General features: G+C 52.4%; 6 protein-coding genes and 2 non-coding genes across 15 annotated transcripts; 7 read left to right on the top strand and 1 right to left on the bottom strand.

The window, feature by feature from the left end:
• Positions 1–3,743: 3,743 nt before the first annotated feature.
• Aire (autoimmune regulator) lies at positions 3,744–17,094 on the top strand. 8 transcript variants are annotated; one of them, XM_051152611.1, is made up of 14 exons: positions 3,744–3,878; positions 4,199–4,373; positions 4,579–4,734; positions 5,107–5,181; positions 5,643–5,756; positions 7,512–7,648; positions 7,842–7,922; positions 9,688–9,800; positions 11,049–11,148; positions 12,024–12,206; positions 13,292–13,413; positions 13,504–13,600; positions 15,314–15,382; positions 17,014–17,094. In XM_051152611.1, the coding sequence occupies exons 1-14, from the start codon at positions 3,744–3,746 to the stop codon at positions 17,092–17,094; spliced, it is 1,638 nt and encodes a 545-aa protein (XP_051008568.1). The 8 variants fall into 8 exon arrangements, with proteins under 8 accessions (XP_051008568.1, XP_051008567.1, XP_051008566.1 ...); XM_051152610.1 differs by having other exon boundaries at positions 9,685–9,800; XM_051152609.1 differs by having other exon boundaries at positions 7,512–7,678.
• A 13,779-nt stretch (positions 17,095–30,873) lies between these two features.
• Pfkl (phosphofructokinase, liver type) lies at positions 30,874–55,024 on the top strand. The gene is made up of 22 exons (XM_051153346.1): positions 30,874–31,048; positions 35,505–35,578; positions 40,126–40,203; positions 40,708–40,897; positions 41,426–41,591; positions 42,082–42,126; positions 42,325–42,433; positions 44,445–44,540; positions 45,599–45,691; positions 47,043–47,168; positions 47,951–48,015; positions 48,672–48,735; positions 50,063–50,209; positions 50,510–50,580; positions 51,298–51,385; positions 51,971–52,123; positions 52,940–53,104; positions 53,303–53,364; positions 53,510–53,621; positions 54,226–54,325; positions 54,409–54,514; positions 54,858–55,024. Exons 1-22 carry the CDS (start codon positions 30,964–30,966, stop codon positions 55,003–55,005), a joined length of 2,343 nt encoding a protein of 780 aa, XP_051009303.1. The 5' UTR covers positions 30,874–30,963; the 3' UTR covers positions 55,006–55,024.
• A 4,123-nt stretch (positions 55,025–59,147) lies between these two features.
• Cfap410 (cilia and flagella associated protein 410) lies at positions 59,148–65,218 on the bottom strand. The gene is made up of 7 exons (XM_051153345.1): positions 65,124–65,218; positions 64,157–64,175; positions 63,367–63,413; positions 62,048–62,277; positions 60,961–61,132; positions 60,265–60,340; positions 59,148–59,416 (listed from the first exon to the last, which is right to left on the bottom strand). Exons 1-7 carry the CDS (start codon positions 65,198–65,200, stop codon positions 59,288–59,290), a joined length of 750 nt encoding a protein of 249 aa, XP_051009302.1. The 5' UTR covers positions 65,201–65,218; the 3' UTR covers positions 59,148–59,287.
• A 21,998-nt stretch (positions 65,219–87,216) lies between these two features.
• On the top strand, positions 87,217–114,584 carry LOC127195061 (transient receptor potential cation channel subfamily M member 2). The gene is made up of 21 exons (XM_051152503.1): positions 87,217–87,429; positions 88,496–88,662; positions 89,814–89,994; positions 90,765–90,826; positions 91,666–91,866; positions 93,469–93,727; positions 96,254–96,375; positions 96,583–96,936; positions 98,133–98,270; positions 99,021–99,150; positions 99,536–99,681; positions 100,473–100,585; positions 101,716–101,929; positions 103,451–103,569; positions 104,149–104,281; positions 104,838–105,009; positions 109,010–109,193; positions 109,921–110,102; positions 110,563–110,695; positions 113,915–114,002; positions 114,459–114,584. Exons 1-21 carry the CDS (start codon positions 87,297–87,299, stop codon positions 114,582–114,584), a joined length of 3,357 nt encoding a protein of 1,118 aa, XP_051008460.1. The 5' UTR covers positions 87,217–87,296.
• A 2,708-nt stretch (positions 114,585–117,292) lies between these two features.
• Positions 117,293–121,596, top strand: LOC127195781 (transient receptor potential cation channel subfamily M member 2-like). Its single transcript, XM_051153344.1, has 4 exons — positions 117,293–117,571; positions 118,363–118,468; positions 119,911–120,012; positions 121,139–121,596. Exons 1-4 carry the CDS (start codon positions 117,492–117,494, stop codon positions 121,259–121,261), a joined length of 411 nt encoding a protein of 136 aa, XP_051009301.1. The 5' UTR covers positions 117,293–117,491; the 3' UTR covers positions 121,262–121,596.
• Positions 118,422–118,480, top strand: LOC127196039 (Z6 small nucleolar RNA). The gene has a single exon (XR_007831439.1). It is a non-coding gene; the product is annotated as a Z6 small nucleolar RNA (small nucleolar RNA).
• Positions 119,882–119,954, top strand: LOC127196038 (Z6 small nucleolar RNA). The gene has a single exon (XR_007831438.1). It is a non-coding gene; the product is annotated as a Z6 small nucleolar RNA (small nucleolar RNA).
• Positions 121,597–128,970: 7,374 nt separating the features above from the next.
• Lrrc3 (leucine rich repeat containing 3) lies at positions 128,971–130,688 on the top strand. The gene has a single exon (XM_051152607.1). It carries the CDS (start codon positions 129,483–129,485, stop codon positions 130,335–130,337), a length of 855 nt encoding a protein of 284 aa, XP_051008564.1. The 5' UTR covers positions 128,971–129,482; the 3' UTR covers positions 130,338–130,688.
• Positions 130,689–138,610: the final 7,922 nt, after the last annotated feature.

Here is a 138,610-nt window from a genome sequence, read left to right as displayed (position 1 = left end):
GCCCATCGCTATAAAAACCAGGCATGGTATGCGTATGCCTGCTCTCCTAGAGCTCTGGAAGTGGAGGCAGGAGGATCAGAAGCTCATGGCCATCCTTGGCTACATAGTAATATGATGTCTGGGCTAGCCTGGGCTATATGAGACTCCAACAAAAAACCAAAACAACCAAATAACAGCAGCAAAAACCAAACAAAAAACCCCAAGAAATTGCAGGCTGTGAAAACTGCAGAGTTCTTTTGTCTTTTTCCGGCTATTTGATATTTTTGTTGGTGTTGTGAATATTTTCTATTTATGTTACCAACTTTAACCTAAAGTTAACACACGGGCATTGTTGGACTTCAAAGCGCACTTGGCCCACAGATCTGGCAGGCCTATAGCAGCCCCTCAACAGGCCTCCACCCTGAGCCGCATCACCAGCACCTGACTCCAGCCCACCCCTGTGGTGGACGGTTTGGTACTTTCCATCTGTTTGCTCAGAAATGTCAGAGCCCCTTCTAGGCCTGACCCTGGCCACCTCTCCTTTACTCTCTGCACCTCTGTGGGATGAAGCAGCTACCCGGGGCCAGCAGCCATGCCGTGATCGATCTCTTTACGGGTAAGGACACTGAGGATCGTGGATGCAGCCCACGTCCTGGGGCTTCTTGAGGACCTGAGGTGTAGCCCTACTCTGGGAATCCTATGTGGGTATATGGGTCACCTAGGCCACCTCCTCTAAGCTTAGCAGCTACAGACCACCTGCAGGTGTGGACTGCCATGGAAACCCCCACGTGTGACGGAAAGTCCAAAATTCTACAAGAGTTTTTCTGTTGATCTCCCGCAGGAGGCTGGGGGACGCCTGTCAATCTGTGCTTTTTTTTTTTTTTTTTTTTTTTTTTTTTTAAGTAAAGTGCAGACTTTGGTCTTAAATGCAGTTTTTAGTTCTTCTTTGTCCATTGCCTTTGGCAGAGGAATTCCCATCTGAGGAGAAGCAAGGCCCTACACAGGGAGAAACCTCAAGGCTGCAGGCATGGCATTAGGAAGATGATAACGCTGCAAAGACAGAGGCTGGCTGAGCTACTACCTGTGGCAGCACCTGATCACCCAAAGGTACACACAGTGCCTCTGGCATCCTGGGTGCTTGATGTGTGTATTCCAGAGCTTGTGGACCCAAAGGGTCCATCAGCACCCTTTGTGTTTCTGAGACCCTGGCAAGGTGTGAACAGGGAGCAAGGTACTGGGGCCTGTGTCCTCTGTGTCCACTCCGCCGTGTCAGTGAGGGGACTCTATGTTCTGGACAGCAGAAGTCATGTTTGGTGCTGGATTTACAGGAGACTGCAGGTCGATGTTTCTATAGTCAAATACATACCTGCAGGAGATGACAGGAGAGGCCAGTGAGCAGCAGCCTTCTTTGCGGATGAGGGACAGGCAGTGCCTCTCAGGGAGCACAAACCCATTTTGGCATCACCCAAAGCTTCCTTCTCAGTGTCTGTGGAAGGTACAGTGCAGGTGTCATCAGCCTCATAGCCACTTTCAAAGGCGCTGGGTGATGAGAGGGCCCTGCTCCCTAGGCACAGCAGAGTTCTCGTACACCCATCTTGCTCTACACTTGCACTTTGGCTCTGAAGTGACTGGTCCTTCACAAGGAAACGCTCCCTTCTTCCCCTGGCACCTGATCATCAGCCCTCTCACCTACTTTCAGCACTGATCCCAACCTGCACTAACTGGGGAGCAATCTCAGCACATGGCGAACTCTCAGGAGGACCTGGAGTTAGGAGGTAGAAGGACCCAACAGAGACCAAGGTCTGCCCAGAGCTCTCAATGGTGGCCCATCCCCATGAGGATGCTGGGCGATGCTACCCTGAATTGGTCCCACGTGCAGCCTGAGCTCTCAGGCCAGCACTGTGCTAACCGGTCTCACCATTTACTCCTCTTCAACCATCAACACTCATAGTTGGGGGGAGGGGGTGGGGTGGCAGCACAGACTGACTGCAACATTGACTGCACTTCCCAGGCTACTTCCTGCTGCTGTAGGCTCTCAGCTGGCTAGGGGAACAAATTCCCACTCATGTCCACTCTGCGTCCCTGTCCATCTGTCTCCAGGACACCTCCCTGATTTTCTCACAGCCCCTGTCTCTCAGGTTGCGCAACCCTCTGGTCTCTGTCATGGGTCCTGAGAATGCTTCTTGTGACTATGAATGGAACAAGACCAGAACTTGTACAGTTCAGGGGCATCTGACTGGGGCAGTGGTTCTCAACCTGTGGGTCACAACCTCTTTTGGGGGGCTGTTGAAAAACCCTTTTCACAGGGGGCACCTATCAGAAGCCCTCCAGCATGTCAGGTATTTATATTATAATTCGTAACAGTAGCAAAATTACAGTTATGAAGTAGCAATGAAATAATTTTGTGGTGGTGGGGGTCACCACAACATGAGGGTTCTAAGGGTTCAACACTGGTCTAGGGGTTCTCTTGTTTCTTGCCCGTTCCTGTTGTACTCTACCTGATAGAGTTCAATGTGCTGGCCACCTGAGTTCAGAGATAGGCCGAGTGTCCTTCCCACCCAGCCACACACAGGCTGGACCACCTCCTCTGTCCTGGTGGAATCTTCGATTCAACCCCTCCAGCCCTGGGTCTAGGATAGCTAGGGGCTCCATCCAAGTCCACTGTCCAGCCCACTGCATGGATTTTCTACTGCAGCTACTCAGAGGTGCCAGCACACGTGGGCAACCAGGGTGTGGTTAGAAGAACTATTTTGGCTCCTGCCACCCCACCCCCCACCCCAGTTATTTTATTCTATTTTGTAGTATTATTGTGTACGTTTGGTCACCATGTACACACAGTGCCAGTAGAAGCCAAAAGAGGGCGTCATAACCTCTGGAACCAGAGTTAAACATGGTTGTGAGTCATCATGTGGGTGTTTGAGACCCAAACCAGGGTCCTCTGCAAGGGTAACAAGTGCTTTGTGTGTGTGTGTGTGTGTGTGTGTGTGTGTGTTTTCTTTTTTGGGGGGTGTTATTTGTTTGTCGTTTTTTTTGGAGACAGGGTTTCTCAGTGTAGCCCAGGTTAACCTGGAACTCACTCTGTAAACCAAGCTGGCCTTGAACTCACAGAGATCCTCCTGCCTCTGTTTCCCAAGTGCTAGGATTAAAGGTGTGAGTTATTATGCCCGGCTTTCCGCCTTTTTTTTTTTTTAAAGGCAGATTCTCTGGCTCAACCTGGAGCTTATCCATTCAACTAGTTGCCTGGTCAATGAACTCTACAACCACTCCTGTCTCTGCCTCCCAGCACAGGGAGAACTCGGGTCCTCAGGTTTGGTTTGCCTGGCAGGCAAATTGTCCACAGAGCCATCTTTCCAGCCCATCCTGTTTTTAACCTATAAACAGAACCCACTATAGGGAGGCTGGAGGGGCTACCATCCTACTTCCTCTGCTCCTAACCCAGGCAGCTGCCCTGGGTCCCACAGGAAAGGAACACTAGCTGCCATAGGGCCTCCCGAACTGGGCCGCAGGACAATCTCTGTTTCCGCCTGCAGAAGCTGGGCCCTGATTGGCTCGAGGGTGAACACCAGCCTCTGCTCTTTCCTGGTTGAAAGTATAACAGAGCAGTTGAGCAAGGCAAACGTCGCCTTTCCCCTGCTGGGGAGAAGGTATATACCCTCACAGGTGCCTCCCCGAATAGCACCAAGACACCCAAGGAAGGGAGAAAGGGAACGCAAGCACGGACAGGCCAGCAGGGGGCGCGACGTGGCTCAGCCTGTGTCGAGAGGATGGCCGGCGGGGATGGGATGCTGCGACGCCTGCTGAAGCTACACCGCACTGAGATCGCGGTGGCCATCGACAGCGCCTTTCCGCTGCTGCACGCTCTGGCCGACCACGACGTAGTCCCAGAGGACAAGTTCCAGGTGGGCTTCTGCGCCCCCCACCCCCGCCGGCGCTTCTCAGTCTCCCCACACCTCTACCCACAACCTAGGTGATCCCTCCCAACACCCATGCTATACCCAACCCTCCCCCTACCAGCCAAGGAGTGGTCCCAGGCCTCCTCAGGAGACCTCTCCAGGTCAAGTTCCAGGTGAGTCCCCTAACCTCACACCCTGTGCACCCCGACTCCCTAGGGCCCCTGGCCTGGAATAGCAGGAATAGGCAGGTCTCCCTTCCCAAAGAGGCAGCAGGGGTTGGATGGAGGTAGGGGGGGTGCACAGGTAGCCCAATATTGTCACTGCAGGAGACCCTCCGGCTGAAGGAGAAGGAGGGGTGCCCCCAGGCCTTTCATGCCCTGCTGTCCTGGCTCCTGACCCAGGACAGTGGGGCCATCCTGGATTTCTGGAGGGTTCTCTTTAAGGACTACAATCTGGAGCGGTACAGCCGCCTGCATACCATCCTGGATGGCTTCCCCAAAGGTGGGTAGCATTGGGGCTACGGGTGTAAGTCCCTAAGTGTTTTAAGGGAGCCACAACAACTCCAGCAGAACCTAAGAGGCAAAAGAAAAGAGCAGAGGCCCAGTTCCCCCCTTCCTCAAGAGTGTCCTGTTCTAGAGCCCCCTCTAGGGATAAGGCTCTAAAGATGGCAGGGGGTGGGGGCCTTTTTCTTGCCTCTGAACTGCAGATGTGGACCTCAGTCAGCCCCGGAAAGGAAGGAAGCCCCTTGCTGTTCCCAAGGTCACAGTACTGCCACCCAAACCCCCCACCAAGAGAAAAGCTCCAGAGGAACCTCGAGGCACCCCGCCAGCCACCCTGGCCCCAAAGAGCACCTCTAGCCCAGGTACACAGGGAGAGGAGCTAGGGTTGCAGGGCCCTCCCCAACTGGCTCTCAGGAGCCAGCTTACTGATACCACCCCCGGGAGGGCCAGCCTGCTAGAGCCACAGAGTCACCTGAGTTGCTCAGACCTGAGCATTGGAGGATGCTCACAGCCTCTCGGCTTCTTACTGTTCTGAAGGCTGAGCTCCTGGGCTAACCGCAGGTGCCTTTGATTTCCTTTCTGTTGAAGAATGAATCAGCCCAGCCCTGCTTAAGAACTCTTGATGGGACCCTACCAGGTGCTCTCTCTCCCCCACCTCACTCTACACCCCGGACCCACCAGAAGCACCCCAGCCCAGAAAGGAGGGCTAGGCTGCCTCCACTTCCCCTTCACAGGCTCCCACCCAAAGACTAAGCCCCCCAAGAAGCCAGAGGGCAACTCGGAGTCACAGCGCCTCCCGCTGGGAAACGGTGAGTAAGGCCAAGAGGGCAAGGGGCTGATTGAGGAAGTGGAGGGGATCTGATCCCATTGGCCTCAGCTGGATGGCCCAGCCAAAAGATGGAGAGTCCTTGGGTCCAAAGGTCTTGTCAGTCACCCCACCCACACTGCCCTGGGGGTTGGGGGGGGGGTCTCTCCTCCTAGACCTCTATCCATTCTAGTGCTCACAACCTTCCAGGCAGCTCAGAAACATAATCATGAGGGAACTAGCTCCTCAGCTGGGTTCAACCTTAACTACACCCACACTCATCTTTGCACCGGTCCCAGGGATCCCAAACACCTGTGTTTGCTGGTCCTCACCCCCAGGATGACCTAGGAACTCTGTGCCCCAGCACAACAAGGTCCCACGCTGCCATGAGACGCTTGTGGTCCCCTCAGTCCCCTCAGACCCGTGTTCATGTTTGCTGTCCTGGGGGGTGAGGGGTCTCTCCAGGAATCCAGACTATGGCAGCTTCGGTCCAGAGGGCTGTGACTGTGTCCCCTGGGGATGTCCCAGGAGTCCGAGGGGCCGTGGAAGGGATCCTTATCCATCAGGTGTTTGAGTCAGGTAAATGCATGGGAAACAGACTGCCTGGGAGACCCAGGCCCTCAAGGGGGAAGGAGGTGTCCAGTAGGCCGCATGAAGTTCGGCCAGCTTTGGAACAGAGAGGCGATGCTGAAGGCCCCCTACATGGGCAGATCTTCTGTCAGGCCAGTGGTCCATTGTCACATTCAGGCGTGGAAATCCCACCTCCTCCACATCAGTGGGTCCTGTTGAGTCACAGGTGACATCCTTACACATGTGCTCCCATTCTCTCAAGTGCCCATATCGCCCACCCAGGACAGCCCGCCACAGCTTATGCCCTCGCCTCAGCCATCTATGGTGGTCTGTCCAATCCCTTTTTTTTTTTTTTTTTTTTTTTGTCCAGACTCCTCCCACAATTGCCTAACTACTAGGTGGGCTAGCAGGTCACCTTCTACAGCCACCCAAATTATCTGCACAGGACAGAGCTGGGGGCAGAATCATTGTAGATTCTGCTCCATGGCACCCTGGACACTGGACTTGGATGCCATGGACAGCCAGGATGGCCTGAGAGCCAATGTCAGTCCTCGTCTGCCCTCATCAGAGCAACCACAAGAATCCTACCTGACCCCTTCTGGGGATGCTTTTCTATTTATTCATTTTTATTTTTATTTATTTATTTATTTTTTTGAGACAGGGTTTCTCTGTGTAGCCTTAGCTGTCCTGGATTCACTATGTAGACCAGGGTGGCCTCGAACTCACAGCAATCTGCCTGCCTCTGCCTCCCAAATCCGGGGATTAAAGGTGTGCACCACCACGCCTGGCTTTGTTTTTTTAAGACAGGGTTTCTCTGTGTAGCCTTGGCTGTCTTACACTCACTTTGTAGACCAGGCTGGCCTCGAACTCACAGAGATCCACCTTCTCTGCCTTCTGAGTGCTGGCACTGCCTCTCCAGTCTGACTGTGTCTCTCTGTTTTCACTTTTCTATTTTTAAAAAAGATTTATTTCTTTACTATTATGAATAGTGTTTTGTCTGCATGTACACTTACACACCAGAAGAGGGCACCAGATCTCATTATAGATGATTATGAGCCACCATTTGGTTGCTGCGGATTGAACTCAGGACTTTTGGAAGGGCAGGCAGTGCTATCTCTCCAGCCCTGTTTTCACATTTCTTTGTAAGGACATTGGATTTAGGGTCTAGTATGACATCCCCCTTTTGTTGTTGTCTTTGTTGTTGTGGGTTTTTGTTTCTTTGTTTGTTTTGGAGACAGGGTTTCTCTGCAGCCTTGCTGCCCTGGATTCACTTTGTAGACCAGGCTGGCCTTGAAGTCACAATGATCTGCCTGTCTCTGTCTCCTAAGTGCAGGTATTAAAGGTGTGCGCCCCCACACCCAACTTGCTGTCGTTTTGTTTTGTTTTTGTTTTTTAAGGTAGAGTTTCTCTGTGTAGCCTTGGCCATCCTGGAACTCACTCTGTAGACCAGGCTGGCCTTGAACTCATAGAGATCTGCCCGCCTCTCCCTCCCAAATGGTGGGATTAAAGGTATGTGCCACCAATGCCCAACTACGACATCATCTTAACCAATTATGTCTCCAAAGACCCTGTGTCCAATAAGATCTATTCCAAACTTGTGAGTGGACACTGTTTACTTTAGTATAATCCCAGCAAGATTGCCTCACTGGACCCAGGACCCAGGCCTCAGACTTGGCTGTGGCTAGGGGGTGGGGAGGAATGGTAGGCTGCAAGTTCTGCCAGACCTCTACTATGAGCTCAGACATACTCTGCCTGTTCTTCCAGGAGGATCCAAGAAGTGCATCCAGGTTGGGGGGGAGTTTTACACTCCCAGCAAGTTTGAAGACCCCAGTGGCAGTGCAAAGAACAAGACCCGCAGTGGTGGCAGCCTAAAGCCGGTGGTCCGAGCCAAAGGAGCCCAGGTCACTATCCTTAAAACCACTAGTCAACATGTCCATCTTTGGGGAGCTGGGCCTTGGATAGCCTCACCTCCCCCACACAACAACCAGGACTTCTTCCTGGGGCTTGGAGTTGCTTCCAGAAGCACCTGGTACTGGGGTCACAAGGCTCTTCCCTGGCCCTAGCTACCTCATTATGACCCCGTATCTATTGTAGGGAAGAGATGAACAGAAAGTGGGCCAGCAGTGTGGGGTCCCTGCCCTCCCAACCCTCCCCAGCGAGCCCCAGATTCACCAGGTAAGCCCTAAGAACAGAGGCAGTCTGGCCTCCCCACCAGTATTTAACCAGACCCTTCTTTCTGTTCCTTGTCCTGGATGTTTAGCTGCCTGGAACACAGAGGCCTGAGTCCCTGCCATGAAGGCATCTCTTTCCTCCTCCTCCTCCTCCCTGTCTCTCTCTCCTCCTCCTTTGTCTCCCTCTGGTCCTTCTTGGAAGTGCTCTTTCTGATGATACACATTGGGAGAGATTGATTGATTTATGTATGTATGTATGTATGTATGTATGTATGTATGTATGTATGTAGGTATTTATTTTGGTTTTTGGGGACGTAGTTTCTCTGTGTAGCCTTGGCTGTCCTAGACTCACTTTGTAGACCAGGCTGGCTTCAAACTCACAGAGATCCGCCAGCCTCTGCCTCCCGAGTGGAGTGCTGGGACTACAGACATGCACCACCATGCCTGCCAGGCAGGAAATTTCAAATTAGTCAGAGCAGGTGAGGTTATCCCTTTTAAATCACGTGCTCAGCTGGGCAGTGGTGGCTTTTAATCCCAGCAGAGGCAGGCAGATTTTTGTGTGTTTGAGGCCAGCCTGGTGTACAGTGTGAGTTCCAGGACAGCCAGGGCTATACAGAGAAACCCTATCTCGAAAAACAAAAACAAGCCGGGCTGTGGTTGGCGCACGCCTTTAATCCCAGCACTCAGGAGGCAGAGGCAGATGGATTGCTGTGAGTTCGAGGCCAGCCTGGTCTACAAAGTGAGTCCAGGACAGCCAAGGCTACAGAGAGAAATCCTGTCTTGAAAAACAAAACAAAAATAAATAAATAAATAAACAAACCAAAAACAAACAAACAAACACAGAAACCACACATTTGGCGCAGGCTACAACCATCTTGTGGGGGGTGGGGGTGTGGGGGTGTGGGGTGTGGGGGTGTGGGGTGGGGGGGGGGGGAAGTGTGGGGGAGTGGAGGGGTGTGGGGGTGGGGGTTGTGGGGGTGGGGGATGTGGGGGGTGAGGGGGTGGGGGTGTGGGGGGTGTGGGGGTGTGGGGGGTGGGGGTGGGGTGTGTGGGGGTGGGGGATGTGGGGGTGTGGGGGTGTGAGGGTGTGGGGGGGGGGGGTGGGGAGGTTGGAGGTTGAGATGCTGCTAAAGCCAGAGCATGAGGTTCTCCAGGGATGCCGAGGTCACCAACACCACTGTCATGGTTGCGCATGTGTCATTGATCACAGTTGCCAACACCTGAGAGCCAGGCACTCTGCTGGCCCCGGACATTAAAGGTTGAAAGGTTCTACTCTGTCCTGCTCCACAAAAGTGCCCCCCTGGTTACTGGGGGCCCATGGAAGGATTGCCTTGAATGTGATGGTCACTGTGTAGGGCCAGCACAGCCTGGCATCTGGAAGCTTCTTGAGGAGGTGGTATCAGGACTCAGAGTTACCTCTATCTTGACAAAAGCATAAGGGGGGGGGGGTGGGGGAGTGATAGCAGGTGCCCAGGGCTGGCAGGAAACCCCACAGGCCTGTGCCCCTGCTGTTCTATTAGGTGAGTAGGGAGAGGTCAACCCTGGGCGACTGCCTGGTACCCAGCACTCCTTCCTGAGAGGGACACCTGCTAGGTCTGTAGGATGGGCAGCATAGAGGTCAGGCAGGCCCAAGAAGGGAACAGAGAGGGAATCTAGGAGTCAGCCTCTGGTGGTGAGCCTTGTAGGAGGAGCCCTTCCAGAGTGGGTCTCTCAGGCGGGCACTGTGCTCCGTTCTGGGTGTGCACGGGCCCTTCTCGCCTGGTCAGAAGAATGACGACGAGTGTGCTGTGTGTCACGATGGAGGTGAGCTCATCTGTTGTGACGGCTGTCCCCGGGCCTTCCACCTGGCTTGCCTGTCCCCACCTCTGCGGGAGATCCCCAGGTGAGCAGAGCTCCCATTCCTGCTTGTTACGTATACCCTGGCCATCCTGATCCCCCAACTGTCCTTATCTGCTGACCTTGGAGAAGCCTGGCAGCCTCCAGACTCACAGTTGGACAGGAAGGGCCCCCAGGAAGAGTCATGGGCTAGGCATGGTGGGATTCTCTTGCCATGCCACCTACCTCCCCTTCCTGCCACATGGCCCACTCAGGCCTAAAGACACCATAACATGATGCCACTCAAGGCAAAGGTGGCCATATTGTGCTTTTCACCTCAGGTTCTTCGCACCCCGGGTTTTAGTTCATACTTCCTAGGGCACAGGCCTTTCCCCAAGGCCCCTCAAACTCTCACTCCCGATCGGGTGTTGTGGCGCAAACCTGTAATCCCAGCACTCGGGAGGCAGAGGCAGGTGGATCCCTGTGAGTTCGAGGCCAGCCTGGTCTACAAAGTGAGTCCAGGACAGCCAGGGCCACACAGAGAAACCCTCTCTTGAAAAAGAAAAGAAAGAAAGAAAGAAAGAAAGAAAGAAAGAAAGAAAGAAAGAAAGAAATCTCACTCCCACAAAGATGTACTGTTTACTCTCCTCACTGACTGCACAGGCCTGTTCTGGGGTGTGGGGTTCTAGCCTGAACTCTGCCTCTCTAATCCTCTTCCACCAGGGTCTTTCCTTCCTGCCCTTGCCCTCTCCCCGCAACCAGCCCATTCCTACAGGGCTGCGGGTGTTCTCAGGGTGGAAACAGGGAGGGAGGGCTCACAGCTGGGCCAGGCCGATGACAAGCAGGCACAGGTGCTTAGGGTTAGTGGGCATGGGGAATTTTTTTTTTTTTTTTTTTTTTTAAGACAGGGTTTCTCTGTGTTAGCTTGGCTGCCCTGGACTCACTATGTAGACCAGGCTGGCCTCGAACTCACAGGGATCCGCCTGCCTCTGCCTCCCAAGTGCTGGGATTAAAGGCATGTGCCACCACGCTGCCGGGCTGGGCATGGGGAATTCTTAAGGATCAGCAGGGAAGCACTCTAGGTCCACTGACTCTCTGATGAGGCCACCCTCCAGGGGGAAATAACCCACATCATATTGAACTTTCCTTGTGGTACCCGACTCTTCCATTCCTGGGTTTGGTGTCCCATCTCTGAATGAGTATGGTGATATGGAGGGTCCTCAAGACACCCCTGCCATGCAGTTCTAGGGGTGGGAGTGGGGGTCTGTGGTGTTTGTTTTGTCCTACATGCCTGTGACTGGTGGCCTCTGCATAGTGGCGTCTGGAGGTGTGCCTGCTGCCTCCAGGGCAGAGTCCAGCAGAACCTGTCCCAGCCTGAGGAGTCCAGGCCCCTGGAGCCACCTGCAGAGATCCGGGTATGACCAGAGTGGGCCATCCCCTTTCTTCTCTCTTCCCCTCTACAGTCCTACCTCCTGACTTCTGTGAGTCTTGCTTGCCCTGGCTATAGCGCCATCCCCTGGCTTGGCCTGATCGGCCTTTCTGGTGAATTCCCTGTGGGGTTGAGGGGTCAAGGGGTTAAGGACAGCTGCCCAAGCTGGCTCTGTTCCTCCTACCTCATCTTTGCTAATATTCTCCAAAAGCCTTGCATTCTGTTGTGTTACACCCTACATCCTGTTAGAACCTCCCCCTACTCTCCCCACTTCCCCCCCCCTACCCCCCCACCCCGTTTGCTGACAGGCCCTGAGGCCACTGTCATCACAGCTAAGATGGCAAAGATGGAGGCTTTTGCTGAGAGCATTGGAGCCACACACCCAGCTTTTTCTTCTTTTTTAATTAATTAATTAATTAAGGTCCTTTAAGACAGAGTTTCTTTGTGTAACAGAACCCTGGTTGTCCTGGACTCACTTTATAGACCAGGCAGGCCTGGAACTCACAGAGATCCACCTGCCTCTGCCTCCTGAGTGCTGGGAATTGAGGTGTGTACCACCACGCCTAGCTCTTAAATTTATTTTTATTTTATGTGCATTGGTGTTTTACCTGCATGTATGTCTGTGACGGGTGTCAGATCCTCTGGAATGGGAGTTACAGACAGTTGTGAGCGGCCATGTGGTTGCTGGGAATTGAACTCGGGTTCCTCGAAAGAGCAGCCAGTGCTCTTAACCGCTAAGCCATCTCTTCAGCATGTACCAAGCCTCCTCAACCTCAGACCCACCACAGCAGCCTAGTCCTGACTCCCAGGTAGTGCCAAGCAGTGTCCTATGCCTCCTGAGTGCTGATCCTTAAATTCCAGATCCTCCCAGGGCTGAGGGCAGCTTCAGAGGAAACCAGGGGCCTGTCCAGGGAGCTCCCAGCCCGCTCAGATCCTGCCATCACATATGTGAACCTGCTGCCCCCACCTTCTGCAGCCCCCTTGCCTCTGCTGGAGCCTTCAGCACTACATCCTCTGCTGAGTTCTGGGACTGAGGGGCAGCAGGTGAGTGAAGGGGAGTCCCTGGGGCCTGAGTCCTGTCTTCTGGGAGCTCTGGACCCACACGACAGTTATAAGCCCTAAACAGGACAGCTGGTTTACCATTAGGGACTGGAATTAGAAGGGCATCCCAAGGGTCAGAGGAGGACTCGACCTGGAGAGACTGGGTTGATAAAAGGAAGGGGGTACACCAGGAGGCACAGGGGTGTGAGGAGAGCACCTAGAGGGGGCTCTTGTGGAGCTCTCAGCCCTGCCACACAACGGTGATGTTCCAAAAAGTCCAAATGGGCCTTCGAGATGGCTCAGCAGGTAGAAGGGCTCGCTGCCAAGCTCCAAGCTTGAGGACCTGAGTTGGATCCCCAAGACTCACAGGGCAAAAAGGAGAGGCTGGCTCTGCAAGTAGTCCTCTGATCTCCAGTGCACACCCATGAATGAAAAGTGAATTAATTAGCCGGGCGTGGTAGCACACGCCTGTAATCCCAGCACTCGGGAGGCAGAGGCAGGTGGATCACTGTGAGTTCGAGGCCAGCCTGGTCTACAAAGCAAGTCCAGGACAGCCAAGACTACACAGAGAGACCCTGTCTTGAAAAACCAAACCAAACCAAACAAACAAACAAACAAAAAAGGAATTAATTAGAAAGGAAGGAAAGGGGGGGCGGGGGACAGAGGGAGGGAGGGAGGGAGGGAGGGAGGGAGGGAGGGAAGAAGAAAGGCCTAGCTTGGTTATCTGGGCAGTACATCATCCCCAGCCATGAGACAGGACAACAAACATGGAATCTCCTTGTGAGTCTCAGAATGCCCCAGGCTCAATCTACCTCCAGCAGCCATATTCCCTATAAGTTCCTCAGGAGCCCTACAGTTGGCGGGAGCAGAGCTGGATGGACTGGCTCATGGGAAGCAGCTTGGAAGGCTGCTTTTTGACAGTTGCTCAGGTCCCCCCTGGCCCCTTGGAACATCAAGGCCTCGGAACTTTACTTGCAACCATGAGGTTTCCCCGGTTAACCTGGGTTGGTGGGGTATAGGGTGAGCAAGTGAGCAAGGACCCACCCCCCCCCCCCCCGCCACCGGGTTGCTCTATTGTGTTTCTGTAGGGTCCAGCACCCTGTGCGAGGTGTGGTGTGTGTGGGGACAGCGTGGACGTGCTACGGTGCACACACTGTGCGGCCGCCTTCCACTGGCGCTGCCACTTCCCGACTGCCGTTGCGCGGCCAGGGTGAGTGAGGTGGCAAGGGCCGGAGAGTAGCCAGCATCCCCACCCACCCTGATGGTTCTCCGATGCATCAAGCTTTCCCCACTCCACTAGGACCAACCTCCGCTGCAAGTCCTGCTCTGCAGACCCGACTCCCACACCAGGCGAAGCTGCGCTCACCTCTGTGCGTCAGGCCCCTGGACTTGCTAAGGTCAGTGTGTGGGATCCTGTGGGAGTGGAAAAGTTAAAGCCACACCCACTAACCACGGTCCCATTACCTTTTTGTTTGTTTGTTTTGGTTTTGGTTTTTTGAGACAGGGTCTCACTCATTACAGATCTCTGGCTGTCTTGGAACTCATTCTGTAGACCAGGCAGACCTCAAACTCAGGGAGCTGCTTGCCACTGCCTCCTAAATGCTGAGATTAGAGGCGTGCGCTGCTACTCCTGGACGTCCCCCCCCCCCTCCATTTTTTAAGACTAATGCTGGGATCAGAGGTGTATGTGACCACATCTGGCTTCCCAACTACTTTTATAAAGCGTACAGGCAGACTGGCCTCTGTAAGTTTGAGTTCAGCCTGGACTACATAATGAGTTCTGGGTTAGCCCAGGCTAACCCTTTCTAAACAAAACAAAGCAAGCAAATGAGGTGTTTTAAAGGGAAATATCTCAAATAGCTATGGACTCACTGTTGGCACTGGGTTCCTGCGTTCAGGGAGCTCTGGACCCATAGGCCAATTGGATTAACCCATAACGAAGACAGCTGGTAGACATCCCCTAGGTGCCGGATTTTCTGCTGATGTTGGGGAACACGAATCAGAAGGGCTGACACCTCCAGGGTAGCTAACTACTGCCCTCGGTAGGGGGAAGGAGAGAGAGAGGTTACTCCAGTTGGGAAGACAGCCAAAGCTGCTAGCTTTTGCTGACCCCAAGAGTCACCTACCGCAGTCCTGTACCTGGCTAGACCTCCATCTCACCCCCATTTTTACTAACTGGACAGGGCCTGAGCCCTGGCTGGAGATCTGCAGCCCAGGGAGGGATCTTGTGAAGATGCATTAGGTAAGACGGCAGAGCACATACACAGCTCAGTGCCAGACTCCAGCTTTCCCTGATAAATCCAGGACCTTAGCTGAGGCTGGCCCTATGTGACTGAGAACCATCTGGAAGGTTATCTAGGAACCTACTTATCCTAAGATTCTGCTGGTGCCATGGGACCCGGAAAGGCAAGGGGCAAGCTTTGCTGAGCCTTTAGAGCAGTGGTTCTTAGCCTTTGGGGCCAAATAATCTTTTCATAGGGGCTGCCTAAGACCATTGGAAACATCAGATATTTATGATTCACAACAGTAGCAAAATTATAGTTATAAAGTAGCAATGAAAATAATGTTATGGTGGGGGGGGGTGGTCACCACAACATGAGGAACTGTATTAAAGGGCTGCAGCATTAGGAGGGCTGAGAACCACAGCTCTCTCTAGAGTCTAGAGCCAAGAAGGGAAGGTGGGCACGCGGAAATCACTTCTAGAACAAGGAAGAGGATTGGCCAGTTGGGCCATTCCACTGGCTTCAATGTGAGCTCCTGATTGGAGCTCTGTCACCACAGCCAAGAGCACAGGTCCAACTGAGGACAGCTCATGTGACCAGTGAGAGGTGGTGACAGGCAGAGGGAGACAATGGATGGGTCCTGGCCACCATGCCTCTTGGGGGCAGGGGGGTATCTTTAGCTGAAAAAAATCCCCTTCTTTTCCCCTAATGGACACAGACCATATATAGGACAGGTCGGTTGCTCCCACTCTACCTGCACCCCTCGACCTGAGGAACTGAGTGTGACTCTGCTCTGTGGTACCTGCTGCTGCCTCCACAAGCTGGAGTTCGACCTCTGGTCACCAGCCCGCTGCTAGGTTGGGATGACTGTTGACTCTTTGATTCTAGGTGGGGGACGACTCTGCTGGTCATGAGCCTGTTCTACATAGGGATGACCTGGAGTCCCTACTGAATGAGGTAATATGTCACTGGCCTGGGCTCTGCTCTCAGCTCCTTTGCTGTCCTCAGTCAGGTGGCACCCAGTAGACCAGTGTTGCCCTACCCAAAGGCTGCTCTTCCCAGAACAGTGCATCACCGTTCCCATTGCAGGATGCTGGCCTCCTTCTGCCTGTCGCCTTCTCCCACCGGGGGCCTGGCATCTGGGAGTTCTAGTGTCCTCAGGACCTCAGAACCAGGAGGGCTTATGCCCTTGACTCTTGAGGGAGAGCTGGTAAGGTCATTCGGTGACCTTTCTCTTACCCCTCCCAGCTCAGGTTTCTGTTGGTTAAGATGGACAGGGAGAGCCAGATGTGGTGGCCCAGGTCTTTGGTTCCCAGCACTTGGGAGGCAGATGTAGGACTGTGAGGTGGATGCTCATCTGGGCTACATGATGAGACCCAATCTCAAAAGCCTGAGTGGGGGCTATGATGGCGCACACCTTCAATCCCAGCACTCGAGATGCAGAGGCAAGTGGATCGCTGTGAGTTCAAGGCCAGCCTGGTCTAAAAAGTGAGTCCAGGACAGTCAAGGCTACACAGAGAAACCCACCCTGTCTTGAAAAAAAAACAAAACAAAACAAACAACAACACACCCCGGAGGGCTAGAGAAATGGCTCAGTGGCTAAGAGTGTATGTTGCTCTTGCAGAGGACCCAAGTTCCCAGCAGCCATGATACATGGCTTCTAATTGTTTATAATTCCACTCAAGGGGATCTGATGCTTCTAGCTTCCTCAGGCACCTATACACACACACACACACACACACACACACACACACAGATACACACAGACACACACACACAGGCACACACAGATACACAGACACACAGACACACACACACACACATGCTTAAAAATAGTAAGAGTAAGGCTGGAAATATGGGTCAGCCGTTAAGAGCACGGACTGCTCTTCCAAAGATCCTGAGTTCAATTCCCAACAACCACATGGTGGCTCACAACCATCTATAATGTGATCTGGCACCCTCTTCTGGCTTGCAGGTGTACATGCAAATAGAGCACTCATACGTTAAAAAAAAATTAGTAAGAGTAAACTGAAGAGAGAGAGAGAGAGAGAGAGAGAGAGAGAGAGAGAGAGAGAGAGAGAGAGCGCTAGAACTTTTTAGGACTCCATCTACTGTAAGGGCACAAACTCCTTTAGTCATTCCCACATGCCCTCTTCAGTGTCCACTGGCTAAACTGGTTGTGGGCCAGGAGCCTGCCCTATGCAGTGGGCCATGTGTGGAAGAGGGAGAGATGGATGATCTGGGCATTTGAAAGAATGGGACCTCCCTGATGACTTCCCAGTCCTGTTGGGATGTTTGGCCCCTGAGCAGAGAGGAAGGATGTAGCAAAGAAAGCCACTGAGAAGAGGAAGGGACAGCCTGATGGCCAAGCCCTGGCCTCACAGGCTGCTCAAGAAAAACACTGCATGAAGAACCCCTCCTTCACTGGTCCTGTGGGGCCTCTGGTCTCAGGCGCCCCACCTTGAAGTAGAGGACCAAGTCCGGTGATACCTTCATGTCACAGTGGTCCCAATTTCATGGGCATGGCAGAGCAGGCACAGCTCTGCAAAAGTGCAGCTGGTCTGAATTTTCATGCCCATTTCTCACAGCACTCCTTCGACGGCATCCTGCAGTGGGCCATCCAGAGCATGGCACGCCCGCTGGCCGAGACACCTTCTTTCTCTTCCTGACCCCAGGTGGCCCAGGAGAGTGGGCAGCCTAGCCCTGCCCTCACCCCCACACCCCACTTCATAGGATGAGGCAGAATTGCCTCACACCTGCAGCCACTCCCTGCTCTGAGAGGACATGCTCTGTCACACACCCCAGCCCCACCCCCCACCCCCACCCCCACCCCGGGCAGCTGGGCTGGTTAGGACCAGGAGCTGGCAGGTTCCAGCTGGCAGCATTCAGCTTGCCGAGGGTCCTGGTGTTTGTGGGGTTGCAAGACCATCCTGTGTCCAGAAATTAAAGTCACTTCTGTGGGCTTTGAGGTAGTGGATGTTTGTTTGGGGGGTATCCGTACTTCTGGTGCTTGAAACTAGACCAGGGGGGAAGGAGTTGACTATTATGAGAAGGGAAGGCCTTGAGGAAGGAACACGAAGCACTGTGTCCCCCTGAAGCCAAGCCTGGGGCCTTGTTGTGGCCCCTAAGGCCCTGCTTGGCTTTGTCACATCTCCACCCCTGTATCAGTCCCCAACGCGTGCAGGCCCCTTCCCCACCATTCAGTTACACCCCAGGCCCTGGCCATTTGGAATTTCCTGTCCTTCTATGCCATGTGTCGGACACCCTTGAGACCTCAGTCACCTCCAGTGTCACTTCACTTTTCTTTTTTGTTTTGTTTTGTTTTTGTTTTTCGAGGCCAGGTTTCTCTGTGTAGCCCTGGCTGTCTTAGCTCTCGCTCTGTAGACCAGTAAACCAGACTAGCTTAGAACTCACAGAGCTCCGCCTGCCTCTGCCTCTCACTGAGATTAAAGGCATGCGCCACCACCGCCCGGCCTTTTTTTTTTTTTTTTTTTTTTTTAAAGATTCAATCTCAGCTGTACATCTATGGCTGAGCATTTTTCCCCCCTAAGGCAGGTTCCAGAGGAATATCGAGGCGGGAGGCACGATCCTGCAGATAGTGCCGTGACTTTAGTGAGAGTCATGGATATGAAGCCGGAAACTGGCAGGGACAAGAAGGGGCAGGGGTGTGCCGGGCACTGCTTGGTACCTGGGAGAAGGGCAGGGAGCCTACGTGCAGAAGTGAAGGCCTGACCTGCAGCACAGCCTCTTGGGCATGGGGTTGGTACCCAGCCCATCATGGTGAGGGCAGGGGTTATGGGTTGGTGTCAGAAAGACAGGTTTCCGGACCTTTTCCCTAGGTTGTCAGTCTCTCGCCGAGTGTGCAGCCAAGGTCCAGTGTTCATCTATCTCCTGGCCTCATCTCCAGATAGAGCTTTCAGAGGCGCCCCAATGGGAACCCTGTGGCGTATTAAAAGGTCCCAAGTGCCAGGCGGTGGCTGCAGACCTCACCACATCCTTAGCTGAGACGCATGGCTTTTGAGTCCCTATGTGTGCCCTGAAATTATCCAATCAGGAATTATAGCCTAGTCCTGGGTGATGTGTGGGGCTCAGCACTCCTGAAGCTACAGGCGAGCTTGAAGGCAGGCCCAAGGATAGCTGGCATCTGACCATTGTCCACACTACTGTTACGCATGAGGGAGCAGCTGTCTGTGCCACGTAGGGCCAGAGGCAGGGGGACAGCAGGGGTATCTCAGTGCACTTGAACTTCTCACTAGGTAGACCAGGCTGGCCTCAAACTCACAGAGACCCACCTGCCTCTGCCTCTCAGATGCTGGGCTTAAAGGCATTTATATGATTTCTCAGGGTGGAAATGTGAGGTCACAGGCGTACTTGGACAGCCTGACTTGGAGACTGCTGCAGACACACTTGACTTCCCGGTATGAAAGGCAGCTTGCCCCGAGATAGAAATGGCTCAGAATCAGGGATTCAGAACTGCACATTGTAAAACTTGGACTCATGGGGCAGGACTCTCCCTGAGTGGGTGTGAGCATGTGTGTGCCTGTGTGTCTGGATGTGAGCACTCTGTCCTTGTTTACTGTGGCGGAGGACGGGAAAGAAGTTCCCAGAAGGTGGGATGGAAACACACAGCTACTATGCTTATGAGATGTTCTGGTGTGGGGGGAGTGTCATTGACAAGATGAAGAGTAGAGCCCCTTAGAGCCTACCACTGGAGGCTGGGATTTACCAGTGAGCTGCCCAGGCAATCCCAGACACCACCAAGGGCATGCTGACATGGGTTCCACATGGGTGGCTTCATGGGGCCAGGACCCAGGCTCAGGTGCTAGGTAGAAGCAAGCTAGAGTAAAGGGAAAGGCTTCACTTTCATGGAGGTCCATGGTCCCTGTGAAAGGGGGGTAGACCTGGATTGGGCTCCTCCTTGGGCCTGTCCAGAGAAGCATCCTGGCGATGCTGATTTGTTTATTATCTTCAGGAGTCCCAAGCCGAGTCATGGGGTGGCCGGTGCTACCCTGTGAGGAAAGGCCAGTCCATGGCTGGGAAGGGCTGGAGTTGGTCCCTCCCACCATGTCTGTCACCGTGATGCCGCTTGCTACCAGCCCCTTCAAGATGGATCTTTAGGCAGACACACAGAGCTGACAGGGGGGAGGCCGGACCCCAAACCAAGAGCTTTATCACTCCTAGATGCTCTTAAGTCCATTCTAGATGTTCAGCCTGGGTAAGCACAGGTGAAGAAAATAAAACGTGGGGCTAAAGTTAACAAAAAGATGCACAGTTGCTGTGGAGACAGGGAAGCATCCTAGTGGGAGGGCAGAGCCAATAAGCTCAAAGGAACACTATTGCCAAGACCACCACACTGACATCTCAAGACTCCCAACACACTGAGGTAGTGCAGCCAGCCGCTCATGGGAGCAGCAAATTCGACTCCAGAAGACTGCTCTACGTCCCTGAGAACCCCCTAGTTTCAGGAAGCAATCTCCAAGAAGCACAGTTTGCATATCCCAGACAGTCAGAATTCAGGAAAGCAGCCCTGAGTTTCAGGCTAGCCCTCAGGACGACATTGATGTGAATGCTGACTTGTTGCCATATCAGTCACACACACAGAGACTGGTGAGGGATAACGGACTGGAACCATTGAGAACCTTCTTGATTAAGACTTTAGTGCCACCTGGTGGCCATGTAGAGAAACAGCTACCTCTGTAGAGCGAGGACGGCTAGCGGGGGTGGGGGGGGGGGGGGGCCTGAGCCTTGCTCGTGGGCTGGTCTCTTGATGAAGTGCTATTCTTGACTTAATTTTATGCATAGTGTGTTTTGTATAGGATAAAGTTGTAAATGGAGCTCATCTCAGGGGATATTGAACCTCATTATCTGTAATACTTCACTGCTTAATTGCTTAATGCCCTCCAAGATAGACTACAGGTGTATTTCAGTCAGCCTTCCACAATAATCTGAGGCTTCCAGCTGCCACTCGTTTAACGGGGTTGACATGGGTTTAACCATGTGCTCACGGGACCAATCTAGGATCTGATTTCCTTCTTTCTTTCTTTTTGTTCTTTCTTTTTTTCTTTTTCTTTTTTTTCTCTCTCTCTTTTTCTTCTTTCTTTTTGGTTTTTTGAGACAGGGTTTCTCTGTAAAGCCTTGGCTATCCTGGACTTGGTTTGTAGATCAGGGTGGCCTCGAACTCACATTAATCCACCTGCCTCAGCCTCCTGAGTGCTGGGATTAAAGGCGTGTACCACCATGCCTGGCTCAGATTTCTTTTAAAAATGTTTGTTTGTTTGTTTGTTTGTTTGTTTTCGAGACAGGGTCTCTCTGTGTAGCCTTGGCTGTCCTGGACTCACTTTGTAGACAGGCTGGCCTCGAACTCACAGTGATCCGCCTGCCTCTGCCTCCTGAGTGCTGGGATTAAAGGCGTGTGCTACCACTGCCCAGCTTAAAAATGTTTTTAAGACTTATTTATTTTATGTGTATGAGTGTTGTATCTGCATGTATGAATGTCGATTGTGCCACGTGCATGTTTGGTACCCACAGAGGTCAGAAGAGGGCATCAGATCCCCAGGAGCTGGTATTACAGGTGGTTGTAAGCCCTTATGTGGGTGCTGGGTACCTATCCAAGGTCCTGTGCAAGAGTGACAGGTGCCCTTAACCATTGAGCCCTCTCTCCAGCTCCGAGTCAGCTTTCTTTTCTTTCCCATTTTTTTTTTTTTGAGACAGGGTTTCTCTGTGTAGCCTTGGCTGTCCTAGACTTGCGTTGTAGATCAGGCTGGCCTCGATCTCACAGCAATCTGCCTGCCTCTGCCTCCCGAGTGCTGGGATTAAAGGTGTGCGCCACCACGCCCGGCTGAGTCAGCTTTCTTTTCTTTTCTTTTTTTTTTTTTAAGATTTATTTATTATTATGTACACAGTCTTGTCTGCTTGTACACCTGTAGGCCAGAAGAGGGCATCCAGTTACATTATTGATGGTTGTGACCCACCATTTGGTTGTCAGGAATTGAACTCAGGACCTTTGGAAGAACAGGTGGTGCTCTTAACCACTGAGCCATCTCTCCAGCCCTGAGTCAGCTTTCTTTAAAAGTGATGGCAAGGTAGTCTTAGTCACACAACTCCTGTGGTTTGTAGAAACTGCTCCCAGCAGATGTCAATGTATTTTATAGAGAGAGACAGTGCGAGGCAGGGTCTAGCCTGTCCACCCCTGAAAGCTGAGGCTGCAGAGAGCCTTAAGACAAAAACAAACAAACAAACAATAACAAAATCAGCTGGGCATAGTGGCGCATGCCTATGATACCAGCACTCAGGAGGCAGAAGCAGGCAGATCTCTGTGAGTTTGAGGCCAGCCTGTTCTACAAAGCGAGTCCAGGACAGCCAAGGCTCCACGGAGAAACTGTGTCTCGAAAGACCAAAAAGAAAAAAAAAAATCAGTTAATATATCATGTACATTTGCTATAAATGACAATGTGTAGACTTTCTGTTCATGTGTCAAACTGTTCGAAGTATTCAAAAAGGCTTTCATCTCTAAATTGGCTGATGGTGGGTCCCTGGAATCTACCACCTGGGAGGTAGAAACAGGAGGATCCATTGTTCAAGGGCGGCTTTGGCCACCACAAAGGCTCGGAAACAAACAACAAAATAACAAAGACTTGGCTTTCTCTTGCCTCTGTACGTAACAATGTCGAGAGTAGGATTTCCACACATTTGTTTAGAGCACAGATTTCCCCCAAACTCCGGTCAGGCCCTGGCTCTGGATTTTTGCCTCAGTCCTAGCCTCTGTCTCTGTCCCACTTCGTCTAGTTTTATTTTATTTGGGGTGGTGGTGGGTGGTGGTGGTGGTGGTGGTGGTGGTGGTGGTGGTTTAGACAGGATCCTGGAACTCACATAAGATCCACCTGCCTTTGCCTTTGCCTCTGCCTCCCAAGTGCTGGCACTTAAAGCCTGCACCACCACCACCTGGCTGGTTTTAGCAAGAATTTTACTTAGTTTTGAAGTGTTCCCCATCCCACAGTCTGATTTCTCTATCTCTGTCTGTCTCCCTCTACACCTTCCCCCACCCTCCCCTGACTCACCACCTCCCTTGTATGTAGCTAAGCAGGTCATATTTCCATCTCTCTCCTGCTGCATCTCTGCCTGGACATCTTTATCAAATACTGTGAATGCCATTTACGGGCCAGGACCAATGCTAGGTCTCCCCTCTGCAGGAGGCTGCTCCTGGCTGGGCAGCAAACCCTGCACTAGGCTTTGTGCTGGGCTCTCCAGGATTGGGCATAGCTCTGAGTAATTCTTTTTTCTTTTCTTTCTTTCTTTCTTTCTTTCTTTCTTTCTTTCTTTTTTTTTTTTTTGAGACAGGGTCTCTCTGGGTGTCCTGGACTTGCTTTGTAGACCAAGCTGGCCTCGAACTCACAGCGATCCGCCTGCCTCTGCCTCCCGAGTGCTGGGATTCCAGGCGTGTACCACCACGCCCAGCTCACTCTGAGCAATTCTTGTCCCCGCTGAGGTACCTGTGTGGGACCCTAAGTCCTGTGAGTGTCACTGGAGGAGCAGATGAGTCTAGAGGATGTTAAGCCGCCTGGCCTTGGTGAAAGCAGTGCTTCTGGAAGCCAGTCCCTGATAGGCTGGACAGTGGGGCTTGTAGGCCTGACCCCTGAATTGTCCCTGGGTGAAAAGCACAGCTGACTGGTGGCCCTGCTTCGTGACTGCAGTGCTCAGATCCTCTCTCAGGCTGTTTGGAGAGGTCTCAGCTCCTGTAAGTTGTCAGTGATGGATCTGAAGCGTCCCCTCGGATAATCGGGCTAGCATTGCAGGGGGAGCTGGGCTAGGCCACAGGGTACTCACACTTGATTGCCACCTGTTGCTTTTCTACACATGCCCAACTTCTCAAGCTCCCAGCCCAGGATAGCAAAGTCCCATAGTTAAGTCCAGGCGAGGGCCACCCTTGGCCTCTCTACCAAAGAGGCAAGTACAGGGGAAAGCCAGAGTAAGCGCCTTATCTGCGTAGAAGCGGGCGGGCTAGGTGGGGAGGGGGGGGGGGGGGGGCGGGGCGTGATGGGGAGAAACAGCGTTCAAGGTCAGCTCACGCTGTAAGGTTGCCGCACTACAGTAAGAGCACAGCGCCACCACGTGGTGACCGGCAGTACTCAGATTAGCTGCCGGCTGTGATACTATTCAGACACTAAAGACAAAGTAAGCTTGGTAGTGGAGAATAGATAACACCTGGGTTTTGTTCACAATTTTTAATGCTTTGTTTATTTTCATGTTATGTGTATAAATGTTTTCCCTGTGTGCTGGCTAGTTTGTTTGTTTGTTTGTTTGTTTGAGACAGGGTTTCTCTGTGTAGCCTTGGCTGTCCTAGACTCACTTTGTAGACCAGGCTGGCCTCGAACTCACAGCAATCCACTTGCCCCTGCCTCCCGAGTGCTGGGAGTAAAGGTATGCGTGACCACACCCGGTGTGCTGGCTAGTTTTATATCAAGTTGACATAAGCTTGAATCCTTTCCAAAGCGGGAACCTCAGTGGAGAAAATGCCCCTATCAGACTGGCCCGTGGGGGCATTTTCCTGATTAATGATTAATTAATGGTTGATGTAGGAGGGCCCAGCGCACTGTGGGTGGTGCCAACCCTGGGTAGGTGGTCCAAGGCTGTAGCAAGCCAGTGAGTATTATTCCTCCATAGCCTATACTTGAGTGAGTCTCTGCCCTGACTTCCTCAATCACGGCCTATAACCTGTTAGACGAAGCAAAACCTCTTCTCCCCAACTTACTTTTAGTCATGGGGTTTTATCACGGCAATAGAAACCCTAACTAAGGCGTAATGACTAAGCTCATAAAAATGTGTAAGCTGAGCAGTAGTGGCACACGCCTTTGAGCCTAGCACTAAGGCCAGCCTGGTCTACAGGAGTCCCAGAACAGCCAGGGATGCACAGAGAATCCCTGTCTCAAACAAACAAACAAACAAACAAACAAACAAGCAAACAGAAAACCCAAAAATGATTTGCCATTTAAAAAAATGCCTGTGTACCACATTCACGCCTGGTGCTCTGGAAATTGAGAAGAGTGTATCTGGAGTTCCAGGTAGTTATGAGCCACACCGTGTGGGTGCTGGCAACGGAGCCCGGGTTATCTGCAAGAGCAAGCAGTGCTCTTAACTGTAGAACCCTCTCTCCGGCTCTGAAAACGTGATTTTAGAGAAATGACTCACAGGCCTGTGACCAGCGCTTCATTAGCTCCACATGGGCCAGGCAATCCTTACCAGACTGCACCTGAGCCCGGAACCCTGCGTGTCCACCTGTCCAGCAAGCCTCTGAGCGCATCTGCCTGGTGAGTGGCCTGAGCATCCCCCCTTCTTGAGGAGACGGCAGTCAGTCCTGGCTTGTTCTCATCACCATCGCTAGACCCATTCTACTCCAGAGGAGCTGGAGATGGTGGCTGAGAAACAGTGGAGAGAGCAGCCCTGCTTGAGTGACAGGCCTCCAGGAGTAAGAAGCTGCATCCCAGCCAGGTACGCTTTTAATCCGAGCTTTTGGGAGGCAGAACCAGGCAGATAGCTGTGAGTTCGAGGCCAGCCTGGTCTACAAAGTGTGTCTAGGCCAGACAAGGCTACACAGAGAAACACTGTCTTGAAAACCAAAAACAAACAAACAAACAAATAAATAAATAAATAAAAGAAAAGAAAGAAAAAAAAAAAAAAGAAAGAAAGAAAGAAGAAAGAAAGAAAAAACTCCGTCCCTGGCCTGTGCCCTCCTTTCCAGTATGAACTAATCCCTCTGCCACCCTGCCCTTATGCATCCCTGGCACAAGCCTTTTTTTTTTTTTTTTTTTTTTTTTTTTTTTCCTGGCTCTGATAACCATGCTTGAACTTTTCTCAGAGGAAAATGGAAGACAGGTGAGAACCAAAGCAAACCTAGCTGGTCTCAAAGGTTGCCCACATTGCAGGGCAAGGGCAAGGGCAAGGGCAAGGTTTCCCTGCTGTGGCTGGCAGCAGCCTTAGCTTCTCTTGTCTGCCCTCCTCAGTCACCCTGCCTGCCTGCCTGCCTGCCTGCCTGCCTCTGGGCAGAGCATTGTCCCCACTAGGCTCTTCCCCCACTGGTATGGTGGAGCCTGTGTTTCAGGGTGACATGCCTCTGGTGGGAGCGCAAGTGAGGGTTCTTGTGAACAATATGTGGATGATGGATGGAAATCTGCGATGTTTCTGCAGTCAGTCAGGTGACTAAATTAGGCAAGAGCAGACCAGAAGGTCTCCCCACACATGCACCAGCTAATCTGCCCTTTCTAGCCTTCCAGAAGGATTGCGGACATAAATATAGGCGTTCACTAAGTGTGGCGTAGCCCGAATCCTCTGTAAATGAGCCTGATCCTCTCTGAGCCAGCTAGTCTCTAGGGAACTGGAGGGTTCACATGCTGTCTGTAGCCTAATCCTAGCACCAAGGAGGCTGAGGCAGGAGGGTACAAGATCAAGGCCAGTTTGGGAGTCATAGTGAGTTCAAGGTTAGTCTGGGCTCCATAGCTCCTCCCCACCCCTAAATAAAAAGGAACATTCACAGAATAACAGAAAGAGCTCCAGCCAGCAGAGCCATGATGGCAGATGGGGAGACTATTATGCAAGGCTGGAACATCTTGTAAGGAACATGACCTGAAAGCAGAGCAACGGAGAATTAGGAAACAGGAAAGAATGTTCAGAAATGCCAGCTCTTGGCCACGGAAACCCAAGGCCAAAGAAACACTAGGCATCCAGGAAGGATTAGTGGGGAGGCACAGGAGGGAGAACTTACCGGTCAAGAAGTCAAGGAACTCTGGGAGGGCTTTATGAGGGTGTGGGAAGCTAACCCCACTCTGCCAGCCTCTTCCAGTGTGAATTATAACATCTGGGAGAAGACATTCTACAACTTGTAGAAAGAACGTCTCGGGTCATTTGCCAAAGGCACAGGGTCAGAATGACTGACTTGACCCCTTCCCAGCAAGGCTGAGAGCCAGCAGTGTCTTTGGCTAAGCCTCCCCAACCTTGTGGGTAAATGACTTTAGCTCTCGTTTGCGTGGCATATTTCTGTGAAGCATCTAGGTAGACCATTGAGGGCCTCAGAAGGACGCCTTAACTCACCTCAGAGTGTTTCTGAGTGGGCACTGAGCTCCAAGTAGGGCAGGATTCATGGGGGGGGGGTGGCAGGGGGAATGGATAAGATTCTGAGCAAGCCTGACTAGAAGCTTCACCTCTTACTGCCTAGTAGTCATGGTACCGGAAGGTACTCTGCACTCTCCTAGGGGAGAAAGGTAAACATCAACCCAGCTATAAACCCTCAACCTACAACACAACCTGCCTGTAAAACACACTGTGCAATAGTGGCACAGATATTATGGGAGGAACCAAACACACTCCAAACACACTCTTTTTTTTTTTTTTGATATTATGATTCATTACAACATTTCTTTCTTTCTTTCTTTCTTTCTTTCTTTCTTTCTTTCTTTCTGTTATTTGAGACAGGGTTTCTCTGTGTAAGCCTTGGCTGTCTTGGACTCGCTTTGTAGACCAGGCTGGCCTCGAACTCACAGTGATCCACCTGCCTCTGCCTCCCGAGTGCTGGGCTTAAAGGCGTGCGCCACCACACCCGGCTTATTACAACTTTCCTTCCTTACCTTTCCTTCCTCTGAACTCTTCCAAATACCCTTTCCCCATTCTCCTGGCTGCCCTGGAACTTTCTCTGTAGACCAGGCTGGCCTCAGATTCAGAGATCCACTTGCCTCTGCCTCCTGAGTGTTAGGATTAAAAAAACATGTGCTACTATGCCTGGCATATGGAAAAAACAAAAAACAAAAACAAAGATCCTGTTGAAAAGCACTTAGGATTTACTTGGCTTACGGTTCTAGGTTATAGTCCACCGTTTCCAGCGAGGCACTCCCTCACGGAGAGTGACTTGTGACCTGCCCTTGTTCTGCCTCCTTCTCCTTTAGGAATTTAATTTAATTTAATGTATATGAGTGTTTGCCTCGTGTATGTCTGTGTACCACGTGTGCGTTTGTTGCTCTTGGAGATCAGAAGAAGGTGACACATGCTCTGGAATTAGAGTTATGGATGGTTACGGGCTCCCATGTCAATGCTGAGGAGCATTTATCCTCTGTAAGAAGAGCCAGTGCTCTTTAACCACTGAGCCATCTCTCAACCCCCTTTTCACCTTCAGGCCAGGTCAACTTGACAAAAATCATCTGTCCCTGACTTGCCCTGAATAAAATTGTCTGAGGAAATTCCTCTTTCTAGGCTCTTGCTCCGCTGAGAAGTGAGGATATGGGTGTTACTCAGAGCCTGGCTTTGACCTTCTGACTGTGGGATGGTTCTTCCAGTGTTGAGGAGGAGATGACTGTCTACACATGCGTTCCCCGCCCTCATCTTGACTATACTCTATCTTCACCTCTGGCTCCTCCCTCCTTGTAGGCCGGTCCAGGGCTTAGCAAGGACATGGTGCTTTGACCTAGGCCTATGTCCCAGGATCCAAGCAGCCCTGGTGCATACCTTCCCCGAGAAGGGGTCTATTGTTGGTTTTGAAGCAGGGCCACGCTGCAGCTCCTACTCTGGACTTCCCCAGAGGCGGAGGAGTTTATCCCCTTTCCCTTTTGAGTTTAGTAACTTGCTCCAGACTACTGGAAAGCTGCATAACTGCTAACTCCCAGGAGGCCACCCACTGCCTTCTGAATAGCACTGGCAGGCGTTGCTGTGCCAACTGGAGAGCAGGAGGCCCAATTTCCAGTCTCCCGAATTTTGGGCTGCAGGTGTTGCAAGTAAAATCAAGCAGATTCTGCGTCACTCCCCCGCACCCCCCCATCCCCCATCCTACCTCACACCCCCCCACCCCCCCTCACTGCCTATGGGCAGCAGGGGCTCATGCCAAGCTTCAGAGGGCAAAGCCTGTCAGCAGGGGCCCCGTTACCATGGAGAAGAAGGGCCCGAGTGCTGCAGTGTAGGCCTACATCATATGGTAAGCTTGTGTTTAAGTTTTGAGGACCCATCAGACCATTGGCTTTCTCCAACTTATACCATCTCAGTCAGTTCTTGTCATTGATAATGACCTAGTGACTGTCCTAATGAGCATGAGGTGGGATCTCATTGTATTTTTAAAAATACAAACAGGAGCCAGGAGTGGTGGCACATGCCTTTGCAGAGGCAGGGGCATTCCTGTGAGTTCATAAGACAGTTCCAGGCCAGCCAAACTTAACAAAGAGAGACCCTGTCTCAAAAACAAAACAAAAAACTAAACAAAACAAAGCAGGCAGGCAAACAAACAAAAGACAGGGGGCACACATGTATATACATACAGGTGCTAAGATTACAGGAAAATAATAATGGAAAATGTTGGCCCAGGGGCTACTTGTGAGGGCTCTTTAACCTGCATATATCTTTTATTCTCCTTTCTCAATGTTTCTAGTTCATTGTAAGAAACATTAAATATTAGTGTTTTCTATCAAATATTGTAAAACTTGAGTTTACACCAAGGAATTAAATCCCCTTTCTTGGGCGGGCGTGGTGGCGCACGCCTTTAATCCCAGCACTCGGAAGGCAGAGGCAGGTGGATCACTGTGAGTTCGAAGCCAGCCTGGTCTACAAAGTGAGTCCAGGATGGCGAAGACTACACAGAGAAACCCTGTCTCAAAAAACCAAAAAAAAAAAAAAAAAAAAAAAGAAAATCCCCTTTCTTGCTGGGTGTTATGGTGTATGCCTTTAATCCAAGCTTGGTCTACAGAGTGAGTCCAGGAAAGCCAGGGTGGCACAGACAAGACAAAACAAAACAAAACAAAAAACCCCAAAAACCCTTTCTCTCCCCCAACCTTGTATGACTTTTATGCAAAAGATTGTTTGTTTTTTTGGTTTTTCAAAACAGGGTTTCTCTGTGTAGCCTTGGCTGTCTTGGTCTCACTTTGTAGATCAGGCTGGCCTCAAACTCACAGCTATCCACCTGCCTCTGTCTCCCGAGTGCTGGGATTACAGGCGTGCGCCACCATGCCTGGCTTGTTTTTTGTTTTTTCGAGACAGGATTTTTCTGTGTAGCCTTGGCTGTACTGGAATTCACTTTGCAGACCAGGCTGGCCTTGAACTCACAGAGATCAACCTCCCTCTGCCTCCCTGTGTGCTGGGATTATAAGTGTGGGCCACCACACCAGGCCTGGTTTATGCAAAAGTTTTAACCCCTCATTCCCTGTAAAAAATGTTTTTTTTCCAACAAAGGCTATGTTCTTAGAATTTTGAGTTAAGTGGTCTACCCCTTCCTTCTTTCCCTCATTCTTTTTTTTTTTTTTTTCCTTCAAGACAGAGTCTCTCTGTGTAGCCTTGGCTGCCCTGGACTCACTTTGTAGACCAGGCTGGCCTTGAACTCACAACGATCTGCCTGCCTCTGCCTTCCGAGTGCTGGGTTTAAAGGCGTGTGCCACCACGCCCGGCCTTTCCTTCATTCTTTTTGGGTCCATTCTTGGTTCCTTTGTGTAGCCTTGGCTGTCCTGGAACTCACTCTGTAGACCAGTTTGGTCTTGAAAAACTCAAAAGAACCTGCTGCTCTGCTTCCTGTGTGCTGGGATTAAGGGCATGTGCTACCAACACCAGGCAATAAAAACAAACAAACACAAACCATCAGGATCAGATGGTGGCACTTTCATTAACACCTCATGAACTGAGGTGCTCTCATCTCCACAGGCCACCCCTACCCATGGCACCCCAGATCCAGGCCTCTGTACTATGGGTACTTTTCCTTAGACATCTGGCCACTCCCCAACCGGTTTTAAATCCGTCTAAACAATCCTGGGGGGGGAAGGTTCCCTACTTTGTGCATCAAGCAAAGGCCACTCCCCCAAACCGGAGCTCTCTACAGGCTGTGAGAAAAATCCCCTTGACGTCAGGTTGAGACTACCCCTCGCTGTTCTCCCTCCAACAGTTGTGGTGGGAAGAGGAGGGTGATTGTGGTTTAGAGAACTCCCAGGCATAACTGCGGCTTTTGGTTGTTGTTGTTTTTTCATTTTTTGTTTTTTTCACCTTGAAGGAGACTGTGGCTAGCCTGACTCCGAGTCTAGGCGCGGCTAAGGAATGCTCACCAGAGCCACACCTGTACCATCGGGCAAGCCCAGGATCTTGGCCAAGTGGGATTTAAAATGCCCGTGAGACTTGGCTACAGGTTTCCTTTAACAGCGCCTGGACAGTTGCGAAATCAGCTTGCTGTACCATGAACTCGAGCTCAGAAGCTTCAGTCAGGCCCAGGTGGTGGATTCCCTTTGGTGGGGACGTTGTTCCAAGCTGCTGGGAGGACTGAGTGCATGGGGACTCTGGTTCCGGCACTGCTGCGTAGGCATTTGTTCACTGGGTTGCGCCCCGCCTTTCTATGCACAGTAGCACTTCACCTTTTCCAGCCGCCACTGTAGGGGCGGTGAGGTCCCCTCGCCTGTCAGTCAAGCGCTGCACTGGGGTGGAGCCGAGGCGGGACGAACGGGGCACATTGACGGCGGCAAGGGGCGGGGACAGGCGACAGAAGCGCGGAAAGCACAGCGGCGGGAGAGGAGCTTGGGCTCCGGGTCTCCCCTGCTGTCATGGCTACCGTGGACCTAGAGAAGTTGCGGATGTCCGGGGCTGGCAAGGCCATCGGAGTGCTGACCAGCGGCGGCGATGCGCAAGGTGATGGGGCGCAAAGGTGGTTTTACGGATGGGTCCGGGGTTTCTGCCTGACCTTAGGCCTCTTCGGGCATGTCCGCAGCCCCTTGCCCAACTTGGGGGATAGGAGGCCAATCAGCCTCCTGGGGGGTACCGCGGCTCCGGGTCTCTCTCCTTAGACTCCGCCCCGGGTCACCGGCGTACGTGCTGCAGGCCACGGGCCTTTGCACGCCCCGCCCTCGCGCTGCCTAGGTCCGCCTGGCTTGGGGGTGTGCCCGAGCAGCACGCCGACTTAGGGCACTGGGCTGCTCCTTTCTAGGCCACACGTGTCAGGACCTCTGAGAGCGCAATCTCTTAAGTTCTACAGCCCAGGAACTTGAAAGGATCAGGGACCCTGTACCCTCCCCATGCAGCCTTTGATTCCCACCCCGTCTGAACTGGGGTCGGGTGAGGGGGAGGTGGGCTTGCCCACACACCTTAGGCCAGGACTGCTTCCTGTCCCTTGGCTGGCGGTCTAGGTGGACGACAGAGTGCCTGGAGTGGGAATTGGGGGTGGGAGACTTTGGGAGGTTATTTCTTAACGAAGTCCTGTTCTCACTGCCGTAACTGGGCGAGCACCACATGACTAATTGATCAGGGTCCACAGCCCTCTGCCTGGCTTGGTAAGGCTAGAGAAAAGCCTAGTTTGGGAGGATCTGCCCTCCCCCAAGCCCCTCTCTTGGTGGTCCCGTGATGACTGCTGAGGTGCACACTCTCCTGCTCTAGTTGGGCCCAAGACCAGCTGAAGAGCAACACTACCCAGCTAATCCTCAGAGAGGCTGAGGAAGACACGTGGGTCTTCAAGGGGCTTAGCTTCCCTGAGAAGTTGGGCTTGGTCGTTTCCTTCCAAATAGTTCAGGAGATACAGTTAGACACATGCTTCTCAGCGCAGGCTCCTGACTGACTGCCCAGTCCTTATCTAAGGAAGGGGGGGACAAGGGGGCCGGGAACAACAGGACAATAGACACATCTTACACGCATGGTTGCAAGCCCAGGAAGGCAGAAAAGGTCATGTTGATTCCCATGACTGTTGGGTCCCCTGGGTGGGTGGGGGGGGGGCACAGTAGCTTGTTGTACCCTAGAGTATAGCCCGGTGCTGGGACTGAGCCTGGGCCAGGAACCTGTGGAAGAGTCACACATAGTGGTAGACCGACCACAAGAGAGGCCCTGGCTAGGCCCACTTCATCAACTAGATTGGCATTCCAGTGAGGCCAGCAGAGTCCTGAATCCCATTTGCAGGCTCTGGCAGGCATAGGCTATGCACCCCTGGCTCCTCTCTGAGCAGTGGGAGTCCCCAGTGACTGAGGTGGTAATATTGAGTAGTCTCTGTGGGTGAGGAGTTTCTGCTGTTTTTTGTTTTGTTTTTGTTTTTGTTTTTTTTTGAGACAGGGTTTCTCTATATAACAGCCTTAGCTGTCCTGGGACTCACTTTGTAGACCAGGCTGGCCTTGAACTCACAGAGATCCCCCTGCCTTTGCCTCCGGAGTGCTGGGATTAAAGGCATGCACCACCACCTCTGGCTTTTTTTTTTTTTTAAGTAGATGGTCATGAGCCACCATGTGGTTCCTGAGAATTGAACTCAGGACCTCTGGAAGAGCAGCCAGTGGTCTTAACCACTGAGCCATCTCTCCAGCCTCCTGAGTTCCTGGTGTCTTACGAGGCAGCTGCCAGGCCATGGCTACCAGGGTGACAGACATGTAGTTTTGGAGGCTGGCGGAGGGACTAGAGGCTCAGGAAGTCCTTCCTGGTCAGGTGAGGGTAGGCAAAGCCTGCTTACATTTTCATTTGGGCTCCAGGGCAAGCTCTCTATAGGCTTTCCCAGAGTCCTCTTCGGGTAGGGCCAGGATCAGTGGGCAAAGGGCAGCTGCTGGCCTCGGAGCAGAGTGGAACCTTCCGTTGCCTAAGTTCTGGAAGCTGCCTGTGGGTGTATTCCCCAGGCCAGCAGTGCTTCTGTGCTCAGTCAGCTGCTGGGCTCCTCATGCCTTCTGTGTGCTCTCAGTGGCCTCATGAGCCCTCAGTGGCACTGGCTCACAACAGGTGGAGAAGGGACACCTAGAAGTCCTCACTCACTGAGCCCTAGCTGCATGTGTTAAACATGTGAACACCACCAGCCCTCCTCACTTGAGGCAAGCTGGGCCCAGATTGGGAGTCCTACCCTGGCTAGAGATGACCAGCTCCTTGGCCTGACCAAAGAGCTGCCTCTGGCCTATGAAAAGGTTTCATACTGCCTCCCCCACCCCACCCCCAGTCAGGCAGACAAACCTGTCCTTTTCAGGCCCAAGTCTTTCCCTTCCTGTTGGCCAAGAGTCATGTTAGCTAACTGAGGGGGCGCCGCTGTTCACCGACGTCTCCTCGTCCAGAATAATTTGTTTAAAAGGAACTACAGGTAGAAAACAAAACAAAACAACCCAAAACAACCAAATAACACGAACAACCCAGCAACTCTTGGGCACAGCAACTCTCTGGCAGTTTCTTCCAGCCTTTTCCTTGTACCTAAACAGCCCTGCAGCTCTCTGCCTCCCCTGTGGTCAGTGGAAACACTGATTTCCTGTTTGTGTTGCAAGCTGCCTGCCCTGTGGAGTCTGGGACTGGACACTGGCCTGTTCCGTGATATTTAACACTCTTGTAGGCCCAGGATCATCGCTAGATTCCTGTAAAACACCCCCCCCCCCGCCCCCCGCCCCCCAGAGGTCCTCTGAAGGCACTTTTACAGCAAAGGCATAACCAGGCTTTGGCTCTGCACAGGGCAGCTATGGATGTCAGCTGGCCGATAATTGCCTGCCCTCTGCTGCTGGGTGGCTCTTTGATTGGGCCTGGTTTTTGCCCTGTTCATTTTTGAGGGGGGAAAAGCAAATTAAAGGGCAGCTGAAAAGACCTTTTAGCTGGGTGTGGTGGCGCAGGCGAGGAATCCCAGTAATTGGGGGGGGGGGTGGCATGAGGCTTGCCATGAATTCTGGGCTAGCCTGGGTTATAAAATGAATTGTGGGGACAGAGGAACACAGAGGGTGGGGCCCAGACCTCTGCCACAGTCTAGCATATAGGGGCAGGAAGATGATATGGTCACTGAAGAGCATGCTGCTTTCTCTGGTCGTACCGTGAACCTCAGCCCAAAGGGTCACTGGGTGCACCAAGCTAAGGGGTCTCCCTACCCTCCAGCCCCAGCCCCTTAGTATAGTGATTGGCATTCTACAGAGTGGTTCAACAGTGACAGGAACCATTTGCAAAGGCAGCTTCCTGTGGGACATCTGCTCTCCCAGGTTGCAAGGACCCCCGTTCCCACAAGAAGGGGCAGTCTCCACGCACGTGGCCATCTTGTTCCCTGGTTTGGCACCTGTCTAGGGCCCAATGTAAGTTTTGCTTTTACATTGTCTGGAAGCCATTTTATGTGGCAGGGGTACACTGTGCCTGTTAGGGTAACAGCCCTGTGCTGCCCCCATCACCAGGCTGCCTGGTGAGATGGCCTTGACTGCTGCGACTGGCTTTCACAAGGGCATGTGGCCTCCCTGTGGAGCAAGAGGTGACCTGTGGTTGTGGGTCCCTGGCCTCTGGCATCTCCAAGCTCTGTCTCAGCTGCTGGGCCTCCCATCCCACCCACCAGGGCCCAGGCTCTCTCCTCTGGGCCTGCTGGCATGGGCTAAGGGGATGAAGGAAACATGGTGGTTGTTGCAGACTGGCTAGGCTGATCTCCCTTGTCTTCACTCAGGTGAGAGCAGAGGGAGCCAGCAGGCCGTGCCCAGACTCAGCTGTGGACGCCACATTCTAGGCCTCAGAGCTCAGCTATTTAGGCGTGTGGGATGTTTCTGGCTCCCTCCGGTCTCAGCCTCAGCAATGATGCTTCCATCTGCTTAGGAGGCATTTGCTACTTCTGCAGCAGTGCCCTTTCTTTCCAGCTGTGGGTCCCAGGGAAGGTGTGAGGCAGCGGAGCAGAACAAGATTTTCCAGTCCAGGGGTAGGAGGGTAGGGAGAGGCAGCCCCTCAGCTAGGTCAGTCCAGTGACCTTTTGTTCTCTGCTTAACTGCCTGCTGAGGCCCATGGGGCAGGGTATGGCCAGAGGGCCTCAGTGCCCTTGTCCTTTTCCGGCACTGTATGCTAGCTTAGGCCAGAGGTCTGGGCCCCACTCTGTGTTCTTGTTTCACTGTCCCCCATATTTTATGCCTAGGCCCCATGGTTTGCTCCTGACTCTGTGGGCCTACAGGAATGGGGGCTCCGCTAGGCGCTTCCTATAGCCACATTTACGGCAGCAGAAGCTGAAAACTAGGGATGGGGGGAAGCTCACCCGCTCAAGAACAGCGGCCATGCTCCTCCACATTGTCTGTGTTCTGGGGAGAGTTTTAATTCCAGGCTCTGATTTCCGGTCCCTGAGCCCAATGGAATGGGGATAACTATAGGGATGGGTCCACTTTTCCCTGCCTGGACTGATGGCGTGTTTTGACTCTCACAGGTATGAACGCCGCTGTCAGGGCTGTGACTCGTATGGGCATATACGTGGGGGCCAAAGTCTTCCTCATCTACGAGGTAAGGCCCTGTGTGGTGGGGGTGGCACAGGACAATCTGTTGTGTTCGGGTCACCTTGGAAGCTTTCAGGTAGCTGGGCCTGGACTAACAGTATGTATGTTGTCTGGGAGAAAGGATTGAGCCAAGACATCCATGGGGTGGAGATGTTGGGCATTGTCCAGCCCTGGAGGCCTAGGTTATGGAAGGAAGGGCACTAGGAGACCAGCCAGGACAGTAACACCAATGGGGGAAGGGGTGGCCCTATCTATGCCAGACCTGTTTCGTCTCTGGCTGGCCCAAAGCAAAATCTCTCCCTAGGTCTTTGTCCACCTAGAGCCTTAGGGGCATATGACCGCCCCCTCCCCGTTTCCAGGCCACAGTGTCTGACCTGGTTTGTTCTGACACTGTGGCCCATAGGAAGCAAAGTGGGGGTGTTGGGCTCCCTAATGTAGCTTCTGGCAGACACTGCAAAAAGTCTGTGAGCCATTTTCTCTTTTCTATCCCCACCCACTCCCTGTGTGTCTTGTCTCCTTTCTCCCACAGGCTCTCGAATTTCTTTGTATTATCTTATGGTTATCTTGCACTCACTTTTCACGCACACTGTATCCAACCCCAGCTCAGCCCTCCCAAGGGCCTCTGCCTCTCCCTCTCACTGCTGGGTGTGTCCTGGCCCCTTTGCCCTGGCCCCAAGTTATGGCAGGGCCATACCCAGCCTTCTGCTCTACAGATTGTCGGGGACAGATAGTGGAGGGCAGCCTTAACACAGAGAATACAGCCTGCTCTTTCTCCGAGTGCAGGCTTCAAGCTTACGTGAGGATTGGGGAGAACCCTGCCGTGGAGTCTCAGAGATCTGAGGCAAAGGAGCCTGGCAGATGTGGCTGGTGACCTGATGGGGAGACCTGGGTTTTAGCTGTATGTAAGCCCCCCCCGCCCTGCACCACCCCTGTTCCTCAGGATCCTAACCTCTGTTAAGTGGGAATACTGAGAGCCAGGTGTGGGTGGCGTGTGCCTTTAATAGCCCAGCACTCCAGCTGTAGAGGCAGGAGGATCTCTGAATTAGTGACTTGCTTGGAACTCAGTCTTCCTCTTTTTTTTTTTTTTAATTGTATTTTATTATTTGAATTGTGTGTGTATGTGTCTCTCTGTGTGGGTTCAGGCATGTGAATGCACGCTAGAGGAGGTCAGAGGAGTTGGGTCTGTCTGGAGCCGGAGTCACAGGCGGTTATAAGCGGGTGCTGGAATTGAACTCCAGTCCTCTGCAAGAACATTACATGATTAACCACTGAGCCATCTCTCCAGCCCCCACCCCGACCTTTTTTTTTTTTTTTAGTTTTTCAAGACAGGGTTTCTCTTGTGTAGCCTTGGCTATCCTGAACTCCCTTTGTGCACCACTGAGCTTGGCTTGGAACTCAGTCTTTTAAAAAAAACATTTTAAAAGTTATGCCGGGCGGTGGTGGCACACGCCTTTAATCCCAGCACTTGGGAAGCAGAGGCAGGCAGGCGATCGTTGTGAGTTTGAGGCCAGCCTGGTCTACAAAGTGAGTCCAGGACAGCGAAGGCTACACAGAGAAACCCTGTCTTAAAAAAAAAAAATTGAGGCAGGCGGATCACTGTGAGTTCGAGGCCAGCCTGGTCTACAAAGTGAGTCCAGGACAGCCAAGGCTACACAGAGAAACCCTGTCAAAAAAAAAAAAAAAAAAAAAAAAAAAAAAAGTAAAATGGGGGAGCTTGGCAAAAAACGGGCTCTCACCTTACAGTTTATTCTCAAGCCAAATTTGAGGGACCATGGCCTGGAAATGCAGATTTAATTTACCCCAAATTCTATGTTCCAATGTGGAAGCAGTTTCATGAAGTTTTATTGCTTTATAGAACAAAGAAAGTCATAAGTCAAGGCAAGTTTAAACAACATGGCTGGAAGCCAGGAGCGCTGGCGCACATCGGTGATTTCAGCACTTGGGAGGCAGACGCAGACGGATCTCTGTGAGTTCGAGGCCAGCCTGGTCTATAAAGTGAGTCCAGGACAGCCAAGGCTACACAGAGAAACCCTGTCTCAAAAAACAAGACAAAATGAAACAGAAAATGTTGCTTGGTACATCAGAGCCATGGTCACAGCACACTGGGAAGCTTTCCTATAGGCTCTGATGCTGTCCAGTGACATTCTCAGCTTTTGGGTCAATGGAGGCTGGTTAACTGCTGAGTTTTTCAAGACAAGGTTTCTCTGTGTAGCCCTGGCTGTCTTAGACTCACTTTGTAGACCAGGCTGGCCTCGAATTCACAGAGATCCACTTGCTTCTGCCTCCCAAGTGCTGGGATTAAAGGCATGCCCCACCACGCCTGGCTACTCCAAAAGATTTTTATCTGTTAGACACAAGATGTTAGTTCTGACATTGGGATGGGTGAGGAATGGCTGTTAAAAGAGCTGAAGCTAGACCAGGTATAGTAATTAGCCACTGGACTTGCAATAGCCCAACTCTTCCACAGCCCTGCTGTTACAGTTTATTTTAGCAATTCTTTTTTTTTTTTTTAAGATTTATTTATTTTATGTATGTGAGTACTCTATCTGCATGTACACTTACATAGCAGAAGAGGGCACCAGATTGTGTCATAGATGGTTGTGAGCTACCATGTGGGTGCTGGGAATTGAACTCGGGACCTCTGGAAGAGCAGATAGTGCTCTTAACCTCTGAGCCATCTCTCCAGCCCAGCAATTCTTTTTGACTCTCGGTGATTTCGTTTTTATCAGTGGTGTCTGAAGTCTTCCGACTTGCACGTTAATGATCCTCCTTTTCCTTTTCAAGTCTAGAGGTCTTGAGTGCCCAGAGGAGGTACAGTTGGCCTGGCTTAAACTAAGAAAGCTAGTTAGTTCCTAGACTGGGATGTCTTGTCCACTTGTGGCTCCTGAGAACCTTCTGGTTAAATTCCAGGGCTGAAGGGAGAGCTGCTTGTGTGGCTGCTGTGGCCTGAGCCAACACTTCAGTGTGGGGTTCACTGCCCACTCTGTGACGCCCTACCACTTAGCTAGGGAAGAGGTAGGGAGGACCACAGCTCAGAGCTAGCTGGACAGCACAGGCCAAGAATTGATGGTATCTACTTTTTCCTGGGGATGGAAGGCTAGTGGTGCCCCCTCAGGACTTCAGAGCTGTGATGGAGGCTGTCCATCTTGTCTTAGTCAGTTGCAAATGGACATATCCCATGTCCATTCTATATAAAACCCATAGGCAAGGGCTGGGCGTGGTGGTACACGCCTTTAATCCCATCACTTGGGAGGCAGAGGCAGGTAGATTGATGTGAGTTCAAGGCCAGCCTGGTCTACAGAGTGACTCCGGGACAGCCAAGGCTAACACAGAGAAACCCTGTCTTACCAAACAAACAAAAAATAAAATCCATAGGCAGATACCACAGGGTGGCAGAGGCACTTGGCGCCTTGCTCTCTGATGGGCAACAGCAGAAGTTTGCAAGAAAGCCAGCCAGGTTGGGGGCTGGAAAGATGGCTCAATGGTTAAGAGCTCCGCTTGCTCTTCCGGAGGTCCTGAGTTCAAATCCCAGCAACCACATGGTGGCTCACAACCATCTATAATGCAATCTGATGGCCTCTGCTAAAGATAAAGCACTTATACACACACACACACACACACACACACACACACACACACACACACAAAGCCAGGTTGAATCCCCTTTAGGGTCCAGTCCATAACCCCCAGGACGAAAGATAGATGCTGTCTAGTACTGTAGGGTGCAGTGGCCTGAACTTCCATTCCTTTGCTCTGGGGTGAAGAATTGGCCACAAGCAGCTGGGGACACAGGGGAGGGACATTGTCTTCTGTGGTTGTCCACACATCCATGGGTCTTGGGAATTTTCCCTTGGGTATGGGCCTTTCCATTCACAATACATGCTTGTGTCCATGGGGACACATGTGTGATGTGTATGTGTTCTTGGCAGCCTTTGAAATTAGGTGTTTCTGCCGGGCGTGGTGGTGCACGCCTTTAATCCCAGCACTCAGGAGGCAGAGGCAGGCGGATCGCTGTGAGTTCGAGGCCAGCCTGGTCTACAAAGTGAGTCCAGGATGGCCAAGGCTACACAGAGAAACCCTGTCTCGAAAAACCAAAAAAAAGAAAAGAAAAGAAAAGAAATTAGGTGTCTCATATGTACATGGCTATGGAGGGTGTCACACTAGGCTGTTGTGTAGTAAGGAACATGCATAGTCCCCTCAGACCACAGGCAGGTCATTTCTGCCGCTCACACTGGGCAGATGTCACCTGAAGGACATCAGTCTTACCTAGGGGCTTCTCTGTCCTGGCCTTGACTCTTTTGCTTTGGGTACAATGACATGAGCTCAGCTTGGGGACAGTCCTTGGGTGTCTGCTTGTGCCACAAGCAAAACTGCATGTTTCCCTCTGTAATAAACTCTTGGGCATGCAGGGCATGCTCGGAGCCCCACACTGGCTGCTGGGCCTGTGAGTAGCAGGGCTTGCCATTGGTCCCCCTGAGCCTGCTCACTGCTGGAGAGCACAGTGCTGCTGGCCACAGTGGGGCTGCTATCTCAAATGTCCTTCTTTGCTTTCAGGGCTACGAGGGCCTTGTGGAAGGAGGTGAGAACATCAAGGCAGCCAACTGGCTTAGTGTTTCCAACATCATCCAGCTGGTGAGGCTTGAAGCCAGATGGCTCCTTCCCACTCCGGGAGTGTATGAGCATGTATGGGTGTACACACACACAAAGGCATTCCGATGTGGAGATCTCATGGGCACACAGGCACATAGAGACATGTACAAATGAAAGACAGATATACATACAACAAGTGTGCCTGGACCAGGGAGGCTGTGGGTGGAGACAGGGAAGGTTCTGTTCTGCCTGGTGGGTGGTGGGTGGGTATGTTGTATGGTATATGTGTGTGGATGGGGCGTTAGGGTCTATGGTGTGTGTGTGTGTGTGTGTGTGTGTGTGTGTGTGTGTGTGTGTGTTGGGGTGCTTTCTAGTTCTAAGACTTGTGGAAACTCCTTGGACTTAAGGAGAAAGGCCAAGGTATGGGAGAAACCACACAAAGTTCTACTTCACCCCTCTAACTTTGTGGGGCCAACCTCATCCAGCAGTGACCTCTAGGGACCTTCTGCCACCCCACCTGAAGGCTCCTGTGTCCCTTCTATGCAGGGCGGCACCATTATTGGCAGTGCTCGCTGTAAGGCCTTCACTACGAGGGAAGGACGCCTGGCAGCAGCCTACAATCTACTCCAGCATGGCGTCACCAACCTGTGTGTCATCGGTGGGGACGGCAGCCTCACAGGGGCCAACATCTTCCGCAACGAGTGGGGCAGCCTGCTGGAGGAGCTGGTGAAGGAAGGTAGGTCTGTGCAGAGCTGGCTCTGACCTGGCTCTGGAGGTGGCTGGAAGCCAGCCCCCCTGCCTCCCTTCACCCCCCTAACCCCCCCACCCCCTAGCTGGGGCAGCTTCTGATTTGGGGTAGTCTGCTGGTGGTGAGCAGAGGAGCCCAAGTGGTGCCACCTTATGTTCTAGCGTAGCATACCCCCGCTGTGTGATGGGCCTCCTTGTAACTGATTCCTGAGAGAGGCTGATGTGGGGTGCTAGACTTTCTATTTGCAGAAGTTTGGGTGACATTAGACTCGAAGTCCCAAGGTTGCTGTATGGAAGGTGACATCTCAGGCGTTCTGTGCTTCCTGCAGGAAAAGCTGGAGCACAGTGCCCCCATGGTTCCCTTGGGTGATGAGGTGCTTGAGAGGGGCTGAGCTATGGCTGGGGCCCTGCTGGGCTGTACCCCTTCTTATAGATGGTGGGTGAGGGAGACAAAGGTGTGGCTGAAGTGGCTGGCCAGGGCCATGGCCCTTACTATGTCTTTGGTTCTCTCTTGCAGGTAAGATCTCGGAGGCCACAGCTCAGAACCACGCACACTTGAGCATTGCTGGACTGGTGGGCTCCATCGATAATGACTTCTGTGGCACCGACATGACCATCGGCACAGACTCGGCCCTGCACCGCATTATGGAGGTCATTGATGCCATCACCACCACGGCCCAGAGGTAAGTGGGGCCCATGCTAACTAGCTGACTTGAAGTCTCTGTCCCCTGTTGGCCTCATGAGGGCTGCCACAGCAAGGGGCAGTGGGTGCTGGTAGCCAGGGGGTTTTATAACTGTATCTTCAATCAGTGTCTTCTGCTAGAGAAGATGCTGGGGTCAGCTCCCACCCTTCCAGGTGTCAGTGGGACATTAGCATGGGGACCCTAGCTGTCAGAGAGTACCACACTCTAGGGTGGTAATGTACCTGAAGGGGGGTCTTTGGGCTCCAACCACGGATTACCAGGTTTGGCTCAGCACTAGGCTCTCAAGATGGTTGAGAACCATCCTGAAGACTGGTGAGTGTTTTCTAGCTCAGGGAGCAGGCAGCCCTGAGCATGAGGAGATGGATATTGTCCTTTGTCAGCACCTCTACCTTCTTGGATTAGTGTTGTGGGTTAAGATGTGTGGTCCACAAGTCCCGCATTGACATCCCCACCCATTTCATCTCCGCAGCCACCAGAGGACCTTTGTGTTGGAGGTGATGGGACGTCACTGCGGGTGAGGAGGACTGTCCTGGTCAGCAGGGAGAGGTGGGGCACCTGGGGGCTGCTGGGGACAGTGGGGTGGGGACACATATTGTCTGGCAGGCACCAGTGGGAACATTTAATGTTACGTGAGTAGGAGGGAGCCCTGCCAGGCAGCAGGGAGAGAGACAGCGGGCAAAGCCTGAGAAGTCTGTTCCCTCCGCTCCTCCAGTTACCTGGCACTAGTGTCTGCGCTGGCCTCGGGAGCTGATTGGCTGTTCATCCCTGAAGCACCCCCTGAGGATGGCTGGGAGAACTTCATGTGCGAGAGGCTGGGTGAGGTGAGTGGCCAGCAAGGATTTCTACCTCAGCCACTGACTGGGTGACCTAAGAGGCAGGTATCCCAGAGACCTGTTCTTTCACTTGCTGGCTCAGCAGATCTGTCCTCCCCCTCTGGAGAACTGGGATGTGCGTGTGGGAGGGCCACATTGCTGACTGCAGCATGTGCCTCTGTGAGGTCCATTCGGCTGACGAGTGGACGTAACCTGTAGTCCTAATCCATTGTGGGCTGGACCGGTGGACAAAGGTGTTCAGGCCGCTGCCTGGATTCATCTCTGTGGACAGTGTAGGGAGCGGGACCTCAGTCTTGAGAGGAAGCTTCATAAGCCAGGGCCCAGAGCTGTGACCCTGTAAGAGGGGGAACTACGTAAATGCCCAAAGGGTAGGTGAAGGGCCTGGGGATTAGCTACCTATCTACCAGGTCTATGCTCCCCTGAGAGTAGTAGATTCTAATCCAGGAAATAAGTGTCTAGAAGTGTCTGTGGGGCACTAACTAGGGGGCCCTGGAAGCAAAGGAAATGGGGTATCTGGTAGGAGAGGCCTCCCCAAGAGAGCTAGGGGAAGTGGCTGGCCCCTTTGTCTGGAGCAGGCAACCTGGTACACGGCTCTCAGGATGAAGATGAGGTGACTGACAAAAGCAGGTGTACTCTGCCCTGCAGAGGCCCCAGTAGACGGGGTGGAGCCTACCTGTCTCCCCAGTGACTCCGGGAAGCCTATGTTCTAAAGGAGAGGTAGACCCATGTGACCAGTCCCGGGGTAGACCAGAAGTCCCTGTCTCTCGGGAAGATAGTACTCCTCCTTGTGGCCGTGAACCCTGGCCAGGCAGAAGGGGTGATTTTAGAACCTTCCCAAGTGAAGCTACAGGCAAGATGGAGGTGGGCAAGGCCTGGATAGAGCCTGTGATGCCAGGCTGGGCCTGAGTGCCTGGGATCTGCATACCTCCTTCTCTTCTGCCTGTGTTAGGTGATGGGCTTCTATGAGGCTCAGTCTTTTCCAGAAGATGTGGGTGTTTCCTACCTTGTTCATTGCTCAAGCACCATCAAGGGAGGAGAGACGTTCTGGTTCTTACACTTCCCACTATTACCTTGGCCTGGAGGTCTGGCTCCTTGCCAGCACCACTGCCTCTGAGCAGCACTCTTATATACCCAGGCCTCTCACACGCTCCTTCCACCTTTCTGAGGTAGGAGGATTATGCATTCTATGCCAGCCTGGGCTCCATAAAAAGTCTAGGCCAGCCTTGGCTGTGTGGTGAGACTGTCTCACAAGCTGCTTCCACCCTGTCCCTACTGAGGCTCTGGGGGTCATTGTAGCCTTGTACATCGCAGCAAATCTGTCTGTTGGACCATTGAAGGAAGAAGCGGAGGTGAGGAAGTGCTCTGTCACCGTTAAATTAGCATTAGCATGTGGCACTCACACACCTTGGGAGAGCTGCTGTTGGGCCTTATGAGTCCTCATGTGCTAACTGTAGCCCCTCCCATTCATAGAGAATGTCCTGGGACCCCCTGGCCGATGGTCGGCATTGAAAGGTCCTCCGTTGAGGGATACAGAAATAGCCTGAGATGGAACCTGAGGGTCCTTGGTTAGCTGACTGCAGGAATGGCTGTTTCTGGTCTGCCCCCTGCAGACACACCACCCAGTATCTGCTCATCCCCTGCCTCAGTACCTAGCCTATTGCTGCCTCCCCCATGAGGACAGCAGGGTCCTAGTTGGCTGGCCTCAGCTCTACCACAAACTCCAGATCTCGTTTTCCCTTTTAGAGGTGGGGGAAAGGTAGACACTAAATAGAGGGCCCATGAACCAGTCCTGTATACACACAGATGCCCCTCCCTATGCATGAACACGTGGACCCTCTATGGACAGTCATATGATTACCTGGTCCTCACACATTCATACACCATGCTCAAGTGGGCTGTAGATACAGTATCCGAGACCCCAGCGAGGCTTGCTTGTCCCTGGTGGTCACTTACAGTCAATGGCCCATGGCTAGAGAGTGAGCCCAGTGTCTCTTGACAGACTCGGAGCCGGGGATCGCGGCTAAACATCATCATCATCGCTGAGGGGGCCATCGACCGGCATGGGAAGCCTATTTCATCAAGCTACGTGAAGGATGTGAGTACAGCAGTTTCCCAGGGCAAGGCAGGTCCTCTCCGGTCACCCGACCCCAGCCATGCTTCCTGCAGATAAGTGCTGGCCCTGGGCCGACTCCCTCCCTGGTCTGAAGTCGGTCACTAGGGCATTGCAAGTTGTGAAGTGGCTGGCTGGGTTCTCCAGAGAAGCTGAGGATCAGGCCTGGTCCAAGGCACTGTCCCTCCATATTGTGAGCCCAGCCCTTTGGGTCCTGACTTCACTCAGTCTGTCTGGGCCCCTCAGCGCTCCAGTGTTAGGTCTTAGCTGTCAGCCCTCCAAGTGATGGAGTGCCCCCACCCTCTACTCCAGACTCAGCACCCAACAGCGTGGACTTGCCAGATGGGTTGCACACCTGTAAACTCATACTAGGGAGGCTGAGGCAGAAGGCATGTGAGTTCTGTGCCAGCCTGGCATCCATACAGATTCTAGGTCAGCCCTGGTTACATAATGAAATTTCATCTCAAAACAAAACTAACAGCTGGGACTGTGAAGGGCCTTTCTCTAGCCTCTGGTGATGGTGATGGTGGTGGTGGTTGTGCTGGTGGCAGTGGCGGTGGGCATCCCCCAGGAAAACCACAGTCCCCACCTGGTACCGCTACCTTTGCCCCGACCTCCTCTGCCAGTGACTATGTCCCTATATCTTCTGATTCTCTGCTAGGACTAACCTATTTGTGGTTCTCTCTGTAACTAGGCCCCTAGAACCACAGGGGTCCAGTGGACACTGAGCAGAGGGGCCAGGGACTACATTCAGCTTTGAGTAGCCAGGGCTGCAGACCATGAAACAGCCAGTCCTGTATACACTCCCTGTGCAGGAATACATGGACCCTCCATGTACACTCACATGATCCTCACACATTCATATACACTCACATGAACCCCACACTCAGGTGCTTCGGCATATTTCTCAGGCTGGTGCTGGGAACCCTCAGGGCTGTTTGTAAACCTAAGGCTACATGGGTGGACTATGGGGACTGGGCCCGTGGGCAGCCGGGCAGGCACTACCACAGATCCTACAGAACCTCTGCTCTTTTCACAAATAGCTGGTGGTTCGGAGGCTGGGTTTCGATACGCGAGTGACCGTGCTAGGCCATGTGCAGCGAGGAGGGACGCCCTCAGCCTTTGACCGAGTGCTGGTATGTTTATGAGCCTCCGAAGGGACATTTGTGCGTGTGTGTCCATGCATATGTGAGTGTGTGTGTGTGTGCGCACACGCGCGCGCATACTGAAGGACTGTGTTGGCTGTCTCAGCTATTCCAGATTCTTCCTAAAATTCTACAGAAGCCGAGTGTGGGGGCGCATGCCTTTAATCTCAGTACTTGGGAGGCAGAGGCAGGTGGATCTCCGAGTTCGTGGCCAGTTCGTGGTCTATAAAGAGAGTTCCAGGATAGCCAAGGCTACACAGAGAAACTTTGTCTCAAAAAACCAAAACCAAACCAAACCAAAATCCTTTACAGAATGGACATCCTGTTAGAGCCAAAACAGATCAGGTTCTTAGCCAGGAAGGCCCACTCGCACCACGTGCAGATGATGAGCTAGGCCAGAAGCCCTCTGACAGAACTATGTAGATGTGAGACCAGATGGTGTTGGCTTGGCCCCGGTGTGTACAAAATCTACTGTGCTCTGCCAAGAGCCCCGGTGTACCAATTCCCTTGGCCCTACTGAAAAATTGGACACAGACCCATGGAAAGGAGCCACACTCGTTCATCTGGGCCTCTCTTGCACCCTACATGAGTCTTGAGTCTCTAAAGAGGCCAGGGGAGTCCAAGACTTGGATACAAGGCCTAGATCTAAAATGTTCTGAGATCACTATGCTCAGCCAATGCCCTGGCTGCTGGTGGGAGTGCAAGGCGCTTGGGCAGAGGCGAAGGACAAAGGATAGCTCACTACAATTTGGCTGTCACTGGAGTGCCAGCATTTTCATGCCAATTCCGAGTCCAAATGTCTACAGGGTTGAGCCAGGGGACACCAGCTCAAGGGTCAGGTACTTCCACGGGTACTTCATTTTCGTCTGTCCGTCCGTTCTCTCAGCAGCTGTGGTCTCTCCCCTGAAGCACAGTTCTTGGCGTTCTAGCTGCCCCAGCCTGTCAGCCCATGTTTATCATTACTAGTTTTTTCAGGAGAGTGTGATACACGAGGCTCCAAGCGAGGGATGCTGGGGAAGGAGCCCTAAAGCCCCTAGCTGTTGTCCTTCCTTGCCACTTGCAGTCCAAGAGACCTTGGGCAAGCCCTCTCACTAGGCCCACTAGCCAGGCTGTGGGGATTCTGATGGGAAATGGGAACGGACTGGCTGTTGTGACTGTTGAGCATGCCAAGACACCATGATCTGGGAGCCTGGGCCAGTGTAGAGGAGGCTCAGAAAGCCAGGCTGTGTGCATCTGCAGAGGGCCTGCGTTGGCTTGCAGAATAGGCAGACGACTGAGTGCATTTGTGTACGGTGGGGCGGGCTCTACCGGCCTGAGCCGTGCTGCCCTCCCTCCTGTGCAGAGCAGCAAGATGGGCATGGAGGCCGTGATGGCGTTGCTGGAGGCCACACCCGACACGCCAGCCTGTGTGGTCAGCCTCTCTGGGAATCAGTCTGTGCGGCTGCCTCTCATGGAGTGTGTGCAAGTGGTGAGTGCAGCACCCTTCCCCGCCCCTGTCCGTTCAGGGTCTCCCCTAAGTCCTGCTGCTTCTGTGTATATTATAGGGTGGGGGGCGGGGTCAGGGGTTGCAGTTGGAGAGGAAGGGTCTGCCCGGCTTCAGAACACCAGGGGGAGATGGCTAAAGGGAAGTTTGGAGGTGCATAAGTGTCGTCAGGGGGCTGGGAGAGCGAGGTCTCAGCTTCCTGGGGGCAGTGGCATTAGGTAGGGGACTAGGTATTTGGGATTAGGGTAGGAAGAGGTAAGGCTCTGGCAGGTAGAGGGTCATTAGGGTAGCAGTGACAGGAACTCTAAGATGGGGTGCAGGTGAGGTCAAAGGGCTGTGAGGCCAGGCAGGGAGATTGGCTTTGGCTTTGGCTCAGGGTAGAAGGTTCTGTAGCTTGGGGTAATCAAGGTCTGCTAGGGATTCTGGGCTGTGGAGCAAGTAGGAGGCTTGGGCCTGGTCCTCTTAGGACATCTACCACACCTGGCCTTGCTTCAGACCATGCAGGGTATTGGTTGTAGGTCTGGGAGGTGGACGTGGGGCGTCCTCCCATTCCCAAGGCTCTGAGGGGTTTGGGGCACAGTGAAGCACAGGACTGGTTTATCGCTAATAGGGGAAGACTCACGTCTGGGGCCAGATGGGCCTCTTGGGCCTCCTGAAAGCTAGACTCATGCCATGAAGAGGTTGGCTAAGGTTCCCGCCTTGAGCCGGGCTGTGTCTGTGCATGCAATCTGGCTTTCTTGACGACCTGGCTCCCTTTTCTCTTTAAGACCAAGGAAGTGCAGAAGGCCATGGACGAGAAACGATTTGAGGAGGCCATCCAGCTCCGTGGCAGGTGAGGGGAGCTGTCAGTTATGGCAGCTGGGAGGTGGAGGTGAGCATGGGTCTGTGGGCACTGGGCAGGCCCCGCTCCCCTCAGCGTTCTGCACCAGTACCCACTGTTGTAGGAGCTGAAGGGAGGCAGCCCCTGTGGTGACAATGCTACCTGTGGCATGTGGGACTGCTGTGCCAGGGAGGGACCTACAGGGAGTGTGTGGGGGTCAGGGGTAGTGGTACTGTTGATGCACAGAGGTCATGGCCAGCTTCGGATGCTGTGGGTGTGCCTTGTGGAGGGCACCGAGGGCCAGCAGGGGTATGGAACTCTAGTTCCGTGGAGGCATGGGCTGCCACCTCCTGCAGGTACCTGGCCCCGAGGCCTGACTGTAGATTTTGCCTGGATGCCCAGGCTGTGGGCTTTGTCACATGGGAAAGCACAGTCCTGTCAGACTGCATGTGGCTGTTGAAGATGCCTGGGTGGGGGTGTAGCAAGACAAAGTGACTGTACAGGATCTGAGTTCCGGCCCTGTGTTGGTAATTCACTGAGCTCTTAAGTCACATGCATGCCCGTGCCCTGTCCTGACTGCTGAGCAGCTGGCTCCATGCTCTGCCAACTTCATGGTTGCCGCGGGGATGATGCGGGGCTGTGAGCCACACGGTCGTCTTCCTTTCCAGGAGCTTTGAAAACAACTGGAAAATCTACAAGCTCCTTGCCCACCAGAAGATCTCTAAGGAGAAGGTAGGAACCATGGCAGAGCCCACGGCTGTAATGCTTCTGCCATCTTCCGCTTCCTCCTGCCTCCCTCCTACGCTGTTGCCTGCATCCTGGGGGGCTGAGTTCCAAGTTTGGGGCACTCCTCCCTTCTGCCTTAAGTCTTAGCCATGCGCTGAGGGCTGGGCTCAGCTTTGCTTGCGGCCACAGGGCCCAGCCGCAACACAGTCTAGTGCTTCCCAGGGACTGTTGGCTGAAGTGGCCCTGTTCTGACTTGGGGGAAGGAAGCTGCCAGTGCATCTTGATCTGTTCCCCCACAGATAAGACCCTGGGGAAAAGGGGCTGATCCTCCAGATGTCCTGAGTTCAATTCCCAGCAACCACATGGTGGCTCACAACCATCTATAATATGAACTGATGCCCTCTTCTGGCCTGCAGGTGTTCATGCAGGCAGAGAACTGGATACGTAGTAATAAATTAAAAAAAAAAAAAAAGACCCTGGGGAAAGATATCTCCAGAGTAAAAATAGTGAAAGGGCTGCTTCTTCCTACTCCAGAGACCAGGACAGGGCCTCACTCTCATACTCTGAGCTGGCACACTGGAGCATACAGTTTATGGATATATCTTTTTTTTTTTTTCCCCTGAGACAGGGTCTCTCTATGTAGCCTTGGCTCTCCTAGACTCGCTTTCTTGACCAGGCTGGCCTTAAAGTCATAGCAATTCGTCTGCCTCTGCCTCTGCCTCCCAAGTATGCTACCACCTGGCTTTTTTTTTTTTTTTAAGATTTATTTATTTATTTATTTGTTATGTATACAGTGCTCTGTCTGCATGTACACCTGCAGGCCAGAAGAGGGCATTAGATCACATTATAGAGAGTTGTGAGCTACCATGTGCTTGCTGGGAATTGAACTCAGGACCTTTGCAAGAGCAGCCAGTGCTCTCAACCTGTGAGCCATCTCTCCAGCCCTGGATATCTTATCTTACATCAACATAGCACCAAAGCCAGTTGCTTCATGCTCTCGGCACAGCAAAGCTACTCTAAGGCTGGGTGGCCACACCCTACTCCACTGGGGCTGTGCCTACCACCCCTGTCTGAGGACAGCTGATTCCTGGGGGGGTAGGGAGTGGGGGAGGGGGGTTGAAGCAACTGTTTATGCAGCCCATTGTCTACTTATGCCAGGAGACCTTGTGGTGAATGTTTGTTCTCATTTAGTCTTTCCCAGAACTTTCTGGAATGAACAGGACAGCTATCTTATTCTGTGTACAGGGAGTTGACCTGGTGGAGAGCATCTGGGCTGGCTGGGGAATCTTTCTGGCCCTGTGGCTGATATTTCTGTCGTTTCTCCTTCCTGAAGTCTAACTTCTCCCTGGCCATCCTGAACGTGGGAGCCCCCGCGGCTGGCATGAACGCAGCTGTGCGTTCAGCAGTGCGCACTGGCATCTCCGAGGGACACACAGTGTACGTCGTGCACGATGGCTTCGAAGGCCTGGCCAAGGGTCAGGTAGGTGTCACGGGTGAAGCAGTTGGTGGCTGGGGCTGTATTCTCGATCCTTCCCATTCAAGGATCTGAGGGGTATCAGATGCGTAAACAGAACGGGACACGAAGAAACGTGATAGTCCATGAGGAAAGGCTGGCTGCCCTGCGAGTGGAAACCGGGGCTCCGTCCTCTTAATTAGCCCTAAGACCCAGGTTCCCTGCTTTGAGGTGATGGCCAGCACCAGGTCTCTGTCCCCCTGCCTGAGGAGTTGCTGCTGAGACAGACCTTGGGCGACCTTCCTGAAGCCATGTTCTTCCTGGCAGGTGCAAGAAGTGGGCTGGCATGATGTGGCAGGCTGGCTGGGGCGTGGTGGCTCAATGCTGGGGACAAAGAGGTGAGTAGTAGCTGGTTGCTGGATGGTGCATGGCCTACCGATGGGGACAGCTGGAGAGGGAGATGCTACCAATGTCTCATGCCTGCCCTGCAGTGTGGGGACACTCAGTGGGAGGGCAGCTGGAGCAGCGGTGTCCCTCATGAGGGATGAGCTGTTCTTTCCTGCTGTGGGCTGTGGTTTTTTTGTTTGTTTGTTTGTTTTGAGACAAGGTTTCTCTGTGTAGCCTTGGCTGTCCTGAACTCACTTTGTATACCAGGCTGGTCTCAAACTCACAAAAATCTGGCTGCCTCTACCTCCCAAGTGCTGGGACTAAAGGAGTGTGCCACCACACCTGGCTCGGTGGTGTGGTTTTTATCTTAAGTCCTGGTGGTCTTACGATGGGTTCAAGATCCTCCACAGAGTTGGCAAGGATCACTTTGTCCTGTCCAAGGCTGTGGAGACTCAAAGGCTGGAGAAAGCGTGTTGTTTCTAGTCACTACCTCAGCCGGAAGGGACACCCAGAGTAGGGTGACAGGCAAAGGCTTGTCCAGTGCCCAGCAGGGTAGTGGAGTACACGCCCAGGCCTCTCATGCCGTACCTATTCCACACGGAGCCACACTGAAGGTCTCTTTGGTGACTGGTCTCTGGCTCTGGGAATGTCCAAGCCAGAGGTGAGAACGCACTCTGGTGTTGGGAGTTGCATGCCTCCTGCCCAGGCCGATGTCTCTCCAACCACAGGACGCTGCCCAAGCCCCACCTGGAGGCCATTGTTGATAACCTCCACGCCTACAACATTCACGCCCTGCTGGTTATTGGTGGCTTTGAGGTGAGGCTTCTCGTCTTGGGTCACTGTGGGTGCCGCTCTACTCCAGGGCCGGAAGTGTGGCCTCAAACATGGACCTTTGGCCGGGGGCAGCCAGAGGGTCAAAGCTGTCACTTGTAGGGCTGGGCCTGGGATTTTTATCTCCTAAATGCTTTACAGAGTACAGTTAGCATGGTGCTAGGCAATCAGGAGAGAGACGGAAATAGAAGGCCTATGAAAAGAGGGGGAGGGGGAGGTGGAGGGGGAGGGGGGAAGGGCGAGGCCTGAGGCCCACTGATGGCATGTCCTGGTGCTTGGTGAGTCCTTGCCAAATGATAGAACATGAACATGGGTGGATTTGAACTGAGGCCCTTGGCTGGAACCCTCTGGTCCTCATTAGGACCCTGATTTTCAGGAAGGACAAGGGTCCTTAGCTCTAGTAGGCCTCTCTCATCCAGCCCATGGGTGGGTGTAGATTGTGCTAGTACAGTACCAGACAGAGTCATCAACAGGGGCGGGGCAAGATGGCTGTCCAGCCCTGGTGGAACTCTGCTTCATTCCCTCCCCCAATCCTTTCTCTCGCCTCCTTTTCCTTCCTGACCCCCACAGGCCTATGAGGGTGTGCTGCAGCTGGTGGAGGCACGGGGCCGCTACGAGGAACTCTGCATTGTCATGTGTGTCATTCCTGCCACTATCAGCAACAATGTGCCTGGCACTGACTTCAGCCTGGGCTCAGACACAGCTGTCAATGCGGCAATGGAGGTGAGGTGTCCTGGAGGGTGCAGGCAGGTGTCCTGGAGGGTGCAGGCAGGTGTTCTGGAGGGTGCAGGCAGGTGTCCTGGAGGGTGCAGGCAGGTGTCCTGGAGGTGAAGGCAGGTGTCCTGGAGGGTGCAGGCAGGTGTCCTGGAGGTGAAGGCAGGTGTCCTCGAGGGTGCAGGCAGGTGTCCTGGAGGTGAAGGCAGGTGTCCTGGAGGGTGCAGGCAGGTGTCCTGGAGGTGAAGGCAGGTGTCCTGGAGGGTGCAGGCAGGTGTCCTGGAGGGTGCAGGCAGGTGTCCTGGAGGGTGCAGGCAGGTGTCCTGGAGGGTGCATGCAGGCCGTGTGTCCACTGCTTAGTGGGTCTCCAAGCCCTTGCCCATAGGATGACAGTCATAACCAAAACTGTTTCTTGGCTATCACCTGTATCCCTAGGGGACAGGTATCCTCAGCTGGGAGCCTCTGGATTTGTGTAGACCCAGTGTGGGTGGCCCAGGCTCTGTCCCTACCCAGCTGTCATGCGGATTGTGGGAGTCCTTGGTACTGAGCACAGTTGCTGCTGCCTTGTGATCCTGTCATGGGTCTGGTGTGACAGTGTTCCGTGGCCCATGACAGGTGAGAAGGACGGACAGAAGATTCTAACTGTCCTCCCTGCCCTTTTGTTTTTGAGAAAAGGGTCTTATTCTGTAGCCCAGGCTAGGTTAGAACTCTCTACCTAGCCTTGAGCTTGTAGTAGGGTCCTACTTCAACATCCTGACTACGGTGAGGAGCTACCATGCTATGCTCTGACTGTGTCCCCCTCCTCTCTTCCCTTGATCCCTCCAGAGTTGTGACCGCATCAAGCAGTCAGCCTCGGGGACAAAGCGTCGCGTGTTCATCGTAGAGACCATGGGGGGCTACTGCGGCTACCTAGCCACTGTGACAGGCATTGCTGTGGGCGCTGATGCCGCCTACGTCTTTGAGGACCCTTTCAACATCCATGACTTAAAGGTGAGCCCAGCCCCACCCATAGGCTCCACAGCTACCCATGAACCTGACTCTTCAAGTCACTTAGCAAGTGACAGCAAGTTCCATTCTTGAAGCAGTGTGCTTAAGCGTCACCGCCTCACCCCTGGCCCTGAGGTTGCTGGGTCCTACCTGCCCCCCGTTTTTCTTCTCACCTCTAAACTTACCTCCTCTCCTTCCCAGGCCAACGTGGAGCATATGACAGAGAAGATGAAGACAGACATCCAGAGGGGCCTGGTGCTCCGGTGAGGCTGCTGCTGGTGCTGGGCAGAGCGGGCACACGGGCCTGGGAGCTGTGGCCCTCTTCACCTAATGCACTCAACCTGTGCATAGTCGGGGGGTGGGGGGCAGACTTGGGGCATGCCCTGACAGACTTGCATGTCTCCGCAGGAACGAGAAGTGCCATGAACACTACACCACAGAGTTCCTACACAACCTCTACTCCTCGGAAGGCAGAGGTGTCTTCGACTGCAGGACCAACGTGCTGGGCCACCTGCAGCAGGTATGACTCTCAAGAGTGGTTTCTCAGCCTCTGAGGTACTCACCTGCAGGATTCCCATCTCCATTTTCTTCTCTGGGGATCCTTTGAGGACCCTTGAGAGAGAGGCTTTGTGCATGGCCCTGAGAAAGTACTTGCCAAGCTGGGTTGTTTTTTTTTTTTTTTTTTTTCCTCCAGTCCTCCAGGGTAGTGACTGTTCCCATCAGTGTTTCATGGAGAGGCCACTGAGTCCCATCTTTTGAGTTCTCATCTCAGGGGTGTGGGCCTGAGACCCAAACCTGGCACTTGGGCACTAGACCGAGCCCTTGTCTTCTGGGAGGCGGCCCAAACCCGTCATTCTGTGACCATCTCCTCCTTGGCCTATTCTCTCACTTACTAAATAAACCCCATTGGCTCATGGCAGCTCTCAGGAGGCCTGGGTGGGGCCACTGCCTATAGATCCTGTGGCCCAGGTGTCATTTCCGGCCTCTGGAATGGCTTCTAGGCCATGTTTTGAGGACACAAGGAGACTGTCATGGCTCAGGTGGTAGTCTAGGATCCCCTTTTGTGTCCACTCTCCTCTGTGGTTTGGCCAGTTCCAGAGATGTGGTTTTGCCTGTGTTTCCAGGGTGGTGCTCCAACCCCCTTTGACCGGAACTATGGGACCAAACTGGGGGTGAAGGCCATGCTGTGGATGTCGGAGAAACTGCGCGATGTCTACCGCAAAGGTCGGTGGGATGAGCTGGCCCAACCTGGCTTTCGGGGAGTCTCTGAGGGCATGGCTTTGCCTACCACATACTGGTTTCCATAGGGCGGGTGTTTGCCAACGCCCCGGACTCGGCCTGTGTCATTGGCCTGCGGAAGAAGGTGGTGGCCTTCAGTCCAGTCACAGAACTCAAGAAAGACACCGATTTTGAGTAAGTCCCTTTGGAGCTGCGTGGAGAAAGGAGGACCCCGGGAGGCCCAGAATGTCCCTGGATAGGGTCCCTACCCAGGCTTTGAAGTGCAGGAATCTTGTCCAGGTGTTCTGAGGCCAGCACAGGGCAGTCTGAAGAGGTTTGATGGTGAGCGGGTGGTTAGCCTGTCACTCTTGGACCTGACTCTACCTCAGAAGCACTTTCTGTCACCCCAAGCCAGGGGAATGGGGCAACCAGATGTACCCCATATGCCACCCTGGTCACAGTGATGACTAGATTCTCAGGGGGGTTTAAGGGGTTGTGGGATTTGGCTTCCGTCAGTACCTAACCTTGACCTTCTCAGGCACCGCATGCCCCGGGAACAGTGGTGGCTGAATCTGCGGCTAATGCTGAAGATGCTGGCACATTACCGCATCAGCATGGCAGACTACGTGTCCGGGGAGCTGGAGCACGTCACACGCCGCACCTTGAGCATAGACACGGGTTTCTGAGGCCACCACCACTACTGCCCATCCCACTCTCCCGTCCTCTACCCTCTTCCGGTGCCAGCCACAGACCTCGGCACCGAGAGGAATTCACGTGGAACTCGGAGCCCATGGCTGAGGGTCTACTGTGCTGCTCCGGGGCTCCTCCCTTAGGTGCCCCCAGGACAGAGCACCCGGGGGGGGGGTCCCCCACCTTCTAGCCCTGGCTGGGCAGACCCACATTGCCTCTCCCTCACTGGCTAGCTGGCTGCCTCACCACATGGCTGAGAAGAGCTTCACCTTTTTTAGAAATAAAGTCACCTGACTAGAGCCTGCCCAGCTGGCCAGCATGACCTGAGGAGTCCAGGGGAGAGTCATCGGGACTCATGCGCAAGACTTACGCATGGCTATTCTGCAAGACCGGATGGTAGGGAACCCCACTGAGGGGCACTAGGAAGACCTGAGTCCTTCATAGCACTTCCTGAAGGGCTGAGAGCAACTGAGCCTTGTGTGGGCCCTATACCTGCCCTTCCGAAAGGCTGGGGTCTCAGCCTGTGGCCAATGGATCCTGGGTCTAGAAGGAAAACTGTCAATATAGTGGCTCTGGCTGGTTGCTGACAGCCAGGGAGTTCTTGAGGCCATGAGGCTGGCTCCTCAGAGAAGCCTGTGAAGGCCAGAGCCCTGGCCAATGTCATCCCAGATCCTGCTCCAGTCAGATGGTCAGGGTTTCTTGCATGAGCCACTGCTGGGCCCATTTTCTACAGTGGCTGGATATTTCCAATAGATGGAGGCTGTTTCTGGCCTCTCAGTGCATGGAAGTCAAGGTTTTAGCTTTGTGGGCCTGCAGGCTACATTGGGGTGGTGGTTTCCCTCCACAAGGGTCTCCCTATGGGCCTGGGCTTTTTGGGCAGCATTGGGGAGCAGGTAATGTGCCAGGGCCTCCTTCCCCCTGGCTGCCTTAGTTCCACTCCAAAGGGCAGTGGGTCTGTCTGGATTAATGAGGCCAAGACATAGGACGAGAGCTATAGGCGCTGACACATGACTGGCTGCTTCTTCTCAGTATCCGGTCTCCACACTGGGGGAATGGCTTTTCCCCAGAAGACAGAACTGGGGAGCCACTGTCCTGCGAAGGACAGATCTCAATGGAGCAGGGATGCCCTCGTGCTGGTGCCCAGAGTACTGTGGACAGCAGCAGCAGCTCCCTAACCAGAGTTGACCTGTCCTGTTCTTGTGTCCTGCTCAGTCAGAAGGAAGGCTGTTTCCATGCACGAGAACCACTGTTTTAGTGCTTTCTGGATCCTGAGATCCCCTGAGTAAATCTTAGGGTGATAGGGAACCTTGAGAAGCACCTCCCCAAAACACAGCTGCTGAGCAGGCTCACACTGCACTCTCTCTGACTTACTGCACCAGCCGCACAGCATTCCTGAGTCACCGTCATGTCACACTGGTCCACACATGTGGATTCACGGCTGGATATCGGAAGGAATGGGAAGACTCTTCTCACACAGGAAATAGCTAAGCCATTGCCCCAGTAGTCATCAGTCCTCACCTCACCATCCCATAACCTCACATCCTGTTTCCAGATATCTGAAGAACGTGGGGAACAGGGCAGAGCACACCATCCCTAACCCTTGTTAAGAGTAAACACAGGGTCAGGGTCAATGGAGTATGCTACATCAATGGCTTGGGTGAGACAAGCAGGTCTCTTTCAGCTCAGTGGCCATGCCCAGGCCAGGAGGGGGCAGCATTTATAAGGGCTAAGCTCCATGGCTGCCCCCTCTGCATAGCTGTGTGCAGCATTGCACCTCTGAGGAGCGCCCTTTCATCCTAGTGAGTTCTCTCAGTTTGCAATAGTTGTATGAGATGGCCCACGTGCAGAATAGCAGACTTCCCAGGGAATGCCTTCCGGGCTGCTCGACGCATACTGAATTACTCTTCACAGATCCTTTTCAGCAAATAGGAAAAAAAAACTACAGGATGTGTGTGGCATGCTACCCTCCTCAGAGTGCTGTGTGAACACAGGTGCTGCTGGGTAAGCACTTGGCTGATGTGGTGGTGATAATGCCAGCCCCAAGGGTCACCGCAAGGCTGCTGTGGTCCTCTTATCTCCCAGGCAACATACCCAGCTACTTTCACCTGGCTGGAGTCCATAGAAGCTGGTGTCCTCAAGGCTGCTGGAAAAGGGGCCCTGGAGTAGGAGGTGTTATCACAGCACCCTGGAGGGTTTGTGTCTTGAGCACAGGGCAACAAGGCCTGTATTGGGGCTCTTAGAGGAACAGAGCGGTGTAATGTATATGTACTATAAAAGTAGATTCGCCAGATTGGTTTACACAGATGGGCTGGCTACCCACCTGTGCGCAGGAGAGGCTGAGGACCTGGAGGGTGCCTGGAAAGCCTCTGCTCTTCAGCCCACCCTGGATTGGTCAAGAGTTGGATTCTGATGTCAGCAGAGGATGGTGACAGCAGCAAGAAGGGCTGGCAGGCAGCACTGCTTTTTACTTGGACCACTGTATCTAGGCTGCCTGTGAGGAGGTGCTGCCACCCTGGAGAGGGCCTTCCCCACTCCCACCCCCCACTTCCTGGAAATGGGCACACAGGCCACCATTAGGCCTCTTCCTGATTCTTCAGGTTCCCCAGGGACAGGCTCAGGGGTCCCTGCTCTGGGGGACACTTGTGCTTGTTAGGGATTCACCCTGGATGTCCAAGACCGTTAGGTGTGTTGTCCATCCAAAGGAGCTCAGGGTCTGGGGACAAGAGCAGGCTGTAGTTGGACACCTGAAGATTAGGGCAGCACCCAGCAGGTCCCTTGCTCAGTCTAGGCATCTATCAGACAAAGGAGCTCTGCAGTGGGGAGGCACTAAGGGCGGGAGATCCAGACACAAGGCCTATGTGGCTCATTCTGTTCCTGGGTCTGGGCACTGCACTGCGCAGGGGTTCCATCAGCATGGGACTCAGGTCTCAGCATGGAGCTCTGGCTAGTTCAGTGTCTACCTGCTCAGCTGAAAGGCAACTTTGGGCCCCTGGTGACAGCGATGGCTTTAGGCGACACTCAGGATACAGACTCCTCTTGCCTGAGTTCTCTTGTACCGCATCCGCCCTTCTTGGTGACACCTTTCCTTGCTGTGGTTGGATGCTAATTCCTGTTTTGTTCTAGGAGTGACACCTGGGAGATTCAGAGTAGGGGCTGATGGTCCCCTGCTCAGCTCTAAGTAGGGATATGTGCTGTAGCTTGTCCCCAGGCTGGGCAGAGGACCAGGGATGGGGGCTTAGCACAACTGGTTGTTTGCCCATCCCTGTGGTGTGCCTGAGTGTGCCATGGGAGGAAGGAAACCTAGATGTGCCAGGTGTGGGGTGTGGTCCAGAGGGTGCCTGCTGGCATTGCTGGCATTCCAGAATTTTATGTCCTGGAACAAGGAATTGGACCAGGGACACAGACACTGGTAGAAACAGTTTATTAAGAGAGAAAGTACTCCCAGGATTGGAAGTGGCCCAGTGGCCCAGAACCTTCAGTATGACCCTTACAGGTCACCTACAGAGCTGGCTGTTGTATGCAGCAGGCTTCTTGGGTATGTTTTACCTGTCTCATGGTGGTGGCCGGTCCAGACATTCTTTGCTCATTGTTTTACATATGCTAATCTTGACGCCTTTCTTGGCTCTATTCTCTTGGGGCAGGTGTAAGGCTGCCCCAAGGCACCCAGGTGGCCCTGCCTGGTGGGTAAGTTACAGGGCCTCCTTGATTGCTTTAACAAAGACAGCTTCATTGATGGCATCTGACACCTCAGAATGTTGAGCAACTCTGATGTCCCCAACAGTTACTCTACCTAGGTGACATCCCTCTCCTGAAGAAGACAGAGAAATGACAATGTCCTGGTCAGCCTTGACCTGAGAAGAATCCGTTCTCTTAGGCTGTGGTGTCTAAGGACATCTGGGGCATGGTGCTCCATCAGACATCTCCCTGAGGACAAGCTTGATACAGGGAAACCAGGGCTTCCCCTAGCTGCTGACAAACAGTCAAGGCCCTGCCTGCCACTGAGATTCTGGCTTCCAGCCCAAACAGAAAGTGCTTTATTGGAGGGTATGGCTCGTACAGTCCTCCCTGGAGGAAAGGGTCAGGTAATGCCCGGATCCTCAAGACCTCAGCAGGTAGGTCCCAGGGACCATGCCAGCCCTAGGCACAGGAGAGAGGTCTGCCCAGCTGGCAGCCACTGCTTCTGCACTGGCTTGGTGCTAAGAGTTCAGAGGGAGGCTTTCTAGGTGGAGTCATGTTTCCACACGATATAACAGGGTCCAGGCACTGGGGCCTAGGAAGTCACTCCATGTCCTCCTGGGGCTCCAGCCTGTGCAGCGCCTGTAGCCGGCTGCCCACAGTCTGCTGGACAGCCTCTAGCCCCTCTGTGTCCAGCTCCTGCAGCAGCAGCAAGATGGCAGTCAGGATGTTCTGGGAACAAAGAGAATGACCTAGATGCTGGCCCGTGGCATCCTTTGTAGAGTGAACAGTCTTAGGGTAGGGCGTTCCAGGTAGCAACACAGGGAGGTCAAGGCACAGACATGAGCACCTGCTGCCCTATCCAGTTCCTTGGGTCAACCCTAGCTTTAGATGGAAAAACTGCACACAGAGGCTGAGGGCCCAGCACCTCTCAGAGTGGTATTCTCTGATACAAAGTGGTGAAAGGGGGTCCTTCCAACCCAAGGATGGGAGGACGTGGGCTGAGGGGGCTGTACCTGTGGCTCATGGAGAGGAATAGGCCAGAAGTGACTCACCTCAACTTCTGACCCCTGACCTGTGCAGCACACTAAGGCCTCTGCAAACTCTTACTTGTGTCCTTGTTCTACAGATGCTGGCCCAAGGGCAACCAGCTGGAGGGAAGGCCTTTCTCTGGGGCAGGTGTGCCTGTTCTAGCTGCAAGCTGGAGGACGCCTGCTGGACACAGCAGACAGATGCCTTCCGGCAATTCTGTTGAGCAACTGAGGACACGGAGAGGGAAGAGAGCCTATGGGCACAAACCTGCTCTTGAAATTCTTGAAATTGAGTTTGGTGTGCATTGTGTGTGTGTGGGGGGGGGGGGGGGGTGGCAAGTGGAGAGGGAAGGAATCCTGAGGGGACAGTGACCTAGAGAAGTGGAGGCTCCTGCATGCTGGAGTGGGAAGCTGAACTGAGCTTGGGTGCTGTGGCTGCTACTCTTGCCTCATGCACCCCATTCTTCCTTCCTATGAGCCCAGACCTGCCCCACGTTATCCTTGGAGCCTGCCTTCTGCTGCCAGGATAGAGGGGCAGTGGTCACTCACCCTATCCTTGTGACTCCTCAAAGCATCTCTTTGTGAGAAGGAAGGACACTGATCTCCAGCAGTCTGGCCCGGTACTCTGTTGGTAAGAGAAGACAGTGAGAGTGTGACAGTCAGAGGGCTCTGGGCATCACCATCTGCATGTCAAATCCCATTGAGAAGACGCTAAGTCACACTGGCAGGTGGCCCCAGCCCAGAGCAGGAGACAGAAGCAGGCGCGGGAGCCTAGTGTGCAGAATAGGGGCTCAGAGGCAGGAGCAGCCTCTCTGTGCCCAGGGCTCCCACCTGCAATGCTTTCTACTCAGGGCCTCAGGGAAGGCACAGAAGTGATCATGGTGGGAGTCAGAGCAGAAGAATGGCTTCTCCCCCCACAGGGTTTGTCTCCAGTGCTGTCCACAGATGGGAGACAGCAGGCTGCACCTGCCATTGGAACTCGGCTGTGGCCCTTCTAGAGAACCCACAGCCTTCCTGTGTCATTTCTGACCAAGTACAGTCATAACAATGGCCACATTCAAAGCCACCCAAGAAGCACTGCAGGCCCCTAGCTGCTCTGCCCCTGCATCACCCTTCCTCCCCCACCCGCCGGTGTAGGTGTTCACAGGTTACTGAGCATCCTCCCCTACCAGGAGACAGGAAGGCACCCTCTCAGGGCCTGAGGATGCCCCTGGGACAATGGGTCTTGCTCCCCAGCAGGCTCACTCTGTCTCTTCCGTGTAGCTTAGCAGGCCCTGGCTGGTCTCAGTGGCAGAGGTGACAGAGCTGAGGGTGCAGGAGGCCTTGGGACAGCCATTGCCCGTGCCTTCTTTGTCAGGGGCGGCAGTGATCTCATCTCCCTCCATCAGGGCACGAGTCAGCTCCTCCTCGGTCACAGCTTGTGGAGAAGGACAAGAAGGTTAAGGGTGTCAGGGGCACGTGTGGCACAGCCCCGTGCAGCCCTGGCCTCCTCTGGCTTCCGCACACCTTCTGCTGTGTGCACGGGGGAGTGGGGGTGAGAGGGGTCGCTGTTCCTGGGATAGTCAGTCCTTCCCATCCCCAGGCGCACAATGAGTATGACACCTGGCAGGAGGCAAGGGGTGCTTGTGAACTTCAGGCCCGGCATCTTCTATGAGCCAAACCCCTCAATAAAGATAGTTCTGTGTGGTCCTGGGATTGGACCCAGTGCCTTGCACATGCTAACAGGCTCTGAAAAGAGTATGCTTCCAGTCCCTAAGACAAATGTTAAAAAGAATGGGTTTTACATACTTAGCCCACGTCACTCACTCTTGTTCAGTGTCTGGGAGAAAACAACTGCAATGTAACTCAGGAAGATCAGAGACTGGTTGCTAAGAGTGTTAGCCCATGGAGTCAGTGAGCTGGACCCTGCCAAGAGCCCATGGCAAGGCTCTCCACCATGATAGAGGGGTATGTGGGCATGGTGTGGGGGCACTAGGGCAGTCATCCATTTGGCTCCAGAGGCCTGGCTGCCTGTGCAGCTAAGATCACCGCATGCTGCCCAGTCACTGTACTGCACACCCACCATGGCACATGGATTTTCTTCACAGAGGGAGGCAAGATGAGGAGAGACTGTTGAGTCACACAAGCCCAGGTGGGGTTAACAGGTAGGAACCCTGTGGGTACTGAATGCTGCAATGGCATGTTTGAAAGGGGACACTCTCTCAGGGGGTGCTCCTGATGACATTGCACAATGGATGCACGGGGGTTGCAGAAGACAGGGAGGAGGGGCTGCCTGGGAAGCCCTCAATGGGGACCGCCTCAGTTGCCACGGGGTGAACGTGCCAGATGCTACCTTGGTTGTCCAGCTTCTGTAGGTGGGGCAGGTTGCGCAGCACAGTCATGCGGTAAAGGTGCGGGCTGGCGCCGCAGCACGGGTTCTCAGCCAGCCACAGCACCCTGAGGTGTGGCAGGTCCTTTAGGTAGAACAGCTCATTGAGACTGGGGATGCGGTTCCTCCTCAGGTACAGCTCACTCAGGCGTCGGCAGCCACGCACAGGTTCCAGGGTGGAGACGCTGTTGACGCTGCGGGACCAGAACAGTCAGGGACTCATACAGTCTGGACCTCCATGGGCCAGGGGGCCTGCTCCTGTGGGTCTGCCTTAGCCATAAGTACCAGCAGAAGGTTTTTGCCTTAGAATTGGGTCAAAGCCAAGTAAGCAGGGGTTGGAGAAGAGGCAGTGTTAGCTGGGAGCCCCTCAACTTGAGACTCCATGTGGGCAGCTCCTTGGCCTCAAGCTCTGCATGCACATGGAACCATTGTGGCAGACAGGGTGCTCTGCCCTCCTTCATAGGTGACACTAGGTCTCCAAGGAACACACTTAGCCCTACATCAGGCACAGGCTAAAACTCAGCAAAAAATGCCACAAGAGCCCTGTCACACATAAATCAGATATGACTTTCAGAATTGCAGGCTAAAGAGAAACAGGGTTTTAGGATGACTTCTGTCCTGTAGGAGAGTGTACACAACACAGGAAGGGAAAAACAGCATCCAGGAACACTCAATGTCCCTACCAACACACCAAGTCTTGATACATGGTGCTCCAATCAGCAAAGGCCAAACACTGTACCTCCCAGAGCCAGGGCCTGGCCTTTTGAGCCAGCCTCACCCACAGTCCCTTTTGCAAGGCTGCCCTGGTGTATAACATGCTCCAGAAAAGGCCACCAGCACCAGGCAGCAGTGGCCATAAGTGTCAGCCCTAATCTGGGTCCCGGAATGGGCAAGAGAGACTCTGAGGATGAAGGAGCTCCCAGAAGTGACGGACTCAGGAAGGCAGGAGAGGTAGGGCACCTGGGGGGTTTTTGGGGACAGGATGTGGCAACAGGGGAGACTGGCCTGGTTGAAATACTGCTCATTATTAGAAGGCCTGACCACTGCTACAAGTGCACAGACTTGTTCCTAGGGCGGATGTGAGAGGGCAGGCAGAAAGGAGCCCTTAGGAGGCCCAGGTATCTCCCTGAGAAAGTGGACAGGAGCTGCAGGAGGGTCAGGCTCTCCCAGTCCCATCCCCCAACTCTTCTGTCACCGGAAGCTGCCCTCCTAGATGGTGCAGGGACGTGAAGCTCCCCATAGCTCCCATACCCTAGGACTACAGCGACACAGCAGTCAAGTACCTGAGTGTGATCACTTCCAGGCTGGGCATCTCCCGGCATATGGAAATCTAGGGAGGGAAGAACAGGGCTAGTGAGTAGGTAAGAGTGTCATGCTGACACTTCAGGTCAGGGGAGACATCTGTCTTGGGTCCTGTCACCTGCACTGATGGGGCCAAGGAGTAGTAGCCTTGCGCACCAGGACACTCACAAGAAATCAGCTGTGTGTGGGTCTCTATGGCCCAGCCTGCCCTCAGTGTGTTCTCCACTGGGTGGTTCTACCTGGCAGCTTACGATAGTTCTAGACCCAATACATCATCACATTCAATGCCCTCAAAGGACATCTGGCCAAGGATCTTGAGGTTTCCTACACTGAGATAAAGAACCTTCTTTCTTGCTGCTTCTGAGGCACGAGGGAAGGAGAGACACTCTCCTTGTCAATGGAGCTGGGCCCAAGGCAGACAGAACTGCAAGTAGGTTTTGGCCATAACACACCCTCAGATCTGCAGATCAGGCCTGGGCCGTGGGCTTCACAGTCCCAGCTGCCCACCATTTGGGGTGGGGGTGGGGCTGGGGCTGGGACTGGTGTGTAGCATCGTGAAGCTGAGGGGAGGCTATGCAGGGAGCCTCTGATGATGTCCTTGAGGAAAATCACCACCCCGGGACTCTTCCCAGAGCAGGGCTCTGACTCGGCCTTCTTCTGTGTAGGACCAACAGGTGACATGGCACAGAACTGATGACCACAATTCTGTAACTTTATCTATTCTTCTGGGGAAAGGCATCTGGGAGATGATCCAATCAAGGCAGTACTTACATCTGTGAGCTGGCTGCCCCTGGGGGAGAAAAAAATATATATGTTTTAATCTTATTGAATGGAGATTTAAAAAAACAAGCAAACCAAAAAACTAGAGAAATGACAATTGCCTATAAATCTAATTCCAATCTATAATTGAAAAAGGTATCACAAATGGTTAGGTTGATCTCTAACAATACAACATGCTTGGTGCAGGGTGGGGGTACTCTGTCTGCAGGGCACACAGTTTACTCCCATCAGGCCCCCACAGCAGAAAGCTGTTTCCTCTCATAGACATAAACAAACGGGTCTTCATAAGAGGCCAAGTTCAAAGGCTGATCATGCAGCTTACAAAGCAAACTTCACAGGCCTGTAATGTGGCTGTTGTTTCTGCCTGCACAGAGGGAGCCCTGCCGAGCTGGCTCAACAAAGAAGGGCATTATTGAAAACCCAGGACAGAGAGGACTGTGGCCCAACACCAGTTGTGCCAGGGCAGAGAAAGGCTTTTAATTAACAAAGTTCACTCCAGCGGCGTGCTGACAACACTAGGAGCGAGGGTCTGAACTTGCTCTGCCCCTTCTAGATGCTCTGGCCACAGTGTCCCATCTGAGTCCCCAGAGACACCTGTAGCTCTTCCACACCACACTGATGCAAATTCATCCAGAAGTCCTGGACTTTCAGTCTTGGTGTGACCCAGCCATGCACCTTTGAGTGCACCTACTCCGCAGCATCTAGGATCATGACTTTACATCCTCAGTTCTCTCTCCCTAGAGACATGCCACTAAGTACCTTTGTTTCAGACACCAGACACAGTCACAGAGGGTTAGTGAAAGCCCCTCGGCGAGACTAGTGAACTTGGTAAAGTCTAGTTATCTGGCGAGGGCCGCACGCCTCCGAGGCGCTGGCCCCAGAGTGAGGCTGCAAGCTGGCTAAGGGCAGCAGGCGCCCGCCGGGGCCTCAGTTCCCTCCCGTGCCTGGCTGGCCTCACCAGCAGTTGAGCTTCCGGACGCTGTGCAGCTCCGAAGCCTTGGCTCGGGACAGGACCATCTTTCGCGTCAGCTTCATGGTGGCCGAGGGGCCGAAGGCCCGAGTGGCCGCGGGCCCGACCGCCCTCGCTTTACACTCCGCTAGCGGGAGAGACCTCAGCCGCAGCGTGTCTCCAGGGGCGGGGCCAGAGTCGTCAGGGGCGGGGCCCGAGGTTCCATTGGTGGTCAGGAGAGAGGGCGGCACCGCGCGGGCGCAATGGGACTGCCAGACTTCCGGGACAGGAGCCTTCGCCCTGCCCCTTTGGCAGCGCGTCGGTCCTGCGCATGCGCAAGGCTCCGGGCTTTGGATTCTCCGGACCGCCGGTCGCGACGTCCCTATGTACGCGTGCGTGAGAAGGGCGGCCCTTAGGACTCCAGGCTGCAAAAGTCTGAGATAGGCTGAGATAGAGCAGGAAAGGTGCGGGTGTGAGAGACTTAGGATGCCCGGCAGGAGTCGGAAAGGACAGAGTTGCATCAGGGAAAACCGAGTCGAGATGGGCTACAGAATTCTCTTGGAGATGCCTTCAGAAACTTATTGGGCCGCTTGCTCGGGATCCTCACCCTGGTCTCCGTTGTGCCCTCGCCCGTTCCTGCTCGAACCTAAACCAGGGATTTGAGTTACAAAACAGCTAACCCACTACCGGGAGATGTCTTGAAGTTGTTGCCCTCGGAGACTGAGGCAGGAGGGTTGCCTAAGTTACAGAGGGAGACCTTGTCTCAAGAAATAAAGCCGGGGATGGGGGTGGGGTGGGGGGTATGGTGGTAGCGGGTTGTGGACAGAAGAAACTATTAAGAGCTCTGGCTGCTCACAACCTTCGTTGTGGGATGTGGTGGTGGGGTTGGGCTGAAGAAACCATTAAGAGCTCTGGCTGCCCACAACTTTCTCTAAGTCTGCTTCCAGAGGATCAGATGCCCTCTTCTGGCCTCTGCGTGCACCAGACAACCCACTTGCAGTGTATTCATATATGCAAGCACAACACTCATAATGCAGGGGAAAAAGAAAGTCTCTAAAAACAAAGCCCTAACAGAAAATAGACTTTATTTTTGAAAGTCTCCCAACCCTATGCCTGTGGTCTGTCAGTGTGCATCTTAGGTAACCAACAATTATTATTTTTTTTGTTCTGGAGAGCCTGGCTCTAACCTTTCCTGGCCTACAGACTGTACACCCTCAGATCTGCAGATCAGGCCTGGGCCGTGGGGGTACCTCAGGCCCTTTAGAGGTGACAGGCTGTCCTTGATGAGACTTTGTAGGGTTCCCCTCTGAACTCCTGTTGCCATCTGACCATCCTGGTCTGCCTTTAACCAAAAAAACAAAAACAAACCAAACCAAACCAAACCAAACAAACAAAACTGGTGAAATGGTTCAGTAGGTAAAAGCACCGGCTTCACAAGCCTGAAAACCCCGAGTTTGTTCCCTGGAACCCACAGTGGCAAGAGAGAAGAGACTCCCAAGATTTACCCTCTGACCTCCGGCATTCTTTTTACCACTAGGAACAATACGATCTGAGCTGAAAGGTGCAGAGAGCAGCTCGGCTGGCTGGCGGGAAGATTTTTATAGATTCAGTTCAGCTGAGCTTAAAGAGGTCCTCTGACCACTCTGATGGAGGTTAGGCCAGAAGGACGCGGATGATAGGAAAATGGCTGCAGAGCGCAGCTGGAATTAACCGCCAAGACATAGAATTGGAGTGTTTGACAGGAGGAGGTGGACAGACATCTCCTACTCCTCCTTTTGTCCCGGAGAGACCTGTCGTCGAGTTGTACGGAGTGCAGGTGGTAAGCTGAAGGCTAGTGGGGGAAGGGTGGGGTTACTTCCCTCCTCAGCCTGGATTTGACTCCCCGATCTCTTCCTCCTAGACAGGAGTGGCCAAGGGGCAGGGGTGATACCCGCGGAGAGAGAGGGCTAGCTCAGGTTGTGGGGCCGGCCCTGGCTCTGCAGCTCTTCCGGTCTTGGTATCTGGCCCGTGCTCACTGATACCTCCACTGAGACGTCCCTGCGAAAGGCTATTCCTGGAGATTTTTGATAGGGAGAGGGTCTGAAGGAAGACGCCCTGCCGCAGGACCCCGATGAAGCAATGGAGGGCCTTCACTTCAGGGCCTTTGTTTGGCTTTTTCGGTGCTGAGGAGTCACCTGAGCTAGAACAGCGCCCCCTTGAGTTCCTGCAGCATTGTACGTCTGCCTGGAAACAACGGGCCTCCTCCTCCCTGCCCAGCCACCAAGGGTTTTCTCTGGCCTCTGGTTTAGAAAGATAGGAAGGGCCCAGGGGTCCCGCTCAAACTAAGGCACCAACCAAGGACAATACAGGCGGTAAACTTTAAACCCCTACCCAGATCTAGCCAATGGTCAGAACATTCTCCACAGATGAGTGGAGAGTGGGATATGACTTTCTCACGTACTCTGGTGCCTCACATTTGACCATGTCCCCTGGAGGGGGAGACCTGGTGGCACTCAGAGGAAGGACAGCAGGTTACCAAGAAGAGACTTGATACCCTATGAGCATATACAGGGGAAGGTAATCCCCCTCAGGAACAGTCATAGGGGAGGGGAATAATGGGAAAATGGGAGGGAGGGAAGAATGGGAGGATACAAGGGATGGGATAACCATTGAGATGTAACAAGAATAAATTAATTAAAAAAAAAAAAAAAAAGAAAGATAGGAAGAGGCACGTCACATCACATAGCACCTGGGGCTTGTGCAGACTGTATCTAATTTGGTGCCTGCTTAGAGGGCCTGCCAGTTTGTGAAAAATCCTGATGGCTTCAGCTGAGTTTTATTTTTGTTTTTTTTTCGAGACAGGGTCTCTCTGTGTAGCCTTGGCTGGCCTGGACTCAGTTTGTAGACGAGGCTGGCCTTGAACTCACAGAGATCCACCTGCCTCTGCCTCCCGTGTGCTGGAATTACAGGCGTGCACCATCGCTGAAAGAATCCTAAGCACGTGACTTGGGGGGTGCACTTAGCTGTGTTCCCAGAACTCACTTCTCCCAACAACTCCAGGTTAGGTTTGAGCCAAAGAGAGGCAAACAGCAAACAGGTACGAGCTGGAAGATGGAGGGACAGCAGCCGTGGCCTCATGGGAAGGTCACTGTGGTGAGAGATGACAGAGTATAAAGGCCGTCTTTCTTACACTGCAGCCAGCAGTCTGTCCTCACAGCCATCCTGCACGTACTCTCAGAAGCACCCTGGCGTCACTTGGCGCAAACTCAGAGCATAACCCTAGCTCGCCTAGCTCTGCCTGTCTGGCCCTGCATCTACAGTGTGTGTGTGTGGGGGGATAGTTGGCTCCCACGTCCTGCAAGTGCCCTTGTCCCACTTCAGGAGGGCTGTAAAGGGACTTCCCTGAACTCTGCAAGTTCTCTTTTCCGACTTCCACCTCCCTACTCTATAACAATTGCATCAGGGTTGGCATCTATAACAGAGGTCTCATTTCAAACGTAGAGAACCCTGCACAAACAGGAAAAGTAACCTTGACTTACTTAAACTAAAACTGAAATATGGTTTCCCATGCCTGAGAAACGTGGCTAGTGGCTTCTCACCTCAGGGCAACCACAGCTCTCAGTGCACGGCCTCATCCTGTGTTCTGCTAACCCAAGACTGCTGTGGGTTAGCACAGCCGACTGCTGGCCTCCAACCCTAGGTATGAGGTTGGCAGTGTCACATCTGGCAGGAAGTGTGATTTTTCATGCAGTTCCTCAAGCCCACATGTGAGGACTGGCCCTGTCTGGGTCATGTGCTGACCATGAACATGGCTGTGCCCTACCCCAACTAACTGTAGTCTGTACCCTTCAGAGGGACTGTGCTGTTAGTGTCCTGGCTGCCAGGACACTAAGGGGACAGACTGCTGCAAGCCTGGCATTGCTTGAACAGCGAGGCCCTTCTCTGTGCTTCTGCTTGGTTTCCTCGGCATTGGCACTTCTTTTTGTTTGTTTGTTTGTTTGTTTAAGACTTATTTAGCCAAGCATGGTGGCACATGCATTTAATCCTAGCACTCGGGAGGCAGAGGCAGATCGCTGTGGGTTCGAGGCCAGCCTGATCTACAAAGTTAGTCCAGGACAGCCAAGGCTACACAGAGAAACCCTATCTCGAAAAATCAACCAACCAACCAAACAAAAAAGATTTATTTATTATGTTTACAGTGTTCTGCCTGCATGTACACCTGCAGGCCAGAAGAGGGCATCAGATCTCATTCTAGATGGCTGTGAGCCACCATGTGGTTGCTGGGAATTGAACTCAGGACCTTTGGGAGAGCAGCCAGTGCTCTCAACCTGTGAGCCCTGAGCTTTTTTTCTTCTTTTGGTTAGATTCTGCTTCTATTTTTAACTATGTGTATACGTGTGTGCCTATGTGTGGGTATGTGCTGTTGAATTTTACTCAGAATGTCACATGACCTTTTGGTCCCTGGGGTCAACCCAGCTCTCAGGATTATGTGCCTGTGTTAGCATGTGGCAGTATGCTGTGAGTGGGGAGTTCCCAGGGTGACACCAGCTGCTTTTCTTACAGCTTCCTGTAGTGATTTCCCAGCACTGGATTTTCAGGAACTGCCCTGTTGCTGAGATGTTTCTGGAATGCAGAGGGTCTGTTGACTCCCTGGATGAAGGAAAGCAAGGATATTCCCCACTCTCAAACTTAATCCTCATCTTCGAAATCTGGTACTCTGCCTGCTTTTGTAAATAAAGTTTTATTGGCACACAGCCATGTCCATCCATTTACACATCCCCCATGGCTGCTTTTCCCAACAGAGGCAGAGTCAGCACTGGGACAGAGCAGTAATGGTACTCTATGGAGCAACTGCTGGTGCTCTGGGCTCAGACTTCCTCTCCTTCCATAGCCTTGCTTCCTTAGTTCTGTTTTTCACTCATGACCTCTGCATAGAAAACCATCAGATCACCACATTTCTGTGGTTTTCTTTCTGCTGCACAAGCAGGGGCTTTTTATCACGGGCATAATGTCCATGGCAAAACAAAAAACCCTTCTTGTGCTAAATATTTCCTTCATCAGAATTGAAACGACTTTCTGGCGAGATGAGCACATGCTGCATCTGAGTTTTATGGATGGTGCCCATCACTTTTATGGATGGATGTTTCATAAACGCCACCGTGATGGTGTCTTGGAAGATGCGATATGGTCCTTCCTGTAACCTGTAGTCCTTCTCTAAAAAGAGAAGGAGCCACTCGGGGGCCACACAGCACAGACACTTCATGGGAGATGAATGGCTCACTGGCTGTTCACCTTAGATGATGTTCCCACGGAGGCCCTGGGCTACTTGGAACCAGAGGCCATTGTGTTCATCAGCCGGCCATGCTGCCATTACTGTCTTATGAAATATTAACTGCCCATAGTGATTCCAGTTAACGAGATGTCTTCGGGAAGGATCATAGGTCCATGTGCAGATGGCATTGGGGAGGGGGCATGTAATCTACTTCCTTATCTGTTACCCTAGGTCTAGGCATCTCTCCTGGGAGTGGCAGCTTGTCCTAATAACCTACCACTCAGTGAGCCCTAGTTGCCAGGCACTGGGAACACAGCACTGGACCATGCATCCTAATAGGGCAGAGTCACTGCCCTGAAGACCATGTGCACATTTGCCTGGCATGTGACCCGCCTTGCCCCTGCTCTGGAGGAGAGACAGCCCCTCCCCCCCTGTATTGATTTGTAATGGCATATTATGAGGGCTGTCCCTGCAGATTGTGTGCCTTTGCCACGGCTCCATCCAGACTGGGGTGGCTGGATGGGGAGATGGTAGGCAACCTCAACAGTGGGCATCAGGGAGCTGGCTGGCTCCTCTGGAGTAGGGGGAAGCCACAGGGTAGCTGTAAAAGAACCTTCAATCGTACACGCCGAGTCAGGGACTGGACAGGGGACTGGTACCCTGGGGAGGAAGCTGCTGGCCAGGTATCTCTTCCTGGGTAGATCCGCCACTATCTAAACCAGAGGTCATAGATCAGTCCTTATCAGTCTCCTGACACTGGGGTAATGGCTCAGGGCTTCTGCTGGCCATTGGTTATTGCTGTTGGCAGTGGAGAATGGCGAGCATGATTTGGGGAAGAAAGAATGGCTGAGGATGCCAGGCGTGGTGGCGCACGCCTTTAATCCTAGCTCTTTGGAGGCAGAGATAGGTGGATCGATGTGAGTTCGAGGCCAGCCTGGTCTACAAAAGCAAGTCCAGGACAGCCAAGGCTACACAGAGAGACCCTGTCTCAAAAAACCAAAGATAAGTGGAGGTAGTGTGTGTGTGTGTGTGTGTGTGTGTGTGTGTGTGTGTGTGTAAGTAAGCACCTTTGGGTTCTGGAACCAGCCCTGTTGCAGGTTCAATTTGGGATGGATCCTGCTGTTTTCTTTCTTTCTTTGTTCTCTTCCACCCTCTCTGTTGTGTGACACATTTGGGGGACTCTGAGATTGCCCCAGACTTCAGGTCCAAAGTCTTTGCTCAGACTTTCTTTGGCTTTGGGTGTTCCTACTGTGAGGATAGTGGCAAGGAACTTGTAGCAAGACGGCCCTGAGGGGGGCTGGAGAGTTGGCTTAGTGGTTAAGAGCACCATCTGCTCTTCCAAAGGTCCCAGGTTCAATTCCCAGCACCCACATGGCAGCTTACAACTGTCTGTAACTCCAAGATCTGACATCCTCACACCAATGCACATAAATTTAAAAATTAAATAAAAATATTAAAAAAGACACCTTAAAAAAAAAAGGGTCCTGAGGCAGATGTATGTCTGGCATTTAAGTTGGCTCAGGTCCAATGGGACCCCTCTGGCTCCCTATCCCAGGCCACCTCCTTCTTGGTTCAGGGCTTGGAGACAAAGTTTCCGTGGCACATACAAATCTCTCCTCATACTTTGTGGAGGATCTGACCCTCGGGACAGCAAGTGCCATTCTGAGCATCTGTCACTAGGTGTCCTGAGGAGGCTGACCCGCAGGTGGAGCATCTCAGGAGGCCCTGCATATGCTTGGCTCGGGAGTTCTTAGTTGCTGCCGGCTGCCACGCAATCAGGCTGAGTGACGCAGAGTGCGGGGCGGGCCGCTCAGGCTGCGCCAAGCCGTGAGATGCGGTTTAGGGCGGTTGTCCTGCGCAGCTGCGCGAGTGACGCTGAGCAGGTACCCGGCGCTGGTAAAGGGGCGCTGACCCATCTTCTTCTGGAGTTCAATCGGGGGAAGGGAGCGATGGTTGCAGGGTCTCAGGCGGAATGCGGGTTGGATGCTCTGTCCTGGGAGTGAGTGAGAGGTGCAGAGGCGCGGCTTGCTGCATCCTTTGAGTGTGGCAAAAGTGTAAAGATTGAATCTTGGACCAGTGTGCAGGCATGAACTGAGCGCTGACTGCTTTCTGGTGCAGAGATTTTAGCTTGGGTGGGAGGAGGGTGTGTCCTGGGATAGGGGCATAAGTTGGGGTGTTGGGAGGCTGTAGAGTTTGAACTGCGCCCAGGTAGAGGATTTGGAGCTAGTAAACGGCACAGGCTCAATGTCAGGCGGAGTGGTCTGTGCCCATGCGCTATAGCTCCCAGGTACAGGCTCTGCGGCTAGTAAACTGCATAGGCTCGATGTCAGGTGGAGTGGTCTGTGCCCACTGGCGCTATAGCTCCCAGCTCCCAGCTCCCAGCTCTTGCTCTGGATCCTCACAGAGTACTCGGAGCACTAGCTCCTGTGCCCTTTCCTGTGTCTAACTGTTTATATCTGAAGTGCTTCCCAGGCCAGTATGGCTGGGGAGCAAGCAGAGAACCAGAGGGAAGCGGGAATGCTGTAGAGTTTACAGTGAGTGAGGTAGGAAGGTTCTCCATGTCCCAGCCACCAGCCAAGGCTCTCAAGGCTTTCCTCCCAATAAAGTCCCTTATGTTTTCTGGTACATCTTTGGGCTGGGGTGGCTGGGGTGGCTGGGGTGCCCAGATACGTCTTGGGTCCAGAAGTCTTGAGTATGAATGCCTACTTGGAAGATGTGAGCCCAAATGTGTTTGGCTGTACATCCATTCCTAGTGGGGTTATCTTAGCAGGGACTGGACTCAGTTGCTGTGAGGCTGTAGGGGAGAGTGTGCCACTAGCCATCCCCCACAGTCTGAGCCCTTTCTTGTCTCTACCAGTGCCTGTGTGCAGAGTTCAGATTTGGAGGCTCATCCCACATGGGAGTCTTGCTCTGTCCTAGGCTGCTATCTTTTTACAGGTAGACCAGATGACCAAACAAATACATTTATAATTGTCATGTTGATCATTCTGTGTCCAGGGTGTAGGCTCTGCTATGTCCTCTCTGTCTGTCTGTCCATTCATTCTTTTCCCTCTGGAGTGCTCTGGACACACACACATATGTCAACTGATTGTGAAGATTTTTGCTTATAAGCTAGTGTGGGCAAAGGTGTCAGTGGCTAGGGAACCCTATTGAGGGCTAGATGGACTCTGAGTAAGGTCATTGTCAGTCCTGGGTCTCAGAGCGCCTCCACCTATAGTCTTTTACTCCTTTTGGGCAGAGAATAGGGAGGGAAAGAGGCTAAGTCAGGGTCACAATGTGGTCTAAGGGCAGAGTTAGATCCAGAGGGTGGACATCTCGGGGCTATTTGCAGTTGCAATGGGTTTTAAGGACATCTGCAAAGACCCATCGGCTATGTTGAGACAGCAGATGTCTTCATTTGAATCTGGGATCAAATACCTTTTTAGTCCTTAGGACAGGTGAAACCATCAGACACTCATGCTGTGTGCTTGTACCTCCTGGCACCTGGAAACTAGGCTCTCTCAGAGCAGCTGCCTCTAGTCTAGGGCTCTCCACACTGGCTGCTGTATCGTCTCCTCCTCCTCTGCTGTCACCTGAGCTTCTTTGTTTCTCTGTACGTGGGAGACAAGACTGGTGGCTATTGAGTGTGGAGGCTCTAAAAAGCCACACAGGGACAAGCCATGGCCTGTACTCTCACAGATGTGCAAGAGGATGGCCAGTATTTATTCTCACAGGCCTGGGGATCTGGCAAGGAGTTAGGCCTGGGGACAAAATGGAGGTGGGTGGGGAGAGGATGGTAGACCGAGGAGGTCAGAGTATCTGTCTGAAGCCAGGAACTGTAGCCACAGTTCAGCCCCAAGAGCCCTGGGGAGATCAGGGAGACCAGCAACTGGGCAGAGGTCCAGCTTGGGAACCTGGTGTTGCAGAAGTGATGTTCAGTGCAGGAAGGGGCTAAAACATATGGTTGGTTTTTTGCACACACACCTGTTTGCCTACTGGAGCAGCTAAGTGAGGGGTGACTGGCATCAGAAGACAGCGTTAGTGACTGTATCTCAGGCCCAGGGAAGCCCTGTAGAAACGAATCCCTTTGTTTTCCTTGGTTTTTGTTGTTGTTGTTGTTGTTTTTGTTTTTTGTTTGCCTTGGTTTTTGTTTCCGTTTTTCAAGACAGGGTTTCTCTGTATAGCCCTGGCTGTCCTGGACTCGCTTTGTAGACCAGGCTGGCCTCAGACTCAGCAATTTACCTGCCTCTGCCTCCCCAGTGCTGGGATTAAAGATGTGTGCCACCACTGCTGCCACCACCACTCAGCCTTAACTTAGTTTCTTTATTGATCCATCAGTGAAAAGGAGATGGTGTGTGTGTGTGTGTGTGTGTGTGTGTGTGTGTGTGTGTGTGTGTGTGTGAATTCTGTTATTTTGCCTACCACGAACAGTACTGAAGTAATGCTGGCTGCAGGTGTCTTTGGCACTTGAATTAAGTTTCCTTCTGATATTTCCAACAGGAGGACTGCAGGGGCTGATGGGAGTTCAGCTCCCAACACTTGTTTGTTTTTGTTTGAATTTCTCTTTCAGTTTGTTTACTATGCCCCGCTCATTTTCCTTAGTTTTTACCTGAGAAAATGGACAGCTTTTTGTGGCCTCTTCTAAGAAGAGCCAGGGAGGGAGGGTTTGCGTCAACAGCCAGGCTGCCGTTAACCACTGCCTTCTTAGGACAGAGAACTGTGGTACTCTCCAAAAACCTACTTTTGTGGGCCAGTGGGGGCTTTTGTTTTCCTTTTGGAAAATGAAAGAAGCCAGTTAATTTCTGCAATCGTGAGATGCAGAGCCACAGGGCACACACCAGAGCATGTGGTGATCACAGGGGTTTGTCTGTTTTCACTGCTGTGGGCTCTCATTCAGGGAACTGGTGAATGGTGGAGCCAAGGAGCCACCTGAGATTGTACCCATTAGGAATGTGCTCCAGTGAGGGCTCTGGCAGGTGCTGGAGCTCTGGAAGCTTGGAGAGATGCCCAGACAACGGGGAAATAGGTGGAAGAGTCCACAGAGGAAGCAGGAGGGTGTGCCCTCTCATAACCGCTGCCCCAACTTCCTCTTTCAGACGTGTTTCAGTACCTCTCTCTAGAACCCCGCAACCCCCCACTCCCCACCCTCACCCCCTCACAAATGAGAAGACACTATCCTGAAGGCATCTAGAGACCTCTCTCCCTTCAGGTGAGGCTGAAGCCGTGGAGGATGGATTCCTCGGATCGGAGAAGGCCTGGCTCTGAGCAAGAGGAAGGCTTTGGGGTGCAGTCCAGGAGAGCCACTGACCTGGGCATGATCCCCAATCTCCGGCGAAGCAACAGCAATGTTTACAAGAGTAGGATGCTTCTGTGCTCCTTCAACAGTGAGAAGGTAGGTTTCTGTTGGCTGCTCTGCAACCTTCCGGGCCACAGAGCCAGCCCAATGGTCATCATTGGTTAGGGCAGCCTGGGCTGGCCAAGGCAGTCAGTGACCACAGGCTAGACTCAGGCTCGGCCAGGTGGACACGGAGGCCTCGTGCCAGACGATGGAAACCTCACTTCTCTCTCCCTGTTGCATAATGTCTCTAGTTCTTTTATCTTTCTGTGGAGTCCAAGGGCATCATTTTAGGTCCCTGACTCATGTCACCAAAAGCCCTTGAGTAATTATACCAAAAGTGCGTTTGAGCCTGTGGCCAGGCAGGCAGGAGGGTGTCTTCAAAGCTAGGTCCCAAGTTTTTTCGCCCTACTTGTTCTTTTCATACAATACATTCCCGAGGAAAGCAAGGTGGACATAGACCGTAAAGTGCTGAGCACAAAGTATCGCCAACTGCAAGGCTCAGCCCTGTCTTCTAAGTGCACACCCCAGCATGAGCCCCAACAAGGGTACCTTTAAGCTTTGAGGTGGAAGCTCATCAGGGAGCAGAAAGATGTTTAAGGGAGGCCTGGGGTATGGGGCTTCATAATGTACACATGCTCTTTTTTATTTTTATTTTTGGTTTTACGAGACAGGGTCTCTCTGTGTAGACTTGGCTGTCTTGGACTCACTTTGTAGACCAGGCTGGCCTCGAACTCACAGTGGTCTACTTGCCTCTGCCTCCCGAGTGCTGGGATTAAAGGCGTGCGCCACCATGCCTGGCTTCAATATGCCTTTTTTTTTTTTTTTTTTTTGTAACTCCCAGCAAGAAAACCTTAGCTCATGGATTCCTGAAAACATCAAGAAGAAGGAATGTGTGTATTTCGTGGAAAGTTCTAAACTCTCCGATGCAGGGTAAGTGGCATGGTTTGGTTACGACGTCTGATCTATTTCTCTTGGTGCAGTGTGACTGGCTGGTAAGAGCGACTCATGCTGCCTCAGCCAGGGCCAGTGAAATAGCATCCGGTGTCCAAGTCAGGCCAGGAATCCCTAAGTCTCCCCACCTCATCTCAGTAGACACTAGGGGAACATGCCCAGGCCATCTCTTTCCTGTCCCTTAGAATCCCGTAGGTGCATGGAATGTGCTTTTTTGCAGATACGTCAGCCTAAGGCTGAGGGCCAGATGACCTGTCCAGTGGTGTGTCCAGCGCCTTGCTCTGGTTGGGCAGTAGCAGTGATGTTCAGATAAAGCCTGGTGGTCCAGGGCACTGTTTTGTATCTGTGGAGTTTCTTAATTTCCAAAGAGTCAGGGGTCCTGGAACTGTAGTGACCTTGGGGAAGCTCACAGGCCAAACATCCTTAAAAGCCAAATTGAAGGTCTCTGGGCCGCGCTTTCTCCCTTCACTTAGCCCATGGCGAGAATATGGCCTCTAAGAAAGGTTGGAGGCACTAGTGGTCACTCTAAACAGTTGGATATTTCTGCTCCCCAGGTGGGACTGCCTGTGAGTTAGGCCAGCCAGAGGGACCATGGAGCAAATGGAGGTCCCATCCCTATTCCTAGAAATGCAGTGCTTTCTGAGGTGGGGGAGGGGTCCCCGAGATAGAACTGGGTGATGAGTTATGTTAGCACCGCCACCGCCCTCTCTTCACTCACCTACTTTCTCCTCTTCCTTTTCCCTTGGAGAATTCCTACTCACCTCTCACGGCCTATGGCAGATACCATCTCTGCACTGTAGCCTTTCTGGACTCCACAGTTGTACGGGATGCAGGCTCCCCACAGTGTGTTTGTGTTCTTCTCATCCCCTGAAAGCTGTGCTGAGCCTGGAGGGGAGGGCTTAGCACTTGTCTCTGCTGCTCACTGCTCAGGTTCTCTGGGGCTGCAAGCAAGGCTGAGTGGCTATAGGACTTGCTTTCCTGGGCCAGATACATGGCTGGCCTCTGGCCCCGTCTGTTCTGAGTGACTCGGGGAAGGAGATGCCCGATACTGTGTTCAAAGTGGGTGATGATGTTGCCTCTGGGCCCTGTGACCTCTCCAGGTATGGTCAGTGGAAACATAGGGGCATGGAGATTTTGGGGTCCATTCCCTGGTCTGGGGATGAATGGCATGGCTTCTGGGTCATAATGGAACAGACCCTGGAGAGAGCGGTCACCACCACTGTGGCTCAGAGCATCACACCAGGAAGACTAGTGTACCAGGGATGATGAGCTACTGGCAAACTTCCCTGAAAACTGATAGAACAGAACCACGTCTGTCCTGAATACTGCATATGCTTTTCCAAGGGAAAAGGAAGAGGAGAAAGTAGCATTGTCTAAACAGTGCAAGGGCTCCTACGGCATCCACACTGTAGCACCCGACTTACATGAAAATGACTGGGGATGCAAATGCTGGGACACGTGTGAGGGATTTGAGTGTCCTGGGATTTCCATATCTGTGGAGCCTAGAACCTCATCCTCTATGGACACGGAGGAACCAACACAGAAAGAGACCAGGGGCTCCATGTGGGAAAAGCAGTCCTCTTCACATCCAGGGGAGGGGGGGGACAGACCAGGGGCACAGCCTCTGTGTGCCTCCCGCATGCTGATTTTGTTTTTGTTTGTTGGTTGGTTGGTTTTTGGTTTTTGACTTTTGGATACAGAGTTTCTCTGTTACACAGAGCCCTGGCTGTCTTGGACTCTCTTTGTAGACCAGGCTGGCCTTGAACTCACAGAGATCTGTCTGCTTCTGCCTCCCAAGTACTGGGATTAAAAGCGTGCGCCAGCACAGAGGCTGGGTAAGCATTCTTGCTTCCTGAACAGTTCTCAACCTGTGGGTTGGGATCTCTTTGGGGCTTGTTCAACCCTTTCACAAGGGTCACATGTTGGATATCCTGAATATCAAACATTTACCTTATGATTCACAACAGTAGCAAAATTACAGTCATTAAATAACAACAGAATAAGCTTATGTTTGGGGGCCACCATAACATGAGGGTCTGTATTAAAGGGTCTCAGCATTAGGAAAGCTGAGAGCCACTGAAAGTAAATGCTGATTCAGTTGATGTGGGCTGTGTGAGCCTGGGGGGGGGGGTCCCCTAAGGCCACCTCACATGCTCACCGAGACTTGGGAGCTCTGCGTGTTTGTGCTTAGAGCGGAAAGACATGGCTGTGAAAGCGCCTTCTCCAGTTGCCTGCGTTGGACCTTCTGCTTTAGAAGCCCAGAGAGAGCCTGTGTGAGTTACTGTTCTGTTGCTGTGACGAGACACCATGATCAAGGAAACTTTTTTTTAAGCACTTAACTGGGGGCTTGTTAATGGCTTTAGAGGGTAAGTCCATGGTCATTGTGTTGGGGAGAATGGCAGCAGGCAGGCAGGCATGGCGCTGGAGCATATAAGTTGAGAGCTTATATGTTGAGACAACAACCATGAGGTGGGGGGAGGGAAGGAAGGGGGGAGGTAAATGGTGTGGGATTTTGAAACATCAAAGCCCATCCCCAATGACAGACCTCCTTCAACAAGGCCACACCTCCTAATCCTTCCCAAACAGTTCTACCAACTGGGAACCAAATATTCAAATATATGAGCCTATGGGGGCTGTTCTCATCCAAACAACCCCAAAGCCTGTGTGCACTGAGGGAGGCACTTAGAGTTCTACCTGGCAGCCACTTGTGGAAAGAACACTAGTGTTCAGCAAGCATCATATTATACAGCAGCAGAACAGACCTAGTCAGGAGGGGTCCTGTTTCGAGCCTCCAGATGGAAGGCTGGCCTCCTGGTAGGTGGATCTCCTACCCACTTAGGCCCATGGTGCTAGTGGTAGGGGCCGGGAGCTCTTGCATTTTTCTTCGCCTCATCCCTGGAGTCAAGAACAGAGGGCTGAGAGTATGCCATTGTCCATGGGACAGGCAGAGCAACAGAGGGAGTGCCTAGCATCCTCCCTACTTGGACAGAATTCACTTCCTGACTCCATTCCCTCTTGGCTTCTTCCTACCCCAGTACCAGTGACAACCCTCAGCTTAGCATGGATATGTCTCATGTCCCTTTGGACCGTTGCCACCCCAGTCCAGACATTGCCCTACGTTGGTGAGCGCTTCCCTTTAACTGTGGGCACATCACCTCTTTCCTACCCTGAAGCCTCATCCTTGCAGCATTCATGCGAGGTTGAAGGTCTTCAGTGTGGGTGCTGAGCAAGGTTAGGATCATCACATCTGGGAGAGGGACTCTGGAGCATTGGGCATCTCCCAAGAGCTCTCCCTTTTGCTCAGCATGCCATTCCTCTTTATGCCTAAGTAGGCCAAGACTGTGATTATTTAATTTCTGGGTCTTCTAGCACAGCACAACTTCCTGTTCTGGGCTAGCATGGAGAACACCAACGGGGGTGCAAAGGCTAATTTCACCAAAGACAGGAGAGAAAGCAGATAGCTTGGCATCGCTGGTAGGATCCTTGGCATCACCAGGCTAAGATGCAATAGTCTAGGCCTTCTATTAGGAGTATGTCCCCACCTTTACCTAATCCCAACCTCAAAGTGATTTAAGATCCCTGCAAACCAAGCCAGGTGGTGGTGGCGCATGCCTTTAATCCCAGTGCTCAGAAGGCAGAGGCAAGTGGATCTTTGAGTTCAAGACCAGCCTGGTGTACAGAGCAGATTCCAGGACAGTCAGAGCTACATAGAGAGAAACCCTGTCTTGAAAAACAAAACAAATAGAGATCCATGCAGCCAGGCAGTGGTGGCGCACGCCTTTAATCCCAGCACTTGGGAAGCAGAGGCAGGTGGATCTCTGAGAGTTCAAGGCCAATCTGGTCTACAATGTGAGTCCAGGACAGTAAGTTATAAGTGTCTCGAGTTCCCTTCAGCAATCTGTGTGATTTTTTCAGAGTGGGGCCAGGGAATGTGACCCCTTATGATAATGACCCAGAAATTGAGACGAAACTCCCAAACCTGGCAGAGGCAGTGACAGGAAGATATGGTTGCCTTTCCTGGCTCAGCCATTTTCTCCTGCTTGTGTGGGTCCTTTGCCTTCAGCTGTACCTCATCGTTTGTAGGGCTCAGTATATTGTGCTGGCCTCTTCTCTTTTGTACCATTGTATGTGTTCAACTTTTAACTTGGAAATAATCACAGATGTAAAGGAAAGCTATGCCAGATCCCCTGTCCCAGTAGCTCTGTCTAACTGTGGTGCTGTATCAAGAGGGAAAGTTCAGACTTGGTCAGAATGCACTCTGTTTGCTCTGTGTCTTTCATCACCTCTGCAGCATGTGAAACCACTCACACAGGATGCACACGGCTCAGTTCCCACAGAGATAGCCCTGACCTTCCCCTTGTGGTCTCAGCCGCCCACACACCCCGCCCTTTCTCACCCTCTAACAAACAGTAATCCAATTTTCATATGAAACTTCTATAAATTTGTCTTTGGAGAGACATGTGGATGAACATATGAATGGAGTCATATGCCTCTAGGTCTGTGTCACACAGGTGGCACTGCCCAGTGGGGGAGGGGCTGTGCCCTTTGACATGTAGCCCTTGAGATCCATTCCTGTTTCTGCATTCGTGACTCTTTCACTGTTGAGCAGTTCTCTAATTGTATGTATTTGAGAGGAGACTTTGTAGATAATGACCACGTCTTTGGTTTTGTTTTGTTTATTAATCCCATCTGTTAGTCTCTGAGCTCTCTCTCTCTCTCTCTCTCTCTCTCTCTCTCTCTCTCTCTCTCTCTCTCTCTCTCTCTCTCCCTCTCTCTCTCTCTCTCTCTCTTTCTCTCTCTCCCTCCAAGGCTGGCCTCAAACTCACAGATCTGTCTGCCTCTGCCTTCCAAGTGCTGGAACTAAAGGTGTGTGCGCCATCATGCCTGATGTAGTCTCTACTTTTCAATGGGTATATTTAGATCATTTACATTTAATATAATTACTGCTGCATCAGGGCTTAAATCTCTCATCCTGTCTTTGTTTTTTGTTTTCTTTCTGTTTCACTTCAGTTTCTTTGTGGCTGCTGTGGTTATGAAAGTTGTGTAGCAAAACAAGTCATCATCCATAAGTGTTGTTATGCTGAGAGTTGCAGTAGAGTGTAGAAATACCTCCTTTCACAATTTCTCTCTTACAGTTATTTAGAACACCATGTTTGATTCAATTCAACCATCAAACATAAATTTAAAACCCTAAGAGAAGGGCTGGAAAGGCAGCTCAGCAGGTAAAAGCACTGGCTGCTCTTCTCAAGGATACAGACCCAATTTTCAGGAGCTCACAACTATCTGTAACTCCAGTACCACGGGCTCTGACACCATCACATAAACATGCATGAAGGCAGAACACTAATGCACATAGAACAAACATAAATATGGTTTAAAAACTCAGGAGAAATGGAATATGCCTACTTATATTTTTACTCTTTCTATTGTTTCATTTTCCTCTCTGATATTTGGAATTTCCTCATTTGTCCTTTCACTTCTGTTTAAACACTTTTTTTTGAACAGGGTCTCGTGAGCCCAGGTTGGCCTTGAACTTCCTATGAAGCTGAGGATGATCTTGACTTTAAGATATTCTTACCTCTAGCTCCACCTCCTGAATACTTGGGTCACAGGTTCATGCAGTGCTAGAGACTGAACCCAGGCCTTTGAACATGTTAAGAAGCACCTTGCCAACAGAGCTACATCCCCACCCCATCACCTTCAGTCATTCTTTCAAGTTGTTCTACAGTTGGCAAATCTCCTTAATAGTAGTTCAGCTAAAAAGCATTCCTTGACTTCTTCATTACTGAAGGGTAGTTTTGCTGGATTGCAGCTTTTAGTCTTTCAGCACTGGCCGGGTGGTGGTGGTGGCACGCCTTTAATCCCAGCACTTGGTAGGCTCTGATTAGTCTACAGAGCGAGTTCCAGAACAGCCAAGGCTACACAGAGAAACTCTGACTTGGAAAAAAAAAGACCTTTTAGCACTGAACTTCTTTATTATTTTGATGGCTTCTAATAAGAAGTATGTTGTTTTTAGGCTGGGTACGGTGGCACATACCTTTAATTCCAGGACTCAGGAGGCAGAGGCAGGTAGATCTCTACGGGGCTGGAAAGATGGCTCAGCAGTTAAGAGCACTAGCCTCTCTTTCAAAGTACCAGGGTTCAATTCCCAGGACCCACATGGTGGCTCATCTCTGCTCCTAGCTCCAGCTCCGGGGAATCTGATGCCTTCTTCTGGTCTATTTAGGCACCAGGCACATATGCAGGTGAAACACTCATACAGATGAAAACAACAACAACAACATCATCAAGAGGCTCGTAGGGAAATCGACAGCTCCCATTTGTGTCTCACTGCTGTCAAGCTTTTTCCCTTCTTTGGTCTTGGAAGTTTGACTGTGTCATCTTTTAGCACGTGCCTCTCGGGGTTTACATTGTTTGTTGCTCACTCAGATTCTTATATCTGTAGGTTGGTTTGCTTGTTTATTTATAAAGCAAATGTGGGGAAGTGTGAGAGCCCTGTGTAGGAAAGCTGTGGGCTTACTCTGATCTATGGATGGGCCAGACGGAGTACAAAGTGTTCTTCCCACAAGGTGGCCCTTCTAGAACGAATTGCATGAACCATGATAAGTGAATGCCCTTGAAAGCAAGGGCATGAAGGGACTCCCCATGGACGTCCAATTATCTCTGTGGAAAAGGCAGAGGCCTGGGGGGAATATGTTTTGTTTGCTTGTTTGTTTTTCACACGACCAAAGACATATAACACCAGATATATTCCCTCGCTGGACTTGTAGTCACTTAAGCTGGCTGTAAGCATCACCTCCAGTTTGACTTGCCTTAGTAATATAAATGAGAAGTGCTTTGGTCATACCACTTTTGAACCTGAATGCTTTGAGTCCCCTGATTACTCCACACAGCTCTCTGACATTGCCTTCAATTCATGGAGACTCAACCTGGCTGGGTGAGGCTGGGGGGTGGGGGGATGGGGGATGGGCTGTCAGCAGGAAGTTTAGGGCATTATTTCTTCACACAGCATTGTAGCCTTGCCTTATCCTTTTCCTCTGGGGACCCTGCTGGTCTCCATGCCTATGCATTTTTATTTTGATTTATTTTCTCTCTCTTAGTTATTACCTTCTGCAGAGCCGAGGGTTCTGGTTGCTGTACTGTCTTGTCTTCCTAGAAGCTGCAGTTTATGTCCAGGGTGTTTTTAGTCACTTGCAGAAGATTTTGTTTTTTAACTTGGATGCTTTAAAAAAAAAATCCTTCCCAGATGACTGCCACACCTGTGTCATCCTGGCCTGGATGGCTGTCCAAGCCGACTTGCTCGGTGTGACTGATGACTTTTCTGGCTTTTGAGTTTCAGCTGGCCCTGAAGCCTGTCCAAGGGAGGGGGAGGGGCAGAACCTCATCACTGCCACATGGGAAAAGTTCAAAGTCCAAGCCCAAGGTCCCCTTTGGCCTCACTGGATATCCCTGTTTGTTTCCTTGCTGATGCCGCCTGGCTGGGAGGGCAAGGACACCTCCCATCCACTGCTCCATGTGGCCTCCTTAACACCCAGGTGGGGTGCTTTGTCATTGCCAGGTGAGATGAATGTTCTGGATCTCCTCTGGTCCCCCTGATTCGCATGATGCCCTTGGTATGTTGACAGGAAAGTGGTGTGCGCGTGCGGTTATACCCAGGAGCAGCACCTGGAAGTGGCCATCAAGCCTCACACCTTCCAGGGCAAGGAATGGGACCCAAAGAAACATGTCCATGAGATGCCCACGGATGCCTTTGGCGACATCGTTTTCACAGGCCTGAGCCAGAAAATGGGGAAGGTGGGTTCCACCACTTTATGCTCTACAGTGCTGGCCCCTGGAACACTGTAGCAGATTTCCTCAACAGGATGGGGATTGGGGGTGAGGGGGTGGGGCTGGGGTGGGGGGGGGTGGGGCTGGAGTGGGGTAGGGTCAGGGAGAACAAGAAGCTGGTAGGGGCCCACTATACACTGAGGGATGGCATGAGGCAGAGGGACACTCCTCAGGCACACAAGAGGCTTGTGAGCAGAGGGGAGAGTGCCGAGCCTCCTAAGGGAGTTATGAGCTAATTCTGAAGGTTCATTGTCTGTCTGGGTCTAGGGGAGTGTGTGATGAGAAGCCAGGCCCTGGCGTAGGTGTGGTGAGCTTCTGAATGGTGGGGTTCTCTGGAAGGGAGGGGAGAGGGAAAAGCCTGGGGTGGGAAGCAGAGGCAGGAGCCACTGCAGCTGGCTGAGCAAGGCCACCCTGGGCAGGTAGAGGCAGCAGGAGATCCTGTCACCTAGCCTCAGGTGAGGCATGGAGAGGCATGGGGAGGTCTCTTCTCTTGCCCAAAGCTATAACAAGCAGAGCAACGGTAGGTTGGAGACCAACTGAACCTCAGCCCAGGTTCCTAACCTGACAGCCTCCTGGCTCCAGTTGCTTCCTCAAGGCCAGTGACAGGGACAGTGTGTGTGTGTGTGTGTGTGTGTGTGTGTGTGTGTGTGTGTGTGTGTGTGTGTTGTACTCATGTTCTACCAGTGACTGGGACACCTGTTGGGAACCATAAGGTATGGCCTGACCTCAGCGAAGCCCTTCCTGAGAGTGTGTTACACCCACCCCCACCTTACTTACTTGTCCTGTGATAAAAGGAAGTTTCTAGAGGAGGGATTTATTCTGGCTTACAGTTTGAGAGACACTGTCCAGCATGATGGTGGAGGAGACTTGATGGAATTCAAGGAGCTCAAAGCCATGGGGGGTGGGGGAGCGTAAGGCTGCTGGTGCATCTTGGTGGGTCAAGAGGTAAAGAGCTACACAGAAGAGATAAGGAGGGAAGTCAGGCTATCACTCCTAAGACCTGCTCCCCAGAAACCATCAATGCACTCGCTCCAGCTAGATGCCACCTCCTAAAGGCAAAGGAGATACTGTGTCTCAGAACAGTATCTCCAACTGGAGACCAGATGCTCAAAGGCATGAGCTATGGGGGAACATTTCACATTTAAACGTTGGTACCTTCAGTGTGGATCCACAGTCCCTTGTGGATCATGTGACTTACAGTCACATGAGAGGCTGGCCCTGGACACCTGCTCAGCCCTGTGAGAACAACTGCTCTGAGGGCCGACAGGCAGCGGCCACTGTGGTATCCATCAGCATTCCTTGTTATGCTGTGTTCTGTTTGCTCTGGGGACTCTGAATGTCCCTTTGGGTTTTGTGTTGTCCATCATCTTGCACATTATGGGTCCCTTAGGTGGATTCTGGTCAAGCTGGATCTCCTCAGACAGTTGATTTAACCAGAATGGGGGATGTCCAGCATGGGTTGTGGGCTGCAGTGCTTGCCTGGCATATGTGGGTCTCTGGGTTCCATCTGTAGTGCATAACACACACACACACACATGTGCACACATATGCATGCACACACACACACACACAGAACCAGACACACATACAGGCACAGAACCAGACACAGACACACATGAACACACACACACAGAACCAGACACAGACACACATACATACACACACACACAGATACAGACACACATAGACACACACACAGAGAACCAGACACAGACACACACACAGACATAGGCACACACATACACACACACACACAGAACCAGACACACACACACACAGAGAACCAGACACACACAGACACACACACACAGAGAACCAGACACACACAGACACACACACACAGAGAACCAGACACACACACACAGAGAACCAGACACACACAGAGATACACAGACAGACAGACAGACATAAACACACACACAGAAACAGAGAACCAGATACACACACAGAGAGAGAGAGAGAGAGAGAGAGAACCAGACACACACACACACACACACACACACACACACACACGCTCCACCATGGGCTCAGGGTTCAGGGTGTTCTGGAGTGTGAAGCCAGGGAATTGCTGCCTCCCATCACCCACCCCCCACCTTACTCAGGGGCAGACAATGTGTCCACAGAGCAGGGCCAAACCTAGGAAACCCAGTGATGACAGGTCAGGGGCCAGCAGAGGGCAGCCAGTATTGAGACTGTGAGGACAGCAGGAAGCAGATGGGGTGGGAGAGGTAGGGGGTTGGGGAGATAGGGGGTAGGAGGAGGTGGGGGTGAGAGGAGTGGAGGCCAAACCACATGGAGAAGCCAGTGTAGGGGGTGATAGAAGGAGGGTAGGAAGGTCTGAGGTGCTCCCTAAGCAGAAGGGAGAGAGAGTTATGGGTATGTGGGGGAGCTGGGCCTAGAGGTTTTGTATAGACTAGTCTGGCCTTGCCTAGGGAGGCCCCATCGTACTTGGGCCTCTCTTCTGGGCCTCACTGCCTTCTTTTCTTCTTACAACTCATGTCTTGACAAGCTGGCTGCTTTTCTTCCTGAGTGTGAACTTGAGGTGTCCAGCCCCAGGCTGGGCAGGAAGGACACAGGTGGCCACACTCTACATTGAGTGTGAAAGCTTCAGCCATTCTTTTAGGGTTCCTTCACTGTCCCCCTGCAGGGTTTCCTCACTAACCCTCGCAGGGTTCCTTTTCTGTTCCCTGCTTGGTTCCCTGGCCCTGCAGAGTGGCCCTGTGCCTTGTAAGTTTCCTTTGCTGTGTCTCCTGCAAAGTGCCCTCAGCAGCTCACTATTCCCCTGCAGTATGTCCGGGTGTCCCAGGACACACCGTCCAACGTCATCTACCAACTCATGACCCAGCACTGGGGCCTGGATGTCCCCAATCTCCTCATCTCGGTAACCGGAGGGGCCAAGAACTTCAACATGAAGCTGAGGCTGAAGAGCATCTTCCGGAGAGGCCTGGTCAAGGTGGCCCAGACCACAGGTGAGGGCTGAGGCCTGCCCAGGCCATGAGTGTACAGTAGGATGAGAGGCTCTCTGGGAATCAGAGTTATGGGGGACAGGAAAAGTCTTGGGGATAGCTGAGTTCACACCCGAGCCTGGGTCAGACTCCTTGGGTCTCTCATCTACAGACAACGCTTCCTTCACAGTATTTATTTCCCTGATGCCCCATAGCCACTGCCATGTGCTAATGTGCTAGATTTCTTTTTAAAGATTTATTTATTTTTACTTAGTCCCTATGTGCCTGCATGTACGTGTGTGTGTGTGTGTGTGTGTGTGTGTGTGTGTGTGTGTGTGAATGCCACTTGTGTTCAGATGCCTGTGGATGGCAGGAGAGGACATTGGATCTCCTGGAGCTGAAGTTATAGGTGGTTGGGAGCCTCTCAACATGGGTGCTAGGAACAGACTTAGGTTTTCTGGAAGAGCAGCCAGTACTCTCACTCCAGAGCCTAGATTTAATTTTAATTTCCACATCACACGCGACTTCAAGGCGCTGACTCCAGAGGAACGGCCAGCACTGTGCAGTGAGCTGACCACCCGAACAATAGCAGATGGGCTTTGGCTTGTGTAGCATGTATGTACTTGGCCCGCGTAGCTCTGTAAGGTGCATGGTCATCTGTAGGGAGTAGGGCTGAGGGATGGGGAGCACGAACGTCATCCACCACTCTCGAGTCTCAAACTCTGAGACGAAGTGGGGAACGCTGCAAGCCCTGAAATAGGCGACTCAGGCCAGGTGTGCTCCTCAGCCTGGGACGGAGAAGGCAGAGGGACAGGAGGGACCTTCAGAGAGAAGATACGGGCCTCTGTTCCTGTCCCTTCCCATAGCAATCTTTGCAATGTGTGGAGCTCGGGTCCCAGAAAGGCATGAGGAGGACACTGTCACAACACAGCGTCTCCCCTTGATGCTGCTTTAGAGGCACATCGGCCAATGTGCTTAAGAGTCTGAGGATAAGGTCCCATGTCAGGAGCACAGTGGGACTCTGGGTGTCGGTGTTAGCTTGACAGGGTGCACTTTGGAACCCAGAGGCATGGCCTGTCTCTATCCCCAGGGGCCTGGATCATCACTGGGGGCTCCCACACGGGCGTGATGAAGCAAGTGGGCGAGGCGGTACGGGACTTCAGCCTGAGCAGCAGTTGCAAAGAAGGAGAAGTCATCACCATTGGTGTAGCCACATGGGGTACCATCCACAACCGTGAGGGGCTGATCCATCCCATGGTGAGCAGTGGAGGGAGAGAAGTACAAGGAACATTGCAGGATGCTGGGGGAAGGGGTGCTGCGGCGGGGGTGGGGGGGACACGTCAGACACAGCAGGGTAGGCAGCTAACATGGGCAGGAGGGATCCCTATGAGGGTTACAACTACATGGGGGAGCATTCCCAAGAGTTGCTGTGATGAGAAATGGGCTTCAAGGAAATGGAGTGACTGACCACGACCACACAGCCAGCAAGCAGTGGGGTTGGGTTGGGCCAGGCTATCTGACTACTACAAAGCCTGAGCTTTTAGCTTTGGACCTCTATGCTCAGAGGCCTCCAGCAGCAGTTTCTGAAAGTCAGCAGCAAGTTGGGCTGCCCCTTAACACCGCACTCCAAGCTTGGGTCAGCGGCTGCTTAAGAAAGGACACATTGGATCTATCTTAGTGAGGGTGTAGACATTTTACTCACAGTCAGGGAAGTCTGTGGACAACATGGTCTGTGACTAGAGAACGTCTGGCTCAGTGGGTTCTCTGCCAGACACAGTTGCTCAAAGGTCCACAGGCTTGGTCTTTCTTTTGTGTCGGAAGCATGGAGTGCCTCCCTGAGCAGGATGGGGACTAGCTGTTCTGTTTTGCACACCCACTTGATGGTGTAAGACTGAGGCTAAGGGAGGCAGAGGGTGTTCCGAGCTGACAACCCTTCTAGTTGTTAGGCTATCCCATTTTCTGTGGACAGTAGAGAAGGTGTCTGGTCTCGCAGCATCTCCCAGGTTAGTAGCCTTTTTGGGATGCTCTAAAACATGACCACAAATCTGGTGGCATCAGGCAACTAACACGTGCGTCTACAGTCAGAAGTTTCTCTCCCACAAAGCACCAACACCATATCCCTTGGGTCCAACAAAAATGAGGTTATACTATTCTGGGGCCCTTTGGTGCTTCTGGGAGTTCCTGGGGCCCCATCCAGAGAATCCAGGTTAACTTTCTTAAACGTTTAGCTCCTTAACATCACAGCTGTAAATGCCCTTTCTCCAAATAAGGGGACACCTGCAGATCCTTGGTTTTAGGGATTTGTATCTATGGGAGGCTTAATCCGAGCTATTAGGCACCCATTTCCAGAGTGCAGGTTTGGCTTTTTTTTTGCTAAAGTGTGTGATCCCCGCCCTGGTCACCCACAGGAAGGCTTCCCCGCTCAGTACTTGCTGGACGAGGAAGGCCAAGGGAATCTGACTTGCCTAGACAACAACCACTCCCACTTCATCCTGGTGGACGATGGGACCCATGGGCAGTACGGCGTGGAGATCCCCCTGAGGACCAAGCTGGAGAAGTTCATATCAGAACAAACAAAGGAGAGGGGAGGTGAGTGTTTATGCTTCTGAGGGCATCTGGGATAGAGGGAACCAAGCCTTGGCCCTGCACCGCAGCCACAGCTGGCCCCAACCCCAGCCCATTCCTGGTGTGTCAGTCTCCTCTTAAGAGGTTCCTTGTGGGCAGCCTGGATGTTTGAGGCACCATAAAAAGAGCAGCGGAGAAAGGCTGGCTGCCTAGAGTGGTCCCCTGGGTAGAGAGCTCTGTTCTTGCTGCTTCTGTAGAGGAATCCAATCAGGGTGGGGTAGGGTACAGGTGGAGAACGGCATGTGTAGTAGATACAGGTGCAGGAGTAATCAGGGGTAAGTGCAAGGGTGGGATGAGTGGTCAGGGGTAGGGGTGGGGCAAATGGCCAGATGGTCTTGAGTTTGTCCCCCTCTCTTCCCTTTTTGGTTTTTCAAGACAGGGGCTGTCTGTGTAGCCCTGGCTGTCCTACAACTCACTCTGTCAACCAGGCTGGCCCTGAACTCCCAGAGATCCACCTGTCCTTTGCTTCCCAAGTACTGGGATGCGTGCGCCACCACCGCCTGCCTGGGTTTGCTTGTTTGTTTGTTTATTTATTTAAACAGTGAATAAGCAACTTGTTTGCAAGGCAGAGCTGTTCATCTTCAAGAGCTGCCCATTACCCACCACTCAGCTCAGCTGGTGCTTCCCCACGTGACTAGGGTGGAGTTGGTTCAGGTGGAGGAGGCGGACTCCAATAGTGGGTCTGTGCTTGCTTCCCCCAACTTGCCTTCACACGGGGCTCCATGTTTTCTTAGGTGTGGCCATCAAGATCCCCATAGTCTGTGTGGTGTTGGAGGGTGGCCCTGGCACTCTGCATGTGAGTACAAGCTGCTGTGCAGCATGGGGCTCGGGTGCCACTGTGGAGGGAGAACCCGTAGATGCTTTAGCTAGAATCTGGTGCCATCACAGGGGGCACACATGGCATGCTGTCCTCAGAATAAGAGGGGGGGGATCCACTATATGACAAGGATGCTTCCACGTGGAAAGAAGGCACGTGATAGGTAGACACTCGTGTAGGAGAGGTGGCTTAGCTTTAGCCCAGGTCATGGCGGGGCTGCTGGCTCTCTCTTCCCAGATCCTCTGCAGAAGGCCTCCACCCGGTGTCCCAGGCATTGCTTTCAGAGTACAGGTCTAAGGCCCTGGAGCTGAAATCTGGGGTTTTCTGTCATGGTTCTGGTCATTCTGGGTTCACACAGCATCCCTGTGGGTGGGTCTGGTCAATGGCTATGCCATGACACCCTTCCCCCCTTTTTTTTCCTGAGACAAGGTTTCTCTGTGTGGCCTTTGCTTTCCTAGACTTGCTTTGTAGACCAGGCTGGCCTCGAACTCACAGTGATCCATCTGTCTCTGCCTCCCAAGTGCTGGGATTAAAGACATATGCCACCACGCCTGGCTGTCATGACCCTTTTTGTAACAGTGGTGTTGGGTGTTGAGTGACAAGCCTGAGCCAGGTGTGTCAATGGTACATTCTTTGTGTGTGAGCAACAGCTCTTCTGCCTCTTGAACAGTGGGGTGCACTATACTAGGGAGGGCTTCTAGAAAGTTCTAGCAGCAAGTGACTTGCAGCCTTAGCTGCCGCTGAATGATGCTCTATTTCGGAAGTTTGAGAGCTGGGTGAGGACTCAGGCCGGCTCACACTTGGTTCTGGTTTTGCAGACCATCTACAATGCCATCACCAATGGCACACCCTGTGTGATAGTGGAGGGCTCCGGGCGAGTGGCTGATGTCATCGCGCAGGTGGCCGCTCTGCCTGTCTCTGAGATCACCATCTCCTTGATCCAACAGCAGCTCAGCATCTTCTTCCAGGAGATGTTTGAGACTTTCAATGAAAACCAGATCGTGGAATGGACCAAAAAGGTGAGGCCAAAGAGGCATATGGTCACGGGGCTGACTCCCTGACACACTAGGACTCCAGAGACCCGGAACGGATCAGAGTGGGCACACGACTGCATTTGCAGATGATGGGGGAAGCTCTGGGCCCCAGAAGAGGAGGGGTCTCCTGGTTGGGCACTGGGAGGTTGAAGCATATGACAGACAGCATGCCAAAGGAGAACTGAGCTTTAAATTCTATTTGTAGGATGCCAGGGCCAGTCTGGGATATCTTACAGCTTGAGAATGCTGTTCTGGGACCCAGATCCTATTAGAGTGGAGGGTGTGATGCTTGGGGAGGGCCAGGAAACACTGCCGAACACAGGAGGGGCCTTGGCTGAGATGCTGGCAGCAGAGGCCACAGATACTGGCCACAGCAGTGAGTGGTCTAGCCTCATCTCCTCATAAGAACACTAAGGAGTGGCCTCAGAAGTACCCAAATCAGCTGGGCGTGGTGGTGCATGCCTTTGAATCCCAACACGAGGCCAGTCTGGTCTAGAAAAGAAAGCAAGTCCAAGACAGCCGAGGTTACACAGAGAAACCTTGTCTTGAAAAACCAAAAAAACCAAAAACCAAAACAAAACAAAACAAAAAAGAAAGAAAGAAAAAAAAGAAAAAAAAAAAAAAAAAAAAAAAAAAAGAAAGAAAGAAAAGAAAAGAAAAGAAAAAAAGAAATGCCTAGCTCCCCAGTGCAGAAGCTGGGTTTTGCGGGGTGGGGTGAGGGTGTGTGTGTGTGCCCTGATGAGCTCTGCAGAGGCACAAAACTAATGCCACGTGTGTAGCAAGTGTTTACACCTCTGGTATATCCCCTGCAAGACAGCCTGGCTCACAGAGCTCAGAGGTCACACTCAGAAGTTTACACACTACATGAGCTTCTTAGGGGTGAGTGTGAGCAGTGCTGGGCTTCAGCAGAACTGAGTTTAGGTCCCACCAGCCATGGGACACAGGGACACCAGGAGCTAGCCACACTGGACTCTGCACTCGTGGAGGGGCTTGGGCTGTGGCTAAGCAAAGCAAAGTTAGGGACTCTGTGACTGGGTGACTCAAGGAAGCCCAGAGACCTCACTTTAAACCGGCCAGGGATTCAGAGTGGCCTTCTTTGGGGTGGAATGTTCTGTGAGATTATACAGTGGGGAAACAACATGAGTTTTTTTTAGCTCCTCCCCGTCTCCTCCCTACTGAGTTCTGAAGGCCTTTGCTTCCTTGTTGGATGTGCCAGGAGTCTTTTTCTCAGCAACATTATAAATTATTCAGGCAATTCAGAGAACTGAATTTAATCTCTTTGTCCAAAATTATTTTTGTTACATTTAGTGTGTGTGTGTGTGTGTGTGTGTGTGTGTGTGTGTGTGTGTGCGCACTCATGCTCACACGCTTGTGCCACGATGCATACTCCATGAACCTCAGAGGATACTTTTGGCAAGTCAGTTCTTTTCTTTCGCCATATGGGTCCTAGGAGATGGAAGCCAGGTCATCAGACCTGGTGGCAAGTGTCCTTGCTGGCTGAGCCTGGCAAGGCTGGGAAGTATGGCTGTCCTTCTAGGAAGCAGAGCACCACCAACCATGAATCTCACTGGAGTCCATTTGTTGCAGATCCAAGATATCGTCCGGCGGCGGCAGCTGCTGACAATCTTCCGGGAAGGCAAGGATGGGCAGCAGGATGTGGATGTGGCCATTCTGCAGGCTTTACTGAAAGGTGAGGCTCAGGGCAGGGGAGGAAGGGGGCGGGAGGAGAGACCGGAACATGGGCGCTCAGGACGAATGACAGCATCTCAGTCAGATGTCCTGGCCAGAGAGCAGCTGCACTGGGCCACACACGCCCCTGACATCCAAGAGGCTGGACAAATTCCCAGTGAGATGAGCTCAAGGGTGCCCACACCTACCCTCTTACAGTCAAGCTTTTCAAAGGCCGTGAGACTAGCAAGGAGAGGCGGCTTATCCCACCCAAGGGAGCCTCAATAAGGTAACGGGCAGATTTCTAATTAGACTTGAGCAGGTAGAAGGCAGAGGGCTACAAAGTAGGGAAGAAATTAAGATATTCCCAGAGAAACAAAAGCATAGGGAATTTGTAGCCACTAGACCCGAGTTAAGAAATGCTCAAGGGGGCCCGCAGCACGAACGGAAAGGACGCCAGATAGTGACTCAATGCCATATGAGGAAAGAAAAGTCCCAAAACAGGCAAATGCACGGGCAGTTATGAAAGCTTGTGTCATTGTTAACAGTGGCTTATAGTCGCGGTGGTTGCTTTCCTCGTTACATAAGAGGTTAAAGGGGGCTGGAGAGATGGCTCAGAGGTTAGGAGTGCCGCCTGCTCTTCCAAAGGTCTTGAGTTCAAATCCCAGCTACCATGTGGTGGCTCATAACTGTCTGTAATGTGGGCTGATGCCCTCTTCTGGCCTGCAGGTGTACATGGAGGCAGAGCACGGTATAATAAATAAATAAATAAATAAGTAGATAAATAAAGGAGGTCAAGACAGGAACAATTACTAGTGTAACAGCTAATATTCTAGGCCATGTCTCCTGGCTCATGTTTATAATCTCAGAACCTCAGAGCTTAGAAGCAGGAGATCCACAGCCAAGCTCTAGGCCAGGCTGGGATTTATTATGCTTAAGAGCCTGCAAGATGGGCTGGAGAGATGGCTCAGCTGTTAAGAGCACCGCGTGCTCCTCCAGAGGTCCTGAGTTCAATTCCCAGCAACCTACATGGTGGCTTACAGCCATCTAAAATGAGATCTGGTGCCCTCTTCTGGACTGCAGGTGTATGTGCAGGCAGAACACTGTATAAATAATAATAATAATAATAATAATAATAATAATAATAATAATAATAATAATAATAATAATAATAAAAGAGCCTGCAAGATAGCTTACAAAGCATTACTACAGCAAACTCCACTTGTAAGAGGGACTTAGTGTAGAGAAAGAGGTGGAGCCACGGGTGCCAGATCTGAAGGGGGGGCTGAGGAAGGGCCATGGAAGGTTCTGGGAAGCGAGTTTTGTGTGACACTATTCCTACAGAGACAGGAACAAACCCATCTACTCACCTCAGATAGGGAACTGATGACAGACCAAAGTGGCACGGCCGCCGAACTTCAACTTGGTGAACCATTGAGTTTACTGAGGTTGCTTAGAGGAGGGTGGGTGAGGAGTAACTCACAGGGCACATGGATGACTGAAAACCCACCCCAGCATGGGTGAAGACTCAGAAAAAACTGTATCCCTCACGCTCTCTGTACCACTTGCAGGCAGCTGCAGGGCTGGGAGAGCCTCCCTGTCCCAGCATTCCTTACTGCTTATGTAACCCTGGGAAGTAATGGGTCTTGTGAGTTTGGTGAGTTTCGGGGACTTCCTGAGTCCTGATGAGCTTCCCTCCAGGAAGGAAGGTTTCAGCTGGAGAAAAATACTACACAACATGGGGCTGGGGATCCGCCTGGACCTGACGCAGAATCTCATTGTGGCTTCAGTGTGTTTTTCCTGGTGCATTTGCTGTGGCATGGGGCGTGTTGTGTGTGGTTTCTGTTTTGTTGTTTTCTCTCCTCCTTGGTGAAGCGTCTTTTGTATCCTTTGTCTTTCTGTTTTTCTGAGCTGTAAGCACTCACTGTTTATTCTGATAGGAGCCTCTGTCAGACATGTGAAGTGGGGAGTCTTTCCTTGGTTTGAGGGTTGCGGCCACATTTCCTTCTGGTGGCTTTGAAGAACCAGAGGGATTACCCTTTGTAGTTTGTGCTCTCTGTGCCTTGGCTTAGAATTCTGCGAATATTCACTGATGTCACCTCTCCCATCTCAACACCCCCTTGTGTGGTGTGAGGGAAGGGATTGAAGTTGGTTTTGTTCTTCAGATAGAAAGCATGTGCAAGCTTGGGGACCTGAGTACTGATCTTTAACACACACACACACACACACACACACACACACACACACACACACACTTAAAGCAGAGAGCAAACTTGCTTGGCTAAAGGCGTTTCTGGGAATTTGGGTGATTTGGCTACTGCAGAATGGAGACAAAGCAGTGTGTGTGTGTGTGTGTGTGTGTGTGTGTGTGTTGGCTTTTGGAATTCTGCTTTACATGTTAGTGTAAATGTATGTATTTAGAGTCCCATATCTTCTCCTTTTGTAATTTCTTCCCTTATGCTGTGGCCCACCTGTCACAGAAGGGCTTGCCATGTCTGGGAGGTGGCCCAGGGTGGGGAGATGGGGGTAAAGTGATGACCATACCCCTGAGATTCTCTGAGCCTAACAGTAAATAAAAAGCATCTTACAAAAGGGTGTCCCAGGGACCGGGTCACCGCTGAGCAGAACTAGAATTCTCAACCAACTCCTGAACCTGGTACCAAGCCTCATCTCGAGGCCCCTTGACACACACTGTCACCCACAGCCTCTCGAAGCCAAGACCACGTCGGTCATGAGAACTGGGACCATCAGTTGAAGCTGGCGGTGGCATGGAACCGTGTGGACATCGCTCGCAGCGAGATCTTCACCGATGAGTGGCAGTGGAAGGTGGGGTGTCTTATACAAATGGGGTGTGTGTCTCTCTGCACAGTTCTATCTTTGCCTTGGGACTAGATGACCAGGGTGGGGCGGGCGGGGGGGGGGGATCCATCCTTCGGAAGAGATATCACAGCAGCCTCTTCTAGGGTCCTGAGCTTGGAGTTCCGGGGAGGTGCAGACTTGGTGTGACAGTCCCTGATCGGTGCTCCCTTTCAGCCTGCAGATCTGCACCCCATGATGACGGCTGCCCTCATCTCCAACAAGCCTGACTTTGTGAGGCTCTTTCTGGAGAACGGGGTACAGCTGACGGAGTTTGTCACTTGGGATACACTAGTCTGCCTGTACAAGAACCTGGAGCCATCCTGCCTTTTCCACACTAAGCTGCAGAAAGTGCTGACCGAAGAGCATGAACGCCTGACCTGCGGACCTGATGCACCCCGGCTGCACATGCACCACGTAGCCCAGGTGCTACGTGAGCTCCTGGGGGACTCTACGCAGCTGCTGTACCCCCGGCCCCGGTACAGTGACCGGCCACGGCTCTCGCTGCCTATGCCACACATCAAGCTCAATGTGAGTGTTGGCCATGTGGGCACTAGAGATGTGGATGCTGGGGGGTGTGTGTTGGAGGCATGGTGACATGCTGGTGATGTGTGATGCCTAGCTCTTGATGGATGGCCGCTGTTTCCGCAGATGGTTCATGAGCTCTTATGTTCGTTAGAACTTAGAAATTGCAGTCTACAGAGCACGTTCCAGGACAGCCATGACTATTACACTGAGAACCCAAACCAACCAACCAACCAAGCAAATAAAAATTAGGAATTGTACTGAGTGTGGTGGCGCACGCCTTTAATCCCAGCACTTGGGAGGCAGAGGCAGGAGGATTGCTGTGAGTTCGAGGCCAGCCTGGTCTACAGAGTGAGTCCAGGCTAGCCAAGGCTACACAGAGAAACCCTGTCTAAAAAAAAAAAAAACAACCCAAAACAACAACAACAAACAAACAAAAAATTAGGAATTGTTGCATGCCTATAATTTCAGCTCTCATGAGGCTGAGATAGGAAGGTGAAGAATTCAAGGCCAGCCTGGGCTACATGGTGAGGCAGTCACTGAGGTAGTCTCATAGAAAGAAAGACAGAGAAAAGAGAAATAGAGGAAACCAAAACCAATTGACCAAACAGACAACCCCAACCAAAGCAATGGGCTCTGCACTCTGTCCTGGAAGGCCTGGGCTGTGAGAAACCCCACAGATCCACTATTGCTGGGAATGGTAACAGGAGGACATGACATGAGCCTGGTGAATTAGTGTGTGTGTGTGTGTGTGTGTGTGTGTGTGTGTGTGTGTGTGTGTGTGTGTGTTGTGTTCTATACGCATATGGATATGTGTGTGTCTGTATGTGGGGTGGGGGTCAAAGGTTGACGTCAGGTAGCTTCCTCAATTGTCGCCACCTACTCTTTGAAGGTGACACTGTAGTGCTCTTTCAGCCCGGATGGCCAATCAGCCCTGTGAGTCCTCCTGTCTCTACCACCCAAGCACCACTGTGCTTGTTCTTTTAATGTGGGTGGTGGGGATCTGAACTTACATCTCCAGGCTTGTGTGGCAAGCTCTTTACCCACTGAGCCATCGCCTTAGCCCCCAATGAATCATTTAGCTAAGTTCCTGAGAGTGATAATGTGCCACCTCTCTATGATGGCACAAAGTAGGACACCTGCCCACCATCTTGGGCATGCTGGGGGTCTCTGTAGGACATGGACTGTCTTCTGCCCACCAGGTACAGGGAGTGAGCCTCCGGTCCCTCTATAAACGATCAACAGACCACGCTACCTTCACCATTGATCCAGTCCGCGACCTTCTCATTTGGGCCATCATCCAGAACCGCAGGGAGCTGGCGGGCATCATCTGGGCTCAGGTACCAGGGTCGGTGTAGTTGCAACATCTGGACTGGTGGTCTGAGTCGGGAGCTCACTTCCCACAGCAAATCATAGCTCATGGCTGTGTGGGACAGTAAGACTTCTAGTCCAGGGAGGCTTGGAGCACCCAGGGGTGGGAAACAAGAAAATTTGGTAGGAAAAATGATTCTTTTGATATTATTTATTATAATGTATGTGGTGCTTTGCCTGCAGGTACACCTGCAGGCCAGAAGAGGGCACCAGATCTCATTGTAGATGGTTGTGAGCCACCATGTGGTTGCTGGGAATTGAACTCAGGACCTCTGGAAGAACAGTCAGTGCTCTTAACCTTGGAGTCATCTCTCCAGCCCAGGAAATTAATTCTTAAAGGAAGAAAGAAAGAAATAAAGAAAGAAAAAAAAAAAAAAAAAAAAAAAAAGGAAGGAATGATAAAGGCCCTATAAACAAACCATTGTGGTTACTTCCAAGGCTGTCGATGGAGGCAGTGTTGTTCTCTGTGACCTGCCCAAGACTTGTCTATTCATTATACTCAGTAGGGAGACAAGCGCATGGTACCCATGGGCCTGTACAAGAGGCCACCATCTGAAGGGTTATGTGTTAATGTGGAGGTGACTGAAGTTGTTTGTATGGACAGGACCCACAAACCCTTCGGATCCTGAGCATCTCTGTTCACTATCAAAGGTTTCTGAGGGGCAGGGTGGGTAAACTTAGCTTGTCCCCCAGGTCCTTACAGTGCCCCTGTGTCCCAGAGCCAGGACTGTACTGCTGCAGCGCTGGCCTGTAGCAAGATCCTGAAGGAGCTCTCTAAGGAGGAAGAAGACACAGACAGCTCAGAGGAGATGTTGGCATTGGCGGATGAGTTTGAGCACCGAGCTATAGGTGAGCTTCCTGGGGCCACCTGCACTGTCACCAGGGTCTCCATCTCTGTATGTCAGCTCCGATGCTGACCTTGTCCATGGTCCACATGTTTCTGGACAGTACCTATTTCTCAGTCTTTTTTTTTTTTTTTTTTTTTTTGGTTTCTCAAAACAAGGTTTCTCTGTGTAGCCTTGGCTGTCCTGGACCCGCTTTGTAGACCAGGCTGGCCTCGAAGTCACAGTGATCTACCTGCTTCTGCCTCCCGAGTGCTGGGATTATAGGTGTGCGCCACCACGCCCGGCTCCTGTGTCTCAGTCTTACCCTGGGTCCCGCTTTTGCTGAGGGCCCCACCCGAAGGCTCAGGTCTGGTCATCCTCGTGAGCTGAGTACCTCTTCTGTTCCTCAGGTGTCTTTACCGAGTGCTACCGGAAGGATGAGGAAAGAGCCCAGAAGCTGCTTGTCCGTGTTTCTGAGGCCTGGGGGAGGACCACCTGCCTGCAGCTGGCCCTAGAGGCCAAAGACATGAAATTCGTGTCTCATGGAGGCATCCAGGTGATTTCCCCAGGGGGTCCACTTCTAGAATCAGGTGCCCAGGGCTGCTCAGCTGGGCACTGCCCTGGCTCTGATGATATGGTTGCTCCCAGCAGAGTGTCTCATTGATGACTGGGTTAGTGGCTGGTACCCCAGCCATGTGCTGATGGGCAGACACTTGTCTGCTGGTTTAGAGACGTGAGGAAATTGGCGCACAGTAAAGCAAATGGCGTGGAGGCAGCTGCTGAAACATCAGGTGGTTCCCCAGTGCACTTTCCAAGAGCCTGTTTCACCTGGTGGGGTGGTGGTGATCAGGAAGGACAGGGGCACAGTGTAGCCTTCACAGAACGTTAGGGGCAGGGGAAGATACTCCTTTTACTTGGGTACCCTTGGAGCACAGCCTCATGTGATTACCATGCCTAGAGAGCTCCATGTACCCTGGGCTGGCAGAGCCTGAGGGTCCCCAGAAGGAATGAAGCGCTACCCTATGATTCTGAAAAGGGTTCATGTATGACAGCCTGGGACTGTCTGACCTCGAGACCTTGCAGAGACTGGGGGTTCTGCAGCTGGAGGAGGCATGGCAGGCAGAAGAGGAGTTAGGGTCCCCCCATGTGATAAGTCCTGCTTCTCCACCATGCACCGTGGCTCCACCCACCCAAACCTCCATTCCTCTGCTGGCTGACAATGGGGTGCCTGTCAGGCTGGCCACCTGTGGTCAGGGCTTCAGAGCGCTGTGGTTACAAAGATGTGACCAGCTTGGGGCAGGGGCAGGTTGCTGGGTGCCTACTGTTCTGAGACCACCCTGTCCACAGGCTTTCCTGACCAAAGTATGGTGGGGCCAGCTCTGTGTGGACAATGGCTTGTGGCGGATCATCTTGTGTATGCTGGCCTTCCCACTGCTCTTCACAGGCCTCATCTCTTTCAGGTAAGGGGGAGGGGTCTGGGCTCCTAGAATGTACAGGAAGTAGAGGTGAGGACACCACCAACTGTTCAGTACCACCTTGGGTTAAACTCTTCCATGCCTTGAGTTTTCTGCTGGATGCTGGAGGCTGGTGGTATTGATGAGCCTGTCTGTTGGCCTCAGCTCCCTGGCAGCAGGAAGCATGGAATGGACAGGGTAACCTTGTGCTGCAGCTATCTATACTGCATAGAAGATTGAAGACCAGGTCTGGCTGTGGCTCACTTGTGGTCACCTCGGAGCACACGGGCTCTTGCTAAGATGTCACCTCTTTTCTGATAGACAGCATCTTTGGGTTCCCTGGCAATTCAGGGACAGATACCAAGCCCCAGCCCGGATGCCAGTAACAAACCCTTTCATAGCTATAGGCCACATGGTCCACCACTTTCTCATACCCTGGAGTGTTGAGAATGTATCCTAGGGGAAACTGAGGCACTGAGGAAGCAGCGTAGGTACTAAAGCAGCTTCAGTCTGCCCTGCCTGTCTGGGCTCCCATCCTGGCACAGACCTAGAAGGAACAGAAGTCAATCTCCCGTCCTCTCAGGGGTCATGGACATCACCCTGTGCCCTTTGTAGTACCACCTCCCCTCCCCCCACACCTCCCCTGAGAGGACCATGGCTGAACCTGTGTTTCCAGTAGCAGCTGTGATAAGAGGCTGCATCAGAGCATGGGACTTGGCCACCGTATTATACTGACCCTTATGACAGTATTGGTAGCTGGTTCTCATTTGTGGGGATACCTGAGGCCTGAGAATTCCTCTAATGCTAAGAGCTCAGCACAGGGATTCTAGCCCAGGTTAGGCTTATAGCTAAGCCATGGCCCTGGATAGGAGCTGTGATGTCCCCAGGATATACAGAGACTTAACCTCTGGCCCTTGGGTTTATGCAAGGTTTGAGGTCTTTAGTGCCAAGGCTGTAGAGCTGGCCTGTCTATGACTGCTATGTGACCTTGGGTACCAGGTGAGGTGTTCTCTTCCTAGTACCTTTGTCCCTTGAGTCACATCTCTCACAGGGTGAATGGAGAGCCTGGGGACCAAAGTCTGTGGGATGTTGGGCTTTTAGCCTGTCACAGCCACCTGATATGTCTTCTTCTGCAGGGAAAAGAGGCTGCAGGCACTGTGTCGCCCAGCCCGAGTCCGTGCCTTCTTTAATGCCCCCGTGGTCATCTTTCATCTGAACATCCTGTCCTACTTCGGCTTTCTCTGTATGTTTGCCTATGTGCTCATGGTGGACTTCCAACCCTCACCATCCTGGTGCGAGTACTTCATCTACCTGTGGCTCTTCTCCCTGGTGTGCGAGGAGACACGGCAGGTGCTCACTGCTCCCTCACCAAGTGTCTGTTACCACCACGCTTCACCCAAGCCCCTGAGGACCTGGGCAGGACCCCAGGAGGCAGGCACACACTCCCCCACCTGGGAGCCTCCTTCTATGGCCTGGCTGCCCTGTCTGAGGGCTGGGCTTCTAGGCCCTTCCAAGGCAAAGTGCTTATGACTGTCTGGTTTCTGGTGCTCACAGAGGCAGGTTCTGTGTGGCCCAAGGTCCCCCATCTACCTAACCACATTCTATGGCCACCTTGGAGTGGGTGTGTTTCCCCACATTGCTAAGTATGGGGCACCATGTGATCGTTTGCAGAAGACGTAGGCTGATGGAGAGCTATGAGTGTGGTTATGGCTCACCTCAGGAAAAGGGCTCAGAGCAAAATGTGCCAAATGTAGAGGCACCCGTCCACCCAAGGGTTGCTGACCCAGAGCATCCAGAAGTACCTTCCCTGAGGCAAGAGCGGAACTTGATTCTCCCTGCAAGGATGTGTAATGACATCCAGGACCGGTGCCACCCCAGCAGCTTCTGCATGCTGCAGGGGCCAGGGTTTGTACTGCGGGCCAGTCACACAGACATGGCTCTGTCTCCTGGTAAACAGAAACTTTCTGTAAAGCTGGATGTTCCAGGGACTTGAGGTCACCTCCCAGGACAAAGGCCTGTATGTCCCTTAAGCAGACCAACCCTTACCATGTTAGGTCCCCACTGCTTCCTGTGGTGGCAGCTTACACTGGGTGGACACCCTAACTGTTGGGGGAGCCAAGGAAGAAAGAGAAGACCCCAGGAAGGAACCATGGAGCTGGGTCTGGGTCTGGGTGGAGCTAAAGCACCTGCTGAGAGTCTAGAGGTTTGGGCCTCCTCAGCCTCTGTAGCCAGACCTTCCATGGGGGTCAGAGCATTTATGTTCCCTGAACTCACCTTACACAGCAGCCCCAAGACAGAGAGCACATGTGTCTCTTAGACTCTGTGCCTCAGGCCCAGGGAAAGGATACACCTTTGTCTGGAGTATGGTACTGGAAAAGGATGAAAGTTCCTGCCAGCCATACTATGTGAGGGGCCTGGGTCTCCTCCAGGCCCCTCCTTCCTGGACATTCTGGACAGCAAAGATCCTTGTGAGTGGTGCTGGCAGGGAAGAGGGAGCTTCTCCAGCACACACATGCATATGCTCGTGTGTGAGTGTGAACGTGAGCATGTGCGTGTGCGCACACACACACTCATTCACGCATTCATGCACACATACACTCATTCACACATATTCATGCCCACACACACACACACACACACACACACACACACACATACGCGCGCTTAATAGCACCCCTGGTTGATGGGAGACTAGCAGTGAAGTCTGGCAAGAACTTACCTCTACCAATGCTGTTCCCGGATTTGCTGAGTGTGGAGGCCCACCCTGTGTCCCCCTGGCCCCTGCCACAGTCAAGCTCAGTCCACAAAGGGCTTTGTTGGTGTGACGCTGATGGCTATGTTGGCCTCCCCTAACTGTGGTCTCCTCAGTAGCTCTTCTATGACCCCGATGGCTGCGGGCTGAGGAAGAAGGCGTCCCTGTACTTCAGTGACTTCTGGAACAGGCTGGACATTGGGGCCATTCTGTTCTTCATAGCAGGACTGACCTGCCGGTGAGTGGCCAGGGTGCCCCTGTTGTCTCCCCATGTGGCATCCGGACCCAGCCAGCTTAGGACAAGGTGGGGATCTCTGAACTTGGACTCCTTCCTGTCCGTGGGGGTGGAGGTGGCCGAGACCATGCCTGGCCGTGGTGCAGATGGAGAGATGGTATTGGGGTGTGTGACTGCTCTCGGTCTGTCTTGGGTTGCTGTTACATGCAGGGGCCACCGGTCACATTGTTAGCCTCAGCTTCCCAGACATATAGGGTCCTTTTTTGTCCTTCCTCACTGGACATCCCACTCATGACAGCTTGTGAATCTGAGATGTGGTGGCCCTCTTCTTTCTTGAGGTGGGATGGATATGGCCAAGGCTCCTGCAATATATTTCTGGGGTATCCTTCCTTGTACCTGGGCTTCCATCTCAGTTCTCCATGGATGTTCTGCCCATGATGCCACCCTCACCTTTGACATATTTAGGCCTGGCTCCTCCAGAGCCCGGTATCTCCAGGGACCACCCCCCGAGCCAGGGAGAGGTTTTGGAAACCTTTGCCTCCTGGCGAGCAGAGGCTGAGGTGGAACCCTACCCACTGCCAGGCTCATCCCAGCAACACTGTACCCCGGGCGCATCATCCTGTCTTTGGACTTCATCATGTTCTGCCTCCGCCTCATGCACATCTTCACTATCAGCAAGACGCTGGGGCCCAAGATAATCATCGTGAAGCGGATGGTGAGGGCAGGAGGGGCTTGCCCAGGGGGAGGGCAGGAGGGGCTTGCCCAGGGGGAGGGCAGGAGGGGCTTGCCCAGGGGGAGGGCAGGAGGGGCTTACCCAGGGGGGAGGGCAGGAGGGGCTTACCCAGGGGGAGGGCAGGAGGGGCTTGCCCAGGGGGAGGGGGCCGGAGCGCACGGCCGCCCGCCGTGAGTGAAGCTGAGAGCCGTACCCATCATGACGGCGGGAGAACGGGGCTAGAGCCTAACCATTTGTCCCCTGTTTTGCCCCTGCCTCATCCTCAGACTCTTTGAACGTCCCTCAGACAGTTGCCCGAAGGCCACCTCCTCCAGGCTGTTTTCCATGTTTCTCATTTCACAGTCCCAGCATGGGCCCCATTGCTGCTCCCACTCCCATCTTAGGGGACTACCTAGGAAGATGTCAGTTTGCTCTGTGAGGTTGTGCAGAGCTACCCCCCTCCCCGGCTGCTCCCCAGCATCCTGCATCCATATCAGGGTGACAGTGGGAAGAGGGCATTCAGGGTGGGAAGTGCAGCCCATTGTTTCTCTCTCTGTAGATGAAGGACGTCTTCTTCTTCCTCTTCCTCCTGGCGGTATGGGTGGTGTCCTTCGGAGTGGCCAAGCAAGCCATCCTCATCCACAATGAGAGCCGCGTGGATTGGATCTTCCGTGGGGTTGTCTACCACTCTTACCTTACCATCTTTGGGCAGATCCCAACCTACATCGATGGTAGGACCCAGGTGATGGGCATCTCAGGGGCAAGGGGAGTAGAGTGAGATAGAGATGTGGAGCTCCTCTAGGGTTCTGTAAGAGTCCAGGTTACAGGAGATAGGGGTCATTTCCAGCCAGGGTGTGTGGCTTTCTGAGTACCAGGAAAGTCCAGGGCTCTGTTGGGTTAGCTTGCCCTGGATGCTAACAGCCCTAAACAGAGAGTGAAGGGTGCATTCCAGTCAATGAACACTTTGTTAGCAGGAAATTAAGCTATGCCAGAGATATAGGGGGCACAGCTGGCAGTCCACAGTGTTAAAGCCACCCCACCCCCTCCCTGACCCCACTATAGTCAGAAATTCCCCCCCCCCCCCAGACCATTTCTCTGTGTAGCCTTGGCTGTCTTGGACTCACTTTGTAGACCAGGCTGGCCTCGAACTCACCGAGATCCACCTGCGTCTGCTTCCTGAGTGCAGGGACTAAAGGCGTGCACCACCATGCCTGGCCAGTCAGAAATTCTTTTTTTATTTTTATTATTTAGTTAATTTATTCAGATTACATCTAAATTGTTTTCCCCTACTCACTCAGAAATTCTTAATCCTTGACAAAAAAGATGACTTATGGTGAGAGTGTGTGTACCTGTGCCTGTGTATGAGCCTGTGTGTGCATGTACATGTGCGGGCATGTACATGTGTGTGCATGTACATGTGTGGGCATGATATGTGTGTGTGAGTGAGTATGCATGCATGTGTGGTGGCCCGAGGACAACCTCAGGTGTCATTCTTTAGGAGTTACCCACATTGTTTGGTGGTGGTTGTTGTTGGTTTTTAAGTTTTTGTTTTTTTACTTTTCCCTTTATTCTTATTTTATGTGTATGAGTGTTTTACTACATGTAGTGTGAGCCCTCCATGAGGGTATTGGGAGTTGAATCCAGGTCCCCTAGAAGGATTCTTTACCATTGAGCCATTTTTCCAGTCCCTTTTTGTTTTGGTTTGATTTTGTGTTTTGGTTTTTGGTTTTTCTTTTCTTTTCTCTTTCTTTTTTAAAGATTTATTTATTTATTATGTATACAATGCCCTGCCTGCTTATACCCCTGCAGGACAGAAGAGGACATCAGATAACATTAGAGATCATTGTGAGCCACCATGTGGTTTCTGGGAATTGAACTCAGGACCTCTGGAAGAGCAGTCAGTGTTCTCAACCACTGAGCCATCTCTCCAGTCCGCCCCTCTCCTTTTTTTTGAGACAGTTTTCTCTGTGCAGTCTTGGTTGTTCTAGACTCACTTTGTAGACCAGTCTGGCCTCGAACTCACATTGATCCGCCTGCTTCTGCCTCCTGAGTGCTGGGATTAAAGGTGTGCACCACCATGCCTGGCTTGTTTTTTGGTTTCTCAAGACAGGATTTCTCTGTTAGCCTTGGCTGTCCTGGAACTCACTCTGTAGACCAGGGTGGCCTGGAATTCATAGAGATCCACCTGCTTCTGCCTCCTGATGCTGGCATTAGAGGCATGGACCACTGTGCCCAGGCAGTCCCTCATTTTTTGAGACAGTATCTTTCAATGGTCTGAACTCGCCTAGTCAGTTACGCTGGCCAGACAGAGTCCCGGGGATTTACCTGTCTCCTCTTTGGCCCTGGTATTGGACATGTGAGCTATAATACCTGGCCTTCAACATGCATCCTGGGGCTTGAAATCAGGTCCTCATGGACTATGGGAAACATTTTACTATTTCCCTAGGCCCATGTGGTTTGTTTGTTTGTTTTTTCTTTAAACCATCATCCTTCAGGTGGATTTCCCACACCATGGGTTACCCACAGTAGGTCTACACATGAACGGTGTGTAACGGAAGCTAGCTTCAGACCCTGCCCCATCAACAGCCGCTGCCCGCTCCCTCAGTCCTACGAAGGCACCCGTCGGCCGCTGTGACACACATTTGCTCTCCCAGACAGGTCACACAAACCAGACCTAATATGGCGGCTGTGTCTGGCTTTGTTATCCACTATCACATTTTCAGGGTTCACGGGGGGGGGGGTGAGGGGGAGGGGAGGGAGATTATAGCAGGTATCAGTGCTTCATTCCATTTTATTGCTAAATTGTATTTCTCTGCACAGATGGAGCTCTGTTTTAGTTATTCATAAGCTGTGTCCACTTTTGTCCTTTCTGGGGTTTGGCAGCTGTGGCTGTTGCTGCTGCGAATTTACGTCTATGCTTTTGCACGGGTGTGTTTAACTCTGAGAACTGTCGAGCTGTCTCCACAGAGGTGACATGGTCTGGTTTCTTCACACTCACCTCACACTTGTTACTGTGGGCGGTGTCAGCGGTGTCCTCTTGTGGGTTTGGTTGACAGGCCTCTAATGGCTTCTGTGAGCGTATTTTCATGTGCTTACTGGACCATTAGTGCATCTTCTCAGGAGAAACGTCCATTTCCATCCTGTGCTCATTTCCCCCTTCCAGTATAGTGGTTTTTTTTTTTTTTTAATAATCGAGCTTTTAAGACTTTTATCAAAGGACTAGTTTGCAATACTTCCTGTGATTGCAGAGGTTGTCGTTTTATTTTATTTATGAGAAGACCCTTTCTTCGAAGCATAGAATTTTAATGAGGTGCAGCTAGGTTTTTAAAAGTCGTTTGGGCCTCTGTGTTGCAGTGGAGACAGCGTTGCCTAACCCAAAGCTCAGAAGGTTTATGAGTGCATTTTGTCTTGTAAGGGTTTATAGCCTTCCATCTTTCCTCTGGCCTCTGACGCATTTGCAAAACCTAGCTCTCAGCCTTGCCCCATCAGTGCCGCTATGCTCTTCCCTTAAGCAGCCACGAGTGTGCTTTGTCTGTACGCATTTGTGTGTAAGAAAAGGGTCGTTCTTATCTTTTTATTTATTATTTTACACATATTGGCATTTCGCTTGCATGTATGTCTGTGTATTACTCGTGTCCTTAGTGCCAGGTCTGGAACTGCGATGCTCATCCTGGGGTATCACCTTCTCTTTTAGTGTGTGTTGCTGTTATTTTTTTCTTTTAGATTTATTTTATTTTTAATGATGTGTATGTGTATGTCTGTATGAGGGCATGCACACATGATAGACATGCCTGATCCCGGAAGTTGGAATAACAGCCGGTGAGAGCCATGTGAGGTGCGTTCTGGGAACTGAACTTGGGTCCTCGGGAAGGGCAGTTATATGCTCTTAAACGGCTGAGCCACATCAACTATTTCTTTTTTTAATTTTATATTTATTTATTTATTTTTAACTATTTCTTTTAAAATTCTTTCCTTCTGGGGCTGGAGAGATGGCTCAGAGGTTAAGAGTACTGGCTGTTCTTCCAAAGGTCCTGAGTTCAATTCCCAGCAAGTACATGGTGGCTCACAACCATCTATAATGAGATCTGGTGCCCTCTTCTGGTGGGCAGGTGTGCATGCAGGCAAAACACTATCTCCATAATAAATTAAAAAAAAAAAAATCCGTTCCTTCTAATTAAATTTCTCAAGTTGCCGGGTGGTGGTGGCACAAGCCTTTAATCCCAGCACTTGGGAGGCAGAGGCAGGTGGATAGCTGTGAGTTTGAGGCCAGTCTGGTCTACAAAATGAGTCCAGGACAGTCAAGGCTACACAGAGAAACCCTGTCTCAAACAAACAAACAAACAAAAAACCAAAACAACAACAACAACAACAAACCCCTCAGGATCAAGACTCATACACTGATGACTGTAGCCATGTGAAGTGTGAAGTGCCTTTGGAGAGAGATGGCTGGACCTGGGGTACAGGGTGCCACCCTGGGAGCCAACTCTGGCTCCAGGCCCCTCTCCAACAGCCCGCTTCCTGCTTGGGGATATCCAAGTACAGATGGCCTCTTGTCAGGCTTTGGACTTTAGCTAGACACCCAGCCCCTAACTCCTGGGATATAGGTGTCCAAGCCTGTGGTGACCCTAGATGTCCCTGATGGCTAGGGTCCTGGTGACTGACTACATGGTGGTTTTTTTTTTTTTTTTTTTTTTTTTTTTTTTTTTGGTTCCCCCTTCCCATTCCCCACAGGTGTAAATTTCAGCATGGACCAGTGCAGCCCCAATGGCACAGACCCCTACAAGCCCAAGTGTCCTGAGAGCGACTGGACAGGGAAGACGCCGGCTTTCCCTGAGTGGCTGACGGTCACCCTGCTCTGCCTCTATCTGCTCTTCGCCAATATCCTGCTGCTTAACCTGCTCATCGCCATGTTCAAGTAAGTGTGGGCACCTGTGCAGGCGGGGCTCTCCGGACTGGCGTGTGCACAGGTTAGCACGTGACAACCTGACACGAGTGTGTGTGCTCAGCTCCCCGGGGAGCCGGCACGCCATCCTTTCCGTGTCGGTGTTCCCAAGGGCCCCGTAGCCCCTGTCCTCTGACTGGGGCCCTATGACCTACTGCATGGCTCAGCCATGGAAGGCCCAGCCTGCCCACAGTGAAACCCTTGAGCCCTTGGCCTTCTTGTCCTTGCAGACAGTTTCCTGGTGGCTGGGATCTTTGGCAGTCCCTCCATTGTGATGTGCACAGTGTACTCTTTTCTCACCAGCTGAGTTTGGGGGCTTCCCCTTCTCGTTTAAAGTATTCTGAACACAGAGAGCTATGGGTACAGGTAGGGAGAGGGGAAGACTCTGTCCCTGAGGCGGAAAAAGCCATCTGATAAGGTGGCACATGTCCCTTCCCGTGCTCCCCGGTCTCTGTGTGAGACCTGGGTACCTGAAGTGCCTGAGACACCACCCTCTGCTTCTTCGAATCACTAGATCCTCTGCAGAGTTCAGTGCCCGTGTCTAGCCCCCTCCCAGATGCCATCTTTTCTTCTTCTTTGTGAACATAGATCTCAAATCCCTGTGGTGTCCCTTCAGCTCACCTGTGTCTGCAGTCTCAGGCACTTGGCCTGGGCAGGCTGTGTCCCCCGCAAACCTTCTGATACCTCTGCCTCCCACCAGCTACACGTTCCAGGAGGTGCAGGAACACACAGACCAGATCTGGAAGTTCCAGCGCCATGACCTGATTGAGGAGTACCATGGCCGGCCCCCGGCCCCTCCCCCGCTCATCCTCCTCAGCCACCTGCAGCTCCTGATCAAGAGGATCGTCCTGAAGATCCCCGCCAAGAGGCACAAGCAGCTCAGTGAGTCCCCACCCCCTCCCTTTCCCCCTCTCCCGCCACCCCGACACTGTGCAGTCCCACCATCCTGGGTGCAGGGGTCCTGAGTGTGTTTGGGGGTCCTCTCAGAGCCCTGGGAAAGATGACCTTTTATGCTGCTGGGCTTTCCCTGCCTCTACCCCCACATCCCAGCATGAGCCAGTAGCTCCGCCCACCCCCCACCCCCCGGGCCTGGACATGGGGCCCTGGGTGGGTTATCAGATTCTTTTTTTTTTTTTTTTAAATATTTTATTTAATTTTATTTTTTATGTGCCTTAGTATGAGAGTGTCAGATCTTAGAGTTACAGACAGTTGTAAGCTGCCATGTGGGTGCTGGGAATTGAACTCAGGACCTTTGGAAGAACAGGTAGTGCTCTTAACCACTGAGCCATCTCTCCAGCCCATGGGTTATCAGATTCTTGCTAACCCCCCATCCTGCTTACAGAGAACAAACTGGAGAAGAACGAGGAGATGGCCCTCCTGACCTGGGAACTCTGTCTGAAGGAGAACTATCTTCAGAACCAGCATTTCCAGCACAAACAGTGGCTAGAGCAGAAGATCCAGGGCATCAGTGACAAGTACGGAGGCCAGGAGACCTGGGAAATGCACCCCCGAAAGCCTATGTCCTGTAACCCCCAAAGCCACCCTAGGTGTGGTTCCCGTGGCAGGGGAGGGCCCGTGCTCAACTTGTGGGAGAGAAAACTGGATGTCACTGTGCTCAGACAAGCTAACAGGGACCTGATTCTGACAACAGCAGGTGATGGGGAGGATGGTAATGATGGAAGCGATGATGGTGGAAAGCGTGACAATTATGGTATGGTGATGGTAGCGGTGATCACGGTGATGATGTTGAGATGACATGATGCCAAGGGTGACGATGAGGTTAGTGCTGGAGGTGATGGTTACTATAGGGACAGTGTTGGTGATGCTGGAGATGGTGGCGTTGAGCGTGGTGGTGCTTCTCCTGATAGTGATGGCGGTCATGGTGACAATGATGGCAACACCAAGAAACGTCAAGGAACTAGTTGATGGTCAAAGCCCCTTGTACCTACCATGATGGGTAAGCTAGGCAAAGATGAACCATTTGGTTGAGTTAGGTTGAGCACAATGGCGTCAAGTTAGTCCTTGGGATGCTTTCTGCTTAGAACAGTCTTCTACACAGTGTCATTATATTGGAGGGTCTTTCCTGCTTCCACACTCCCTGTCCATGCCTTTAACAGTTCTGTAGACTGGCTGGCTGGCTGGCAGGTTTACTGGTGTGTTAGTTGATGGTTTTGGGAGTGTATTGTTTGGTGAGTCTGTTTCAGGTTCATTTGTGGTTTGTTGGAAGATTTGGAGGTAGGCTCATTGGTTGGTGAATGCATCAATCGATTGCTTGGGGGTGTATTAGTTACTTTGCAGTAGCTGTGATAAAAAAGCAAAAACAAACAAAACACACACACACACACACACACACACACACACACACACACACACACACACACACACAAAAAAAAAAAAAAACAACCCACCATGGCCGAGGCAGCTTATAGAAGAGAGAGTTTATTTTGGCTTACAAGTATCCAGAGGGTTAGAGTCCATAATAGTGGGGACAGTGTGGCAGCAGGTGGCAGGCATTTCAGCAGGAGCACAAAGCCGAGAGCTCACATCTTGAACTGTTAGCATGAAGCCAAGATTGCAAATCTCAAAACCCACCAGTACATCTTCCTCTAACAAAAATAGACCCCACCACCACCACCACACACCTTCTTAAACAGGGCCATTAACTGGGAGGACATTTCTCATTGAAAGCACCACAGTGGGCTGGGAGTACCCAGCTGTTCTTCCATGAGCTTCCTGAGAACAGGGACAGAATCCTACAAGCACCCCCACCCCCGCATGACAGTCATCAGCCCCCAGAAAAAGCCCAGAGCCTGGCAAAAACTCAGCGAATGCTGTGTGGTTCTTGAGCTGTGGATCCTGGCCTGGCTGGCCTACAGCAGGCTGGGCTATGTTCTCCGCTGATAGGACACCACACTCTGATTGTCTATTTAAAGGGCGGGGCCCTGGGTCCACACAGCCCTTCAGCACCTGCTATTACATGCTCAGCAAGAACGATTATATGGTGTCATTTGATTCTGAACAGTAACTGTGCCCACTGCCCAGATAGTGGGATACATAGTACCCAAGGAACTTCTGAAATGGGGCATATGTCTAGGTGCCCCATCACCAGGGTGATCTTGACGCTGCGTCAGTAGAGTCAGCTCAAGGACTCTGATGGCATGGTGTCAAAGGCTTGCTGTTGACTAGGCACGTGACCCGCATCCCAATCCTAGCCTTACTTACGAAGATGTGTCAGGTGCTTCATCTTTGGCATTGAGGTGACAAAGAGTCAAGAAAGGGACAGGAGTAGAATGGTCCAGTGTTCACTACTGGTGAATAGTATATCCTGGAGTTGGAGGCCCATCCTGGTGACTTTGCACTCTCCTGCCTCAGGGAACTAGACTAGCCCGGAAGAACTCAGCCACATGGGCCCACTCAGCTCTTATCCATGTTTTCCTCCTTGTAGGAGGCTCAGAATGGATCTGATGTCCAGTTTCCAGCCTGGGGCCTAGAGGCAGTTGGGCTCCTCCAGTTATTTCCTGAGGTTTAAAAGGATGACTAAAATATCACATTTTCAAAGATGGTTCCCACGGGCATTCTAGTGGGGATAGCGTCTAGTGTGCTAAGCTGGAACATCTCAGCACCTCCGGCTTATTGTCTAGAAGTCTCTAACAAAAATCTATGCCCCCAGTAAGTGATGTCAAGCACGGAGTGACAGGGGAGCTGTGAGGACCCTGGCATGGTCACTTTTTCTCTGGGGACACAGTGAGGGATCTGAGGCCCAGGGGGCGCCCTGATGTGTGTCGGGACATCATGGCACTGTGCTGAGCTAAGTTGATCCCAGCTTCTCACCCACAGAGCATGGCTGGGAGTTTTGGGGTTTCTGTGAATCTAAGGGGTTCCCATGCATCATGGCGACTCAATCATGGGATTCCAAACAGGCTGCGAACATCACCCTTACATGTTAGCAAGGTTGTCTTGGGAAAAAAAAAAAAAAGAAAAGAAAAGACAAGACATGGGGCACCAGGGTGTCTTTTGTGGACCAAGGCAGTGCAACGCGTGGGGAAGCAGATGCCAGCACACTCAGCGTGATTCTTAGCACGGCTTCCTGGATGCCTGTTTAAATTGGGTCACATCCCAGAAACACTGATCAGATATTACAAAGTGGCTCACTTTATTACAAAAGGATATTGCCAGCGGTTGCTACTGCGAGTGGGAGGAAGTAAAGGATTCCCTGGGCAAAACCTCTTAGAGCTCTTGGCTTCACTTAACTATAATCACAGCTGGCTGTGGGAAGGGGTGGGGCTTCTGGTTCAAACTAAACATTCTCCCACAGCCCCAGTACGCCATCTACGCCAACCTAGTTGTCCCCACAAGCTTGTCTGAGATAGCTTCCAGAGCTTGTGGCCCAGCACCATGCGGCAAATCTAGACAAGCGGGCTTCTGTGGATACAGCTACCTCCCCCAGCTGACACCCCAGGTGGCCTATTGAGCTGGGCTACCTGAGCCTGAGTTGCCTGCCTGCTGGGACAGTTTTCTCCGATGGTAGAGACGTACGTTGTTGATACTTTCACATTACAGGAGACAGTATTGAATGAGAGCCAGTGGGGTGGCACTCCTGGGCTGCTGAGTTTGGTGGGGTTGTCTAGAATTGGGCTATTGTGTTTTCTATAATTGGCGGGGTCCCTAAAGCTTGCCCATTTGTCCTGTTTCAGAGTGGACACTGTGGTGGATCTTCTCGACATGGACCAGGTGAAGAGGTCAGGCTCCATGGAACAGAGGCTGGCCTCCTTGGAGGAGCAGGTAGGTTGAAAGTCAGGGTCTGGTGGGGCTTCTTGTGGAGTGGTGACACTGAGACGAAGGACATTGGGAAAAGATGGAGAAATCGATGTTTGTAAGGGGTGGGGGGAGATCAAGATCATTTTCCATTGGGAAGAAGCACTTTCTTTATTCTCTAGAAAATTCTACTCAAGCCTTCTAATGCTGAACTCTCTCAGGGTTGAACTGTGAGTCACCCACATTCAGTTCATGGTCCTGGTGGTCTCAGCGTATACACGGCCTCTCTCTCCACTTGAGACCACTCATGAGACACTGACATCTTGGGACTATAGAGGACCAACCTCAAGCTCTCCTCTGAGGCTGCATGGCCCAGTTGGGTGTCTGAGTCACTGGGCATTGAAACTAGTCCTTTAGGCCATAAGCCCCATGCCACACAGACCATGGGTGCCAACCTAATCTTTCTTGGGTAATGCCATCCAGGTGTCTCAGACATCCAGAGCTTTGCACTGGATCGTGACGACCCTGAAAGACAGTGGCTTTGGCTCAGGCCCAGGTATGCTGACGCTGGGTGAGTATATATGGTCTCTCAGGAGCTGCCTCCAATAATCTGTGCGGTTTTGAGTCTGGGGGATGGCTTGGGAGGAGAGGGAGCTCTAGGGGTTTGGCTGAAGAAGGACTTTGGCTATAGCTGTCTCCATGCCTGGTGGGGTCAACCCTCACCTCTGCCTGTGAGCTGAGCAAGTGTCTTGGCTTGCACCGTTACTGGACTCCCAGGGGCAGCTGCTACACACCTCACTGATCTCCTCTTTCCTGACTCCCTTCTGCACATCCTGCTGCAAAGTTGGGAGCAGGGAAGAGTTCTAGGTGACCGAGGCTAGCAGCATGTCAACCAAGGCATAGAAAATAAAGCCCATTTCCCTAGATGTGCTACCAGGAAGGAAATGGCTACAGACAGCCACAGTCTTCTTTAGGTGTGGCTGGCCCCTAGGAAGCAAACTTGCCCCCCCATTGATTGGACAGACCCTGTAGCAGCTGGTGAGGTTAGCTCACTGCTGAGACATTTCAACGTCTGCTAGGGGGTGGTGGACCTCTCTTCTTTGTCCTTCCATGGCTGAGATCCATGGGATGAGAAGTGGGGTCTCGGGATGGGCATTCAAACATGTGACTGTCTCTAGCACCCCAAAGGGCCTTCGATGAGCCAGACGCCGCCATCACCGAGCTGAGTACCAGGAGGAGAGCAGGGGAGGCAGGAGATGGCTACCACGTGAGCGCCCGGCACCTCCTCTACCCCAGTGCCCGCATCACGCGCTTCCCTGTGCCTAATGAGAAGGTGCCCTGGGAGGTGAGTATAGTTCTTGTGTGTATGCCAAGGCAGGAGGTGCTAGGCTGCTGGGGAGAAGAAGAGACCCTCCTGTGATCATGGTGACCTCCACCCACTATAGCCTCTGGTCACCTGAGCATTTGACAGGTGAGGGAACTAAGCAAGGCATGCAAATCACATGAGCCATACAGCCAAACTGTGGGAGGGGCCAGGGACAGTGCTGCAGCTTCTTACGTGCTCCAGCTATCCTGTCCCCCTTATTCTTGACTCTTTGGTCCCCAGGGAGCAATGATCACCCCCTTTTTGAGTGGCAGGCATAAAAGAGAGACCTCTACAAAGAGACAGAGATAACGGCATGAGGGGGGGGGGGTGTCACCTGCTTGTCTGCTTGCCTGTTGCCATTCCCTCCCCTAGGCTGTCTCTCAGTTCTTCTGGAACGTTCCAGGCTGCTGCTTACTTCTTACCTTTTCTTTTCTACTCGGAATCTTTTTTACCTCCAGGGGCCCACGTAGCTCCCCACCCAATCCTGGGAGGGGTCCACACCATCCATTTGCAATGCTCTGGCTGGCTCCATTAGACTATTTGTCTGGAGTCTCCTCCTCAACTCTACCAGGGCTGGGGGGTGGGTACTCAGAGCTAGCTTGCCTGGGAGGAGGGTGAAATTCTGAGGAAATTCATTTGCTTTGTTGTAGGCGGAGTTTCTGATCTACGACCCTCCCTTTTACACAGCTGAGAATGACGTGGCTGTCACAGACCCAGTGGGAGAGTGAGTGGCCCTTTCTCCACAGGGACCCCACAATTCACATGGGGCAGGCCCAGGCGTGCTCTGCTTCATCTTCCCCAGGGACCTCAAGGCACCTCTTCTCGCCCTGGGCACAAGTCATCCTGACAGTGGATTTGAGCTGTGGCCAGAGACCCCTCTGGAAGGAAAGGCCTGAGGTTACTGAAGTTGGGCCACCAGTAGAGGCCAAGCCCCTGTCCCGCTGTGTCTCTACTCTTGTCATAACCTCCCTCTTATAGGGACATGTCCTCTTGCTTGCCCCCAGCGCGGCAGAACCTCTCTCTAAGATCAGTTACAATGCTGTGGATGGACTGAGAGATCGTCGCAGCTTCCACGGATCCTATGTGGTCCAGCACGGGCTCCCCTTGTGAGTATGCTGAGCCTCTGCTGGTGTCAGTAAGCTGGCCTTTGTGGGGTATTCCTTTCAGAGCAAGCTGACATTTCTTTCTGGTAAAAGCACACAAGAAGCGGAAAGGAAACTCAACTTGTGTCATCCCCTCAGAGCTTTTCTTTGTACCTTTCCTGAGAAAGCTCCTGGATCCACCCTAGCAGGGTCCCCAGCGCATGGGTTTGTTGGTACCTGGGGACTTTGACTCTTTTTTTTTTTTTTTTAAGATTTATTTATTATGTATGCAGTGTTCTGCCTGTGTGTACACCTGCAGGCCAGGAGAGGGCATTAGATCACATTATAGATGGTTTTGAGTTACCATGTGGTTGCTGGGAATTGAACTCAGGACCTCTGTAAGAGCAGTCAGTGTTCTTAACCTGTGAGCCATCTCTCCAGCCCCTCGGACTTTGACTCATGGTTGGAAAGGCAGGGACCACAGTCAGGTGTGAGGAGAGCACTCTGCTGTCCTAGTGTGGGGCTGGTGGGCCTATGTTGGGGTAAACTGGCCCAGCATCTCTAGCAAGTGACCTGTAAAGATCGCTCTGCTTCCAGATGGGATGTGGCCAGCAGGGGGAGCAGTGGAGTAGAGGATGCTAAGGGGCTTGAGGGAAATGGGAGGCTGGTGTTTTGGGGGAACGTTTGGAACAGAGTGGGCTACTGTCCCTTGAGCCAGAGGCTGTACAAGGTGGCAGCAGGGGGTGAGGTGGCATGAAACAGACCAGGGTTCAAGCCTGGTTGTCTGCATGATGGGGCTGTGACACATGGGAAGAAGAGTGCTTAAGAAGGAATGTCAGTTGTTGGGTGAGTGACAGGGAGGAGCTGTGCTGAAATGACAAGTACTATCTGCTGTTGTGACACAGGAGTGGAGACAGATGCGCAGGAAGGACCTGAGAGGGCTCAGGATGGTCCTGCCTGTGTGTGTGCGTGCCCATTGTGACTTGGCCTCCCCTGCCCAATGTCCCTGCTCCTAACCTCTCTATCAGATGCAGTGGCTAAGTGAACCCTTTCTAACCTAGGAACCCCATGGGCCGTACGGGGTTGCGTGGACGCGGGAACCTCCGCTGGTTTGGACCCAACCATACACTGCAGCCAGTGGTTACTCGGTGAGCGCCATGCCCGTCATTGGCACGTGGCTCCAAAGATGCCCCCACCCCGACATGTTCTGAGGGCCTAGAGGATGGCCTTGGTACTTGGTACTTTGTGAAGCCTGTGGAAAAACACAGACTTGGATCCTTTTTGAGAAAACCCAGGCTACTGCTTTTCTCCTGGAGGCTGTTTAGGTTTCTTGGAGTGATCCCTTAGCCTTACTAGGCGGCTGATAAAAACTATCTAGAGCTAAAGAGAATATGTTACAAAACAAAACCCACCCACAATCCCACTGTAATGTTAGCATTTGGAAGGTTTCCCACCAGGGGATATGTGCAATTCCATACTCTTAAGACAGCCTTGCATGCTCACGTGTTCACCCCTCAAGCTTTTACATGTTTCCAACCCTGGGTCCTGCCAACCTCTGGGCAGGTGCTGACTGGCTGTACTTGGGGGGTCCTTTTGGGGTCCTAGCCCAGGCTGAATGGAACTCAGCAAGACACTGGGTTCTCCTGGCAGTGCCAGAGAGCTGTGGCCCTGGGCAACTGGGCCAAAGACTGGGGATGGACTTTCTCCCTGTGGCTCTGTCTCCATTTTGCCTGGGGACTAGGCAGAATACTTAGGAAAGAGGGAGGAGTGGGGGGGTGGGGTGCATGGGGAGGAGGAGATGGGGGTAGGGGTGGGGGTTGAGGCTGTGGGGGAGGCAGCAGTGGGTCTGAGGCTGCCTCCAGACCCAGCCAGTCCCTGCCAACTGCTTGGCACGAGGGCACCTGTGGCTCTGAAGGTGTAAAATGGGTCCCCTGTGTAGGTGGAAGAGGAACCAGGGTGGAGCCATCTGCCGAAAGAGTGTAAAGAAGATGCTGGAGGTGCTGGTGATGAAACTGCCGCACTCTGAGCACTGGGCCCTGCCGGGGGTAAGCCAGGCACCTTATCTGTCCCATTTCACTCAGGGCCTGAGTACCAGCCTCCCACAGTCACTGGCAGGGATGGAGGCAGGGTGACTGTCCCAGCCTCCCATCACCTTGGGTGAGTTAATATGGTGTGGTGCCTTTTCAGTGCTCCCTCCCTGGCTTCCTTGCAGGCTCGCACTCTGGTGCATCCCAGGCCAGGCTTCCCTGGGTGGCAGAGCTCAGTGCAGGGACAACTCACAGGGGCTTAGATGTGGATTGCCTCTCTCTATCTCTCTCTCTCTCTCTCTCTCTCTCTCTCTCTCTCTCTCCAGTCTGAGTTGAGCCTTGAAGGCAGAAGGGTGCTGTTTAAGGGTTAAGGGTGGGATGTTGCACAGGCCTTTGGCTCAGGAACAGTAGCTGGCTGCAGGGCTGAAGGAGAGCGAGAATCACCTACGCCCTCTGGTAATGACAGAATTGGGGTATAGGGGCCCAGGCCATTCATGCCAGTGTGACTCCACATGCTCATTTTTTCCCAGATCAACTTGTACTGTCCCTAAGTCCACTTTAAGGTAGGGGTCAGGGCACAGACTCTTTTTTCTTTCTTTTTTTCTTTTTTCTTTTTTCAAGACAGGGTTTCTCTGTGTAGCCTTGGCTATCCTGGACTCGCTTTGTAGACCAGGCTGGCCTCGAACTCACAGCGATCCGCCTGCCTCTGCCTCCCGAGGGCTGGAATTACAGGTGTGCGCCACCACGCCCAGCCAGGGCACAGACCCTTGTCCTGCCGGGAGGATTTAGACCAGCTTGGCCTTTGCTGTGGCACAAAGCCTATATAATACAGCCTATCTGGCGATACCCTCCCCCCTGCTCCCGCCCACCTCGTCTGCCTTTGTCCCATTCCCTGTGTCTGTGATTTTTCCCCAACTCAACAAAAAGCTGTCCTGCTTTTAAGACCTCTCTCTATGCTCATGGTTCAGTGGCTGCTTCGGTAGGGGCACATGCCCTGTAGTGGCACGGGCCAGTGGTGTAAGCCAGGGTCTTCAGGCTAGAGGGTGGGTTGCAAGGCCAGGGCAGCATCCAGGCCTTCTGGATGCTAAGAGCCTAGTGGCAGGAACCAGGCAGAGGGGACTGGGAGCAGGCAAATAATTATAGTGTCTGTCCCTCTGAGGCCAGGATGGTGAAAAGCAGTGATAGGGCTCAGCTGTCTTCATGGAGTCACAGTGGCGGTCCCCGTCCCTCCTTAATTCCATACCCCTGCTCAGGCTGTGGACTGCTGACGTAGATGGTGGGTCTGGCTAGTGTCACTCAGCCGGCCAGCTGACTCTGGGCTGACAGACACTGCCGCCTTCAGCTTTCCAGGGGACTGGCTGGCTGCCTGCGTTGGGCAGGTGGCCAGAGGAGATGGGCTCGTGGGTTGCCTGGGCTCCAGTTGGCGTGTCTTGCTGACCTGCCTTCACTTCTCTGCTCAGGGCTCTCGGGAGCCAGGGGAGATGCTGCCACGGAAGCTGAAACGGGTCCTCCGGCAAGAGTTTTGGGTGGCCTTTGAGACCTTGTTGATGCAGGGTACAGAGGTAGGGTCCACCCCCTGTGTGTTGAGCCCTGCATGCTGAGTTCCAAATGCTAAACCATGTTGTTCTGAATCCTTAGACAGGGCTTTGATGCTAACTTCTTTATAAGACTTTCCACTCTCCCTAGTCAGACTGGGTGGCTCTCTGTACACAGACATGTGTGTTCCTGGGCATGGGCCATGAACAGTTTATGACTTGCTTTTTTCACAGCATCTGAGAAGCTGTATTTAAGTCTGGATTTACAAATTAGTCTCTGTTTGTTGGAACTAATGTATTGGTGGATATACTGTGACCAATTTCAACATCCCTCTGGGGGTTAGTCCAGCTGTTCTGTGTCTTAGAAAGAAACAAGAGTGACGGCTGGTGATTCCTGTTGTTACCTGGAAGCTCCTCAGTTTTGGATGGCATCATTGGCACAGTGCCTCACTAGACACCACTGCCTTCTCTCTTACAACTTAGAAAAAAGTAATTTCTTTTCCTACTAGAGTAAAATTCACATGACATGAGTCTGGAGTGACTCTGTGGATAAACACATGTAGAAACAGGGTTGGAATGCCTGCACCTCATCCTCTTTGAGAAAGCTCAGGCCACGCCCCCTACAGCACCCCTCTCCCAGACTGTTTCCTGTAATTACTCTTTATTACCACTAGGGCACTGGACAGACTTTGTCCAGAATGAACAATCCCCTCACATTTATACACTCCTAACACTCTAGTTCTAAAACAAAACAAACAAACAAAAAAAGAAGCCCCCATTCCCCAGGGCAGACATTTGCCTTTGTCTCTGGGATTGTAGTTCTGAACTCTCGTTTTGAGTTGGGGCTGTGTAGCGCTGGCCTCTGCTGTCTGGGAGAATTCTCCCTGAGCAGAATCCTTGAGGAGGAGAGTGAGCCATGGATACCCAGTACAGGCAGCAGGGTACTATGCTGACTTGAGCCAGAAGCCAGGAGTAGGGTCAGGGGACTGTGTGTGTGGGGGGGCTTGAGACTGGTCAGGGAAAAAGCTTGTCCTCAAGTGGGATAGCCAGGCATGTTCAGACCCCGCCCCAGGAGGCCCTTCCTCCCTGTGGAACTGAGCTCCTGCAGGGGGGACTGTGGAGTCGGCTAGCTTACCCCTGCCCTGGCTTCCAGGTGTACAAAGGGTACGTGGATGACCCAAGGAACACAGACAATGCCTGGATCGAGACGGTGGCTGTCAGCATCCATTTCCAGGGCCAGAATGATGTGGAGCTGAAAAGGCTGGAAGAGGTATGAGGACCACCCCCCAGAGAGCAGGGAGCACAGTGGAGTGCTCCAGACATATCTCAGGGCTCTCTCCATAGCGGTCTGCTTGGGGCCTCGAGACAGAGCTGGGTCTCCCATGGGTGGGAGGCTAACATGCAGATTCTCATCCTGAAGGGACCAAGGGGGCGCCAGGGAGAGGCCAGAGAGCCAGAGTAGAGGCTGAGCAGTGGGCCTGTACCCAGGCCATTCAGTGAGCTCTGTGTTAGTTATATTGCTGTGACCAAATACTTGGAAAAAAAGCAACTTGAGAGAGGGTCTATCTTGGCTCATGGCTGGTCATGGCTGGGGAGTCATGGCAGCGGGAGGCACGAAGCAGTTGGCCACATAGTGTCTGTAGTCAGGAGGCAGATATGGTAGCTGGCAAGCATCTCAACATCTCTTTCTCCTGTATCCCAGAATCTCATCTCAAGGAATGGTGCCACCCACATCGGGAATGGGCCTTCCTCCCTTAGTCCCAGTCTAAACAGCCTGTCATGGACTTGCCTGGATTTGTCTCCAAGGTGGTTCTAGACCCTGTTAAGGTGATGGTCTATATTAACCGCCACCAGAGGACTTGAGGACCATGTCTAGAGAGAGGCTGGCATGGCCTCCTCTGCTCCCTGTGCCCTCTGTATGGACATCTGTCCGCAGGCACTGGGCATAGCCCGCCATTCTGCTGGTTTAGAACTAGACCGGGAATGGTCCACTCTGTGAAATCCAGGTGGCCAGGCAAAATGAAGGCCTCTGGGTAAGGTCATATCTCTCCATTCACTTGGGTCTGTAGGACCCCACACAGCCAGCTCAGGCTCCTAGAGCAGGCGATCCTGTGTCATACGGCGGGCATGGGCGGGAGACAGTATTGTAAGCTGCATTGGCCCCTGCAGCCTGAGGATCAGGGCTGCTGGGTAGATGTAGACTGCTGTCTGTCCTTGCAGAACTTGCACACCCGGGATCCAAATGACTCAACCTGTGGCCTGGGGATGGCTACCGAATGGCAGGTGGTGGATCGGCGTATCCCCCTGTATGCGAACCACAAGACCATCCTCCAAAAGGTGGCCTCGCGGATTGAAGCTCACTTCTGACTGCCAGTTCTGGTGGAAGCCACACCTGTCACACCTGGTGGCAGGTTGGGGATACTGGATTGGGGTAGTAGGTTGTGGGGCTGGGTTGGGTGACCACAGGGATCTTAACAAGTCCCCAGAGGTGCTATCTTGAAAGCCACTTCTGCCACCACAGGAGAGTTACAGGATGAGGCCTGATGCCTATGTCCTAAGGTAGCTACCATGCCTTGACTAGGGCTTAATGGGGCCCTTTCCAGCAAGATGCTGCCACTACCCATAAGCCTGACTGGAAGTGCTACCTCTGGGACAGGTGCTATGCCCTGAAGGGACCTTTCTCCTCATTGTGGGAGCTTCCTGTCCTAGGAAAGAGGCTGGGCCTCCTTCACAAAAAGACACTGTCTTCATGGGTCCCAGCTAGTGCTGGGCCACAGGCATTGGAAAAGGCAATGTGGGCTTTGAGGTAAGATGCCTCTCACTCCCAGACTTCAGAAGTACTCTTTTGAAGGCACACAGGCAGGGGTGTCCCCCTCCCCCAGCTCCAGCTGACCTGCCAGTCACAGAAAATACTAGAAGATGATGGGGGCACTGTGGCATGGCCTCTAGAGGAAGGTGCCATAGGGAATGACACAGGGTAGGCAACTCAGGTCCTGACTCAGGTACTGGCTACGAGATGAACTCTGCAGCCAGGGAGGGGTGGGTGATGCTGGGGTTGAATGGGATGGGACAATAAAGAACTGGCATGATCACCTATGTGAAAATCGATCTATCTTGGAAAAGCTTGGGACTCAACTTGGATCACCGGGAGCAAAGGGAGGCAGGAGAGCTCTCGGGTAGCTGGGGCCTCTTCTGGTAGACTGGGGGACACATCCTAAGCCACTGAAGACAGCTTGGTTTCCCAGACAGTTGATGTCCCTGGCTCCCAGAAAGGAGGCCTAGATGCTCAGAGGGAAGTGATCTGCTTGGCATCTCCTGCCAAGCAACCAAAGGGCTTCTGGGAAGTGACAGGTAGCCAAGTGAGGGCAGCTATGTGGCTCCATGGGAGCTGGAGGGCACAGTCCTAGGCTGTCTCTTTCCCAGTTCAGGCTTCCAAACAACGCAGAGAGGCAGGAATTCTGAAAGACCCAGGGTGCCCTGGAGATCCAGGCATTCTGAGAGAGCTGGGGATTCTGGGAGAAACAAGGATTCCAGTGTCCCAGAAGAGACCCACTCTGGCCTAAACTGTTGAGAAAACAGTGTCTAAAAAGGTAATTGGCTCTAGACCACCTTGTGTCCTGAGTTTGAGTCACTGCATGAGCTAATAGCATGATGGTCAGGATGGGGGTGGGGCGAGCATATGGGAGCAAAACAAACCAATCACATGTCTACCAGCTGAGAGATGCAGGTCATGGTTTCCTTCAATGGTACCTCCACAATGACTTAAGACATGCTCCCCCTCCCATCATTCAGTCCCACTGCCCAAAGGTTCCACCAGCTTCCAGCTGCACTGTGCTAGGGGTGAGGCCCCCAACATCCAAGTTATGAACCCAAACCACAGTCCCACGCCTAGGCAGCATTCATGTCTGCATTTATCTTGGTTAGCTAGTCATGTTTACTGATCTGAGAACGCACCCCTCCCTTCCTCGAGACTTTTCCTCCTGTGTGCAATCACCTCTTGAGGGATTTCACCTGGGACTGCCGCGGCTGCTGCTGCGGCTGCTGCTCTCTTAGTACGAAGGACCCGCTGTGTTATTGTGTGTGTGTGTGTGTGTGTGTGTGTGTGTGTGTGTGTGTGTGTGTGTGTATGAGTTAAATCCGCAGTCCCTCGCCCTCGACTCGGTACCGAGATGGTGCGGGCGCCACACCTTGGCTGTCCTGGAGTCACTTTGTAGACCAGGCTGGCCTTGAACTCACAGCGGTCCGCCTGCCTCTGCCTCCCGAGTGCTGGGATTAAAGGCGTGCATGTCTTAAGAGCACTGGCTGCCCTTCCAGAGCTCCTGAGTTAAATGCCCAGCAACCACATAGTGGCGCACAACCATCTATAAAGGGATCTGGTGCCCTCTTCTGGTGTGCAAGCGTACATGCAGATAGAGCACGCATATACATTAAATAAATACATCTAAAAGAAAAGAAACGACACTGTTCACCAGTGAGAAGAGTGACCAGCACATGTGGCCATATAGACCGCACTTTTATCACTGTGGAGTTAATGTTTTTCCCTTTGATGTCGACTGGTTTTGAGAGGTGTGTGGACACCGTGGGACCCTGAAGGACGTGACTTGAAACGGAAAGCTCCCCTATGTGGTAAGCAGAGAGAGAAGGGGACCATCTCAGCCAAAGGAAGCTGGCATGGCTGTATTAACATCACACAAGGTGGATTTCTAGGGATACACACAGGACCAATTCACAGCGGTACACGGTCGGTTAGTGGCGAACCCATGCAGTCAGAACATAGGGGTTCAACTCTGATGGGGCTGGGGAGTTCAGCAGGTAACGTGTTTGCTGCACACAAGTACAAGAAACTGAGTTCAGATCCCCAGCACCCATGTTTTAAAAAGTGAGGCATGGCAGCTTGTGCCCGTAATCTCAAAGCTGGGGAGCTGGAGACAGGACTCCTGGGTCTTGCTGGCCAGCTGGACTAACCAAACTGGGGAACACTGGGTGAAGTGAAAGACGCTGTCTCAAAAACTAAGGTAGAGACTGAGAAAGACACTCAACATCAAATTCCAGTCTACACATGTACACACATTTGTCCACACACACATTCATGTAAACATACATATAAACACACAGCCCCCCTACACACACACACACATGAAAGGAGCAGACTAATCTATAAATTTAAAAAAATTTATTCTTTGATGTTTTATTTCAGCCAGCTGGTGGTGACACATGCCTTTAATCTCAGTACTCTGGGAGGCAGAGGCAGGCAGATCTCTGTGAGTTTGAGGCTAGCCTGGTCTACAGAGCAAGATCTAGGATAGCCAGGGATACACAGAGAAAGCCTGTCTTGAAACAAACAAACAAACAAACAAACAAAAAACAACATCCCTTAAAAACATTATTTTATTTATTATTTGTGTGATGTATATGTGTGCATGTGTGCACCATACCTGACATGTGGAACTCAGCAGACTTGTTTGTAGAGTCAGTTCTCTTCTACTTTTATTAGGATTCTGGGACTCGAACTTAGGCCATCAGGCTTTCACAAGTGCATTTGCCCCCTGAGCCACCTTGATGACCCTAATCTACAATTATAATTAGGAATTTCAATCTCCACATCTCAGTAATTACTAGAGCAAGTAGGCAAGTTGGTGATTCCAGAAACTTCTCTGTAATGTAGCCATCAGTCTCCATCCCATAGACACAGAACACCCCACTGAGCAACAGAACACATGCTCAGAGGGCATGCAAACCATCTCCATATTCTGGACCACAAATGGGTCTCAGTAAAATTAAGAAATATAGAATACACCTTTTGACAACGCGTTTAAGTTAGCAGTAACAGAAAGATTACTGGAAAATTTCCAAACACCTGGAAATTGAATGACATACTGTTGAACTCATGGATCAAACAAGAAATAGATAGGCCTGGTGAGATGGCTCAGCAGGAAAAGGGTGCTTGTTGCCAAGCCTGAGGACCCCAGTTTGGTCCCTAGGACCCACATGATGGAAGCTGAGAACCAATTTCTGCAAATTGTCCTCTGACCTCCACATGCTTGCATGGTATTTGCCTGACCACACAAACACAAGTAAAGTAAATAAATATTTATTTAAAAAAGTAGAATGAGGTTATAGAGTATTTTAAACTTGATGACAATAAGAAAAACAAAAACATGCAAAAAAAACAAAAACAAAACAAAACCAAACAAACATTGTAAATATCAAAAGTTCTAGGATGCACCTGAAACAGGACGAGAGGAAATGCCTATGCTGGTAAAGAAAGCACTGCCCGGCGAGCCGAGTCTCTAGCTGAGGGAACCCAGAAGGAAAGAGGAAGTTAAAACAGGCAACCAAAGGGCAGAAGAAAGTTCAGAGCAGAAACCAGTGGGGGGGGGGGGGGGGGGGAAAGTTGAACAGTGGAGAAGCTACTTAAACCAAAAATTGTTGTTCTGAGTTGATCAACAAAATCAACACATGTTTCTCTCCTGAATTATGAGAGAGACGGTGCAGGCCGCTGGAGGAGGCGTACATCTGTGAGGACAGTGCCAATCGCTCACATCCAGGGACACTGAAAGAATTATGGTGGTGTTCTGTGCTGACAATTGCAACAGCTTGGGTGAGATGGAAACTTTCGCAAGCGATACAAAACATAAGGCTAAGGGGGAAAACATGGCACTTGTAGATGTGTTCAATAATTCAACTGCATGCAAAGGATATAAAACATCACGGCTAAGTCGGCTTTCTCCCCAAACATGGGCCAATTTAACGCTTGAAGATCAATTGCTGTAACCCAGTGATAACAGGCTTTAAGAAACAAAGTACAACATCCACTCCTAATTAAAAAAAAAAAAACAAAAAACAAAAAACAAAAAAAAAACCAAAAACACAAAACCAAAACCAAATCCAAACAAAATTCTCAGCAAACTAGAGAAAAGGCAGTCCTCTCGATGACAGACCAAATAGTCTATCTGTTTACCATGCCTCACACTGTGTACCCAGGTCAACTCCAAACCCAAGCTCAAATGCAGATCTCTACGTCCATAAAACCCTGCGACGTTACCTGAAACAAAGACATCTTATATATGACATCTTTTTGTTTGTTTGTTTGTTTTTCGAGACACGGATTCTCTGTGTAGCCTTGGCTGTCCTGGACTTGCTTTGTAGACCAGGCTGGCCTCGAACCCCCAGTGATCCGCCTGCCTCTATATATGACATCTAAACACCATAATCCACCAAAGAAAGAAAAATCGCTGAGTTAGACTCCCTCAAAATTAAAGACCAACCAACTGTGGGGAAAGCTGTCAAGAGAATGGAAAGACAGTCCACACAGACTGAGGAACAATATTTGCAAATCACGAAGGGCGAGTTTCCAAAGAACTCTCACAGCTCAAAATTACGGAAAACAAACAACTAAAAGGAGAGAGATGGAGCGGACGGGAAGCCAGACCACGCCGCGAACCGCTGGGGTGACACAGACCTGTACCACAGGTCAAGCCACCACACCACACCCAGAGTGTCTCCAATCAGAGCCACTGGCCCACCAGATGCTATTGGCTATGTGCCTGTGTTATCAGTGGGGTGTGACACGGAGCCGGAAGTAAAACAAGCTCCAGCCACTGCTCTTCAGGGTAAGCACTCCAGGCTGTTGCATAGTGCCCCAGTGGCCTTTCCATGAGAGCTCCAGATTAAAACCCGGCTGGAGCTGAGCAGGTGTGCAGACACAGAAATTGGCACACTAGGGACAACCAGAACCCCAATAGGCATCCAGCGTGGCGAGTGGTGAAATAAGGAGGCAGAAAGAGAACCTATGTGACAGGAGGCCATTTATAGAAGCCTTGGAAAACGCAGACTGCCTCGAGGATGGCAGGTAACAAAGAGAAACCGAGGTCCTCCCGAGGCCGATGGGATAGGTTCCAGGCTTAGGTTCAAGTCCCACGTCGATGCTCCCATTCATCTTTCTAGGTGCCACCACCCTGGAATTGGGACTTGGGGAGAGGGGCCTCAGTCTGGCGGTGGGGGTGCTCAGGGCGGGGCTTGGGCACGTGGCACGCCCACGGACACTCCCCTTACCAAATGCTCAAGAAAGCCGTACCTAAATCCCGCCCATACCCTCCCAGGCCCCGCCCAGATTCCCGCCCCAGTCAGTGCAGTTCATACATTAGGCCCCGCCCCTCACACAAAACCTCGCCCACACCACCTTGCTCCCCTCCTCAGGCTCCCCCCGCCCCCCCCCCCCGCACACCCAACGCCCCACGTTCTGGCTCAGTAGGTTTTTCTTAACTTTGTTCAGCCCTTCCTTACGCAGGCCCCAGCCCCTTCCACTTAAGGCTTGGCCCTCCTCAAACGGACCCTCCCCTACCCAGCCCCTCCTCTTACATGTCCCTCCCCTCGCAGAGAACCTCCCTTTAGAGACCTCGCCCCTCAACGCTCAGACCACGCCCTTACCTGGCACCTCCCATTCACAGCAGGCTACACCCTGTTCCCGAGGCACGCAACACCAACGCTACTACTAGGACCCCCTTCTCACCGGCTCCGCCCCTATCTCAAGGCCCCTCTCTAGCCCCCTCCCCTCTCAAGGCCCCGCCCTAATCATGCAAAACCCCTCCCCTCTAGTCTCAACCCCACTCTGTCCCTCCTCTTGCCGGCCCCTCCCCTATCTCTAAGGCCCCCGCCTCTCCCGCCCTAGCTTGCCAGCCTCTCTCCTTTACCGGCGCAGGGTGGGCACCGGGCGGACGCGGCGGCTCGGGGAAGGCGCTGGCTAGGCTCCGGGAAGCTCGGAAGGCGCCGCACAGCCGTGGCCACTCAGGTAAAGCCCCCCCATTCGCCCGCGTGGCCTCCCATCCTCGGAGTTCCAGTGTCCTGGCCCTGCCGCCCAGCGCTCTGCCACCGCTCCCCGCCCAGCCCGGAGGCACGCGTGGGGCGGCTTTTCCTCTCCGCTGTCCCCAGCGCCGCGGGCGGGCGTGGAGCTGCTGCTTCAGGGCGCGCGGCAAGCTCTACTGATGACCGCAATCTTTAGGTGTCGCAGGTAGCCGAGTGCTCAGGGACATACTGGCACATGCGGCCACCTGCCCCGCCCGACCTGGCTTGCACAGAATGGGAGGGAAGCCCTCCACCAGCACTTGCCGGGAGTTGGGGGAGGGGAGAGAGAGATGGATCTCTGGGCCTCCGCCCAGACTTGGGTCCCCAGCTATGGGTGGGTGACCAGAGGGGCTAGGGCAGGGTTCTGTAACTACCTTGGTAGGGACGGGCCTCCAGCCAGCCGTCAGCCCTAGGTGTCTATCTTAACTGGGAGATGCTTCTCTGGGTGGCCTTGGTCTTCCAGAGTAAGTTACAAAGCAGGCATGCTTGATAACCTGCAACCCTGCCTCAAACCTGGTGTGCCCATGACGCCTTTCCTCCCTGGTCCTGTCCTCCCAGCTGGACCACAATGGGCACTACTAAGTCACCTCCACCTCCCTGTCTCTTTTTCCTGTAGAACTGAGACCATTCGGCTCTTCTGCAGTTTGTGTTGAATGACCGCCTGCAACGTGAGGAAGGACACTCAACCTGCAAATCCCAGTAGAGAAGAGTTACCTGGGTCAGGTGGAGGCAAGATGGGCCCCAGGGGCAGGCAGAGCCCGTCGTCCCCGCTGGCCACCTCCCAGGGGTCTTGTTTCTTTATCCTCTTCTGCTTACGCTTAGGTGCCCCCTGCCCACAGGCCTGCCAGTGCCCTGACCATGCTGGGGCTGTGGCTGTCCATTGCAGCTCAAGAGGCCTGCAGGAGATCCCTAAGGACATCCCAGCTGACACGGTGCTTCTGAAACTAGATGCCAACAGAATCTCCCGAGTCCCCAATGGAGCCTTCCAGCACCTGCCCCAGCTGAGGGAGCTGGACCTATCCCATAATGCCATTGAGGCCATTGGGCCTGCCGCCTTCTCAGGTCTGGCTGGGGGCCTGCGGCTTCTGGACCTGTCCCACAATCGCATCCGGAGAATTCCAAAGGACGCCCTGGGCAAGCTGAGCGCCAAGATCCGCCTGTCCCACAACCCGCTGCATTGCGAGTGTGCCCTGCAGGAGGCCCTGTGGGAGCTGAAACTGGACCCGGACTCCGTGGATGAAATTGCTTGCCACACCTCGGCACAGGAGCAGTTCGTGGGCAAGCCGCTGATCCAGGTCTTGGACTCAGGTGCCAGCTTCTGCAGTACCCACCGGAAGACCACCGACGTGGCCATGCTGGTCACCATGTTCGGCTGGTTCACCATGGTGATCGCCTACATTGTGTACTATGTGCGCCACAACCAGGAGGATGCCAGAAGACACTTGGAGTACCTGAAGTCGCTGCCTAGTGCCCCAGTCACCAAGGAACCCCTCAGCCCTGTGCCCTAGTGCCTGCCTCCAGTGGGCTACGGAGCCTGGCTGCCCTGGTCTCTGCAGCAGGTGGAGGCGATGGTGCTCTTGTGTCCCCAGGAAGGTGCATGGCAGGTGCTTCTGCACGGCCCCAAAAAAAGCATGTTCGTAGTTGGCATTTGGTCGCTGCAGCCACTGCCTAACACAGTAGGGGGGGGTGTGTGCCTGTCTTAATGGGCAGGTGAACTGAGGTTTAGAGAAATTGAATACCTTGCCAGGGCTGGGTTCAGCTGGCACTTAAGCCCAGGCTGCTTGCGGTATAGGCCTGTGACCCCTCTGAGCTGCTGACCTTTCCCATACGGTGCTGTGGGAAGTTAATATTTGTGCACGTGAGGATAGGGCCCTGATGGGGAGGATGGCGCCCTGGTGGGGAGGATGGCACCAGCAGTTTTGCCATTGGGGAATGGCTTGTTCTGTTTGCCCCTTGTCCTCCTGGCACATCTGAACACAGAGATGCTGCCCTTTCAAAACACTGGCGATCTAGGCCTTTCTAGAGAGGTCAGTGCAAAGTACAGCCCGCACTGGCCCACGCTGACCTTTGTTCTGGGAGTGCTTGAGTTGCCCTCGTGCCAAAATGTCAGTCCATCCAGAGGGAGAAAATGGGGGGAACAAGAAAGGTCCACCGTGGGCTCATCGTGGCAATGTCGGCTAAGCAGACAACTCGTGGCCTTCCCCTGCTTCTGCCACGCCCATCTGTGCCTGGCCAGTGGAAGCCCGTCAGTCACAGCGGCTCCCGTGCCTTGCTTTTCTACTGCCAATATCTATAGCAGCCTCAAAGGACAAGGGACTGGTGTGTGAGGTTTCCATGCCAATCAATAGGACACCGCTTTTCTCTAGCAACAAGGGTTTTCTCTCTTCACCTCGCCAAAATCCCAGAGTCTGTTGATCAGTTTTCTTACCTAGATTACTTCATGTTCAGGGGTAGATGTTTCGGCCACCTACTTGACTAACTTCCAGTTGTATTATTTATTGTCTTTTTTGTATAAGTGTTTATATCTTAAGCTACATCGAGTGTCTGGGAGAAGCAAATGAGTGTAGATTGTGGCAGGGGTGGGGAGGGGCAGGGTGGGGTAGGGTGGTGGTGGTGAGCTTCCGGTCCAGGTCCAGATGCCTCTTCAAGCAGAAAATGCATATGGCCTATGTTTTGGCTGGAAATTCTCTTGTGATCTGCAGGGACCAGGTGAGACTATGTTGGGGGCCTGGGCCTGGCTTGGTCTTAGCATCACTGTGGCCCACAGTTTTGTCACTGCCGTGAGACATGGTGCCTGAGGCCACATGACTGTCGGCTGCAGAAGTACATGAAAAAGAAAGACGCTCTTGTATTCCAGACATTCCCCGATGCTGTGTGCCCACACCTGCATGGTGGTCAGCCATGGGGCCACCGTGCCCAGCGTGTGCAGTGTGAGGGAGTCTGGAGGCCCGATGAGCTCAGACCCTGCTCACTGTTCCTCCGCTGCACTGGGCCAAGCTTCAATGGCTGCAGGGCTGTAAGGGTCAGGCCCTGGCACAGCTAGCAGCACCAGTTCCCACTCCCATGAGGGTTGGAATGGCAAGGAAGCCTCCTTAGGGATGTCGGACACTGGTGTGACTGCTGTCTGGCCCACGTGGCACAGACATGGCCAACACATGGTGTCCAGTTGAGCGTTCAGAGGAGGCAGGTGCCGAGGGCAGAGTGATCTGGACCTGGAGGGTTCTGTACCAAGGAGAAGAGGCTAAAAAGCCAGAGATGAGGGCTTGGATTAAAGACCAGTGCTGAAGTGGCTATGTCTGCCGGATGGTCAGGGACACCTCTAGCCAGGAATCTACTCTGGGGGGTGCTGATGCAGAGCGTATGACTGACATTCTTCTTCTTGTGTGGGGTGATGATATGGTGCAGGGAGGGTACCTGCTTCCAGGCTTCGGGTACAGATTGGGTGTAGCTGGGCCCCTGGAGCCCTTCCACCATCCTACTTAGTAGGAAGGCCCTGTGTCAGGAGCTTGCCGCTGTCCAACACGCCTGTCCCATTGACATGACCAGGTCAGGAAAGAGCATGGATGGAGGCTGGGTGGTGAGGTCAGCACCCCAGAGCTCTTCTGTTGCCAGAATGACCCCCACTGGGCCCTTTAGATACAGAGGGGTAGGGCTCCTTCCCAGGCTGCTCAACTCACTGCCAGGCTTACAGCCCTTAGCCTAGGGCTTGGCCCTACCGGGTTGTGCATCTACAGGGCTCCTGCACAGCCCCTACCGGGAGGAGGAGGCTGGGGGACTTTGGAGAGAGCATGGCCCCTCCAGCACTCTCTTGCTCACCCAAGCTTCCAATCCCGCTGTTCTGGAATCTTAGCTCCCTGCCATCTCATCCCCTGTCTTCTTTTTCTGCACCTTTCCATTCCCTCCCATGACCAGCTCACAGGATAAGGCTGTGTATGAGGCTGGAGTCCCTGAGGGAAACGCGTGTGCACGCGCGAGTGCATGTATGTGTGTGCGCGCGTGCGTGCGCACATGCAGGGCTGCATTGAGATGGTCCCTGCATTCCACCCATTTCCCCAGCTTCATCATCCTCTTCTTGAATGAGATGTTCTCCCTCCCCAACCCCTGCACAGACCCTCTAGATCTGACACTCTGGGTCATTACCCCCCCGCCCCCCCAACTCTGGAAGGCAGGTGGAACCTTACTACACAGAACAGAGGTGCCCAAATGTTCTCAGGCACAGGATGGTTTGTGCCACATGGCTCAGTGCCGTGCCCTGCCACACACCTCCTCCCCCCAACCTCCCCTCCGCATCACTATAAACCTGTCAACTCACAGCCTCTCTTTGGGCACTTTCCTTCCCATTAGTCACATGGTTCTAAACTGACTTCCTTGGGTGGGGTCAGAGGTGGTGAGGGGTGGGGGTGGTGTGTCACAGCCTGAGATGGGCCTGTGGCAGCTCTCAGCCATGCAGAAACCTCAGATGGCTTCTGAGATGCCTTTCCTGGAAGCTCAGTCCTGAACCTGCTTCTACCTCTTCTCAGCCTTTCTGTGAACCCCCAATAAAGATCTTTGTGCTGAAGGCTGGTGATGGGAATTCTGTAATTCTTCCACTCCACCTGTCTCTTATAGCGCTGTCAACATCTGCAGGTCCTCACAGCTGCAGGGGTGGCGGGGGGGCTAGGGGCATCTCCAACTAGGGGATCTAGGGATCCCAGGTTCAGGATTTGATTTCTCAAGGGCCATGCCTCATGGGTTTCCACTGATGCCGGTGCCTTCTGACAGAGCCCTACACCTGCTCTGAGGTCACAGGTGCCTGTCTGCCTCACCAACCTTCCCACTGCCGTTCCCAGCTTCCCTGCCTGGAGACTCGTGTCCCTGAGGATGGCCTGGTACCCACTGACCAGCTTGGGTTATCCTTCCTTCCTTTGTTTCTATCCTGCCTTGTTCTCTAGGTTCTGGGGTGGACAATCGATGAGATTTCCTTTGCCCTGTAGTGAGCTTTTCCTGCCATGGAGTCCTCCCACACTACATCTCTGTTCTCCAGGTCAGTTCCCAGCTCGTGTTGCTGAAAGACGCTAGAGTGTTCGCATCGCCTGTCAGCCTGTCTCCCTGTGCTGAAGACTGACTTGTCCCTCCTAGAGAACCTACAATGTAGGCAGATTAGGTTCTACAGCTTCCACCAGCTTCCACAATCTGCACACGCACACACACACACACACACACACACACACACACACACACACACACACACACACACACTTAGGGACATGCACTGCTCATCAGTACCAGGTTTCCGCACACATTGAATTTGTGCTTGCTATCCCTTCCTCACCCCTGGCACAGTGTGTCTCTGTTCTTTGGAGGGGGAGTCTTGCCCCCACAGGCCTCTAGAGACCATGGCCTACTCTGGGGCTTCTTTGTATCAGCATCCCTTTCCTGACTTTTTCAGCCTCCTGGGATTCTGAGGAAGTTACAACGCTCAGAACCTGCACTGGGCCCCTCTGTCTTGCCACCACTGGCCGAGGAAACCCTGACTTGGGTCCCTGAGTGCTAGGTTCAAGGGGAAGGCCCTGCTTTGAATAGGGCCTCTGGGTTGAGCCAAGGGCAAAGCCATGGGCCTAGGTGGGAGGAGGGTCTGCGGGTGAGGTGCATCCAGGGAAAAGCAAAATCCCACGACTTTGTCAGAGTCTGACATTGGGATAGTGGCAGCTCTCAGGCTACCCTCTTTATTCAGGCCACTGGCCACTGGGAGGGACCACTGCCTCCGCATCACAGACCCAGCTTGATTTCAAGGGTGTTTTTTAGTTGGTTCTCACAGTGGTTGGCATGGTGAGCCCTGATCTGCTTCGGAGGAAGCATTGGAGTTCAGGAGTGACGTTCTTGCTTAGTAGTGGCTGGTTCCCGGCAGTCTGGGCTGGAATCTGCATCTCTGATGGCTGGCCTGGACACTGTCACTTGGGAACGGGGGCCTTGGGGTGTTGTCAAAACAGAAGACTGGAGCTTGGTTGACTACAGATGGAAGAAAGGCCAGCGGCCAGTGTGTGAGGCAAACCAGACTTGTTCATGCAGCTTGTCTGCATGGCTACTATAGCCAGGGGCAGGGCGCTTCAAGCTTGGAGCCTGGAATTAACTGGCTCTGCACTTGCAACCATGGCAACAGCACTGCCCAGAAAGGGAGTGGACACCCAATCATCACTGGGTGACATTAACCATCAGAAGTGGCCGTGGGCTGCTGTCGGGACCAGTGGAGGCCAGCTATCTTGTCTCCTCCACCATATTCTGTGCATACTGAACCAAGTCCACCTGAGGGCCCTGACACCACAGTAGCAGCCAGCCCCTAGGGAGTGAAGACTCAGGGGAAGCAGATCCCAGGAAGGTTTGACATGTGCCCCTTGGACTTCAGGGCCTCTAATGTTCAGAATCTGTGTGAGCAATGGGCAGCTTGGCCTAGGCCTCAACAGGTCCCCTCCCTGTGCCAACAATTTGTGCTGCTGTTGTATCTCCACTAACTCAGTTTAAACCATGCGAAGTTACCTCTTTGGCAACCGCGTCCCCCACTGTGTCTGTCCGCCATGGTTGCTCACGGTTACTGTTTCTAGCTTTAGAAAGTTGCCCTTCACCCGGAGTGGGGCATTTCTAGAAACATTCATGTCTCATACTTGGGACTTGAAGCAGCCTTCCTCCTTCTTTCCTTCCTTCCCTCTCTCTTACCTTTCCTATTGCTCTTGGTACTGGGGGTTGAACCTAGGCCCTTGCACGTGCCTGGCAAGCAAGCACTGTACCATGGAGACACATCTCCAGCCGTGTAACTTGGAGTTGTGTGTCTGCCAAGGGCTGGCTGGGAGCTGAGGCTCCACTCCCTCCTGTCCTTCGTCTCTTGTTCAGTTCAGTACTGAGAGGCTCTTGTTCTTTCTGAGGACGTGTGGCTCTGGGGTTTGGATAAGAACTGCCTACGAATGACATACAAACTGGGCCACATTGGCCAGGTTAGGACGAGGACGGGGAGGAAGGTTTGCCTATGTATTTTGTGTCCTTCAGTCTGATTTTTGTGGCTTCCGTAGTTTACAGCTGGGGAAAGTGGGTACCTTTAACTAGGTGCTTCCAGGCCCTGCGGGGACAGGTGAACTTTGCATGTACTCCCATTTATCAGGAAAATAGCTGGAAAGATAAAGACACAGTGCATCGTGTCCTTTGGTTCCCTGTTAGGCTCTTGGAAGTGACAAGTCTGAGGACAGGTGTCAAGTTGTGAGGTAAGGGAATTCTTGGACCGCTCTCCATGGCTACCTTCTCATTGTGGGCTCTCTGAGGCTGGTGGAGGGGGTGGGTAGTGCATGGAGAAAAAGGGGTGGGGAGGAAAAAGGTAGTGGAGAGGAAGGAAAGATGAGAAACTGTAGTGAGAATTTTGGTTTCTTTAAAAACCCAGTTATGGAGCCAGGCTTGGTGGCACACACTTGTAATCCCAGCACTCAGGAGGAAGAGGCAGGCAGATCGCTGTGAGTTTGAGGCCAGCCTAGTTTACCAAGTGAGTCTAGGGCAGCCAAGGCTACACAGAGAAACCCTGTCTCAAAAGGAAAAAAAAAAAAAAAAAAAAGGAAAAAAAGAAACAACAACAAAAATCCAGTTATGTTATGTGACTGTTTTTGTTTTTATCCCAGGTGTGGGCTATACAGCCGTCCTTTCAGTTTGTCTACAGCTGCTAACTATGATTGTTTTGTGTGCTAGCAGGGGCGTGAGCTTTATCAGCTGCAGATAGTTTAATCCTGGGAACTCTTGAGAGGGTATAAATGCCAGAGCTCAGGGAGGGGCTGAGGGTGTGTTTTTCTTCCCCGCTGCTGTGTTTGCTGTTGTGTCTGCTATTGCTGGCTTGCTGGGCTGCTGGATATCCTGATGGCGAAGCTTGGACTTGCCCCAAGGAACTTCATCCCTAATCAGTAGGAAATAGCTTACAGAGCTCTGCACTCTCTCCCCTCTAACCCTCTTTCTCTCCTACCTAGTGCTGGGGTCTTGGAAGGGATTAGGGTGGAGAAGCGTTGGGAGGGAGGTAGAGATATTAAAGCCCAAATAAAATAGAGGAAAAAAATTTTTAAAAAGCAGGACAAGTGGCACCCAGAAGTGGCTAGGCATGATGGGAAACTTGGCTTCTACTGCAGTAGAGGAGACGGCAGGGCACGAAGAAATGAGTATACTGTTTCAGTGTCCAAAAGGTTTACTGCAGCTGCCGCCCCCGGGCTCTCCCTCACTTTGCCCCCAGAGGGGATTTTCTATTTCTTCCTCATCTTCTTTCTGTATTCTGTTTAAAAAAAAAAAAAAAAAAAAAAAAAGGTTGGGAGAATGGCCGAACAACTGGGAAAGCTGCGAGTGGATATGAGGGGGGCTGAGAAACAAACAAACAAAGGGTGAATTAGGAAACCCAGAAGGATCACTCTATTCTCTCGTTTTTTGAAAGGGTTGTTGCAGAATTGGCTGTGCAGCCAGAGGTTTGCGGGTTGAGCTTGAAGTGCTTGGAAAGCAAAATGCCTCAGAAAGAGGGGAACAAAAAGGGTTCAGACCTGGTGGCTAAGAGCAGGTGCGTCCCAAAATTACCACCCTGCTCTGCTGTGCACACTTTCTGTGTCAGGTCCTCCCAGTCTCTGGGTGGGGGTGGCAGGGGGTGGGGGTATGTGGGGGGGGGGAAGGGAGAGGAGGAGGGCGAAAGGGTTAAAGAAAAACAGCCCGTTTTGAGAGGGAGGGTTTATTCTTGAGCTAAGTGCAAAGCCAGAGAAGCGGCCTGGGATTACAAAGTCACCAGCGGTTTTCCCAGTAAATTGTGCAGCGCCTGCAAGCTAATGAGATAATGTGACGTCCAATAGAAATGCGAGATCTGAGACACTTTAAAGAGGTTGGGGTTTTTTTCCCCCCTATGGAATGGAGTTCCCTTTTGTTAAACAAATATTAAGTAATTGGGCTACCCAAAATAGAACTATTCCCCAAGACTGGAAAGGCTTGGGAACAGCTGTGATAGAAGCCGGTCAGCAGTCACAATGGTTAATGTGGCAGAGGGAAGAAGCTGCAAATAATAGAACAGTGGAATAGGGCAAGAGGGCCAAACATTGTTAAAGGTCAGTTGCTTGGTGAAGGGCAGTATTCTGACAAACTCAACCCGGTGATGTTATGAAACAGTGTCGCTTGGTGGCTTTACGAGCTTGGGATAAGGTTGAGGAGCCTGGGGGAAAAGATTCATCTAATTTATTACAGTACGATCTGGAGAAGCCTTCACAGATTTCTTGCAGAGACTGGTTTCAGCCATGTCAGACCCTGATGCCGGACAGGTGTTAATAGAGACCTTGGCATTTGAGAACGTGAATACCAAATGTAAGAAAGGAATTAGACCATTAAAGGCACAGGCAGCATCAATGGGTGTGTGGATAAGGGACACGGCTGATAATTGGTTCTGATGAGCATCATGCCAACATCACAGGACAAGCCATTGCTAGAAGTGTCAGATTCCAAAAATACCCGGTGCTTTAATTGCAGTGAATTTGGCCATTTGCAAAGAAATTGTAAGTCAAAAAGCCTCAGAGCTCAAAATGGCAGATGTGTTAACTCTGAGTAATATGGTACTTTCAGTAATAGAACAAGCAGTTTCTGGTTGGCAAGAAACAAAAATGAGAGGAAGGAGAGAAAAGGAGAAAAGAGAGAGGGAAAAAAATGAAAAAAGACAGGAGAGGTGGGAGAGAAGGAAAAAGAGAAGGAGGGAGAACCCAGGGAACTTCAGCAGGACAGTGGCTCTTGAAAGTATCCTGCCCCAACGCAGAACCCACCA

Source organism: Acomys russatus, chromosome 11 (genome assembly GCF_903995435.1).
Source record: "Acomys russatus chromosome 11, mAcoRus1.1, whole genome shotgun sequence".
Classification (NCBI taxonomy): domain Eukaryota; kingdom Metazoa; phylum Chordata; class Mammalia; order Rodentia; family Muridae; genus Acomys; species Acomys russatus.
This window is presented reverse-complemented; position numbering and strand designations above follow the sequence as displayed.

Coding starts and splice junctions, on each gene's coding strand:
- LOC127195061 (XM_051152503.1), top strand. CDS start 87,297: ATGACCCAGCACTGGGGCCTGGATGTCCCCAATCTCCTCATCTCGGTA. Junction 88,663..89,813: donor AGGGGCTGATCCATCCCATG/GTGAGCAGTGGA, acceptor GGTCACCCACAG/GAAGGCTTCCCCGCTCAGTA. Junction 100,586..101,715: donor ACAGGCCTCATCTCTTTCAG/GTAAGGGGGAGG, acceptor CTTCTTCTGCAG/GGAAAAGAGGCTGCAGGCAC.
- LOC127195781 (XM_051153344.1), top strand. CDS start 117,492: ATGGGCCGTACGGGGTTGCGTGGACGCGGGAACCTCCGCTGGTTTGGA. Junction 117,572..118,362: donor CTGCAGCCAGTGGTTACTCG/GTGAGCGCCATG, acceptor TCCCCTGTGTAG/GTGGAAGAGGAACCAGGGTG. Junction 118,469..119,910: donor AGCACTGGGCCCTGCCGGGG/GTAAGCCAGGCA, acceptor TTCTCTGCTCAG/GGCTCTCGGGAGCCAGGGGA.
- Lrrc3 (XM_051152607.1), top strand. CDS start 129,483: ATGACCGCCTGCAACGTGAGGAAGGACACTCAACCTGCAAATCCCAGT.
- Cfap410 (XM_051153345.1), bottom strand. CDS start 65,200: ATGAAGCTGACGCGAAAGATGGTCCTGTCCCGAGCCAAGGCTTCGGAG. Junction 60,341..60,960: donor AGCTACACGGAAGAGACAGA/GTGAGCCTGCTG, acceptor TCTTACCAACAG/AGTACCGGGCCAGACTGCTG. Junction 59,417..60,264: donor TGAGGAGTCACAAGGATAGG/GTGAGTGACCAC, acceptor CTTTGTTCCCAG/AACATCCTGACTGCCATCTT.
- Aire (XM_051152608.1), top strand. CDS start 3,744: ATGGCCGGCGGGGATGGGATGCTGCGACGCCTGCTGAAGCTACACCGC. Junction 4,374..4,578: donor CCTGGATGGCTTCCCCAAAG/GTGGGTAGCATT, acceptor TCTGAACTGCAG/ATGTGGACCTCAGTCAGCCC. Junction 13,414..13,503: donor ACTGCCGTTGCGCGGCCAGG/GTGAGTGAGGTG, acceptor CCACTCCACTAG/GACCAACCTCCGCTGCAAGT.
- Pfkl (XM_051153346.1), top strand. CDS start 30,964: ATGGCTACCGTGGACCTAGAGAAGTTGCGGATGTCCGGGGCTGGCAAG. Junction 31,049..35,504: donor CAGCGGCGGCGATGCGCAAG/GTGATGGGGCGC, acceptor TGACTCTCACAG/GTATGAACGCCGCTGTCAGG. Junction 35,579..40,125: donor AAGTCTTCCTCATCTACGAG/GTAAGGCCCTGT, acceptor CTTTGCTTTCAG/GGCTACGAGGGCCTTGTGGA.